This window comes from Ambystoma mexicanum, chromosome 8 (genome assembly GCF_040938575.1).
Source record: "Ambystoma mexicanum isolate Mex_15411 chromosome 8, UKY_AmexF1_1, whole genome shotgun sequence".
In the NCBI taxonomy this organism is placed as follows: domain Eukaryota; kingdom Metazoa; phylum Chordata; class Amphibia; order Caudata; family Ambystomatidae; genus Ambystoma; species Ambystoma mexicanum.
Genome location: NC_090929.1, coordinates 325844236 through 325988414, shown reverse-complemented (window position 1 = coordinate 325988414; position 144179 = coordinate 325844236). Strand labels below are relative to the sequence as shown.

Sequence of the window (144179 nt, the reverse complement as noted above, 5' to 3'; positions counted from 1 at the left end):
TCTAAATGACAACTCCCAAATCCAACATATACTCACTGCTGTCACACAAGAAAGATGGATCCTCCACTTCACTGACATATACAAAGCCTGACCCTCAGACCTATTTTCTCAAGAGATTGGCAAAACAAAGATGTGGCAAGTAATCACAGACCATGGAGACATCATTCTGATTATCAAAAAGCTAAATGCCCCCCGAGCACCAGTTCCCGATGGAACCTCCAATGCGACCATCAAACAAGGCCCCTCCACCTGGGCTACGATCATAGGAAACACCTTAGATCTGATCAACAACACAAATCTGATCCCGAACTCCTGGCAGACCGCCACTATAGTCCCTATATACAAACAAGGGCTGAGGGATGATCCAGCAAACTTCTGCCCCATCGCCCTCCTCGACCCTCTCGGCAAATTGCCACTCTCTAATAAATGCACGCTAACCATCCATTTGATCTATAGGCCCCCAGGTCCCTTAGGAACCTTCGAAGATAACCTTACCACCCTCATAGCTAACAATACCCAAAACCACTCTCAAACGCTGCTGCTGGGTACCTTTAACATTGGCTTTAATGAGCCAGATACAAAAATGCCCATTCTATAACAGCCATCCTAAATGACCACAGGCTTACCCAAAAAGTCCTCACCCCCACACATGTTAAAGGTAGAACCCATGACTGGGTATCTAAACTTAATTGCAACATAGCCATTACTGACATCATCCCTCAACCATGGACCGACCACTATCTAATAAACTTCACTGCCACACTTGATCTCCTTAGCCCCAAAACTATCAAAATGATACCGCTACTCCCCACCAGAAGTAAAAAAGATATTACTACAGAAAAACTCATCCCCCTCTTCCTGCCTACTATTAATGGCCTGGAGAACAATACTGACCCAGATACCCTAGTAGACACCTTTAACGAAGCTATGTCTCATGCACTAGATACTATTGCACCACCCAAGCTACGCAAAGCCAAGCAAGAAGCCCACCTTAATGCCTGGTTCACACCCCAATTTAAGGACCTAAGAAAGCAGAAAAGAAAACTCCAAACTATCTGGCGCAATTCGCCCACTGACAATAATAAAGCCAACTTAACCCAATTCTCCAAACATTACAAGACAGAAATCATCAATACAAAAAATGTATTCAATGACAGAATCACCAATACCAAATCTAATACCAAGGAACTTTTCGCCATCCTCTGGGAAATGGAATCCCCCATTCAACCAACTGACACTGTCCCCAAGGACAAGATTTGGTGTACTAACATACAGAACGCCCTATCGAATAAAATCTCCACCCTCCAACACAAATTAACTAATAAAAAGGACTCCCTCCCTTCTACTGATCAACAAGCATCCTTAGCGACTGAGCCCAATACTATCCCGCCTTTTAGCTTCAAACCCATCTCTATTATCGACACTGAAAAGGTATCCTCTCACTGAAGCCATCTAACTGTAAGGGCGACAGCTGCCCAGCACAAATAATAAAGGACGCAGCTAGAGATTTAGCCCCATTTATCTCGAAGCCATCAACTCCTCCTTCAAATCTAACACAGTACCGGCCAACCTAAAAGAATCTTGGGTCCTCCCCCGACTTAAAAAACAAACCCTTGATCCATCTATCCCAACCAATTATAGGCCTATCACCATCGTACCCTTCCTACTAAAAATCATCGACAGAGTAGCCAAATTCAAGATTACTTAGAAGCCAACCATCTTCTAGGCTCGCGCCAATCGGGTTTCCGCCCTCTCCATGGCACTGAAACAGCCTTGATAGATCTTAAAACTAAAATTGAGGAATTCAAGGATAGTGGGAAAACAGCATTGTTACTCCTACTGGACTTGTCAGCAGCTTTTGACTTGGTGGATCATGCAGTCTTATGCAACCACCTCAAGCTTGCCGCCAATTTCACATGGGAAGCTATAGCCTGGGTCCAATCCTTTCTAGCCAACCAGACCATGAGAGTCTTCTCCACCTCTACCTGCGCTGATCCCATCCAAATCACATGTGGAGTCCCACAGGGCTCCTGTGTCTCACCCACTATGTATAACATTTTCACCAAGCCATTGTTTGACAAGTTGGACAGACTGGGTGTCACCTACACAAATTATGCAGATGACACCCAGATCCTCATACCCCTTTTGGGCAACTATGAAGCGGACCTGGCCTTGGTGAATAAAATATACATCCTCATTCAGGCATGGATGGCCACCCATTGCCTCTGCCTGAACGACGATAAAACTGAAATCCTGCTTCTCGGATCAGACCATAACCTAACTAAACTCACCCCGGACTATGCATCATTCAACATTGATAACAATACTATTAAGGTTATGCGAGAGGTTAAAACTCTAGGATTCTACCTCGACTCTGCTCTCACCCTCAAAAAGCAAGTGAACTCCCTCGCTTCTGCAACTACTTACACCTGTAAACTCATCTGCACTGCCAGACCATTCCTGTCCAGTGCCAGCTGCCTCACCTTGGCCAATGCTCTCATCATGTCTAGACTGGACTATTGTAACACCCTATACTCAGGAGCAACAAGTCGGTCATTGACAAACTCCAGAGACTACAAAATAATGCCCTAAGAGCAGCTTTGAATATCCCACGGAGAGAGCATATCTCCAAATACCGGACTGAGGCCCACTGGCTAAAGATAAAGGACAGAATCCTCCTTAAAACTATTTTTTTCACATCTAAATGCCTAAATAATCTAGCACCCCCATACGTAGCTGAAAAAATCAACAGGAGACCCTCAAACCGGCCAATGAGATCTGCCAACACCTTCTTGCTCAAAGTCCCTAGATTTAAACTAACCATGGCGGGAGGATCTAGCTTCCCTGTTAGAGCTGCACAATCATGGAACACACTCCCACCTGACCTCAGACACCCATTACCCTACATCGGATTTAGAAGTAACGCTCTCAAATGGCTGCACAACAACGATATGTAACTCCCCCTCCTCCAGCTGATCCTGATATGCATATGTTAAGATCGTCTTCTTCCAATGCTGACCCATTATGACCCTGAATGTACTGTATCATTTGTTGTAATTTACTTCTGTTTGTAATAGCCTGTGTCAGGCACTGTAACTAAGCTTCGAGTCTACCTGTACTGTTGTGCCCAGCTGCCCAAGGGCTTGGCCCGCATTATCAAATAAATAAACAAACAAACAAACAAACAAACAAACTCTTTGCTTCCATTTTCCTGAAACAACTAACCACTTGGGCAACAGAAACTGGCAGATTCTCCACCAGACAGACAGGCTTCACGCCAAATGTCAGGACAAACATCAATTTGCTCTTAATCAACCTAATCCAACATGAGGCCATCAACAAATGTTCCACCCTACACGCTGCATTTATTGACCTACATATGGAATTTGATGCCATATCGAGAAAGAAACTGCGGAAGAAATTAGAAACCTGGAAATGTCCGACAAACATCATAGAACCGATCAAACTCCTCTGCTCTAAAACATTGATAACAGTCAGACTATCAAAAGAAGAAGCAACAACCCCAGCCATTCAAACAACAAACGGACTCAAGCAAGGCTGCCCGCTTGCCGCAACATTATTATTATTTTTTTTTTATTGATATCGTTGAAATAAATCAACTTTTTAATACAAAACTTTACATACAAATATTCCTAAAATGTACAAAAATAAGAAGAAAACTCATTATGATTGGGAAAGATTGGGTTAGTGCATATATATGTTATACAATACTCATTAAAATGACAAGAAAGAAAAAATATTTATACAATTCAGATAAAACACAAACAACAAAGGAACAGAGGAAAAAGGAAAAGGAAAAAGGAAAAAGAAAAGGAAAGAGGGGAATTCTAACGTTATACTCATACATAAAGGCATAAAGGCAGTAGGCACCGACCAAGAAAAGGGACAACAATTGTTTAACAGATCAGATTCACTCCATAAAGAAAGTTAACAATTGCAATTTGGAGGGAGACCTTGGTCATACACAGTAACGTAGACCATCTTTCCGATGATTCTAAATTCCCCAAGTAGCTGCAATGCCATGAGAAAAATTTCTGGCGCTCTAGGACTAGTGCAGGGCATAGCGACAGTATATGTTCTAAAGTTTCTGTAGCCTCGATGTCACAACAATACCTGCAGAAAGTTGCTACCTCCTCGCTACACTTACGTTGAGCCAGGAGTTCGCGAGTGTGCCATAGGTTAAAGCGCATCCTAAGAATGCCTGAGCGTATTTTCTTAAAGGGGAAATTTAAGAGATAGGGTTCTATATAGCCCAACTTCTTATGTCTGAAATTCCCAGGCATTGCAGATTTACATTGGAGACATTTGATTCGAGTCTTAATCCAATCATTGTGGTAGATTAGTTGCTTCACTTTATTTGGGTTGGTCAAAAGCATATTGAGCGACACATCTGCTTCTACCAGAGTGTGATAGATGGCCTGCAACCATTGTTTGACAAAAAAATGTGTGGTATGGAAAATATAGTTCGACAAAAATTGTAGAACATTATGTTCGCGATGAGGTAAGAGACATTTCCGCAGTAAAGCACAAGTTCTCCACTGGTATTGGGCATAGAGGGAGGTGAGGCCTAATTCATAACGTGCCCATAGTATTGGAATACATTGTGGCAACTGGAGGATAGATTACCAGAATTTGCCTTCTAGCCTATCAAAGGCCCTTGATTGCTAGGGTGATTGTGACTCCAATCCATATAAAATGCAAGGGGTGGCTTTTTGCTTCCAGAAGAGAACTGCCGGTTTCATCGAAAAAGCACCATAACGATGCATAATGATCTTTGTTTGTGAGATGGCCGAATTAAGCTTACACTTGATGACATCCAGATGGGCGTTCGTGGAGGCACTACCATCAAAGAACATGCCAAGATAAATATAGCTTGACACAGTTGCCAAGTTTATATGATTAATCGACCAAGATGGAATAGATCTCATTGTATTACGTGGTCTGTAGACGACAACTTGGGTTTTGGCTGTATTCACCCGCAAATCGTTGGCCATTATATAATTGTTAAAGCCATCAAGGAGTTTTTGAAGTTCAGCTGGGGTTTTCAAAATTAACACCAAATCGTCGGCATACATTAAGGTTTGAATTTTATAGTTGTTTATCTTGGGGGAGTCCGATGCTATTGCCTCAAAAACCTCCCGGACGTCATACATGAAGTAATTAAAGATTGCAGACGCTAGGAGGCAGCCTTGCTTGAGGCCACGGGCTGTTGGAATAGCTCTAGATAGAAGACCTTCTAGGTTTAGTCTAATGCGCACAGAAGTCTCCCCATGCAACAATTGGATAATTTGTTGTAAGGTTGAAGGACACTTGTCGCTTCTGAATTTTGCAAAAAGAATGGGACGAGAGATGGCATCAAATGCTGTGTGGAGATCCACAAAAGCGAAATAAAGTGCTTGTTTAAAATTTTGTGCTTGAGATTTGAGAGCGTTGAGACAAAACAAATTGATATTTGTGCCTAGGCCAGCAAGGATACCCGTCTGGAAAGGGTCTCTTGCATGAGCTACTTTCGTCCAGGTGTTAAAGTCCCGCAAGATAAGTTTCATCAAGAAGGGCAATAGGTCTATAATTGCACGGTAGAGTGCGATCGCCCTTCTTATGAATAGGTACATTAATTGAGGTTTTCCATGAGTTAGGAATCTTGCGAGACATAATGATATATTGGAAGAGATTATTCAATATTTCAGCCCACATCGGAGGGTTCGATTTAAACATGTAATTACTGAGGCCGTCAGGGCCCTTAGCTCGAGAGGAGCTAATATGTCTAATGTATCCTTCAAGTATGAGTGGGGAGCAAGCAAGAGACCAACGCTCAGAGCCATTAGGTAGTTTAGCCAAGGGCACAAAGAACGAGTCTGCATACAAGCTGGTATATTGTTCGATCCATTGAGTCTCTGTAACACTAAGAACCTGTAGAATACTTTGGGATTTGTAAGTACATTGATTGAAAATTGCCCATGTTTCGGCCGTGTTTTTATTCGCTATTAGTCTAAGCATGTGCTCACCATCCACAAGATGTATGCACAATGCTGTTTCATCCAATTATGGAATCTGCATTTGGCCACTCTCAGCTGCTGAGTGAAATTTGGCAGCTTCATTTTAATAATTAGTCTTTTTTCACGGTGATATTCAGCCTTTTTAGCCTTGACTAGTGGATTGAAAGCGTGTTCATGTTTATGGATCTCTGTTTTTTTATTTAATTTCACAGAGCATTCAAATGTGAGAAGGAGGTTGGTATACTGTTTGGGACAGATAGAGTTGTTATTAGAAATGACTAAACGAGCTACGGCTGAAAAGTTGCTATCTGACCAGCGAAAACGTGTTTTAGCATTATTAACTATTAGCTCATTTACATAGTAAGACCTTTGAATAGGTGCGTAATTCCACTTGATTGCGAGTGCTAGCAAGTGATGATCACTATGCACCTGCGGAATTATCTGGAAGGCACTTATCTGTCCAGTTAAATTGGTGTGTGTAAACATGTAATCTATTGTAGTAGATACGGAACCTCTGTGCCAAGTAGCCTTAGCCGCGATATCGCCTTGAATTACACCATTAGTCATGTGGAAATTACGATTCAGCATAAAGGAAGACCACTGCTTGATCTTATCCGTGGTGGTTTTTTCCTTAGGGTTGATGCAATCCAAATTAAGATTGCCTACAATGAGCGTATCCGTAATGTCTGAAGAAAGAAACAAAACATAACTAAGAGTCTAGTCAATCCCGCATAAAAGGCAGCATCAGTCAGCCCAACGGGTTTACGATATATGTTAATCAGCGCAATAACAAGCGCTGGACATGTGATTTTAACAAGCTGGATGAAAGCAGATACAGAGTCCCAGGCCTGAATAGTGAATCCTCTGGATATGTTCACTCCTACCAATAGGCCTGATGATGGTCGACCTTTTTGACCCGCAATTGCTGGAAGTAGAACAATCTCATAATGGTTCCAAGCAGTAGTTTACAGGAGCCAGGTTTCCTGAAATGCTATTATGTCCATAACAGTCGGGAAACTAGCAATAGAAGCTTGCAAATGTGTGTGTCCTCTGGTATTCCAACTAGCGACATTAATGAGATGGTGTTCTGGTGTTACTAATGGTTATGAGATGTAAGATTGGGCACGATCAATGTTATTTATCAAGGAATCACTTGCACTAGGTTGGATAAACAATTGCTTTCCATTAGAGCCCCCATTCATAAATGCTGGATTATGTGCTAGTAAAAACCCCATAGTGAACAGTTGCATTTTAGATTTCCAAATGGTGTTTAAAACGATACCCGAGGGTATCCACAAGCGCACTACTGAACAAGTGTTCTCAGAAATAAATTCAATCTGTTCAATGTCACTCGAGCTAATGTCTTCCAATTCCAGCACTTCAGAGAACATTTTTAGCACACTGCGGCGATTCAGATCGTAGGTGCTAAAATGTACTCCCCGAGATTTTAGGATCAGAGAGTGACATTTACGAGGTTCCAAGGAATGGAGGCTGGTTGTCAGTGGAATGATATTTTGGGAGTTGTAGTTGTCCGAATTAAAAGCTTCATTTAAACAAGGTTTAGATAAATCTTTAGATTGAAGTGGAATAAACTGGGGAAATTTACAAACAGGCAAGGAGGGCTGCGGGGTTTCTGTTGATGTTAACACAGAGCTAGGGAGGAGCCATTGGCTGAGAGACGAAGCCGTGCCACTTGACTTTTGGGAGGGCTTAGGAAGGATGGGGAGGGTACAAGAGGCCAAATAGGCATCTACTGCTTCATGTATTTGTTTAGTCAGAACAGTAGTGGCAGAGTTATTGCTCTGCTTGGGGGTCGAGAGCGTAATGTTGTAGCAAGCGACTACGCTGGTTTGGCCTTTGCCTCTGTTCGATTGTTGGCAGGTAGAAGCCAAGTCAAGTTTGCGGATCAAGGCATCCAAGGGAGGATAGCTAGATGCTATGATAGAACTATTCACAGGAAGCATCACAGGGGCGGTAGGTCTAGGAAAAGCCTCCAAGAGGCTCTGCCTCGCTGGTAAGACGGGTAGGTTCGGTTTTGAAGGCACCACTGCGTCAGCAACCGGGGATGCAGTCAAAGGTCGAGCCATAAGGCTAGGAATCTGAAGATCAACAGTAGAGGGCAACAAAGGGGCAGATATTGGCATAGGTCGTGTAGAATCCAAAATGGGAATCGGCTCAGCCACCAGAGATGCAATTGGGACTGCAGTCGGAAGACTAGGATTCACAGTGCTAATGGCGGAAGGCCTGAAAGGGGCCAAAGTGGTTGTGGGCTGTGCAGACAACAACGGCACTGTACATTGAGAGGCTTGCGTAACCACCATGGTCTCAGGCACTGGCTTCAGAGTTTGGAAAAAAGTTTTCATAGTTTGTTTCGGTACTCTCAAGGTAAAAAGGTTGGGATTTCTTTTTTTTTTTTCTGTGCATTGCGGGACATTATCGAGGACTTTTTTCTACTTCCCCTTGCTGGTAAAGAGGGAATATCATTTTCTTCCTCTACAGGAGTTATTGTTAAGGTGTGAGTCACGGGAATGTTGCGTACCTGTATGTTTGGTTGATCTCGACGGGGCAGCCAGACTGACAAGAAGAATTGGTGACACGAGAAACCAGCCTCTCCTCCACCCAGAATGGGTACTGGGTAAAAGATGGACCGATTCCCAACGTCACAAGCTGTTCTCTCCTGAATACCGTGACGTCAGGACTGTGCAAGCACAGGCAGGAGAGGCTGAAGGAACAAGTTCTTGAGATGATGGAGCTCCAAGGTCCAGGGAGGACCGAGACGTGTGGTGGTGCTCAAGAGTCCAAGAAATGGCCGGGTGTACACCAGGAAGGTGCTGGATGCAGAGGAGCTCAAGAGTCCAAGGATGGCTGAGGCGAACACCAAGAGAAGGCACTGGATGCAGTGGTGCTCAAGAGTCCAAGGATGACAAAGGTGTACACCAGGGGAAGACACTGGATGCTGTGGTGCTCAAGAGTCCAAGGATGACAAAGGCGTGCACCAGGAGAAGACACTGGATGCTGTGGTGCTCAAGAGTCCAAGGATGACAAAGGCGTGCACCAGGAGAAGACACTGGATGGAAGACCACAGAGCACAGGCTGGCGCGAAGCAGGAGAAAAAGGGAAAATCAAGGCAGGGCTGCCTAGCCAGGCTAAAGGAGGGAAAACCCGGGAAGGAGGGAAAACTGACGTGGACCAGGCAAGGAGAGGAGTCCAGGAAGGCAGAGAACCCCAGCAAACCAAAAGGGAACTTTAAGGGGGAATCCAGAGGGACCCAGTGCAATACAGGGAGCTGGCAAGGAGAGGTCCAAGGAGAACAGGAGAGGAGAACCCCAGGAAGGCTGAGCTGAAGAAAGCTGGCGCTGGAACAAAAGGTGAGCGAGTGAACACGATCAGGAACAGAAAGTGTTGAGACGCGATCTGCTCCCAATCCTCACTCTCCCTTTATGGGCCGCCGGCGCCCGCGAGGCCTGGAACGCAAGCTGATCGTCGCCGGGCGCCGGCAGACCCAGAGCGAGGCTTGGGAAGCAAGCCCCTCCAATCACGGGTGCCCAATCCACAGCACATGCTCGGAATCATGATCGCGGTCTCCCGCGCATGCGCCGAGGAGCTGCAGCTTTGGTCCCGAAGCTCTCCCTCCGGCGCCTCTCCAAGCGCTGAAGCGCCAATAGAGGCACCAGGAAGGGAAAGCGCGTGCGACGAACCCCGGTCTCCCGGTAAGCATGACAGTTATAGAGACTGGGGGGAGTGGGAGCTCAGGGACAGATGGAACAGTTGTGGAAATAGTGTGTGGGTCATTCACAGGGCCATGAGCGGTGGAGAGATTCATTCGTCCTTCAGAGGTGATAATATCCGTGAATGCTGGAACAGTCTGTAGAGATGGAAGAATGGGAGGCGGGGAACTTGCCGAGCCAATGGTCAAAATCGAGACTTCATCATCATGAGCATTATCTATCGAACGATGGTCATGTGGGTTTGATAGAAAGTTATCAGCCATGGTCTTTAATAAAGCTAGAGTTTCATGTGCTTCTACTGATTGTGCAGTGACTTTTGCATCTAAATTTTCGAATAATTTAAACTGACTTTGCAAATTGAGTTGCATAGCAGCCAAAGTAATGTCAAGGGCTAATGAAGCAGCAGCAGCCACTGTTTGTAAGGTGACCGGAGGGGGCTCTGGGGGCACTGTAAATACATTCTGGACTGAGGGTATCATTGCAATAGGGGGGAAATTCATGGACGACACATCCAGCTTATCAAGCTTATCCACCAAGTAGGGTAATGGGGAAATGGGAAGCTTTGGAGAGGTACATTTTTCCACAGGACTCTGAAATGAGTGCTCTAGTGAGACTCACGCCTGGACTCTCCAGGGCGTAGGATAAACAAAGGAAATGGATGGGGAACTTGGTGAACACTCCAACCCTGAAATGTTTGAGGTAAGATCAATTACACTCTGAGAATCCGGGGGTGTGGAATTTTGCGACCCAGATTGGCTGGCATATAATGAGAGATCATGGTCAGAACACGGGGAGGAGGTTAATGGTCTCACTAAGTGTCTAGTGCCTCTCCTTTTAATGGTAAAATGCGCCAAAGGCGTGCATAGCATGGTATTATCTGAGAGAGGGAGCGCAGCCATCTTAACATCACATTTAGGTCGTTCCTGCGCTATTGGTTCATGAGGAAGTGAGGTACCAGGAACTGGAGGGGCTTCACTATTGAGCTCAAGGGCAGTTAGTATCTTTGTACTTCTGGAGCTGGCTAACGTGGTAGCTGAGGGGAGATGAATGACCTTACGAGACAGACATGAGAGTCGTGCAGACGGTGTAGTCAGCCCCTTTTGATGTAGATCTGGGGGCATACCTGAGGTTAACAAATACGCCATAGATGTATAATGCACGACAATCCACGTGTAATAATAAGTGAAAGGAAAAATTAAAGGATTGAAAAACAAAATATAACACTTATTCTTTCACAACAATACAATCAATAAAAGCAAAACAAAGGAAACATCAAGGTAAATAAGTTGGGATTGTTTTTTCTCTTTTTGTGAGCCTAACTCGTTCGTTTACCTGATGTTTATCTGATCTATCCTCTACACAAGGATTCAAACGTTCACAAGCTCCCAACCTTTGGATTGTGGGACTAGTTTAAAGGGCTTGAGCAAAAGCAGAGGAAATCGAGCATGGGTTGGAGGAAGTAAGTGTAGAAAGAGTACTGTCGCCATTTGCTGCTTGCTGCACAGCTAAGCAGCAAAGCAGTACTTACACAGTACTTGGCTCGAGTGCGCGCGCTCGGGTGCGCGTGCGCAGTTGCTTATAAGTGATGTCAGAAAGAGGCAGGGACTCTAGAAAAAGACAAGAGAAAAGGAGTCAATGCAGCGAACTCGCAGCACGCTCACAAGTCCACCAGTCCACAAGTCCACAAAATCACAAGTCCACACAAGGGGCTGAGTCCACAGCAGTATCCGTTGCCTTCACCTTGTTAAAGGAGCCGTGAAGCAGAAAAACGCTGTCGCTGGAACTGGCAGACAGGCGAGGCAGAGCATCCGAGCAGCAAAGCAGTACTTACACAGTACTTGGCTCGAGTGCGCGCGCGCGGGTGCGCGTGTGCAGTTGCTTATAGGTGATGTCACAAAGAGGCAGGGACTCTAGAAAAAGACAAGAGAAAAGGAGTCAATGCAGCGAACTCGCAGCACGCTCACAAGTCCACCAGTCCACAAGTCCACAAAATCACAAGTCACAGGTCCACACAAGGGGCTGAGTCCAAAGCAGTATCCGTTGCCTTCACCTTGTTAAGGGAGCCGTGAAGCAGAAAAACGCCGTCGCTGGAACTGGCAGACAGGCGAGGCAGAGCATCCGAGCAGCAAAGCAGTACTTACACAGTACTTGGCTCGAGTGCACGCACGCGGGTGCACGTGTGCAGTTGCTTATAGGTGATGTCACAAAGAGGCAGGGACTCTAGAAAAAGACAAGAGAAAAGGAGTCAATGCAGCGAACTCGCAGCACGCTCACAAGTCCACCAGTCCACAAGTCCACAAAATCACAAGTCCACACAAGGGGCTGAGTCCAAAGCAGTATCCGTTGCCTTCACATTGTTGAAGGAGCCGTGAAGCACAAAAACGCCGTCGCTGGAACTGGCAGACAGGTGAGGCAGAGCGTCTGAGCAGCAAAGCAGTACTTACACAATACTTGGCACGAGTGCGCGTGGGTGCGCGTGCGCAGTTGCTTATAAGTGATGTCACAAAGAGGCAGGGACTCTAGAAAAAGACAAGAGAAAAGGAGTCAATGCAGCGAACTCGCAGCACGCTCACAAGTCCACCAGTCCACAAGTCCACAAAATCACAAGTCACAAGTCCACACAAGGGGCTGAGTCCAAAGCAGTATCCGTTGCCTTCACCTTGTTAAAGGAGCCGTGAAGCACAAAAACGCCGTCGCTGGAACTGGCAGACAGGCGAGGCAGAGCGTCCGAGCAGCAAAGCAGTACTTACACAGTACTTGGCTCGAGTGCGCGCGCGCAGGTGTGCATGCGCAGTTGCTTATAAGTGATGTCACAAAGAGGCAGGGACTCTTATTAAAGGAGCCGTGAAGCAGAAAAACGCCATCGCTGGAACTGGCAGACAGGCGAGGCAGAGCGTCCGAGCAGCAAAGCAGTACTTACACAGTACTTGGCTCAACATTATACAACTTGTTCACTGCAGACATTGAAGAACACCTACAAAGCAATGCTCAGAATATGCCTAAGATCAACTCAACTCCGATCCCACTGATGTATGCAGATGACATTATCATCCTTGACAAAATGACAAGAGGTTTGCAAATCAGCCTTAACCTACTAAGTGAGTACATGAAATTGAATGAGCTCTCTATTAACATCAAGAAAACTAAGGTAATGCCGCTAGAAAAACTGCCATTTAAAAAAGGAAAACATCCTACCCTTGTGCTTGATGGAAAACCCATAGAAGCTGTTACGATCTTTAAATATCTTGGAATTCACATCAACCAATCTAAGGTAGAAACACAATGGCTCGATAAAATCGAAGAGAAATGCCAATCACTAGCAAGGCAAGGCTGCGTCCTTCAAGCCAATCATCTCTTATTACAGGCACACATTGATTCCTATCATCACCTATGGAACAGAAGCCATGTTCAATGCAACATCCATAAACTGGACAAAATATGAGGCAATCTTCTGGAGAAAGATTTTGCAGCTGCCAAAATCCTATTCCATGCCGAGAATTAGGCATGAAATAGCAACTCAATCATTGAACTCAATTGTGCTTTGGAAGCAACTTGACATATTTTGCAAGATCCTATCTGATCACAAAACTCCAGCCATACAAATCCTGAGACTCCAGCCAAACACTTTCAACAACTCCGTCCTGCAAACTTGGAAGCAAAATCTAATCCAAGAACTGGTAAAAGAAGATATCTCACAGGAACTTCTTACTCTTCGGCCTCAACACACAAAAATCTAACTCATGCAAAATTACTGGATAAACACAATCAAGCTCAAAGAAACTTACCAACAGAACTTACATTGCAGAACCGATATACAAGCAATCCACGAACTACCAAACTACCTCTCAATCTTTTCAGATATCAACACAAGAGCAATGTATATGAAATTCGTTTGAACATAATACCAACGAGAGCCACTCTAGCCACCGCCAGACTGATACCGTTCACAGAGCAGTATTGCCGGTTCTGCAAAGAACAACAAATCCCGGAAACACTCTACCATCTCGTGATGTAATGTACGCAATTTTCCGCCCAAAGGGAATGCTTTGGCTCCTTCTTCAAAATCTCTTCCCAACAAATGGAACCCGATGAAAGATGGACCTCGTTATTGAATGGACAAAGCAAGAAACTCATCTACACAATCACCCAGTTCCTTCAAACTATTCTAGAACTCGAACAAAAGACAAACTGAGAAACTGCGTTGCACAGATCCTACTCGACATGCCACTCTGATCCTCCAGCAACTGCAACAGCAAAGGCTGCAGCTTACTCTAAACTCGAGCTCTCTACGTTTTTTTTAAAAAACACATCTTTTTTTCAATTACTACAAATGAAAAGTTTAGAAATAATGAGCAGCATTTAAAAAAAAACTCATATTGCCCATGCCATTTAGAAATAGGTTTGTTATCGGAGGTAGGGAGGAGTACAAGGACTTTTTGCCTGATGGAGAATGACATAAGGGAGATTTGTCATAAAACACCTTTTGTTGGCTTCGGGCTCTACCAAGGTGGTCTTCTACCAGGGATTGAACAGCTGTCATATGTTCTTTTAACTGACAGGCTGTCTGGGAGAGTGATATTGGAGATTCTTCCCTTTCCTCTCATGTTTTTCAAAACATGTTTACAACACCTCTGGCTTCTGGCCCATACAGTAATTTGAAGGGTGAGAAACCAGTGGAGGCTTGAGGTGTTTTTCTTATGGCAAAGAAGGCCCGCAAAGTCAACTAATTTCCTAAGAATGGTTTTAAGGGTTTTGTTTAACCGTTCAACAGATCTGTCCATTTGGGGGTGGTAAGCGGACGTCCTCATGGTGGTTATTATATGAAGTAGCTCTTTTGATGTTTTTTTTTTTCTACATTTCTGTCTGTAGTTAGCCATATTTATTTTTTGTCATTAATATCTGTATTTATTTTGGTTTATAATTTGTCTGTAAAAAGTTGAGTTAAAGCCAGTATTTTACCATATTTATTCAAGGTAAATATGTATGCTAACAATTGGAAGTTAAGCTTCATTTTCAATGTACTCAGACTAAGCACGATGTATTTGTATAATAAATCCACTTTTTATATTGTGCTTCATGCCAGATGCCTCCTTCTAATCGCATAAATAGTAGGTGGTGTCAAAATCTCCAGTGTTGCCACTGAGTTCATGTTATTAAGCAGGAACACTGGGTACAAGCAGCTTCGCTCCCAAATCAAATCTTTAGTGCTCTAAATAATTAAATATACACAATATTAGAAACTGTTTCATAAGGGCACCTGCTTGTAGTCATTTCACATAGAAAGTAGGTAGTTGTAGATTTATCATGATAAAGAAACATCTTTTGAGTACTAACAAGCAGGAATCATGCAGATGGAAATATTTAAGGGAGAACGTTCCACTGCATAGCTTTCATTGTATTCAGGTACAGACTATGCAGGCAATGTGTATGATGGTAATGAGATGCAACCGCTACTGTGCTTCATCTTCAATTCTGCCATGGGCACTGGCTGCACACTAAAAAGCCAGTGCATAAATCACACAAGTGTCAAGATATTATCTACCAGGACAGCAATGCTCTACTTTCAAAGGAAAAGTGCTGCTTTTTGCATTTTCCATGCTACCCGTCTGAGCTGGCGTAGCCAGGAATCCATTACAGACAGCATGGGAAGACATGCTTTTACGTTTTTGTATGGCATTTACACATACATACAGAAAGGAAACAAATTGATATCAGTCTGTATTTATGTGTATAAATCTGTAAAAACAGAAAACTGGGAGCCTTACTTATGATTCCCTTTGCCCAACACGATCCTGCATGCACACATTCACACCTTCGCAGACCTGGATTACCACTTTGCTCCAGAACCTCAAAATGAACATTCACTGTGACCTACAATGCTGGCACAAATCCCGGACCCTCAACCTACTTCTAGCCCTCAAAAATATCCTTGCTCCTTTTTCTTCTGCACTGGAGTGTGCCAAATTCTACTACTTCACAAAACTAATCTCCTCCCTTTGCAGTCACCCCTGCAAACTTGCATATAACCTCCAAGCTTTGCCCACACCTCCTAAGCCAATATCCACTGCCTTCTCTCTCTGATAATGGCTTTGCTATCTACTTTTCCTCGAAAGTCTCTAAATGTCTTAACACACTCACAGCTATCCTCACTCTCTCCCTTGCCCACCCTCCTTCTGTCCACCGCCTTTCCCCACTACCCCTTCTAATCACAAATACTTCACCTCTGCCACTCCTACGGAATTAGCACCCATCCTTCAGAGCGCCAACCCATCTTGCGCTCCTATTGACCTGTTTGCCCTTCAGATAGTCAAACACTTATCCTAATCATCTGCCCTCATCTTTCTGAAGTCTTTAACCTCGCTTTGTTGGACTCTTCCCTGCCTCCTTCAAATCTGCAACTGTCCTCTCCATTTTGAAGAAATCCTCTGCTGACCAAACACCCAAGTGAACTATCCTATGGTTTCCCTCCTACCTCATTATTCAAGGTCCTTCACAGGTGAACTTCAACTGGATCATTAAGTACCTTGAGGACAGTGACCTTGGAGATCCACTTCAATCTAGCTTTCATAGTAAACACTCTGCTGACACTGCGCTCATGCATGCCTTCAACTTTCTCTCTGACACTCACTACTCCAAACTCTTTTCTACATTCATCCTTTTGGACCACTTTGCTACTTTCAACACTGCTGACAACCCCTCTCTCCTTGTCATCCTCAAGGACATTGGGTTTTGAAAATCTGCTCTACCTTGAATTGCCTCCTACCTTGCAAGTTGCTTCTTTGAAATCTCCCAGAACTTACAAACCTCTGGCCCAAATCTTTTCTCCCTGTTTGCATCTCCCAAGGATCAGAACTGGAACCTCTGCTCTTCACACACTATACCTCTGTCCTAGGTAGAGTCATTTCGTCCTTTTGACTTTCACTATTACCTCTTTGTCGATGATACTCATGTCTTTTTCTCCTTTCTCTCCTTCACACCAGCCATCTCGGAACAGATTACCAACTGTCTCACTGCAATCCGTCACTGCATGGCTCTTTGCTGCCTCATGCTGAACTCTCCAAAAACGGAAGCCATCTTCTCCCGCTTGCAGTGTCATCCCCACCCTCTGTCAGCCCTTTTGCCCCCATCTACTCTTGTACCGCATCACTACCTATATTAACTGGTGTCTGTACTAGGGATGCTGGTGATTGTGTCTCAAAGCGCAATAGACTACTTCACAAAAGCCACATAGCAGCACCAGGATGCTGCATGAAAATGCGCATATGAAGAAAGAGTCAGGTGTTAACTATGGTCTCCATAATGAATATTGTTCCGAATGTTGTTAAGCTGAGCTTGATTTCTTGACTGTGTACATGTCCGTATGTGTGTTCCCCCAACATTAGTGCCCTATTATCGTTTCTCTCTGGCTTCCATTGACTCTCCTCCCCAGTGCCTTAAGTGGCACTACAAATCGAGCCAGGGCTCATCGAGGGGGCGTGGCCTAACAACGGGGGTCTTCATGGCCCGTTGGGCCACGCCCCCTTGACGAGCCCCAGCTCAATGGGCTACTGGCACCCCTGCCATGCAGCCTTTTGTAGAGATTAGCACCCTCTCCCCAATGGAGGAGAGGGTACTGATCTCTGCATTTATTTTGTATAGGCTTGCCTGGCAGGGGACAGCGCCTCGCCTATTCAGCCTTAATGGTGGCGCTGCCCCTCGCCAGCTGGGGAGGGGCAGCGTCACCATTATGGCTGAAAGGGTGAGGCCACTGAAAGCAGAGGCCTTTTTCCTAAAGACTGAAACTCCTGCAAATCCGCAGGAGCTTCAGTATTTAGAATTTACTGGCATTTGGACTCCTGAATTGTTTCCCTGGTTGTGTCCTTGGAGTGCCCCTGAACGTGTGTTTTTGGAACTGTTGCTTTAGCAGTGAACTTTCAGGTTCTAGGCCTTTTCGGCTTTCTTTTTTAGACTGGTTTGCGCATGCCTCTCAACAGATGGATTACTAGTGGAAATATATTATTGATTTAGACTTTTGGAACCTTGGATTTTGATCCATGACCTGTGTGTTAGGGATTCCTTTTGGGTCCATTGTTGTGATATACTTTTTTCTTTTTCTTTTTTTTTTTTTTATTATTGACACAGTTGAAAAAATCAACTTTTCAAAAAAAAAATATATAAAACACAAGATTAACAGCATTTTCACATCTATAAAAATATCACAATTTTGTGTTAACACATTTAAGACAATACTCCAAAAAATATATATAAACACTAAAAAATACTAAAACATAATAATTGCAATAAATAAAAGATAAAATGAAACAATATCTTTTAGTATCGTATACTCAATTCAAGTCAGATTCACAGATATTTTCCTTCAACTTCAAAGCCTTCATGTAATTTAAAATTGCTATTCTCACAGTAGTTAGCTGAGTATTGAAAATTCTATACCAAAAGAGTTCAGTAGATACAGATGTATAGGTACAAAAGTGTTTCCTAAAGTGTTCAATTCTCATGTACAGTAACGAGGGGCACTCAGCGACTAAGTGAAATTAGGTTTCAGATACATTACGAATTTTGCAAAACCGACAAACGTCCTCTTCCTTAGATATGAGGTTCCGTTTGGCCAAAATATTCCTTGTATGCCAGCAATTCATTCTGAATCTTAAAAAGGAAAGTCTAGCTTTAGCATCAGGGAACTTCAACAAATAACTCTCAGTTGTTCTGATTTTTTTAACAATTATCCTATGAGTAAATGCATGTTTGGTCTTTTGGCACTGTTCATAAGTATTAATCCAGTCCCATATTATGATCTTCTGTTTCGCTCTGCATGGGTTAGATGTCAACATTTCCTTAGAAACCTCAGTTATTAATAAAAATTGCTCAACTTGCAGGCGCCATTTGGCCATTACTTTGTGATCGCTTTTTTCCATATAAACAGACAGGACATGCAAAAGAGAATTATCTTGATGAGTCATTAAACATTTACGATATAGACTACATAGTTTCCACATGTACATGCAGTAAGGTGCCAACAAGTCGGTCACCGACAAACTCCAGAGATTACAAAATAACGCGCTTAGAGCAGCACTGAACATCCCATGCAGAGAACATATCTCCAAACACCGGACAGAAGCCCACTGGCTAAAAATAAAGGACAGAATCCTACTTAAAACTATTTCCCTCACTTCTAAATGCCTCAACAATCAAGCACCCTCCTACCTAGCGGAAAGAATCAACTGGAGACCCTCTAACCGACTGACGAGATCTGCCAACACCTTCCTACTGGAAGTCCCCAGATTCAAACTTACCACAGCGGGCGGTGCTAGCTTCCCAGTTAGAGCTGCACAAGCATGGAACATACTCCCTTCTGACCTTAGATGCCCCTTACCCTACACAAGATTCAGATCCTACGCTCTCAAATGGCTGCACAACAATGACATGCAACGACCCTCACCCTAGCGGAAACGACACAACCTGCTAAAATGTTACTCTTATGTGCTTAAACCTTGTTATTTTATATGCATTGTACCACCCACTGTATGTGTCCACTGTTTTGCTGTGTTAGCCTGTGTCAGGCTTTGTAACTAAGTTTCGAGTCCTCTTGTACTGTTGCGCCTAGATGCCCACGGGCTCGGAGCGCATTACCAAATAAATAAACAAACAAACAAACATAAAGAGAAGATAATCCCAGTTCATATCTCAACAGGCATATCTGCAATGATTTGGGAACATTCAAGATCTTTTTCCAAAATTGGCCTTCCATTTTTGACCAGGCCAGTTCATTTCTCCACGATCTAGTTTCAGCACCGTAAAGAATTGTCGGTACTACTTTCTGACAATAAAACAAGATGATAGGTTTCATGGAGAAAGAACAGTATTTGTATTTAATAATGGAAGCCTGGGAGATTGACGTATTGACTTTATTTTTCAGCTCCTCCCAGTAGGGGCAATCAGCCTTGTATGTATTAACATTTAACCCTAAATATTTATACTACGTCACATTTTCTTACGGCGCCGCCATTAACGACCACGAGAAACGTGCTGCACTGGATGTTCTATTGGGTACATTTTTCAAAGTTTTAGTTTTTGACACATTTATGACCAGGTCATTTCGTTTAACAAATTCTCCCAATTGTTCGAGTAGCTTCTGTAACCCACAGGATGTTTTGGAGAGTAGAACCAGGTCATCTGCATAAAACATCCAAGGAACAGCACATTTCCCTAGCCGCGGAGCATCTGACAAAACCTTTCTAAAATCCTGCACCACATCTGCTATAAAGAAATTAAACAAGGTTGAAGCTAAAAGACATCCCTGTTTTAATCCCTTGTGCGTGCTGATTGCTCTCGACAGAGAGCCATCCATATTCAGGCGAATTTGTACTGAGGTTTGTGAATGAAATTGGATTATCCAATGAATTAGGTATTCAGGGCATGCATTATTGACTAACTTGTTAAATAACAATTTTCTTGAAACAGAGTCGAAAGCAGTTTCAAAATCAATAAAGGCCATAAAGACCGCTTGATTAAGCTGAAGTGCGTGCTGTTTAATGGCATCTTGCACTTTTAGGTTTACAGAAGTGCCAAGGCCAGCTATAAACCCCGTCTGGAACGGATCTTTTATTCCTTCCTGCTGAGACCATTTGTTAAAGTCCCTCAATATCAAGTGGGCAAAAATGTTCCCAGGTGCATCAAGGAGAGCAATCGGTCTATAATTCTTGGGATTGAGCCTGTCTCCCTTTTTATAAATGGGAACAATAATAGATTTTTGCCAAGAGTCAGGAATTCTTCTGCTAGTAATTACTTGATCAAAGATCGCACCCAAAATGGCAGCCCACGCCTCTGGATTTCCCATTAGCATAATATTGGAAAGACCATCAGGACCAGAGGCCCTAGACGTGCTCAGTTTTTTAATATATATTTCAATATCTATGTTGTCATACTCGAGGTCGTCTTTCCCAATATAATCCAGCTGATACAACCAGGCAGGGATATGCGTTTCAGCATACAGGGAGGTGTAATATTGAACCCAAACTTCCTCAGGAACAGGATTCATTTGTCTTATGGATTGTGTATCCCCATAGGAGGTTTTAATCAGTCCCCATATTAATGCAGAGTTCTTAGATGCTATGGAATGCAACATAGTATGTGCATCCTGCAAAATCATCTTTGCTTTCCGCTGTTTGATCCAGTTCCTATATCTGTTTTTGCATTTGGATATCATAAGAACCTTATTAGTAGCATTTTGCTGATTAATATATCATATCTCTCTTCTAAGGGCTGTTTTTATTGACCTTATTTCCTCATCATATGCATGCGTGTGGGATTTCTGAGCATTGGTATTACATCGAGCAGATTTTTTGAAATTCTGAAGCATACTCACATAATCCCCTTGTATATACTGCAAGTCAGGGTTTATAATATCTTTCGGATATGAAACCGCCTGTAGTAATTTACTAAGATTTGACGAAGTCCACTTAAAGCGGTTGCCATTGGTAGAGACTTCTAGATTTGGCATATATTTCAAACCAGATACTAGAATATTCTTAACTGGTAAGCACCAGGACAGATGGAGCAAATTATGATCACTTTTAGTTTGGTACAGCACTTCAAAAGAGGTAACCATGGAAAAAAGTTCACAGTTGGTATATATATAATCAATGGTTGATGTAACATTACCTTGCTGCCATGTGGCTTTTGGCGGTACATCGCCCTCAACAGAACCATTTATCATGTTAAAACCTCTTTCTTTCATCAGTGATTTCCATTTTTCTTTAGTTTCTCGTAATTTTCCCCCCTTCAAGCACACACAATCCATATTCAAGTCACCTGCAATAATTATAAATTTCACCAGAGGATCTCTGTCAATCATATTCAGGCAGTTATTCAAGTCCCTGAAAAAACGGTTGTCAGAGGTGCGCATGACCTCTTGTATTCCAAGAGGCCAATTGGACATTCATTCTAGTCCCATTACAAGACAGCTAGCATTCATTTAGCCTTTTATTCAAAGCAGTAGTCATTACCATTCGTGATTGACTTTCACCTGTTGTAAAACATTTTATCATTAGAGGGTCAGCTGATTTGCCACTAAGTCGTATAGTTCCATTTATACCGTTAATAGAACTTGAAGGAAATATATTGGCTACATTTGCGGGGAAAGTATTGATCACTGCCGGTGTACCCGAAGGATTGTGCAATAGAAACCCTAGATGGAAAATATCATCCCTTGCTTGCCAGATCGTGTGTTTGACTATGTCTGAGGTCATCCATATTTTCACAACTGCTCTATCTTGGTCATCTATGAATTCTATTTGAGCCATATCCTCAGATTTAATTCCTTGTAAAATTGGGATGGAACGCAGGATGTTAAGCACAGATGATCGATTTAAATCATACAGACCATATTCCCCACCTCTGCATTGTAAGATTAAACTTACATGAGTATGATCATTGCATTTATCATGTTTGTTCCTCGGTATCACTTTTGTGGTCTTTTGTTTCTGTGCAGGCATCGTGTTCACATTTGGTGTTTGTATGCTTGACTTATCATAGCTATTTCTCTGGAGAGGAGTCGGTCCCTGCTCGACGGGTTCTGCCTACCAGTCTGATTAAAAGCAGCTTCAAAAGATCTATCTATTGGGGCCCTTGAAAGGTCAGAGGGACGGGAGAAGAATATTCCCATCGACTTCATGATCTCTTCACGTCTCTCATCTAAGGTTAGAAAAGAGTGTTTTTGTAACTGGTTATCTGGAAAACTCATCTGCTCCTTCATCAGAGGTTGCTGCCCCATAGTAAAAGAATTTGGAGAAACCTCCCTCGATTCCTGTTTGGTAATTTCGGACACTAGATTATCAAGGGGCTCATGTATCGGAACAGTGTTATTAGAATTACGAAAGCTTGCCGCTGGTAGCTTAATGGGAGGTTGAGTAGCTTTATTCCTCTTGATGGCAGTATACTTCCTAACAATTGCTGCACTTTTTTCTTGACACCTTTTATCAGGTAAAGAAATGTGCTTAATAAACTGCTGAGAATTATTATTCTTTTGCGTCTTTGTGATCTTTTGATTCTTTGTTTTTTTTAGATCAGATTGAGGATTGTTTATATGTTTTTTCCCTTTTTTGGTAACACTGAATATATTGTAGGTCTCCGTGTCTGTAGCGGGACAGAAAGCAGGTTTATCAATTTTAACACCTACCATTTTACCTGCTAGTTTTATTTCCTCATCTTTCCCCACTCAGAGGTCAATTGTCTCAATTACACTCATGTCCTGACCCACACAGTTAGAGCTTGCTTTCTTATTTCTCTTTTCACTCAAGTTGCTCACACTGACTTCTTGGAGCAAAGGCACTGGCTTGGTCATTCTTGATACTTCTTCCGCCACACTTATTGGCGCGCTAACAGATCTAGAGATAATGTTTGTATTTTCATTTAAAGGACAGACAACAGGCAAGATGACCGCATTTTTGCTTTCTAGCAGCTCTTTTAATAGAAAGTTTTGATCTAATAGCCTCGCATCTAAGGTTTCATATAGCTTAGCTAAAGTAAACAAAGCCGTATTCATCGCTTGTAACGCAATTTCACTGGTAGAGGAGAGAAGGGGTTTTTGCAGGTTTTGGGAATCTACCTTAGAATAGATAGCACGCCGAGGGGAGTGTTGCGTGAAGGAAATTGATAAAATAGAGGATTCTTGAGAACATTCTGGAAACATCACAGGGGATTGAGACAAATGATCAACATCATCTTCAACACACGGTTGAACTATGACATCGTCAGATGAAGAAACAACTGTCGCTATAGGCGCTTCAATAGTCTCTACAGTTACCTCTGGCGTAAAACTTTCAGGGGATTTGACATCCGTGGGAGGGTTGTGAATAGAGTGTACAAGAATATCAGCAGTGGGTTTGTTATTGGATGACAAAGCAAAAACCCCCAGCAGATTTTCTTCTGAAAAAGCAGCTAAAAGGGAGTCAGAGGGAGTACAAAGATCTATTGCTCCAGCATTTGCATTACTTTTTTCTTCACTTGCAAGAGCTTCAGGTACACCCTTGTTACTACTTTCGCAATCGGTTCCCTTTTCATTAATTCTTTTGTCACTTGCAAAAGCTTCAGGTACACCCTTGTTACTATTTTCGCAATCGGTACCCTCTACACATATGGCCGGCGTAGAAGTAGGTATACACAAATCTACCACAGCAACATTTTCGCTTAGCTTTTCACTGCAAGCAGGGACTCCGATTACACTTTTATGATTATATTTGTGGTTCTTATCTTGCTCGCATACATTAGGATTGGCTTGACCAGCAGAGCTATCCGCACAAAACTTCCTGATGTTGCTAGTATGGGATAAAGAGCGACCCCGCACAATGATGCGGGGGTAAGAGCCATTCACAAAGCGTTTTGGGGTAGTTTGGAAATCATAAGGTTTATCCACAAGGGACTCAATATTAGGCATGTTAGACTTTAACGAATACACTTTAGCCATTGACTTGTCTAAGTGAGGGTCGAACAGTTAACACTTCAAACAGACACCACAGTATATGCCCCGCATACACAGCTCTGTTCAAAGGAGACTCGCTAATTCTATAAGCAAGTTCAATGCCAGGGGCAAAATAGAAGGAGTTCCTAAAATACAAAAGGACAAGCCAAGACGCTCACCGCACACCGCGTACCGCCCACAGACAACAGTGCTTCCTCGTACTTCACGAGTGCGCGCGCGGGTGCGCAGGGCACTCGGTATTTGTAGACACAAGGGGCGGAGTTAAAGGAGGGTCTTGGGAGTCTAGGCAAATCCCGCGGGAGCTGTAAGGGTAGAGAAGCACAAAGGGGGAGATGACACAGTCAGGATATAATTAATCCAAGCTGTTAGTCGTTATTAAGACTACCCCCCTGCCCAGGTTAGTAAAGTTACTTTCAAGTCCAGGTCAGGCAACTTCCGTGTTGCAGCAAAAGACTTGCTCCCGTCGAAATCGCTTCGGGTTTTCGGATTGGAGAAACTGGCCACGAAGCACACAGCAGACAGAGAATGATGTGCAAACAGTTAACAGTACTACCTCGTACTTCATGAGTGCGCGCGCGGGTGAGCAGGGCACTCGGTATTTGTAGACACAAGGGGGCGGAGTTAAAGGAGGGTTTTGGGAGTCTAGGCAAATCCCGCGGGAGTTTCAAGTCCAGGTCAGGCAACTTCCGTGTTGCAGCAAAAGACTTCCTCCCGTCAAAATCGCTTCGGGTTTTCGGATTGGATAAACTTGCCACGAAGCACACAGCAGACAGAGAATGATGTGCAAACAGTTAACAGTACTTCCTCGTACTTCACGAGTGTGATATACTAAATAAGTATCTAATGGAACTTTAAAATTCTATCAATAGGGAAGAAATGGCTTGTCGATGTCTGCTACAAAGGAATAATGCACTAAGGACAGATGCCTTTTTAGCCTCGTTTTAAAAAACATCTAAACAATTACTACTGGATGATTTACCTGAACTCTTCAACTTGTTTCAGCAATCTGGATCAGTTACTCCATCAATGGCTGAATCAATCACATCCATTTTCCTGAAGCTGGCATAGGACTTTGGCTCATACTGTCCTATCGCCCTTTCTATTGCGAACACCAAGATTTAGACTTTCAGTCCCGCCCCAAAGAATATGCCAGCATTGCCACAGCCCCACTGTAAATCACCTTTATGTAGTTGCACCTATATATGCTAGCATTGCCATTTGTATCACTTTCAGGATGCGCCATCCCTAACATATACACACATTCATCACTTTGATATGACACACACAAAAGATGCCAATAGTGCTACTGTAAATCACTTTCATTAAGCTATGCCTGTGCTGACAATACATGCAAGCAATGCCACATTGCCACTGTTAATCATTTTCATGAAGCTGCACCAATATATACCAGCACTCCATACCACTCCTGATGCTGCATTGCAACTGTAAATCACTTTGATCACACTGCATCCATGTTGTATGCCAGTATTACCAAGGTGAAGTTGTGCCTACAATATATACAGGCATTTCCACTGTAAATCAGTTGTATGGTGTGCCTATCTTTCCTTCCAAACAAATGGCAATGCATGTACTTGCGCGCATACACAAAAGTGAACACATAGGTCATACCTGGCTGGTAACACAAACTTAAAATCTTGCACAGACACACACACACACGCATTGCAAACACGTAATGCACTGGTGTATTTGACTTAATTTTCAATTTAAAGAACTAACAATAAATACATCAACAGTGAAAAAAAATGTAAACAACACAATAACATTCGAATTGATTTATCAGTATAAAAAAGACATGCAAACTAGAAAACCTTTCTGATGAGCACAACTGCCCAACAAAACGAAAAATAATTTGTGTCAGGTTGAGGTTCCTTTTGACAAGTACAATTCCGAGAAGCGCATACCATTTTGGTCGCAAACACTATAGGAAAGTGAGGGGATTCAAGGTTTTTTAATCTACTAACATGGCTTTACGGATGACACATTTGTGATAGAATGTTAGCTCTCTAGTTGTTTACTATAGGTCTGTGACAGGCTTTGTCCGTCTTTCCCGAAATTACGTGGGTTTGACTTATGTTGTAACGCATACCAGGACTTGGAAGACCTAGGAAATAGTATAGACTCCAATAGTGGTCGGTGCAGGAAAAGTACCAGTACATAGACGTACTATACTTAGAAAACGAAATGAAAGTCAAAAGAATAGTGGTTTTGCCGTATGCCAGAAAAAAGAACTGTGAGTTTCTTTTATATAGGTGGTTGTGTTCCATTTTACTGAAATATCGCATCTTCAACGTTTTGTGACATTTTCTGATGAAGAAGAAGCCTTCTGGAAAACCAAAGAATAAAACTCAATTGCGCCTTCCCTTCTACAACCCCTCTAGATTGCCTGTAAAAAAATGTTTCCAAGATGGTCGCGGCGTTCGCGTTGATACGTCCACCTGCCTTAAGCCCGCCCTTTTTCATACGTCGTTCATACACTAGCTCCGCCCACCCAACGTTTGTTTTATAAACATGTCTTCTTGGTTTGAAACAGACAGTAACAACTTCCTATCAGTGGCAATGACTCAAGTGGCGTCCTTTGGTCCCTTGTGCCCGCTGAACCACGGCGGTCAGCAATACCTCTGTTACATCTGCCCAAAGGACGGTGCCGTAAAGATCCAGTGAGTTTGGACGTCTGGGTTGGGTGGGAGGCAATCGAAACACTGCCGAGCAGAGGAACAGGATAGTGGCCCCAGTGCAAACAGAGGAGTAGGAGCAAAACCAGAATAGGGACGGGATACAATGGAGTCCAACAGGAGTGAACTGGGTGCAGTCAGGACAGTGGTGGAAAGATCGGGGGATGGTCAACGAGCTTTGTGCCTGGGTCGAAACCGACCTCAGCACCAGGGAGTAGGGTGCGCACCTGTCAGTCATGTCATGGGGACGGGGTGTGAGATGAGCAGAGCAGCAGCATTCTCTGCAAACGCGGGAACCCTACCAGCATGCGCCCTAACAGGGGGAAGCTAGTGCAGTCTCTAGCTGAACAGGAAGCGAGACAGTAGTGCAGCGGTGCCTTGCAGCGTTTCATCTTCTGGTAATTGTGCGTTTGCTTTCTCCATCATAAATGCAGCATTGTAAGCACACAATGTGAAACAAAGCACGGCCGGGAGCTACTCTTTATCGGGGCTCTGTTTTCCGCTTTTACTGAATGTGACATAGAAAGACAGATGGAAACAATCCAATGTATTTCTAAAAAGGTCAAAATCGTGGGTCTGGATCAGCTATTTAGGGTGTCCCAGCCGTGTTCAGGTTTTTCCTGGCTAGCCAATGCCTGTGAAAAGGAACACAACGAGGAGGTTAAAACGTGATTTATGGTTCTGTGACGGGCTAGAGTGATGTTTAACACAGCAGAAACAGCAGCAGGTTGTTTTTATGAGACCTTCCCGTTAAAGGCATCAAAGCGCTACAATTTGAATAAATGCAGAAAAGCACTAGTAGCAAACTTTTTAGGTCAAATCTAAATATCGTTAATTACAGATAAAAAGACTAAAATATGGAAGATACAGATAGAAATATACAAAAAAAACCTGAGTCTTGCTCATTACTCTCATCTATCTGACCTTGGGGTAGTCTGAGAGATGTGGCAGTAGCAAGCAGCCAGCCAAGAAACAGTATATATCAGCCATGGGAGAAATGGCAATCCAGCGCAGTGTAGAGGAGAACGTAGCACATGCCAAAGGTCCGAACATGCAGCATCGCAGTGGAGGACCTCTAATGAACTGAAGGTTTCAGGTATCCCGGGCTGGCAGGGCATTCTTGGTGTTCAGTACTTCATAGATGCCAACTTTTCACAGTGAGCTCGGGGGCCTCTTCTGCGTTACCCGCACTCCAAAAATGTGCATCACTCTGCCCATTTTACTAGAAGGACAAAATGTTCTTTGAACCCACCGCATTGAGAACAATTGTATTTGAATTAGCAACAAGTGGGTTCCCTTTTTGTAATCTTGTTTAATAGTGTAGACAAGCGTAGCGTATTTGCCCCAATAAAGGTGAAAGTTCCTTTGTTGACTTGATGATGAAGGCTTAGGTTGACAGACATACTCTTCATCTTATTAGTATCGCTCTGCATTGTACCTTTGAGTTATCCTTTGATAGGTAGTCAGAAATGATGGGATTGCACTGGAGTGCCATGTGATCTGAGCAAAACTATTCTGGCAATGTGTGTTCAGTAGCAGAGACTTTATTGAAAAATGGAAACGTCAATGATAAATATATGTAGTGACGGCGCAAACGCAATGAACCCAATTGTAAACACTGTTATATCGGTGCATGGTTTAATACCGGAGATTGGCAATTTTCTTTTAACCCGGCTCCCCCAATATCTTGCTATGTGTGCCTGACCCCTAAAGCACTTAAATACTTCCTTCTTTTTAATTGTTTATTTTTTTTAGACGGGACAGCAAAGCTATATATACACACTTAATGGTCTGCATAATCTGTAAACTTTAGGAGGCCAAAGCTCCATCACTGGCAGACGCAGACCTCAGTAGAGCTATTGTATGGAGATAAAAGGCTGTAAAAGGACTCTTTTTTTTTTTTTTTTTTTACCATGCCCTGCCTGCGGTTTTATTGCCGGACAAACCCATGAGTTGTGGATCAGTTCACAGCTCATGTACTCTATCGATTTGGCACCATTTACCATAGCATGCACTAAGTGGCAGTGCCTCTACTTGTATTCCTGTGAGCAACAGCACTAACGGCACAGGTGTGAAGCCAACTGTGGGAGGTGAAGGACTGTTTCTAAGTCTAATCATGGAACGAATGATGTTCGTTTGTCGATAGATCTGTTCGAAGTGAAAGGTACAATCTTAGAAACCTTCTATACTGGCCTCTCGTTCCGTTTATATTGCAGCATTTGACTCGATATGAAAAACAACCAGTTCTTCATTTGTTTTCTAATGGACACGGAATTAAAGTAGAGACTTTACATATATAGTTTTGGTTCATAGGTAGTGCTCCAAAATGTGGCAAAACTATTGGCATATGGAGGAAGAGGAGGCCTTTTTGAGACAGGATAATGTCTGCAAGTGTGCTTAGGCTGCTCAGTTTTGGCTCGGCGCGTTCTTTGGTGCCAACTACTTGGGCTACATAGTTTTGGCGCACAGCTGGTACTTAAATCTACACGTTTGTTTTGACTTGTGGGTGTCAATTTTGCATCCACATTGGGTTTGGCTAATTTATTTATTTTAATTCTTATAACGCGCCGCATGCCCGTAGGCCTCAGGGCGCACACAGACATAGACAGGACAACAAGAGAGCAAGCAGGATCAGAAAGGGGTCATAAGGATTACTCCATGTTAAAAAGGTAGGTTTTTATGGCTTTTTTAAATAGGAGGTAGTTTTTGATTTGTCGTAGCCCTGCCGGCAGAGCATTCCAAAGTAGAGGGCCCTGAACGTCAAGCGTTGTGGCTCCAAATTTTGCAGTCTTAAATCTGGGGGAAGCAAGGACTTTGGCTTAGGATGAATGAAGATTTCTTCCATTGCTCTTGATGTTAATGCGTTCAGAAAAGTAGATGGGACTGCTGAAAGAGAGGCATTTATGTGTCATAGTGAGTGTTTTATGTGTAATGCAATGTTTGACTGGTAGCCAAAGAAGCTTCTTCCTGAAGATGGAGATATGGGAGCGACGAGATTGAGTGAAGATGGTCCGCACGGCATTATTCTGGGCCACTTGTAATGATTGGATATTTGCGGCAGTAGTACCAGACAATAGGCTATTGCAGTAGTCCAGTCTGGAGTTTATCAATGCCGTGGATAGGAGAGCACAGTTTTCGGCTGTTAGAAATGGGCGGATGTAATTGATTCGCTTATTGATCAGTCTGCAGCTAGACCTTATGTAAGAGACATGCGGCTTCATGGTTAATTCGTCGTTTTAAGACAACTCCCAGAGTTTTACCTTCCTCTGGACTTTGATGTTGCCTGAAATAAGGAAGTTGGAGTAATCAGTGTCTAGGTTGCTCCGGGTGTTCCTATCATTAGTTTGGTTTTATTGTTTTTTAAGGCCAGAGAGTTACAAGCCATCCAGTCCTGGATAGCTTTGTGGATGTTATTGATGGCCTCAACATCATTTCTGTACTGACCACTAAGCTGTATGACCACCTGTGCGTCATCTGCGTAGTTGGTATACTGAACACCAAGTTTGTTTAAGAGGTCCAGGAGAGGGCGAATGTACAAATTAAAAAGCAGTGGCGACAGGCAGGAGCCTTGTGGGACACCACAGGTTTGAGAGATAGGAGTGGAGTGGTGACTCCCTACACAAACCCTAACCGTGCGAGGGCCCAGAAAGGAGGCGATTCAGTTAGATGCTATCGAGGAACAATTTGTGACCTCTCCGAACCTTGTCACTAGTAAGCTGTGATCTACCAGATCAAAGGCTGCAGAGAGGTCAAGAAGCATCAGTAGTGCGGCTTGATTCTTGTCAGCAATGCTCGCCAGTGTAGACTTACGGTCGAGCATGGCTGTTTCAGTACCATGCCGAGCCCTATATCCTGACTGTCGAGTGCCGAGGATCTTGTGTTCTTCAACATGAGCCTGGAGTTGTTTGTAGGCCAGTTTGTCCAGTATCTTCAGTATAAAAGGCACGTTGGTTATTGGCTTGTAATTATCCTTGTTGGTGGGGTTTACATTTTCTTTTTTCAGCAAGGGTGTTATCCAAGCTGATTTTAGCACATCTGGTACCACACCTTCGTCAAAAGATAGGTTTATCAACATGGTGATCCAAGTTACTAGCAAGTCAGTGGGAAAAGGAGAATTGGGGTATTTTATCTTCATTGTTATTGAGTTGCTTGGCAATTTTCGTAAGGAAAGCATCGTGGATGTCTTGACACCATTTGGAGTCTTTAGTTAGGTTATTGGAAGGTGGAGGCTGGTCCTGAAAATCAGATAGGACTTTAAACAGTTCACCAACATTGGATTTAGCATTTATAATTCTTTGTGTGGCTTTGGCATTAGTGATAAGTTTCTTGTATTCATGGGTGGATTTATTTTGTAGGCATCTAGTGTGTTGTTGTTGGGCTCTGGAAAGATCCTGGAGAAAGGACCCTTTTTGTTTTGTCTAGCCCTAACAATGTCGTCTGAGAACCAGGTGTTCTTTGTAGTTTCAGACTTGATGGATTTCATTTTCATGGGTGCTACACAGCTTGTTTGATTGCTAGTCAAGTGGTTAACTAAGGCGGAAGAGTCAGCTAAGTTAGTTATAGGTTGAAGCTTGGATGCTAATAGGGATGAGAATTTAAGAGCTGTAATGTTTTTGAAATTACGAGTTAGTTTTCGCAGGCTCGGGTTGGTGTTGAGTTTATGCGGAGGACCTGGTAGTGAGATTTCTGCCTGGATAATAGTGATCAGACCATATACATGGTGTAACCAAGATGTCTGAAATAATAGCATTTTGTGAAATAAGCAAGTCAAGTGTGTGTCCACTCTTTTGTGTGGGTGTTTTAATCCACTGGGTTAGTCCAATAGAGGTGATTGAGTCCTCTAGACTGAGTCCTTTTTTGTCAAGATGGTCGTTGGCCCAGTAGTTAAGATCGCCCATGATGATAAGAGGGCTTTTACTTTGACCGATTTTGTGTTATGAGGTCAATGAGTTGTTCTTCGAAAAGGGGCATGTCCTTGGGTGGCTGATAGACAGTGAGTACATTAAGAGAGGTATTAGAGGACGTCTTAATTTTTACCCACAAGGATTCACAACCATCAGGTGAATTGTGTGGTGGTACATGACAATTTAGGCTGGATTTGCACATAAGTGCCACTCCGCCCCCTTTGCCCTGAGAGCGATCTGCTCTACAGAGTGTATTCATCTGGGGTTGAGAGAGTTGCTTGAGTAGGCGAGTTGGAATTGAGCCATGTTTCAGTGATCCCGAAAAAGTCAGGGTTGCAATCATTGACATGGTCTGCAATTTCGACGCCATGTTTGTAGAGAGATTGAGTGTTAAGCAAGGAAAGGGACAGTACTAACAAAGGCGCGATGTTAGAAGCAGTTTCACTAGTAGCGCGCTGTTTTGTCTACGCACATGGTTAAGTATAGTACACATCTCTCACTAAGTCCACTGAAAGTGTGTTAAAAGAATAGGACTTACTAGTGAAGTTGTTTGACGCACAGTCAAAGTTTCTGCAGAGCGCAGGAGCCTAGCAGAGAGTAGGATGCGTGTCACTTTAGCCCACGATTTTGCTTGGGCACGTGGCACTCTAGCATTATCTTTGTTTTTGGTTCAGAGGTGCTCCATTAGCATCTAGTGAGTTTATGTATTTTTTGGTAATGTCATTTTTGTTTAGCGGTGCATAAGGTTTGGCTCATGGGTGTCTGTTTTGGGCTGCTATCAGTTTGGCCATGGGTTAGTTTGGGCAGCATGGAGTGGTGCAGGCTGCACATCCTGATGGGCAGTAGGGGAGAAGCTGGGAGGTGCAGGTAAAGTACTGGACGTATTTGGGATTAGCTTTAACAAATCAACAAGATTCAGTTTAGAAGTAGGCTACGATTTCCCAATTGGTGGATCTGGGCAGCTAGACCTTTGAGGTCGATCTTGTCAAAGGCTAGGATCAAATCCAGGTACACCATGGTGCCTCCTTCTCATCCACATGGTTCTGGTTATCAGGGTCCGAAGCCCTTGTTTTATACACGTTGAGGATGTTTGTTTGATTAGAGTTGGAATAGTTGCATGTAAGATGCCCAACTAGCTTGTTTGACGATAAAGCAGCTGTTCGGGTCTTGCAGATCCAGGGTAGGGTTTCTTTTGGGCAGGAGAATTGAAGATCGACTTCCATAGTGGTGGTTCCTGGAAAGAAGCAAGTGTTTAAAGATGGGAACGACTGTTGGAGTGGCTGAGCACTCTTGATCGTGTCTGGGGCCTTATGCCTGCAGGAGAGACTTCTTTCCTGCTCCAATATTAATTTTGTCATTTTAATAAGCCTGGCTGGTGATGACGGGGCACCTGGAAGAAGGGGTTTGATGGACCATGCTTGTCTGCTGAGAGAATCGGTTGTCCAGTTACTTGTTCTTTGTGAAGGTAAAGCATTTGATATATGAATGGTAAGCTCCAGGCACTGCAGGGTGGTTGGGAGGAAGTGATGATGCTTGTACCGGCTGCCCCAATTTCTACTCCTAAACCAGGTTGAAGACCTCCTCATTTGTGCTGGGGCCAATGGCTATTCTGTTAGGGAGGGAAGTGCAGTTCTTTGGTTGACAATTCTACGCACGTAGTGTCTGAACTTGCATTGATGGACTTTTGGCTGTCGTTAGGCAAGTACTTATTTAAGAATAGTTTTTATTCAGAGGATGAGCACAATATGCTCCATTGATCTCCAGATTTCATTATTGTATAGACCAGGGGCCAGCAGCCTTTGGTCATGGGAATCGTAATCCAAAACAGTTGGTGAGCTACAGGTTGCAGACCCTGGAATAGACACTGTCTGGCATCGCTAGGATACCATACTAACGGGGAACTGTACACACCTTTTTCAGCGGTCTCAAGTTTCCTCTGGCCAGGCGTGAGGTTATCCATTCCTGGCTTAGACCTGTAGTTTTTGTAAATTTCAAATGAGAAATAGTACAAGTCCTATAATTCAAAACAAAAATAGAGTTGGATTGCCACAGGAAGGCTGTAAGCTTTGCTTTTGTGTGTGTTGCCTTCAAAGGGCTAGTTCAAATACCCACATTATGGCTCCAGCGCACCGCCCATCCAATACCACAGCCAGTTATTCTCTTTACAGCCTGTTTCAGAAGAGATGAACCGTGGGTTCTCTGCTTGCATCAGCGATACACGTGCAGTGAATCGGGAGAGATTGCAGATATGCGCACATGTGCATGGGTTGGGAATTCGCAAAACCAAGCACCATCATTCAAAATGATCAAAGTCTCGGCATTCTGAATGCCGCACCATTTTTCATAGGAAGAGCCACCACCAGAGTGCAGGATGTCCACCTTTGTGTAGTGAACCTCTGTGCGTTGATGTTACCATGGTGATTCCACACGGTATGAAAGTATAGTAAGTGCCGATCCATATCGTACCCCCTCTTGAAGAAGCCAGACCATCGTCTGCTGGGAAGGAGAGGCAGTTTGGAGGGGGAAAGGGAAGGAGGGTGCAAACACAACAAGGGCGTTTGATTAGTGTGAATCCGTGTTATTTCAATGTAGAAGGACCATCTTCTAGAGAGACTGCACTGAAGTATGTATTGGCTCAATATATGCATTGGAATTCAGAGGCAGTATGTATTAGTGATGGGTGTGAGAGGAGCTGAAGGACCTGCTTTGGCAATCCTGCCAGATATATAGGCCTAAACTACCTCCAGTCTCTATTTATGGAACCGCAGGCAAGTTCCAGAATGGTAGTTCTGGGACTGCCAAGCAGACTCCAGAAGGAAGCCTAGTCCAAGATTAAGACGTGTGAGAAGGTGAATGTTGTTGGTAACAAAAGGCTGATCAGGGCATTGGTCATGGCAATAGACAGAATTAATAAATCAAATTCTGATTATTCCTGACCCCTAGCCAGGCAGGTTCCTGATAAGTAATGTGGGACTTCCAGCTCGGGAGGCCAGATGTGTCTCGCGGGGGGGGGGGATTTTTCAATTGGAGAAGAAGGGGTAGGACAGTATGCTAGGGATGTGTGGGCAAATTCGCAGATACATCGCAAGCTTGGCACTCCAAAAGAGGAGTGGGTAGGATGTTTGGTATTTTGATAATATATTTTCTGAGAGTTCAGTCACTACACAACTGAAGGTTCCTATACAAAGGGTTGTGTATGCTACTCTACTGTTACCATATACCGAACCAGAAACCAAGCAGGTTAGAATTTATACCATAAGATATGACTTGCTTTATTTCTGGTTCAGTGCTTTATGGCACATTAGAATACAGCGAGGGTCAGTGATCTTGTTACCTTGCTGAGAAGGCTCTGAAGCCTCTGCTTCACCGCTGAGTGTTAGGAAAGATTTCATAATCGTATGTAATTTTTCCTCCATGTTTCAACCCCCAAACCTTTTGCTGCTGTTTTACACCCTGATCTAGACTTTGCCAGAGAAGCGCAGCCTTCCACCGCACTCCTCTGGGCTTTTGCTCAATTCTTATGGGGAAACTGACATGCCCTTAAAACAGTCAGTACTGGGAGACTTTGTTTCCCTTAGTCCTTTCCTCATGTTGCAGCTTTTGTGTAACATGAAACAAGAGTGCACTGTAACTTACTTTACCGCGCTCTTGGGTCTCTAGTCCTTCCAAAGGACCTAGAAACCTCTCGCTGGACTTATTATGAACTGTGCAAGTGTGTCACGGACAGGACTGGTGGCAGCTATCGTTTCTCTTGTGTTTTGAACTCTTTTTCGCCATGTTATCCGCGCTTACTGTGTTTGGCACGAGTAAGTGGCCTGGCTCCAAAATGGCCATGCCATGAGGTTCTTTGTCCTGTCCGCTGACCATCTTGCCCGTTCACCTTCCCCCAGGCCGAGCCGACCCAGGGCAGTCCTTATTTGGTCATGCACTTTCCCGCAAAACACAACGCTTTCGCGGGCTTCTGCATGCCTTGTGTGTGCCTCCAGGATGTGGGCTGGGATGTCTGTTCCCAATACACATCCTGGGTGCCAGAGAGTCTGGAGTATCCTGAATGCCTGGGACCACAGTGGTCTGTGTTGTTTCCACGTATGGTGTGAGTGTTTGTGAGCAGATCTCCCATTGGGTCCTCTCTGTTTTGGCGCGAAGGGAACTTTGGATAAAAGGAGGCTGAAAACACCACTACCATGTCGATCTCCTGAGTTCACACCGAACAAGGGATAAGGAGCCAAGTATCCTGCAACAAGAAGCTGAGTCAAGGAACCGCTGGTGACCCGCTGAAGGTTTGGCACCCTGAACTGCTGTCGTCCTGCGAGACCCCTCTGCATCTCATCGTCCTAGAAGGTCTGCGAAGGCACTTTGACCCATTGGAATAGTGGGATCAACTATTCCCGGCATCTTCATCAAACCCTGCAAGTAAGCCTTTTCGGAAGTGTCCCTGGGCCAACCAGTGGGCTGACCAGTTTACGCAGGACGCTTTTGCTCTTGTCACTGCCGTCGTTTCGGGGAAGCCCTCGAAACTTGGTTTACTGCTTGCTTTGCGTCCACGGCACCCTCACACCGAATTTCGTACACTTGGCATTCCCAGGTCTGAAGTGAGACGAGTGCGCCCGGTCCAGAGTAAACGCGGTTGCTGTGTTGCCCTGCTGTGGTAACAACCTGTGCACGTCCGCTGCATTTGTGACACCCTCTACCCTGCATCCTGCTACGCAGAATCTACACGGTGTCGAGACGTCCTGATCATCGCAGCTGAACCTGCCAGCAATGTGAACTGAACTGGAGAAGTCTGGGTCTGCCTGCGTCAGGGACCGGTGAGTAGTCCATACCCCAACCGGTGGCCCCTCACGCAGGAGCCCGTTTCTTTTCTACTGCTGTTACGAAATAGGGACTCTATACCGCACTCTCACCCTGCCTCTGCCCACAAGTGGAGGCCATGCTTGAGTAGTGGGGACTTGTTCTGCATCGCTTCATTCACCTTCCTGAACTGCCTGATATCCTTGAAGAGGCCCTCTTTTGTCCATTGGCACCAGCGCGTGCAGGTACTTTTGAGCATAAGGCTCCTCTCTCCGTAGGGCTCGGACTTCCTCTTAGTTAGGTGTATTTCGGATGTCGAACTGGGCCTAATGATTACTTGCACTGCCTGTTTTCCTCCCCATCTAGGTGGTCTACATATTACGTGCTCCTAACTCCTTAGACCCCTCGGTCTTGTATATATGTTGTAGTGATTGTGATGTGTTGGTTTACTTTAGTATTATTGCGATTCTTTGCTATGGTCGATGTTACAAAGGCTGTGTAATAAATGTCTATATTTTTCATATAATACCTGTCTGGAGTAATTTGTAAGTGTCCTTGCTTTGTGTGCTCATTGAGGTCTTTCAGTCACCCTCACACCTCTTGAGACTTAGTCTTCACCGCCGCCATCCCTACCCTGATTGGTCTGGCTTGTCCAGAGGTTACCCTGTTCCAAGAAACTAGGCTGGCCTTCTGAAACTCTGCCCCTCCAGGTCAGAGTTCAGAAATCCATCTTAACACTGTGGCTCCGAGGTTCCTTCCGTAACTGGCTGCCATTGAAAGGTAGAAGGGACTACATGCAGTCCCTTCTCCTGGTTCCCCAGCACTGATTCCGGGCTTGGGGAAAAATTGCACCTAGTACCCCGGTATGACGTGCCAGGGTACTAATGGCAATATGTTCTGAGGAATCTGAGCCATTACCGGTTGGGTGATGCCCCGCCTCCTCAGGTCATATTGCGTAGGTAAAGCGAGCGACTTGCAGGACTGATGATCATGCAGGAAGTCTTTCAGGTGGGGCGGCAAGTAAACCATGCGTGCACCCAAAGATCGGCACTGAAGGGCTCCTCAGCCAGATGGTGAATTGGGGAGAATGGGCATGAAACAGAGTAATGGTGGTTTGGGCTATGGTTCTATGCCAGAAATGCAAATTGGTAATTTACACGACTCTCTGAAAAGAACCACATTCTCAATAATAATTTTGGCTGCATTATTTCTTCCTTGTTACAAAGCTTTTATGCTGTGTCAAATCCCACTTGTAGTAGTTTCTGAGCGCTGAGGCTTGCCCTTTGGTGCAAAATGTTTTAGGCACATGAGAAAATCATTGGTTCGCCACAGTGCCCTGGTTTCATTGTGAACCGTGGCGTATTGAAATCGTGCACTAGAAAAAATGAGAGCAAAACCCTTCTGCCTCCCCTAGGCCATGGTTCTACAGAAGGAAAAGCTTTTAGGAACTGTGGGTTTTCAACCTTGGTTCCTCTGGGAGCAATGCCCCAGACTGGGTTTCCTGGTAGTACTTGAGGCTTGCTGGAACCTTATGGGGATGGTTACATTGGTGTCTGAGGTAAGAATCCTCTTGGGCTGAGGCTGGGCACTTTTTGGAGTTATCTACATAACTTGTATATTCTTAACCTGGGCTGCAATACCCATGTCCTATTGACACGATATGCAATAATATAACCTGAGATAACATGGACTAATCTGCTAGTATCACAAAACTGGCAGGTCCCAAAAATAAAATCAAGGGTGAGTAAACTCCTCCAAAATGAAAAGCTAGCACAACTCCTTTTTTATAAAGCAAAATTCAAATTAATTTGCAAGATCACAGTTGGGGAAGGGAGGATTACAAAAGAAAAACAAGGACTGGGTTCGGTTTAGATGTAGTGAGGCAAGACGTGGAATTCAAAACATGGGTTTGTCGGGGAGGCGAGGTAGCGAGAAGACATTTGTTGGGCTTCACTGTTTTGTCTAGGAATGTCCGCAGTGGCTAAGCTGATACTGTCACTTTTTGCAACCAGTCTGTTAGAGACTGTGGTCCCTTGCAGAAGGATAAGCCCAATGTACCGTTTTCTCTTTGGGATAGCCCTATAGTTACTGTGCCTTTACCGTCTTCTGGGTCACTGAAGGAACATTGCCATTCAGAACATGTTTGCATCAGTGAGAATTCTCCAAATGGTTTCCTCCCCACTTGTGCCCCATGTGATGATTTATGTTCATTCTGTACTATTGCCTCTTGAGGTTAGGTCTGTACCTCATCAATATAAAAACTGAAAGGCTTTAGTAGTCCTGCAGTACTTCCTAGTCTCAGTTTACTTCTGGATCCCTTAGCCTCACAGGACTGTAATTGCATCACATTTCCTGTATGACTCGTTTGGAGCCAAGGAGCTCTCCAGTGCGAACCTTTAATTGCGATTGTACTTATTTTGTTAGGTTTCATTGCTCAACAACACCGTTTGTGATCCTACTGCTCAGTGCTGTGAGACCTTAATGTTGTGTAAAGCACTATATGAAATGGGAGTGTACTATCTATGGTGGAGGGGAGCTTACCAGCTCCGTTGGTGGTCGTGTTACCGACTGCCAGGTTGGCTCAGGTTTTGGTGTAATTGCTCTCGAAGACCGACATCTTCATAAATCTGGGTTTCCAAATGATCATCCACTCCCCCTGTACAGTTCATCACTGTTCCATCGCATTACTGCTGAATTCTCCTTCTCACTGTCAACTCTTGAGGTAGCTACATTGGCCTTAAACCTCCCAGGAGCTTGCACCTAGCTGTATGGGGATGTGATTCCCCTCTTGATATTGGATTGCCATACTTGACAGGAATGCTTGCCATTACTCAACCACACACCCGTGATAGTATTGTTTTACAAAGCACAAAGACCTGCTTGTAACAAGTTTTCCTCACTTCCTTTTTTCCTTTTGTAGCAATCCTGTTTTCAAGTTTATACTGTTACTGCATCTTCCTGCTCTACCTAATTGATCTGCTTCTGCTCTTGTCCTCATTTAGCCTGCCCCTCATTTATTATTAATTTTTTTTTCTCTGCCACAGACTCTGGTTGTCCCAGCCTTGGGCCCTATTATGGGTGTACACAGGAAAACCTGCAGGGGCCGAAATAAAGACTTGATAAGCAGGAACTAAAAGTAGTTCCTAGGTTTTGGATTTAATCTGGTACAATTGAGCTACTTCTGAGTATTGAGGAGCAAATACATAGTGCACTCAAAATGTATCTTTCACGTGAGATGTAAGCTCGGCATGCTTCAGAGGTCTTGTAGATGTGGACTAATGATCTTGGTGAACATGTCCAAACCCATTATTGTCCCATGGCTGTTTGTATGGCATCAGTTAGCCTGAGGAGGCACAAGTAGCTGTTGCTGTCATTCTAACCAAGACCCTCTATGCCTCAAGTAGGAGCTAAAAATCTCCCACCTCCCTCTAATTTCAAATCCTCAACCTGGTTTCCGGAGACCACTATGCTAGAAGCGGGCACAGTAGAAGTTACATTGTGCTTAAAGGAGTTTATAGATATTTGCAATGTCGACGACAACTTTCAGTTCACCTGAAAGGCAACAGGACTGTGGCGGTGGGCGTGACTGGGTAGGTTCACCCCTCTTCTGTGGCTGTGCTTGTTCAACCAGACAAACCGCTTCAGTCTCTCTGCCTGGGACATGGGAGGAGGCCTGCACTGCTGAAAGGTTTACATTAGCAAAGCCAAAGGGTTGTTGCTATTGGCACGGAAGCAAGTGATTTTTGGGCCTGTGTTTACTAGAATGCTTTGAATGTCAGTGTTGATGAATATGATACTTTCTGGGGATTGGTTGAAAGCTTGACTAGAGCATCTCCATATACTGCTACCTGATGCTAAACCAGTATTGTGCCACAGCACCAATCCATGAATCCAGAACCCCACTTCAGATCCCTTGCTGTCATTGAACACACCATTGGCATCCCATGCTTAATTCCACTGTATTCAAATTACCCTCATAACGACAACCCCAGAATGCATTATTGCCTTTTTAAATAAAAACCCGTACTGGAGAGAGGGCACAGGGAATATTATTTCTTTCCAGTTTCAAGATTGTTCAGTGTCCTTTATTGGCTGTTAAGAGGGATTGGGCATGCCAAAACTGTTACATCTCAATACATTGTACATGATATTAATATTTTTCCTGATATAATTTTAACTGGCAACCGTTTCTCTGGCTCAATTGCCATAATATTATAGGTCTTTGTGCGAATGAACACGTGTAAAATTAAACGCCCTTTATTTCCACAGTGTGACAAATGCAGTCGATCTCTGGAGTGCAGACGTCACAAAAGAGGCCATGGAGGAGCAGGTAAGCAGCAGGACATGAAATTGATGGTGCTGGATTGTGGGAGTTGGAAAGGGGTGTGATGAGATGTTTAAGGTGGTCCAATGATTCGTATCAATCGGGCCACTGTCTCAGTCCTGGACCTTCCTTTCTTAGTCAATTCATCAACTTTTCGGAATTCAGATGAGTGTTTAAAATCATGCTGAGTCCCCTGTGACCTTTTAGTTTTGAAATTTGGCTTCCACTTCAGCCCCTCCGTGCACCGCTTCCCTCGAGCTCCCAACCCCTGCTTCCATTTCGTCCTTGCGCAGCCCCCCCCCCCCATAGGTCAGCCCACCTGGTGATAAGTGACCCTCCCAGGGCAGCCCCCTGCCCGGGAGCACCTGCAGCGAAGGGCCACAAGGCAAAGGGCGGATCCAACCAAGGCGGCTCCAGGTTGTCTGCAGGGGAAGCCAGTGAAGCCAGCGACCAGCCGTCAACCAGCAGCAGCCACCAAAGTAAGTGTGGCATGGGTGGGCAGTAGAGCAATTACTCTACTCCAGAAAACCCTGCCACTGGACATTACCTTACCTTAGAACTGTGAATATTAGCAAATGCAACACCAAGATAGAACTGTGAACATTAGCCTGCGTCACATCTAGATAGGATTGTGAATATTTACTCCAACATTTAGACAGTATTGTGAACATTAGCCTATGCCGGACCCAGATGGAACTGTGAATGTTAGCAATGCCACACCTAGATAGAATTGTGAACATTAGCTTGCTCCGGACCCAGACGGAATTGTACTTGATAACAAGTACCACATTTAGAGAGTATTGTGAGCATTAGCCTGCGTCACATCTAGACAGGATTGTGAAGGTTGTCCAGTGCCACATCGAGACTGCATGGGGAATATTACCAATGCCACATTTAGATAGAATTGTGACTGCTAGTTTTCTTCGCATCTAGATAGGATTTTGAAGGTGGGTCAGTGCCATATTTGGATATAGTTGTGAATATTGGTGTGTGTCATATATGGACAGGATTGTGAATATTAGCCAGTGCCGGATCTAGATAGAAATGCTGAGATATTCACGCGCCACATCAAGAATGAACTGGGAAACTTAGCACATCCTACTTCTAGATAGCGAGGCAAATAACCAACCCACTAACAATTTCAACCCTCTGCATACACCTCTCAACTCTAACCAAACACAACCCTAAAGTACAACAAACTGCACAAACTTCACCACACCACAACAACAAAACAAACCACACATGGCTTTGCACAACAGCCCACGGCTACCGATCGGAAAGCACCCCCAAGCTCAGCGAACTGTGTTAACCAAACTGAAGCTGCCAACAGCACATCACTGCTCTCTTGCACTTATCCCGCTCGTTGACCACTAACTCACCCCCCCACCTCCTTTCCTTTTCAGATCCGCCAGGGGATCACTTCGGTGGTGATAGTGTACGGTACAAATATCCTTTAACATTAACCACTGCATTCTGGGAGTTGTATTATGGGGGGTAGGTAGGTCGCTTAAATAGAGTAAATTAAAAGCAAAGCCCATGATGGCAGTAGGGTGACTTGTACACTGGCAGCCTTACTGATTATGTATTGCAGTGTATCCAATGTGTCTTTGTGCAGTCCCATTGTAGGTTTCTCTTGCTGTCTCTCGCCAACATTTCAGCGTTAACATTTGAGCTTTATAGACCTTGAGGGCTGCACCGGTTCTTATGGGCTCTTCAGCTACGAGATAAAGTCCTGATTGCAGCAGGGCTGTTTTAACGACATATGAGGGACCATAATCCCAGCTACAGGCCAAAGTCCAGGTCTATATAGCTTCCCACTGTTCTTAACAAAGGCATAATTGGTGGATGCATGTAAGTAACTCCTTTATGCTTGTATAACGGGTAGGCTAGCGTTCCCTACTTCCTGGGGCAATGCTTACTTCACTTTTGTTGTTTCCATTGAAATTTATATGGACAGGCCTGTTGATAGTAGGTGAATCTGCCTGAGCTTTGGTGGGGGGATGTGGCTTCGGGTACCTACTCATAGGCATGGTTAATTGGCTGCGGGTTCATTCGGTGTAGTCGGTAGGCTTGGAATTTGGAGTGCTGAACATTGTACATGCTATAATACTTCCTATAGCCCACAGAATTTGCAATACAAATGATTTACGATTTGATCCAAGGGTTATAATGAAGATTATTAATAAGGCATCAGAACATTACCTCCTTGTCTTTCTTCTGTGGCTTAGTTAATAGTTGAGGATATGTCAAGAAGTAATACTTTGATAATCTAGAATGGGCAACACAAACAACACTGCTACATATCTAAATGTAATTTATTCAAAAGAACATAAAGAAAGTATTCCCATTGGAGAGCCAGGTATGTAGCAACATATGATGAAGCAACATGTGGAGTGATGCCGATGTGGTGGCTATATACACTTTAACATAATGAAGTACCTTTAACCTCTGCCTAATAGGCAGATGTTCGCTCCCAGTAGACCTGGTAGCAAGACAGATAATTGAACAAACGGTTTAACCTAACAACTTAAAGTAGAGTTGATGTTAGTTATTCTAATTGGGCCAAAAGACGCAGAGATTTTGAACTTAGAAAGGATGCAGTGTGGTCAAGATAAATCGATACTGTCAGGTCAATATACAGAAGAAGGAAGCAATTGATTGATCGCGTTGACAATTTAGAAACTTACAAGCCAGTGTCTGTGAGCGTCTCGATACGAAGCTCTCCAGAAGAAAAATAATTGGAGCTTGGGACGAATTACAGCACCCAATTCTGTCAACCCCCCTGGCTGACGGAAAGGTCACAAGAAAGAACACTTTGTTAGTCAGAAAAAATGCCAGTCAAGAAGTTCCCCCTTAAAAGGCATGTCCTGCAGCGAGACTAGCACCAGCAGCAAATCCGAAGCTAGAAAAGAGGATACCAAATTGGAGGACAAAAAGGAGGAAGCCTTTCAATATTTAGCTGGAAAGCTACTGCAGAAAAATCACCCCCTGCACAAGACTTGAATAGTTGAGAGCTAAGCCTGTAGCATTGACTGCCAGGGCCAGGAAAAACTGTCATTCATCAAAACCCTAGTATGAGGAGAGGATCACATGAAAAACAGACTTGGTAGAGCACCAACTGGAAGGCATGGGATATCCATGTCTATTCCTCACAGGCTTCTCAAACCTTTTTCTGCGGTCTGGCTTTGAGGATTCGAGGAAGCACTTTGTTGGGCCTTCTCTCAAGGCATAAAATAAGTGGTATCACATCACAATTTGCGATATAGTACCACTGTGTGTTACCAACTCTGATACAGCATTTTCCTTTTGGTTTTTCTCTGAGGCCCCTCTGATGTGATGAGACTTGGCTACTGCTAAACACCCGTGCCAAGCAAGGTTGCAGTGCTGTGGAATGAGTGTTGCACCTCAGGCAGCCCGGGCTGGCTCATGGGCCCCTTCCTGAGAAGGTACACAGCTGATGATACTGTTGGAATTTGATCAGATCCTAAAGGCCAGAGGCTCCCTCACAGATATTGCAGAGAAAGCATTTCACAACACTGGCTTTTCTCCTTCCCCATTTTTCTCTCCTGTGGACCTTAGTTATTATACTTGCTGTTTTATAGGTGGAGAATGGTTTTAGCCACACCTTTGTATACAGGGATGAGCCACGGCTGGGGGAAGGGTACAGCAGTGATCAGCCCTCCCATGTGCTTGTCTGTTTGCATTACATGTCATTTCTCTACTTCTGATCTCCTGTGTTATTTGTGTCTGCGTGCCCGATAGGTCGTGGGGAGCAGGACGAGCCTATAAGACTGAGCTACATGCTTTTTATTTACATAGTAATGTTGCACTAACTACAAGATGATGATTTTTAAAGCATATGGCCAATTGCCAGTACTACTAATTGTATGAACTGTGTTGGAGCGTGTGCTACATGGAACGTGCAGGCGAGGCAGAGGCCCCTGGGCTTTGATGAAATATTGTATCAGTTCATGACCCGGGCCCCTGCAGCGCACCCACATTTTTCTGCTGCCAGTGGAATGCATGTGCGACGAAGTGGATGGGATAAGCAGGCAGTTACTGCACCTGCTGCTGATGTCCTGTCATGAACGTGGTTAGAGGGCGTAGGACAAGGTGTATAATCCCTATCGGGGGGCACCGGCTCTGAAGCGCTCAGTAGGTAAGGTCCCATCCATGCTGCTAACTGGGAGAGACGCTCAATCCATTTGATGATAGAACCTGTCTTAGTTTATTCATGTAATCTAACAAACAGTTTTAAGGATTTACAGCCGCGGGCTGGGGGAGTGAGGGGCTTGGTACTATCACTCCGAGTCTGAGAGAGATTTTACAGGGCATGTTATACCAAGAGATGGAGGCACGGGGCCGAGCACCGCGGGGAGTAGACATGGTCGGGACTTTGTTAAATACAGGATGAGCAGTACAAAATAAGACTGTGAGTCCTGCCAGGTCTTAGTGCAGATGATGCTGTGGGGTGGTGCGAGGGTGAAATTGTCTGCTGTTCTGTATGTTTTACATTTATAGTTTATACTTTGCATTGTAATGGGTACACGCTCTGTTAAGAATGTTTACTTGATCATGCCTGTGTCATGCTACTTTTCAATGACCCCCATCAAACACAGGCTTTATGGGGAAAAGACAAAGAAGAGAGTCGGGTTTGCATATTCAGCAGTGCAGAACAAATTGGGTGTTGTTTATTTGGCAGTTACACGCACGAGCGCACATTTTTCACAACGAAGAAAAATACTCTTGACATTTAAAGGCAGCTCTGAACATATTACTTCTCAGCAATAGTCACTGAACCTGCCGAGCTGCCTTTCAGCGTTTTGCTCCAGCAATAGGGATATTGTGCATCGTCCCATTTGGCATGCAGTCACTGAACACTGTAAACATTTCTACACAGGGTAAGGGGGGGCAGCAGAGTGAGGTTCTACGCAGCACTAATTGTGTTTACACCCCTTTATCCCCCCCAAACTAAGCAAAAATCCAAGAATTGTTTTTAAGGGCCAACACACCATTCGAGCCCTCATGCGATCTTGGAGATCTGGATGCTTTGCTGGATTCCACTGTTCAATCATCAGAAGAGACCTCCATGCCAAACATCGATGCTGGAACTCCAGGACCGCCAACCAGAAGAGACGACACTGCTGGCATACTCCACGAAGAATGACTGTGTGGTATTAGGTCCGACTGAGCCCACTAACTAGCCAGGTGCAGCAAGTTCCAACCCAGATGTGCTGGACATCATGATACTGAAGAATCTGCAAGACTCTGTGGAGCGGACCTCGGACCACAACCCAGTAACAATCGTTGTGGGAGATGAGATGGAGCCCTACCTGCAGGCCGAGCGGTACAATTTGGAAGAGCTGGCTGGGGCTGCTACAAGGAAGAGCTGAATAGAAAGATCACACCTAACCCCCGAGCACCGAGGAAGACATTGACGGGGCTTTGGAAGACTTCATGATAACGGTGCAATTGAGAGCAGTGTTCTGAAGCAGAAGACAAACCTACCGAGAGGCTTTCAGCAGTCAGTCGCTGACGAGAACCGGGCCTGATGCCAGTGGCAGAAATTCTGCACGCCTGGTCTCCTGCAGAAATGCAACACGCTCGCAAAGCTTGTGCGGGAGCAAATCAGATGGCACCATGGAGAGAGTGGGAGGCCGCAACAGCCAAGCTGAAGGAGGCGGACAACTTAATGACTTGTCACCTGTCTGGGAAGAAGGAGCCAAGCCCACCAATCCAGGGACGTACCCACCTTGCATGCAGCAACAAGGACAAGGCAGAGGTCCTCGGCAAGACCCTGAAGGCTTCGGAGTGGCGGAAGAAGTTGACAAGCATCTCGCAGAGGACCAAACCTGGATGGGAGCAGAAGAGATCAAGGAGTGCACAAGCTCTGAGGTAGCAGGACTTGCAGAGAAGCTGGCGAAAGGCAAGGCACCAGGGAGCGACAGGATAACCAACCTGGCAGTCAAGCACTTTCCAGCGGCATCAATGGAACACCTCAGATCTTCAATGCAGGCATGAGATTTCAGCACTTCCTGAGATTCTGGAAGGAAGCAAGGGTCATCGTATTCCCAAAGGCAAGCAAACCACAGAGGGATCCTGCGAACTACCGCCACCCCATCAGCCTCCTCTCTGGATTATCGAAGCTTCTGGGGAAGGAAATCTACTAGCAAAGGAACAGTTTGCATTTCGAAAGGAGCATGCAATGACCCATCAGCTGCTGAGTGGTGGACACCATCAGCCACTGATTAAACATCAACAAATCCACGGGAATCGTCTTCTTGGATGTCGCTGAAGCATTCAACCAAGTCTGGGACAAGGGATTGCTGCACAGGATGATCATCCTGGGATTTCTGAATTACCTGGCGAAGCTATGTGGAACACTGCACCTTCTATGTCGCCATTCTGTCTGAGACGTCCTCATCACATCCCACCCGAGCAGGCGTGCCACAAGGATCACACTTCGGACTCTTCCTGTTCAACACCTTCACCAACAACATCCCAACAGATCTCCACAAGACTGACCTAGCACTGTATGCAGACGATGTTGCAGTCATCTCCCAGTCGTTCGAAGTGGCGAAGACCCTGCAAGCATCATTGGATAACATTGCTACATGGTACAGCGATTGGCGGCTAGACCTCAACACCAGCAAGACAACTGCCATGCTGTTCACCAGAAAGATCAAGTAACAACCACACATCGGCCTCAACGAGGAGGGCAGCAGCTGCTACCTCTGTGTGACCCTGGACGGCAAACTCAACTGGAGAAAAGCCATATTGAGAATACTCTGCAGAAGACCTCAGTGAAGATGGCAGCGCTGTACCCACTCCTGAAGATGCCCCTCTGGACATAGATCAACATCTACAAGGTGATCATCAGACCTACCCTGGCGTATGCCTCCCCCGCATGGATGACCTGCCATGAGCGACACTGGAAGCATCTTCATATAGTTCAGAACATGACGTGCAGATAGCTTCTGGAGCTCCACTCTTCACAAGGATATCTGACCTTCATAGAGAATTGGACTTTGAGATGTTGAACGAACATCTAGCAAAGCTGAGCAAGAGCTTCTGCTAAGGACAGGATCAGAACCCGAACCCTCTCTGAAGACTCGCTGCCACCACTGCAAACCCTTTCGACCGCTGCCCACGGCCCATCACGGCGAAGACCCTGTGAAACCAGTCCTACTGTAACATGTCCGCACAGACCATGAAGAATACCAACCCATGCCTACATACTCAACCCGGGAAGATGGAGTAATGAGACTCCATCCTCTGTATCCAATATCACAGCTGATGGATATCTGTCAGCAAGCAGAAGAGATGAGAGCCCTCATGAACAGGAACACGTTCAGATGAAAACGATGAGATCAAAACTGTCCCTTAATGTCTTGTTATTTGCAGGGACTATGTGTGGAAGGATAGGCAATTTAGCCCTGAGAAGAAATGTTTCCAACTGAAAGACCCCCACAAAGCTCCTCTAACCATCTGTATGCTTCCGACATGAGCAACACAACTACTTTTAAAGATTAGTTTTTATCCACTCTACTAGCTTGACATGCAAAAAAGGTTTGCTGTTCCATCAAATGCTCTCACCAGCAGCAGAATATCACTAATCTGCACTTTTGTGACCAATATCTATATTCTGGTAACCTTATTACATCATTTATTTTAGTGTGAGTCTTAAGGTGGTAAAAGTACAATGCCGAAGAAAGATTTCAGACTTAAAGTATTTTGCATTCTGGGACTTGTAGTATTCTATTCAGGCTGTGGAAAATAAAAGTTCAGTGAACCTACCAGCTAACTTTCACCCTTGTCCCTCCTTCCACACTACTCTGAAGTTCTTGAAAGGATTGTTATCAGTTTCTTGGACATCCATAAACTTCACGACCCCCCCTACAAGCAGGTTCCTGCTCCTGTCACTCCACAGAAACTGCTCAGATGCATATGTCCAACTTAATTGGCTCTGCTAAGCATTCCAACCTATGCGCTCTCCTAATTCTTCTTGACCGACCTGCTGCCTTTGACACTGTCCAATACTCTGATCTCCTTGATACTCTTTCTTCTTGAGATTCGCGATGGAGCCCATGCCTGGATTGAATCCTAATTTGCACCTTGCTAATTCTAGGTCTCCTGAAACAAAAACGCTTCTCACTCCTCTAACTGTTGGGTTTCACAAGGCTTTGTCTTGGGTCCGCTCCTCTTTACACTCTGCTCTTAGGGCAGGCACTAACCTCCTCCTTTGGGTTTGTGTCGCGGACGACGCCAAAATCATCTTTTTCTGAACTCTCCTCTGATCTCTCTCAACATTTCAAACGGTCTCTCTGCCATTAAATATTGATGGGTTTGCACTCTCTGTTAAACGCTACCAGAACAGAGGTGCTCTTCTTCCCTGCCAAACACCCTCTCATCTCTTCCTATCCAGTTCCCACCTGACTCATCTACTCTCCTTCAACTAGAAGCCTCAGCGTCATCTGACACTTCTCACACCTTCTCTACTTTCTTCTTCAAAACGTTAACAGCATCTTGCCTCAACTTCCTAAATATTAGGTAAATCAGGCACCTTCTTCCTTATACTGCTAAGCATGTCTTAACCACTCTTTTCTTCTCTAAATTGGACTTCCGTGCCAGCATCCTCTTTGGTCTCCCCAAATTTGCTTACTGTCCTCTCGACCATATATTCACTTTGCTAGCAGGGCTCCTTCCTCACTTCACACCTACTGCCTTGTACCGTCACCAGGCTGGATGGACGATGTTAAACAGGGCTTCTCCTGGTTCACAGATTTATCCACTGTAATGCACCACTTTATCCCTCTATACAACTCTACATCTTTGCTCTGCCTCCTCGACTACCTTTTGTGGCAATGGCATTCTCTTTTCCAGACATCCGACAACCAGTCCACACGGATTTGTCTAAAACCAAACTAAAGGCGTACCTCCTTGCCTCAGTTACTGTCCTAACCTACCTCTCATCTGCATGATGGCTAACATTTCTACCCCCCCCCCCCCTTAACCTGCTTCTGTCCCTCACTTCCTATGCCTCCACTCTAACACTTAACCCATCATGGTCACATCCCAAGCAGAGCTGGCCGTACCTTCTACATGCATAAAAATGGCCAATGTTCATTGTCCTTAATCTATGTATGTCTACGTATGTATTGTCCCTGGTGACTGTTCCATTTACTCCCCTCCCCTCCACAACCTGGTCAGAATGTCCCTCAAACTCACCCTATTGTAAAAAGCTCCATGCTTCCCGTCAAATTTGAATTCTTATCATTGTATGTTCTTTTGTGATCTTGTTCCTCCTGTACATAAATAAAATGTGATATTCCTTTTGGCTTTTTTTATATATATTCATTCGTTCAGTGTGCCTTTTGAGAGCAACCTTAAACATGTTGTTCAGCTCCTACTAAGAAGGCCAGCCAGCTAGACCATATTTAGGGACATGGGCGTTTACAGCACAAATTACTTCCAAACACAATGCATGGTGCCATTCCATGTAATTAAAATAGCAAACATTTAAGATCACATGTACTCCTCTTTAGTAGAATACTGGGTACTTTACACAAATGGCATAGAATGTAGGCTGACAAGCACTCCCTTCTGTTGTTTGATGTGGGTAAATACTACCTCTCTGGGTGATCTTTGATAAGAGTAATGCAATTAAAACTTGCGTCACGAGTCCCAAAAGCATAATACCTGGGAACAAGAAAACAAAGTAAAACCGCATGAACCGCAGAGGCTTTTAAGGAACAAACCAGGTGGCCCTCCGAACACACAGGCATTGAGTGGAAGAGCTGCACTGGCAGATGAAAGGCAACAGTCTGCAGCCTCAAAGGTAATCTAGAACCACCACATCGAGCTAAAGTCGTGAAGTCATGACCTCCAGTAGGTGCCCGTGAGTACATATGTCGTGGCACAGATAAACGGATTTCAGCAATTTTCAAAAAATGCTTTACAACCTGTGCAGCAGAAATAATTATTGCTATAATCAACAATCCTACAATTGCTGTGCAACTGATAACTTCTGCTTCAAACAGATGACCAGTGTGCATTGCTTGGGGATGAAGGATGTCTCCCTCAATGTAACATCGGAGGTCTGCCACTGCAGTATAGACGATAATTGAACAGAAAAGGCACACTTTTAATAGAGGGTGTACTAATTAATTGCAGAGCATAAGCATTGTGTGCCCCTTTTATGTAAACAGCATTATTAAAAGGCAGATTTTGGCATCCGAAGATCGGATCCTGGGCTCCACACCCACATTTCCTTTCAGACCCTTCCTTACTAGCTTTCAAGACCCAAAGTAGGACCCTACAATATGAACTAGTATTAGCCTAGCAAAGCTGTTACCTATGCAATATTGCACTATTTATATACACACCCACCTTGGTGTTTCTCCTTACAAATGATCACCCCTCTCTCCTTCCACACACCTACTGCCACCTGTAACCCTACATACGCAGTCACTGATCTCTCATTCCAAACTGTCCCAACATTATTTATTTTTACATTAAGCGCAGTGCATACATCCCTCGGCATCAAGGGGGGAAAACAGCACAGGGACCAACAATAACAATCGGTGTCTAGGGCTCTATGAGAAGAGCCATGTTTTCAGAGCTTTTTGAATGTCTATTAAGAGTGTTACAATCTTAGGTGAGGTTATGATCTTAGGTGAGATGGGAGTAAGTTCCATTGTTGGGCAGTTACATAGGGGAAGTTGGCACCTCCACCTTTGGCTTGTTTGACCTTGGGCTCTATAAAACTGTGGATGGTAGGCCCTTCTGATTGGTCTGGTGGACTGGGCTTTCAAGAAGCATTGAGTCAGGTGTTAAGGTAATTTCTGGGGCCGGCAGAGCTGTGCCAAGGGTTCACGGACTCGCAGCTCACGGAAAGGCCCTAACTCCGTCACTGATCCCAAAGAAGTTGAGGTCCACACAAAGACCAAAGAGTTACTGTGGTTTATTATGCAAAACGCACAGGGGTCATATGCACGGAGCGGTCCAGGCACTTCTCATTGTAATCTGGCTTGCAGGTCAGTTTTGTACAGTTGTGACGACTTAAAATTCGTCACTCAGCAGGCTCCCTTCAAAAAGGCTCAGGATTAGCTCCTGAGTGGTAGTTCCAATATAGGAATCTATAGGGGAGAATTGTTATTGGACGTTACTCTGTTAGGTGGTGTACTTGGATCATCCCCAAAAGTTGCTACTTCTAAAATGTTATGGTAGGGAAGCCCGGTGATTGGTTGATGGCCCCCAAACGCCAGTGTCCGGATTGGTCAGCCTGCGGGCCCCCAAGTCTGGGACCAACTCCATTCCCAGCCCGCGAGACACCTGTTCCCGCTACATGTTTACTATGTCGCAACAAGGTGCAACTATGTGTCTGCATATTACAATAGTGTGTAGAAGACTACTGCCATGAGAGCATTCCGTTCCCATCGTGCAAGGTGGCTGGAGGTAACTAATATGTTGCAAATTGTCTGGCCGTGAGGTGGTTGCTCGTTCCCAGCCTCTGAGTCTTGGCCCATTCTCAGCTCGGCCGAGTCACATGATTGTAGACTACTCTTGCAGGCTTAATTGCTTCAAATTAATGTGTACTTTGGAGGGAATAGTCTTTGCTGCGGCCGATGTCACCAAGGCTCGGCATGTGGAATGTCGCTTCACAACACAGTGGCCTTGGCAGCCTGTTGATCTCGCCAGGGCTTGTTCTGCTAGCACAGCACATGGCGGCTTGAGATTCTTCTGACACCTTTACGGCCTACAGTATTTCCCTATGGCCTGCCCTGGCTTCTATTATGGAGGTCTCATAGCATCCAAAGGTTAGTAGGAGTTTTATGGCTGGTCGGGTCCCTTGAGTGCTCCGGTCCTTCCATTGGGTTAATTGCCTGTAAGCATCTGCAAGCATACACACAAGCTCGTCTTTGCTTCTTGCGTTTATGCAGTGTTATAGCAAGCCTAATGACAAAACAATAAACGTGCTGATAGTGTGTATATGTTACTGCCCTCTATCTCGTATGTGTTCTTCGTGTAGATTGGTGCGTGGGTGTCCAGGTTGCACATGTGCTTCCTGTCTAACGTAGCTATGTCATCGTGATGTCTCTACTTGTGGCATGGCATTTCCGGGTTGATGTATCTAGTCAAGTCTGTCTCCAGCTCTGTCCTGTGCCTCTTCGTCCCCTCTAGGCAGAGTTAGCGTTGTTGCAGGAACATAGGCCGGTAGGGTACCTTTCGCGGTAGCTGTCCATGGCTGGAGCAGTAGGAATTGGCATGAGTTCATAGGATCGGCGGCCATGCTGTTGCTGGTGCTTCTCCGGGTCGTCTGGGACTGAGGATCTGTTTGGATTTTCCCTCTTCAGTCCCCCCTCTGGTCGACTTGTCGACCACAACATTATGCCACAACATTATGATTTCTTTTGTCATCCATCAAACGCCATACTCTGGTTATTCCGCCCAGCTGTCCGTAGTGGTTGACATGATCTTTAAACGACAATACATGTAGACACATCCACCTCCAGGTTCGCAATAAACCCACTTCCCTGTGTACTTTCTTGGGTTGTGCAGGTTTTCTAATTTCATCGTAGGGGGATACACCACCTCTATTGTCTGAGCTGTTCTTTCTCTTATTGCTTCGTTATATGTGAGTCATTGTCCATAGCCATCAGTAACTTTATACCCACCACTTCCTCAGTTGCCGATTTTGCCATGCAGAATTTTACACCAACGAGAGATGCCACTCCCATAATCCTCCAGCTAAAACCTTTAGGCCATCAGATAACAAGGAAGGCATCCAGGACTAGATGAGAACCAGCTTCTATCTTTCTCTGTACCCTTTGATTCTTCTTCCACCTTGGCGTGCATTTGTGCCAGCTGTGCCACTGCTTCAGAGTTCCATTGTCCTCATCATTTGCTTGTATTAACGTGCAGCAGGAGCTTCCAATTTTGGCGCAGACTCCTCCTATAGTTGTGAGGAGGTCCAGGACGTATCTGTTCTGTAGGGCCACCAGTCGTATTGTTCAGAGCTCCTCTTTTATTGCGTTGAACCCGTTCACAGTTGACTTTATTGTTATCCGCTCCCAGCACGTTATTTGAAGCCACTTTGCGTTAGCATACGTTTGAAATCCATGGTGTATCAATGCTGAACAGAACATTGCAGTTCTGCTAAATAGTCTTGTGTGCTGGTGGTACCTCGTCTAGTGCCGCCTCAGATCGTCCCCAGAGGTAATTTCCGATTTTTCACTATCCTGAGTGTCCTCTTCTGGTTGTGGCGTTATCTTAAGTAAATCTCAGCATAGATAGAATTTCCACTAGTAACCCGGCTGTTTGTCTAGTGTACCCTGTTCTGTCTCTACGCCCTGATGCCTGCAGGCTTTCGGCGCATTATAAATGCATAAATAAAAATAAAATCTTTAGCGTCTTTGTGTGGAGGACAGCAACCTCTTCGTCCATTTTGGGGAAGTCAGGTATGTTCACAGGCTTTTTGGGTACCACCGAGGGTATGTTGACATGTGCCAAGGAACATATCTCTCCCCAGTTCGGTGGGAGTTTCTCGTATGCCTTAGAATCACAGGCCCAATAGTGATCCATCAGCACTGCCGTTCCATCCATATTTGTGGGATCTTCTCTATTCTCCTGCACCCCTCGTTTGGTTCCATGCTGATGGCATAAGGCAGGTGAAGTCAGCTGAATTATTGTGAGTGACCAGTCTTCCTTATCCACCCAGGTTAGCAAGCTTGCACTTTGGCCCATTCCTTGAGGCATTTGTCATTTTCTTCCCGGACCTTGGTCACAGCAGCTTTTGCTAAAGTCAATGCCATACTCCCTACTACTCCATCCTCCCCCATCCTTTGTATATAACTTCCCGTACACCAGCACTTGTGGTCGTCCCAGCAGCCGGACTCTCCACCTATCTCCTTTGCTCCTCACTAGCATGGTAGGTACTGCAATGTCATCTGCTTTGTTTCTCCTTTCTCTGGTCCGTCAGTTATGTAACGCAGGGCTTCTGCGTGTTGCCAGTAATTGTCCATCATTGGGGAAAGTCTTGATGAAAGTGTCCTCATAGGGAAAGGTTTCCTTGGACCTCCATCTTAATGTTGCCGTCTTCCCTTGGAACCTTCCCCGCGTTTGGATCATTGCAAAGTACAAGAGGCATTGCACTGTTGCAACTGGCATTTCTTTTGCCACAAAGGTCCTGGAGGCACTCGTGGCATAAGAGATTAGTGAGCATACATAGCAACTCTCCAATTTCTGACATGTGTCTGTACCACATGTTGTTGGCTATGTGTGCAGTACTAGTGAGGTAAGTCTCTACTCCCTTTACTTCAGTGCCCACACTATGCTTACCTCTCCTTACCTTTTCAGCTGTGTCATCTGTACTCCCTGACAGTTGTCCTTTCCGCTTGGGTTGGGGAAATGTTAGTATTCGATGCAGCAGAGACATGCAAAGCCAGGTACATTTGCCAGAGAACAATAGCTAAGAGACCCATCGACAGTAATAACCACATAACTATTTTTATGAATCGAACCATTTTCCACTTCGTACTTACACCGACATGGTTGATGAGATGGTAAAGTTGCCCGTCTGAAAATTGCAATTAAAAAGTGTTATTGTTAGTAGTGGTAAGGTGTTTTAAGCTCCGCACTAGATAATCATTTCATGCCCATGCAAACATTTCTTCCCATATTGTCCGTATGGATCGATGTCCAAGTGTCGTAATAATGTGGTGAAGTTGTGGGTATGCTTGCGCTAGGTACTCAGGAATGCGTAATAGTAAAATTGGGGCGGCCTTGGTCTAGTGTGGGCGGCCTTTTGTATAGCGTGAATATATTGATGAGACAATGCTTTGGGGTAGTCAGTAAAATACAGCATCTAGTATCCTGTAACCCCTATATCTTATACTACTTCTACATCAACAATCATTCGCAACATACTGCATGTGCGGGAAAAAGAGAGCGAACATCGAAACGGTGTATTCACTAATGCGATTGTGCGTGCGTTATGGTCAATACTGTTTAAGCAGTTAGATGACTTTCAATAGATGTACTCGACGCAATGGAGAGATGTTGTACAATGTTTAATACTCGTAGATTCTTAGTACTGGGGACAATGTTCATCTTATTGATCAATTTGTACCAAAATTGCAGTGTGGATATCGGGGGGCTTGTGAGTGTCTGACCATTGGATGGCTGGCACGTTCTTGTTCGCCTGCCTTTATGGTATCATCCATGTCTATAGTGTTTGGAATTGGGGCATTACAATTATCTGGTGTGTTGCTTTCTCTGGAAGCGTTTTGGGGCGGGTGATGCCTTGTAGGGCTTGATGTCATGCGCGTGGTACCAGACTGGCCGGCCTTCGAGCTTAATGGCCCTCCCTGTTACTGTCTCAACCGTGCAGTGAAGCGGCGGGCGTCCCAAAGACTTGAAAATTCTTGAGGAGAACCTGGTCTCCTACTTTGATAGGTAGTTCCTTTGTTGGTTCTTGGATGCTGTCGTCTTATTGTGCGTCGTCCTCCGCTCTCCATCTCTGTTGAATCTGTCAAGAGATGAGAGGCGCTAGAAACAAGTGAATTCACCTAGTAATGTTTCCTTTCCATTTCTGGGCGGGGCTAGTGGGAGGCACATGCGTCTGTCACCATCTTGTGGGGTGTGAGGTGGTGATCGGAGCCGGGTTTATTTCGTAATTCAAATGGGGACAGGGGTAGGCATTGTAGCCAGTTTCTTTTGGTACTTTGTTGTGTTTTGGCTATGCTTTCCATCAACCATCCATGGAGGCGTTCGCACATCCCATTTGCTTGCGGATGGTGTGCACACGCAAATTTGTGTTTGATCCCTAACAGGGCAGTTATGTGTTGGAACATTTCATTGGTGAAGTGGGGGCCATTGTCAGACCGTAGGACCTCACAGACGCTGCATCTCGGGGAATACTTCTTGGACCAGGAATTTAGCTGCCCTAAGGGCATTGGTATGGGAACATGGCCCCGCCTCTATCCATCTTGAGAAGGGGCAAACCACCACCATCATATATCGGTATCCTTGACATACGTTGATCATATCCATGTAGTCAATGCATAGGTGCAGGAATGGACCTTCAGGGCGGGGGATTGTTCCTGTTAACTACTCTTAGGAGTGTGTCCAGCAGTAAACTGTTTGCATGTCAAGCAGTTACTGATAAAATTGGAAACATGTGCATTTTAAGTCAGGACAGAACCATGATTTTCCAATGCGCGCTGCAATGACCTCTTTCCCTCTGTGTGGTATGATGCAATTGTGTGAGAGCCATGTTCGGTAGTGCAAGGGGCATCACTATTTTTCCAGTGTTTTGCCACCATAAGGCATCAGTAGGGGACATTGAACACACTCTTTCTACCCAGAGTTCCTTTTCATCCATTGGTGCTGCTGCCTGCAATTCCATAATTTGAGTTTCTAGTAGGTGGTTGTACCCATCTTTCATTAACATTTGTCTTACCCCTCCCCTCTTTGTTTTTCTGGCAGGTCACACATTTCGCCAAGTACGATGCATGCTTTACATGGTAGTCGGCTGCCTCATTCCCCTTTGATATTGGGTCATCTCCATTAGTATGAGCTTGGCACTTTACTAATACTAGTTCCACTGGATATATGATGCCCTCTATCAATCCTCTCAGGAGGAGGACGTGCTACATGGGGGTCCCATCTGCCCTCCTGAACCCTCGTCTCAACCATCTTGCTAGCCCGGAGTGTCCTGTTCAAGTGACGTAGGCGGTGTGGGAATAAATTGTAACCCCTTTCCCTTCACATTCTCCGAGCGCTAGTATCAGGACCACTTATTCTGTGCTTGTGCTGAGCATTGTGGGGGTAGCCGAACACTCCTAACTGCTTCACTCGTCCAGTCCTCCCTCAACCTGACCACTGCTGCACCTGTTCTCCTTATACCATTAATTTATAGGACCCCCCCCCTTCAAGTGCGCCTTCCTCTACTTTCCATGTTTCTGTGTAAGATTCAATAGCATGTGTGCACTCATGACCATGTTTTACCCCCCCCCCCCCTTTTCGCACTCTTCTGCCAGAAATTGTGCCAGAAATTGTGCTGGGTTCACATTTTTGCACCTTACTATTTCCAATTCAGGCCGAGACAATGATCTCGTACCCTGTTGCTCTTTGTGTTAGTGTGCTTTTTGGCTTGTGCAGGATCGCAAATAGGGCGTGTTCCACAAAGTGTTGTAGAGCACTCCATAGTTATTGGTGATGTTTTTCTACTGGGAACGCTGCAGTAGCAAACGCTGTTTGCACAGCATTACTGCATCTAGTTGTCCGCTCTAATACGCTATTGACTTGTGACCCATGCTTTTTTGTATCAGCACTGCTTTCATGACCACCCCATCGGAGTGTGTAAATGGGAAGAATTCCTTTTTGTAGTCTGGTGTCCCTAGAACTGGAGCTGTGAAAATTGCTTCCTTGAGCTTGCTGAATGCCTCTGTCATTTCCATTGTCCAACAACTGTTAGTTGTTACTCTGTGCTTTTTTTTAATTAATTTATTTATTTTTTAATGCTGTGAGGAGAGGACAAGTATAGGTGCTGGAATCGTTGCAATTCCCTTACTGTTTTCGGCTGGGGTGTGTCCAGTATTGTTTGTGCCCTGCTAGGTGCTATGTGTTTGCCGTTCTGCGAGATCACCTGGCCAAGGTACAGCACTTCCCTTTGGCAGTACTGTAACTTGGCTTTGTCTACTTTGTATCCTTTTTCCGCCAGTACGATGAGCATGTGTATTGAGTCTTCCCTACTTTCTTCCTCTGAGATACTGCAAATAAGGATATCATCCACATGCTGCAGTACTGTGCTTTTTGTTTGTACATTGGCAAAGTAATTCTGTATTATGCTTGAGGGTGATTCACAGAAACCTTGTGGTAGCCTGGTGTTTCCATTTCTGGTTGCGGTACATGAAGCTTGTTAAATCTTGTGAGTCTGGGTGTAGAGGTATTGAGAAAAATGCATTTTTGAGGTCCATAAACGTGAAACATGTAACTTCAGCTGGGATGCCACATAGGATTGTGGCAAGGTTAGTTGCTACTGAGTACTCTGCATCTATGATGCGGTTAAGAGGGTTTAAATCCTCTATGAAACGTCATGACCCTGCATTCGCCATGCGGGGTACACTGCAGTGTTGCACTGAGATTCTGATGGTACCAAGATACCCCTGTCGATAAGGGCACTGATTGTCTCATAGATGCCTTCATCTGCTTCTTTGGCCAGGGGGTATTGTCGGGCCCTTGGTATAATAGCTCCTTGTTTCAGCTTTATCTGCACTCCTCCTATGCTTTTTATGCAACCAACGTCATATGGACTGGTGCTTCATAGCCTCTCGGACCTTTGCTAGATCCCCCTCGCAGAAGGGAGGTGGAGCTTCCAAGGCCATTGCCATTTTCTGCGCTACCTCGCTGTATGTTATTCGTAGCCAGACGTGCACACTTATCCCCAACATCATCTCGCTCCTTCCTTTTGCCTGTGAGAACAGTTCATTGGACACTTGTGTTAGGCAACACCCCTCTGATAGTGCTATGATGGCACTCCACGCCTTCCCTTTGTCATCTAACGCGTGTACAGCAATCAAATCTTCTCTTGCCACAATCCCCTCTGTCTATTGAATGAAATGCTCCCTCCTCATCAGTTTGTGTCTCTGGCTTGAAGAGGTACTCACTTGATCTTCTCCATACCTTTCCTGCAATCTCGGGCAGCCATGCAAGGGCCATGTCTGTTCGTACTGAAAAACCTCTGCGTCAACAGGCTCTCCCCTCTGCACACGTTGTCCACAGTATGCCTGAAGGATTTGCCTAACTGCAAGCATATGAATGCTTGGTGTGGAGCAAATTAGGCCTTTGTCTGTAAATGAGATGGCCATGTTCAGGTTGCTTATTATGTCACGTTCCAATATGTTTCCAGGTGCCTGTTTGGAGTAAAGTTGGGGTAGTGATGAGTCGGGATCTCCTATAGACAAGGAGATGTTATCGGTACATGACCTTGTCGGTCCAGTGTCAACCAGGAAGGAAAAAAGCTTGTCACCTATAGCCACCCGTATGCTATGTTCCTCCATAGGATTAGGTGTGACTGATAGGACACAACAAGTTCTTCTGTGGGGTATCCTATTGTAGGTACAATGACTGTCCATTCCCAGTATAATGGTTATGTCCTACTCGTGTCACCCTACCCATCCTTGTCACGGGTACCACTCCCTCTGTGTCCATGGGTTGTAGGGAGTCGTCTTGTAATTGCGTCAACTGTTGTACTGGTTGTGCATGTTGGGGCTGCGGCGCTGCTGTGTTGTGGTTGTAGCTGTTGTGTTTGTGGTGCTTGTATGTGTTGGGTCACTGGCATTGTCTGTTGTTGCATCTGGGTTTGGTGTAAGTTTTGTTGTGACTGTCCCGTCTGTGTCTTGCATGTAATACCCATTCTGCCCACTCTCATAGCTCTGCTGCCCTTGTTGGCCCCATCCTGGTTGCATCCCCCCTACTTCTGCATGTACGGGAAATATGCCCTAGTTGCCCGCAGGTCCAGCACTGTGGTGGCTATAGAGTTTGCCATGGGAATCCTACTCCTCTTCACCCTGTCCCTGTGAGTAACCCCTTAATCCCCCTCCTGGATGCCCTCTCTGGAACCCTTCCCTTACTCTGACTGTTTTGGTAACCACCCATTCCCACGTATACTCCTCCCATTTGAGGTGTGAATTGCTGCATAGCATATGGTTTCTGCGGTTGGAGTTGGGGTTGTGATACTGCTATTTGTGGTTGCAGGGCTGGGCTAGTTATAAGCACCCATTTTAGGGCATATTTAGACAGTTTCTTTTGAACTAGTTTGCCCCACCTGCTTTTCTATCCTCTGCCTTTTACTACTTCATCTTCTCTTGCTATAGTTTGCAATGGTGTACTATTGGAAGTTGTATTTCTGACCATGCCTTAGCCTCCATCCCTACCAATTTCTTCAATTGCCGCTGCACTGGCTCTGCTAACCCTTGTATCAAGATGTGATAAAAGATAGCTTTTGTTTTATCCCACGGCTCCCCATTCTCGAGGCGCCAAAGCTCTTGAATCTCTTGGATGTAACTAACGGGGTCCTCATCGTCCCCCATCTTGCGTGACGTGACGTGATTGCTCCTATATCTGACGTGTCAGGGTATTGTGTCCGCAATGCCTGCCATTGTGCATGTCTGCAATTTCATCATGTACAGTGGTTTGGGTGGTCACTCCCGGGAACTCTGCCGCCTTTCAAATGTCAGCTCCGTCGCCTAGTATGGAGACCAGTAAGCCCTTAACGTCGTCCACCGCTAACCTGTGCCCCGCTGTATACTTTTCCATTTCATAAATCAATTTTCCTGCCCCTTTGCTTAGAGAGGGTAGCCTCCATTTGATGTTCTCCTTATCTGTGTGCTTCCAGGGTACATACTGTGGCATTGTCCCTCCTTTTTTCTAATAGGGGCATCTGCGAATACGCGTCCCTCTCTTCTGCTGTGTGTCTCTACTGTCTTATCTGGATAGGTCCCCTCTCATCCTTTGCTTCTGCACCTATGTCATTTACCTCTGTTCTGTGATCGATGCAGGGTGTCCCAATGACGCCACCCCGCGAGCATGAGTGCCCCTTAGTTTGTGTTATTGCTGCCCCATCTCTCCTGTGCCCTGAGAGGTCCCGGAGCCTACTTGTATAAGGCATTTGTGGGGCCGCCGCTTCTGTTGTGTCTTGAGTTGCTTTGTCAGTGCGCCACCCCGCCCGTCTCTCCTCTTGTGTTCTGCACTCCCATGACATTCCCGTGCTTGTTCGTGTTTACTAGGCCCTTCCCTTTCTTCGTCAGTTAGTCATCTCAATCCTCATCTTCCTCATCGCTACAAAATCAGTCAGAGAATGTCAATTTGCGTGCAGATGGATAACGTACAGTCAGTCTCTAGATCGATGTTCGCAGACCCACATGCATTCTCCTCCTCCGAAGCCCCTGAGTGTATTACCTCGCTGCCTACCGTATGTACCTTAAATATACCCATGCCACCTGTGAGGGACCTGCATGTCCTGTTGACCTCCCCGTTGCTCTTCATCGCGTCTTTTTCTGTCTAGCTCCTCCTTGATTGCTTCTCTCACCCTTGAGTGCCCGCTCCTCCTCGTCACTCTGATTACTCCCTTGTTGTTCTTGCCAATCTCAACTCTTTTCATTTTCCTCTTTGTACTTGCATGTCTGTTGCAATATCTTTTTCCTCGAGCGCCATTTCCCTCTGCGTCTTCCCCTTCCCTTCTCTCTATTTCCTCCCTCACTTTCTCCGTTTCTGCAATCTGCTTTGCTCCCGTCGTGTCCATCTGTTGCCCTTTCCTGCTCCTTTTCCAATAATGCCAAACGCTCCTTCCGTTCCTGCTCCTGTAGTTCCAGTTCCCTTAGTGTTGTTTCTTTTCGCTCCCTCATCTCCTCCTCCCAACTTCTTTTTCTCACGCTCCTGCTCTCTACTTATCACATGCGTCGCCTATCCTCTACAGCCCCGTCCCAGTTCCAACTCCTCTATTGCCCTTGTTGCACCTTCTGCCTCCCCTGACGTGACCCCTTGCAACTTCAACAGCACCTGTGCCGCTACCCATTCGTCTGTGCCTATTCCTGCGAATTCTGTTTTAGCACGCCGTAGCCCTTCCTCATCGAGGCTTGGCTGTCGGCCTCCTCCCCTTCCCTTGCTGTGGGATATTTGGGGTGTATACTTTTGGGGCACATTGGGGTGGCTTATACGTGTGATTTGAGTATCCTTCTGCTGCTTTTAATTCTCGTGGCTCCCTAACTTTGTCTAGATCCCGTAATGGGTATAGGCCCTGCTCCCCCCCCCCCCCTCCTCCTCCTCCTGTCATCGGAGGTGACGCTGGGTGGTGCTGGTGGTGGTGCGCATGAATCCGCTCCCTCCTCCTTCACACACCCCGCCCCCGCAAGCTCTGATCATCCATGGCCTGTCCTCCTCGTACATGTGCCACAGTTAATTAATCTCCATACGGTTATCTAACTTCTTCCCCCCACCCCTTGTATGTGCTGTGTAGGTGGGTCAGTAGTGATTGCAGCACGTCTTTGGAGAAACTACTTTTAGGCGGCCATGGTCTTATCTTCCCTTCTGTACCTTTAGACCATTGTACACCATTACCTTTCTTGCCCTTGTAGAGGGGCAGGGTTTTGCACATGTGTTGTATGGGGGTTACCCTTGTTCCTGATCTGCTATAAGTTTCCCTCATTACCCTCCCTTGGATAACAGTACTAGTTTGCATTTTACCTGACAACTTAATTGAGGATTACGACCCTCTGCTGTCAACACAAGGGGAAAAGAAATGTGTAGGTTATGCAATGCAGATTCTATTGTTTGTTTATTTTTGTTCTCTGCAAGCCTCTGCGGCTCTGCACCTTACGTGGCGTACTGTCCGGCCTTAACCAGAGCTGCCGTAGTTCGGCACACCACCTCAATCGCGTGCAGGCGCTGTCCGCGCACTGCCGCTCGTACACCTGTCTAGCAATCCTAATGCGCTCCTGTTAATCCTCCACCGTTCACAACACAGTCCTATGTGTGACATCACCAAGCTAAAGTCCGTTTGAAAGATCAACTTTGCACGCACACAGAACAATGCATTATTTCAACCCCACAATGCCCCACAGCTGTCTTTCCACCTCCCAGGAGTGGAGTGTGCTCCTCAATTCGGTATCAACTCTGTGATTTAGACTACACCCGTTGCGTCGCCTGACGCGTGATGCGCTTCTCACCAGGGACACTTAATCAGCGAATTCACCTTCCGCAATTTAAGATGGCTCCAGCTAACTCTTATGGGAATATATCATCTGTTTACCGAACCAAAACGTCCCACTTATAGGAATCCACCACATCTACATATACATTCACAACCCCAGCCTGTCGAGCAACTGATCCTGCTTAACACAAGAACCTGTTGCATCGCAGCCTGAACGCTCACTAGGCACAGAAAAGGGACTTGTACCTCCTTTCAGATCCCTACCACCATACGCATGCTACCCAACACTTAAATGTCAAAAATAATTTTCACAAATTACATACCGCTCATTCTATTTACACTCCACACACACAATTGGGTTGCTGATTGCATGGATGACACGTCTGCCGGCGCAGCTTGGCCGCTGACTCCCCCTCTCCCGGCTCGTCTCACCCCCTCTGGACTGCGTGGACAACTCGCTGACAGCGGTAGGGATAATTTGAAGTCTGCTCCTGATGACCTATTCCCCAGTTGTGCTGGTCGGTTATCTCTTAATTCCCGCAAGGGCCCTGCAGTCCTCCGAGGTCATACGGCAGAGGAGACAGCACCTGGGCGGGCTGACGTCACAAACTATCTTGCTGGGGCCTCCAACTTGTTAGGATAATTTCTGGGGCCGGCAGAGCCGTGCCAAGGGTCCCGACTCCCAGCTCACGGAAGGCCCTAACTACTTCCCTGGTCCCAAAAAGTCGAGGCCCACACCAGATCAGAGTTACTGTAGTTTATTATGCAAAACGCACAGGGGTCATATGCACGGAACGATCCAGGCCAGTTTTGTACAGTCACTCAGCAGGCTCCCTCCCAAAAACCTATCGGGCGCCAGGATTGGCTCCTGAGTGGTAGTTCGAGTATCGGAACCTATAGAGGAGAATTGTTATTAGACGTTACTGTGTCAGGTGGTGTAGTTGGATCATCCCCAAATGTTGCTACTTCTAAAATGTTACAGTAAGGAAGCCATAATTGGTTGATAGCCCCCGCCACCTGCCCCAGTGTCCTGATTGGTCAGGCTGTGGACCCCCAAGTCTGGGACCAACTACGTTCACGGCCCACAAGACACCTGTTTCTGCTACATGTCTACTATGTCTCAACAAGGTGCAATTATGTCTGCACATTACAATAGTGTATATAAGACTACTGCCATGAGAGCGTTCTGTTCCCATCGTACAAGGTGGCTGGAGGTAACAAATATGTTGTGAGTCGCTGTCTGGCCGTGTGGCAGTTGCTTGTTCCCAGCCTGAGTCTTGGCCCGTTCTCAGCTTGGCCGAGTCACGTGATTGTAGACTACTCTTTCGGGCTTCATTTCTTCGAATTAACGTATAGTTTGCCTGGCTCATGTCGCCTTGGCTTGGGATGTGGAATGTCGCTTCGCAACATAGTGGCCTTGGCAGCCTGTTGCTCTCGCCAGGGCTTGTTCTGCTAGCACAGCACCTTGCGGCTTGAGATTCTTCTGACGACATTACGGCCTTTGGTATTTCCCTAAGGCCTGCTCTGGCTTCGATTATGGAGGTCTCATAGCGTCCATTCGTTAGTAGGAGTTTTGAGGGCTGGTCAGGTCCCTTGAGTGCTCCTGTCCTTCCATAGGGTTAATTGCATGTAAGCATCTGCAAGCATATACACAAGCTCTTCTTTGCTTCTTGCGTTTCTGCGGTGCTATAGTGAGCCTAATGACAAAATAATAAACGTGCCAATAGTATGTATATTTCACCGTCCTCTATCTCATGGAATTGTATCTGTTCTTTATGTAGATTGGTGCGTGGATGTCCCATTTGCGCATGGACTTCCTGTCTAACGTAGCTATGTCATCGTGATGTCTCCGACTTGTGGCATGGCGTTTCCGGGTTGATGTCTTTGGTCAAGGTTGTCCATACGGTTGTCTCAAGCTCAGTCCTGTGCCTCTTCGTCCACTCTAGGCAGAGTTTGCATTGTAGCAGGGACATGGTTGTCCGGTAGGGTACCTTTTGCGGTAGTTGTCCATGGCTGTAGCAGTAGGGATTGGCATGAGTTCAAAGGAATGGCGGCTATGTTGTTGCTGCTTCTTCTGGTTAGGGGGTCGTCTGGGACCGAGGATCTGTTAGTATTTTCCCTCTTCACAGGTATGAAGTATTTTCCCTCTTCACAGGTATGATGGGGCTGTATTGGACAGGCAATGGTGTGTGATCGATGGTGTTTTGAAAATGATCCTTTTCCCTGATCAGCAGCCAGTGGGTGTTTCTTCTTGCCTCGGATATATGCTCTTTTGGGGATATTGAGAGCTGTGTGGATTGCGTTGTTCTGGATTACTTGTAGTTTGTTGAGGTTCTGTGCTGGCGAAGAGGGAGTTGCAGTAGTCTGGCTCCAATGATGGCTCTGGCAATGGTGACAGTTGGCTTGGGGTAGGAATGGTCTTGCGGCATTAATTAGTTTTGTTGTGTAAGCGGCTGATGAGCCAATGGCATTTACCGGGTTGTGTTGGGGAGAGAGAGGAGTCTTCACAGATGCAGTGACGGGGATCTGAAGGCGGTCTATGCTGAAACTAGCATATTGAGGGCAGAGGTTTTTCATTACTGAAAGTGGCCCGATCATAAAGATCTCAGTGTTCTATACCATTAGCTGCCATCCAGGCTTGGATGGTTAAGTAGATTGAGTTAAGGCAGCAGGGTTAAGGTTTATTTTTTTTTAGAGTGTTTTAAAAACAGTATCTAAAATAGCATTTTATTTTCAAGGATACCTTGATGTAGCAGGGAATTTATTTTGTCCAGTGTCTTGACACTGCATCTCCAGCAAATTCCTACAGTTAATGGTAAATATTAACTTCTTGCCCCATTGTAAATAGTGATGAAAATAATTGCTTGTCATTTAGGTTGGATTGCTAATTTAAAAAAATATATATATATTAAGCAATTTTCACTACATCGATTTTTTTTGTAAAATTAGTTTATGCCATGTCTCTGATGGCGGGAATCCCCCCAATATCTCTCCTCTCAAGCGAAGGGCACCACCCCCACAAACCAAGCCTCCAGTGGGTCTTCCCACTCTGCCCACCCTGACCTCACCCCATCCCGCACCTTGCCTCCTGATCCAGCTGCTTCCATATCTCCCAGTGGCATTGATGTCATACAGGTGCTATTTATGCTAGGCCGCAGTTATGGGAAAGCGGCTGGCTGAGAATTTGTATTCGGTGAAAATGGTCTGACTGAAGACATTTAGTGCCTATTGTGGGTGTAGTAGAAGGTGGTCTGAATTGTTAAGTAGCTGCGGCCAAATCCATAGACATTGCTTTCTGCACTAGTATCTTCTGTTCAGTGTTTAAACCAACAGGGCAAATGCCCGAGAGCTTGCTGGGGAAGGCTGGGCCATGTTTTAAGGGGAATGTGTGCAAGGGAAGCGGCCACCCTGAGAAAATGCCAAGGTGATGGGTGGGGGAAAGCAAAGTTTGAGGATCATCAGTTCACTGGGAAACAATCTGACCTGGTCTTGCAGGGTACTTGGTGAATTGTATGTTGGGTGGAAATGCAAAGCCCACTGCTTCTACCCTGGAAAGGGCCACCTATCGTTCAGAAGGCTATTCCAAAATTACACACCCTTCAGGATATGGCGGTCCAGTAGCGCCAGAAGTGGTAGATCCGAACTTGGATAAGAAATGACAAGGAGGAAACTCATTCTCCATACTGGCCAAAAACCCTGAAAACTTCTACGTACATGTCTCCACATGGAGGAAAATAACCTGATATTTGGAAAACCTCTCAACACCTGGCACTTAACTAATCGAACCACAGAAACTGTAACGACTTGTAAGCTAGACAACAAGTAATTACTGAATCTCTCCCCACATGGACAAGGTGTTCTAGCCTGTCTCGTAAAATGCCCCAAACCATCAATCCATCCTAATAGACTTGCTGATGTCTTACCCATTCTCAAGAAACCTTCACTTCTTTCTAACTAATTTCTCTCCTTCTTGCTCTAAGATTCTTGAACGGGTTGTTTATACCCACGTTTCTTCCTATCTTGATCACAATTCCCTTCTTTTTCCTTATCAATCTGGCTTTCGTCCTCTCCACTCTACTGAAACTACTCTTCTTAGTTTGACGAATTCCCTTCTCTCAGTTCACCATGCCAAACAATCTTCTATTGTGATTTTATTTGATCTCTCAGCTGCCTTTCACACTGTTGATCATCCTCTACCTTTCATCTAGCTCTTCTCTAGGATTTGTTTCTGTTCTTCAGTGGGTTCATTCTTTTCTTGCTAATAGCTTTTTTGTTATTTCTTGGGCCGGGAAGACATCTGCTACTTTTCCTTTGCAGTTTGGTGCCCACAAGGCTCTGTCCTCCTTTTAAAACAAAAATAAAATATATATTTTTTTTCTGCAATTGTCAATTCTTTTGGACTTTTCTGTGACTTCAATGCAGACGTCTCTTCACTCTACTATTACTGCTTGCTTATTAACTGTCCAATCATGGATGCATTCTCTTTTTCTTTCCATCTCAACCCTTCCAAAACTGAAGTTCTGTTCTTCTCTTCATCTGTTTATATTTCTCCTTCCTCCGCTCTCACTCCTCCCTCTCACAATCCACTCGTAATCATGGTGTCATTTATCTCGACACCTGTCCTTTCATGACTCTGTAATGGCTCTACTCTTCTCATAGATCTTCCAGCCTATCAACTTGCTCCCTTGGATTCTTTTTGCACTCTTCTCTCAATCTGCTTGCGCCTCTGTCTCCCTTCTATATCTCATGGCTCCCTTCTGAATCATGTCTTCTCTTTTTACCTCATTTGCGTAGTCTTCAAATGTTTGCATTGTCTGGCTCCTTATTGCTCCCCTTATGTCCCTGTGCGTTCTGTCCTTCTTTCTTCCGACAGGTCCCAAGACCCACTGAAAGCAATTCTGTTTTTGCTCAACTCTACTTTCTCCCAGAAATTGGATTTCCTTGCCTCTTTCTATCCGATCTTGTTTGTCAATTTAGCATTCTACTCTTAAAATCCATCTCATCTCACTTGTAATATTATTCCTTTTCATCATTTTGTTTACTTTAATTTGTTGTGCACCCTGTTCAGTGCTTTGGCGGAGTGCTTTATAAATCAAAACAGAAACCTCTCAAATCCTTGCTAGCAAGCCTCTGCTCTTGCCTGTTTACGCAGATTCTAATATCACATATAAATATCCTTCTTAACCCTTACTTGAAATCTGATTCATATATATATTTCAAGGCCCACAAATCGCAGAGTAGTTCATACATGAACCACTCGCAAGGTTGCAGATCCCCTTCTGTCCATAGCACTGGGGCCGAAAACAATCTTTCCAAGGAAAGCTCTACAACCAAGTACCAGGAAGCGACCTAACCCTAAATCTACCTCCTTGCATCTCCTTTTCCTCAGTATAAAAATCTTGCAACCTTACACCTCGCTCCCCTCCCTTCAGGCGATGCTGTAGATCTTGTGTACAAAAAATATCCTTACCCTATCTCCTTTATCATTTTGCCAAATGAATGAATGTTATTCGCAAACAAGGGTCTGCCCTGTAATGCATGCAGACCCTCCCAAGAAGAGTTACCAAATCAGTGCAAAGGTAACTGGTACGTCCGATCTGCACACCACATCACATCTTTTCCCCACCTGTGTTCCCTCTAACAGCCCCACCACTTGTATCATACAGGGCAATATGCAGCAAGCCAAACATTATTGGAAGAAGGGCGTTCTACAAGACCACTTACCTTACCAAGTCTTGCAGTACATGGCAATTCACTGCTATCTCCGCTTAGTTGGAAGTATTGATGGTCTGCGGTCCTGACCAACAACCTTGGATAAACTCAACCCCCGCCCCCCCCCCCAAAGAGTTGCTTCGGGTACCATCAAGCTTGCATCTCTTGTGTGAACGAAGGGATGTGCATGTCATCCGACTAGAATAGGTGAGTATCTTTGAGTTTCCAATGGAGAGAGGGTGTTCTACTGATTGACGTTTCCAAAGGGATCATTGTCAAAGAATATAATGGGCTAAATGTTTCCAATGTAGTTTTGACCATGGCCCACGCCACCACTGTGCTCTGAGCATGATGTAATTGATTGTGCATTCTAGGGTCTAGAACAGTGAGAAGGGGATGCAAGATGACGGCAGCTTGTGGGCTTTAAGCAGAAGAGCAGGCTCACCGAGTAGATCATCAAACTCTGCTCAGATTGCTTGGGACACTGAGGGAATCCAATGGGATTTTGGCGAATGGTCACCCAATCACGGTAAATAGTCTACAGAAAACTGTGCCCTTCAGTGTCTGTTGGAGCAAAGGTGTGAGCCAATTCTTGAAGTAGGGGAGCAAGCAAAATTGTTTAAAACACAAAAGTGCGATGGGAGGGCAAAACCTTTTTGGCAACTGGTACCTTTGTCTAGTGAAAGAGAAAGTGCCTGTAACTGTAAGTGAAGACTGTTCACGAAGACCGTTCTCTGCAAACTGAAGACATTTCTGATCCTGAAGAGGGAATGAGATTTGATACTATGTATCTTGAAGACTGATCTATATCGTGCTCACCCTGTTTATCCAGTTAGTGTAAGCAACATTCAGAATGGTTTAAATGGACTATCTGCCCACCCGATGTAAGGGTCCTAACAGGGGAAACCACCTTGAAGCCTCCCCTACTAGAAGGGGAATCTAATGCAAACCTATTCCATGCTCTACTGATGGCTCTGTAGAACATGGACATCTTTTCGTGCGAGGCCATGAACCTTTTGCAAGAAGGGTATAGAGTTCAGGGGATTCTTTTGCAACTCTGGTACAAACATGACTTTCTATATGAAGCAACTAGCACCCCTAATCCCCAATGCTCCTCCAAGGAGCTTCCTTTCATGAACATGTTCTTCACCATGCACTCTGGGATGGCATGCCAGACAAATTGAAGGCAACCCCGAGTGCCAGTGTCTAGAGAGCAGGATCTTCAGGATGCCTCTGCTTGGGGGGGGTAAGAGGTAGAAGCAGATACTATTGCTGTGTCTTTTTATTTATTTATTTATTTATTTTTAAATTCTCCTGGTGCCCCTTACTTCAGACCTTGCTCTGCAGTAAGAAATCCTGTGCTGCATAGAACATGCCCTTATCTGTGTGCTGCTCTCCCGACCGAACTCCCCAAAACCTAAGAACTGTGATAAAGAACTAATCGGGTATTCGCTCTAATACTGAGGGCACGTTCTCCCTTAAGAGGTGATGTGGGGCTCCTACCTGGATGGTTGCTCCTTTTCAGTGCTCACACTGGGACTTCCTGCCCCTCCCCCCTTACCAGTGGGAATACTAAAAAAAAGTCTGTTCTCTTCTTTGCACTCTTATCTTCTTTTGGCAAACTACACTCTGCCATTTTGCCTCCTATTTAACCTCTGCTGCATCCCATCCACTCCCCCCCCCCCCCCCCCGCTCTCCCGGCTGTCTTCTGGCATCACTAACTGCATGTCTGCTAGTGTTCGCTTGGATGGTGCTGTGTTGCCCGATGCTCAACTCCTCTGAACTGCACTTTACCCCAGCCTCCAATGCCCTACCACTTCTCCCCCGCTTCTAAATACCGTTCCTCGAACCTCTTTACTCATGCCCTCCAGGCTCGGCTTTTGGAGATTTTACTTACAGCGACCTGGAACTTTATTACTTTCTCGCTGTGGCTCCTATACTTAAACTGGGAACATTCATAAAATCTTTCCCCGGCTCCCTTTCACTCATTGGTTTGCTCTTCATTAGCAGGCTGAATTCTTTCTCTAGTCTCTTAATGCGGCACACCCTCCCCTCTACCCATTTGTTCCCGTCATCACGGATCTGAACTTGAGTAAAGTTCCCTGATCCTCGCCCACCGCCTGCATGCGGGGCGGCTTGACATGCAAAACTGCTGTACATTCGAATCCTTTACCTTGATGAATCCATCTCCTGAGTCTCACTCGCCTTTCACTCTGTCTCCGGCTTCTCTGCTGTGGGATGTTTTTACCCATGCATCCAAGCCCTACCATAAAACTGTGCATTACTGGCATTGAAAACATCATGATGGCCAGAACTCCCCAGAGAGTGCACAGGGAAAACATGAAGAATAGGCTGCCACCCATTTTTGCTTATGTTGTGAGCACAGGAGGGAACTGCCTAAAACCACCATTGGGCTACACACACAGTAGCCTGAAACCATTGGGAATGGCAATGCTGATTGCCAAAAGCAACCCAGAACTGTGGGGAATTCATTTTCTTAATGCCAAAAATGGATGCAATACTGGTGCTCGCCACTATCAGAAAGCCGGCGTTTTAAAACCACCAGACTTTTGTGTAAAACTGAACAAATGAACCCAAACCAGGCCAAGGAAAGACTTGCTAAGAGGTGGATACAATGTAAAACTATATTCTGAAATGACTTGAAGTAATTATTTAATGTATATATAAAGAAAATAGCTGGGGATGTCAGCAGCTTAAGTGAATTTGGGTTTAAAACCACTAAAATCGAAATGTTTAGAATAAATGAGCGACCTACTTGTGAGTATTTATATTTATTTATTTATAATGCGCACCAAACCCAGGGGTAGCCAGGCGCAAAGGCAGCAAGAGGGTTGCAAAACTTAGTTACATACAGTAGGGTGAGGTCCAGCTGCGGTTACAGTGCCGGACGTATCACGCCAAATAGGAAGGGTAGGACATAAACACTATAGGCAGTACTATATAAATATTTACATTCAATGAGGTAAGGAGCCATATGGTAGTGGCGCATCTGGGCATCGGAAGGTCATTATGAGTCGAGAGATTTGAGCCAGTGGATAGTCCTGGCTCTGAACTGGTGAGTGTCACATAGGTTGCAATAGTTTAAATGTCATAGTTTTGAACTTAGAATCAGCATTCTAGCTGCATGTGCAAAAATTGTAAGTTGGATTTGAATGTAGAAAACTGGGAACTAAAGTGACATTTAGCTGAATTCTGCCTGACAACTACCCCCGACAGGAGAAACCTGCTCAGCCACTCTTCCCAGGCCTAGCTGCATCCTGCTGCCCCTGCCAAAAGGAGATGACACCTCTCTGATTGGATTAGGGGAGGAGAACCTGGGGACTGCAGGAAGTTGAACAAAGCCCTGGACTCAGGCAAATGTTATATTTGGGGGGGGGGTCGTAAAATGGCTTCCTCTTGGGAGAAACTGGGAGGGGCAGTGCCTGTGAGGTCAAACTGAGCTTGGGGGAAGTGGATAAACCAGAAATTCCACCATGTGCTTTGGAAAACCACACCCCTTTGGGGCCAGAGCATGATTTTAAAAAGATGGATAATTCATAGTGCGGACTTGTAAAAATTATATAAATAACATTATCATTCTTGTGATTTTTCTGTGCACATTTTAAGAGGTGTTGGGACCCTGTGGTATGTTATTGGGGATAGTAGCGGGAAAAAAAGGTTGTTACTCCAAATGTATGCATGTTAAAAATCTGACACTTTATCATCTGAAACCCATATCCCTGGTGCACATTTGTGTAAAATCTGGAAAGGTTTAGAGGTCGTCATCTGGATGAAAAGTGGAGAATTCTGGACACGACATCGTACAAAGACAGGGATCGGTTGGTTTGGTGCTACAGAAAATATGTTAACTGGACCTATAATAGAAAAATGGTACATAGATAAATATGTATTTGGGTCAGAAATAGATTTGTGTGCAATTTGACTAGGGGAGGTTCCTCTGACCATAAAACCTACAGCATCACTCTGACACTCCATTTCTTTCCCCCAATCAAGGGAGAGAGGAAAGCTTGGCCAATGATAAGTGAGAGGGGCAGGCTTGGCTAGGCCCAGGCACACACCCATTTTCAAAACACATAAAAGGAACATTGAAACCCAGGTAGGGACATTCACTTTCCACTTTCTTGCGGGACGCTGTGCCGGGAGACTTCAGACTTCACATCCAGAGATCTAGACTTCAAATCCATCAATCTCCAGAGACCAGAAATTAACTCCAGAATTTGTAGCAGAGAGGCCTGAATCCACAAGCTGAATCCTCTTCAGCAGGCCTCAAAACCAACCAAACTATTCAACAGCCGGGCGAGCTGTTTGAATTCTTTGCCAAGTACTTGTGCAAGAACTTGTAGTAGTATCCAGAAAGCAGTGCTATATCCGGAACCAGAGACCAGATCGCTGTGAAGAACTGCTAGCAGAAGTCCAGCCAATCCTGACCCGATCCGTGACGAAGTCGCATTCCTGTCCAAAATCTAGTGCGAGTACCCAGCTAGCACTGTGCCAAAACCAATCTCTTAGTTTAAAATAATCTAATCCAAACTATTTTAGCCTATTAGAACTGCCTCCTAGAATCGTGTCATTCTGTCATCTTTAAAACTGAAAACTGAAAACTGTCATCTGTCATTCTGAGTTTCAAAATTTAAAATCCGAAAAACGACCTTTACTAAATCGGCCGTATCTCCGGAACCGTTTGTGCTAGGAGCGAGTTTTAACTGTCATCTTAAAGCTAAGATTCTAAGCTTTCCAAGAACCGATTTCCTACTCCTTTATAGTGCCTCCCTAATCGCACGCGACTAATTTTGCCGCGATTTGAAGTTTTGCGTAATTTCAGCCATGTGTAAAAATATTTGTCCTTGCTTTCCTTGCTGAAATTCGTGTACAACCTGACAATCATTCATAGAGCATTGCTAAAGTGAACCTGAATTAATTTAAGTATCTCTCACTCACCCTGAACCTCCTATAGGGAATTAAAAGCATTTTTAGCATATTTTTCACTTAATTGCAACCACATCAAAGTATCTTGCCTGTGTTTAAAACTCCTACCTGTTTTCCTCTAAGCTTGCTAAGGGGGGGGGACTGAATTATATTTGATTGCATTCCTGAGAACTGTGTGCTTTCCTCTCATCTCTTTACCTCGCATAGAGGGGGGATAAATTGTCAAAGGAAAGTGATTACATTGTCTTTTGTTGAAGTCATATCAAGTTTATTTTCTGTACTGCATTTTCATTCATCATTGCATTGTCCTTGAAGCCATAAAAGCATTCTCAGCTACTTTATCCTCTCTATATCACTTCTGAGCCATAAAAAAGAGTGTACCACTGTAACATTATCCATTGTTGATCACTATCATCTTCACAAGTGTGCTATCAAACATTAATATATTATAAAAGTGTGATGTGTATATATATTGTTTAAATTCCAAATAAACCTTTTAATTTGCAAAACAAACCTACTTCTTGGCTCAGTGGGGTCAGGGGGATTCTAAGAGAGGGGTGTTATATAAGGGTTGTCATCCAGAGTAAACGAACTGGACATAAAAAATATATCAATAAGAGTTTCCCTCAGCATCCCAGACTAGGCATTGACTTAGCTGTAGTATTGAATTGAATCCGCTTACAAAGTGGGGGCTCGTCCGGGATATTCAGGATTAGATTTACCACTTGTAACGCTTAATACAGTGTGCCAACTGACCGGATACACATATCCGGTTAGATCACCACGCTGTTTTACACTGTGAAAGCACTCCTCAAAGGAACGCTCTAAGGAAACGGTCCGTTTTGCAAAATAAAATTCAAACGTCCGTAAGTCAGGAAGGAACTCAAATTCCAGAATGACGACACTGGTAGACTTCAAAATAGCCAGAGAGCACTTCTTACATAAGCTATTTGTGAGAGGTGAATGGACTGAGCAGGGCCAGGATGCGTGGTTGCAGGCAATCACACGACCGGTCACTGCAACTGGGTTAGATATTTGGAGAGATCAGGGTCCCTTACATGTGGCCCTGAGTGAACTATACATGGCTCCTAAAGCTAAAGATGAACACGACAAGATGGTTAGGATAGCAGCATATTTGTATCTATATATGGGAGCCATGCAGGACAAATGTACTGAAGGCCAAGATCTGGCAAATAGGCAACAGATGGCGTTAGAAAAGGCTCAATCTGACCTGGTCTCTTCTAAGCAGAGGCTGCACAGAAGCCAGGAGTCAGAAAACGAGAGTAGACAATACATCATTAAAATGAAGGAGGATATGGATATCCTGCAACAGGAAAAGGCTGACCAGGATACCAGAATTCTGGCTTTGCAGAAGGAGCACCAAGACAGTTTGGACTCCTTACTGCAGAGCCAGAAAAAGCTGGAGCAACCGAGATTTCAACAGGGCATGCACAAAGCAGGTAGCCACCCTGCAAAGCCAATTGGACATAGAAAAAGAGGAGAGCAATAAACTGATTCTGAAAGACCTGGACACCCAGATAGAATTTCAGGAAGAGCGCCAGAAAGTGGGTGCCTTTCAAAGGCAGAGGGACGACCTGGTGGCACAGATGCAGGCTCTTAGTCAGGAAAGGGACACCTTAGGCCAGGAAGTCTGCCAATTAAAAGAAAAAAATTGAAGAAAATCACTTGGCCCTCCAGGGGCTGGGTGACCTCCAAAAAGAGCATCAGGACGTGCTAGAGCACACCAGGAGGGTGGAAGATGCTCTGGCAAGAAAGGAGCAGGCCAGTAGGGATGGGACTCGGGGAGGTAACCCTCCTGCAGCAGAGACTGGCCCAGTACTCCAGGACCAATCGGGAGGCACAGAGGGAGAATGAGGCTCTCTGCCAGCACAATGATAGGCTCCAGCAACAGATAGCCATGCAGGAGAGACTGATAGTCTAGTAAGGCCTTAACTGAGGAACTGAAAGCGCAGGCTCTTGCATTGCAACAAGGAGCAGGGGCTGATAGAGATGAGGTTCGCTGGGAAATGGAAACGCCTGAGCATAACCTCAGGAGCCCTGGTACCAGAGGCCTTCATCTCTCCCAGTCCCTGGACTCTGCCACCCCCATGTACCATGGCGCACATGAGCACAGGGCCATAGGGATGGCAGATTACTATCCAGCCAAATGTATGGGGCTCATAGTCCAGTACCACCCAGGAATGGATGGGCGGACATCCGGGAATGGGCACCTAGTACAGTGCAATTTAGTGGGGAACCCCAGGAGAGTAGGCCCACTAAGGGCATCCTAAAGACCTCTGCCCAGTTAGGTCAGTGGGGGGCGTACCCATCAAACCCCGGTAGCAAGGAGGGATCTGAAGACTCCTCTGAGCGTCACAGGACACATGGAGACCAGGTCCCCACATGCTGCCAGCTATTCCCAGGCTCGAAGAATCTGGGAAAACCTGGAAGATCAGACGGGCATCTCTGGGAGCAGTGCTTCTGAATCGGAGGATGAATGGACCAGGGTTGCCCGAACCAAAAAGGCCAATAAGGTGAAAAGGGCCTTGCTTAAGGACCCCTTAAAATAGATTAAGGCAATCAGGAGTGTCATCACGCCTTATCATAAGAACGCCAAGTATTCTGTTTGGGAACACTTGGAGCTCTATGAGCAAATGATGGAGACTTTCCATTTGAAGGACAGCAGTAGCTGCATCCAGTACGTCAAATGGGCATTCTCCCCTGAATACTCCAGTTTCTTTGCGGGGCTGGAGGACCAAAACCATTCAAGATGGTCCACATATAAGGCGGCCATCTTGAAACATTTGTCTGTACATAGAAATCCCCAAGAGGCTAGCAAGGCAGCCTACAATTTGCAATGTGGGGAGGATCAGGCCCCACAAGAATTTGTGCAAGAATTGAAGCGTGCCTTTGCGCAGACCACCAGAAGGGTGCACACGGACAGCAGAGAATTCATCAACACATTTTTCCATGCTCTTCCCAAGTACATAATGACCCAGCTCGTGAGAGATTTTCACGAGAAAAGATCTTTAGACTGGGTCATTGAGCAAGCCACCCGGATCTATGAGGTGCAGAAGCCCATAGAAAATAAAAGTAATGCGCAGAAAAACACCAAAACCAACAGCACCCCTGCTGCTGCCAAGGTGGCAAAGGTAAAGGTTGCCCCCGTTTTAGATTTGGAGATTGGGGGGGGGGGGCTAAAAACCTGCCTGCACCAAATAATTCACAGCCCAGAAGGCCCTCGGGCCAGTCACAGAGAGGGAGTTGGGGAGGTAGTCCCACAAATGGGGCCCCCCGCTCCCCTGACTATAAGTCCCCGCTACAAGGGAAACCGACAAATCCTGGGTTGTGTGGACTCCTCCAGCCCAAGGGGGGGGGGGTCCAGCCAAGCACCTGACCCTGGGAACTTCCCTCCTAACTTGCCACAGGAGGGCAGAAATTCCCCAAACACTGGGCAGAACTTTTTTCCCAGGTATCCACAAGGTTTCCAGCCCCAAAACCAACCATCCATCCTTCTTTCCCCAATTCCCTGAGCCCAGACAACCTAATCCGGGAGAGGGGAGGCCAAGGTGGAGGGGGTACCCAAATCTTCCCAACCCGGGGTATTACCAGAGAAGGGATAGCTACCCTTCCCGGGATCAGCCCAGGGGAGAAAACGGAACCCCGTATCAACCTGAGCGGGTTTCCCAACTTGAGCGCCAGGTCCAAAATATGGGACGGGATCTGGGTCACATACTGAGGGCTCAACAGAATCCTCAGATGAGCATGCCACCGCAGAATGCCCCAAACTCTGGACCTGGTGCTCCAGAACAATGATGGGGGGGGGCAGCACCCCGATAACCCACCGGTCCCCAGGGAGGAGGCACAAGGGGAAGGGGGGTGTAAAGCCTTGGAGGAAGCTTCCTTCCCAACTTGTAAACAGCCCCTGGAGAACCAGGAACCGGAAACAAAATCTCCTACCCCTGAAAGTCTGCCACCCAAGGAGCAGAGAGGAGGTAGGAGAAACAAAGGACCCAAACCGACCCACTTTGTGGAGGAGGTACAGGTCTACCAATTTGAGGGCGAGGGATCCTCAGAGGATCCTGGGAAAAGGATATTCTCCTTCAGAGATGGGGGAACTCCTCCCAAGGAGAAATGGGTCCCAAGAGATTCCAATCCAGAGTGGGTAGATGTGGGGATTGAGCTGTCGCCGCCCATCATCCTATCCCAGAACCAACAAAACCAAAAACCCCTGGTTCAAACCCATCCTGGTGACTGCCTCCCAAAAGTCAGGGGCGGCCCAGAACCGGAACCAGGGGGAACCTAAAACCGAATCAACAGACTGGGTAGATGTGGGGATTGAGCTGTCGCCGCCCATCATTCTATCCCAGAACCAACAATACCAAAATCCCATGGGTCAAACCCATCCTGATGACTGCCTCCAAAAAGGGGGGGGGGCGGCGGCCCAGAACCCGAAACCATTTCCAGTTGCCAACTTTTTCTTTCAGATTCCCCAGGCTCTCCACAGAATTCTGCCCAAATCTCTTTGCTAGCAATGTCCAAAACCAGATAATTAGCCCAACAGTTGTCCAAAAATGTGCATTATCTGTGCCCCCTTGAGGAGAAGGAGGGAAGATACTATGCCCCGGTACAAGTACAGGGGCAGGGTACAATGTTGGCACTGGTGGACACTGGACCCCAAGCTACCCTTCTGTCCAAAAGAGCCTTTGATGAACTAAATGCAGGAAGGGGGGAGAATTACCGTATTCCTCTCACCTCTCTTCCTGGACAACTGCAGAACTTTGACGGGAAGGAAATTCCTGTCAAGGGGACTGCAGATTTGGACATCAAAATTGGGCGACACAAGGTGAAACACCCGGTCATAGTAGTGACTCCAGAGGGCATCCCTTGTTTACTAGGGAATGACCTCCTGAGAAGGTTGTCACCCCTAATAGATTGCGTGAACAAGGTCCTCTGGACCCAGACTAGCCGACCAATAAAATTAAAACAGAGTGTCAACCATGTTAGTTTAAATGGCACCTGCCACATGGTTGAACAAAAATCTGACCAAGTAGAATTTCACTTCCAGAACAACCAAATTCCAGACGTGACGGTAATAGCAGTAGGACAACAGACTGGTGATTGGGGTGGCGGGGGGGTCCTCTCCATTTCTGAAAATCAACCTTCCTTCCAGTTTAAGGTGGTATTCCACACTGGAAGGAAATACCCTGAAATTCTTTACCAATCCACAATCAGACACTCCCACTCCTATAGTCCAGAAAGATGTGAAATCGGCTCAGAGGCTGGCTGATATTCAGCAAATTGGAGAGCAGTTGTTCATCCCTGTTCAGTTAAATGATGGGAAGGACTCTGTTCTCGCTCGAGTGTGTGTGAACAACGGTAAGAGCGTCATCAGCGAAGCCATGTTCCGCCAACTCCCAAAAGATCCAGCCATTCCCACATTCAAACTGATAGGTTCTTCCAGATCCATTTCCCATTTGTCTAATTCCAAACATCTCCTGCCAACAGGTGTATGCTCAAAATCTCCATTGGCAACAAGAGCATAGTCCATAATTGTTGGGTCGTGCGAGACGTCACTGCCGCCTTTTTACTTAGGCAGTGACATTGTCAATCGCTTTGCCATTAGTTTGGACCTAATAAACTTCAAAGCTTGGTCCCGATTAGCGGATCATCCCATGGGCTTTGATGATCCAGAAAAAGCATTTAGGTCGGCTCAATTGCTACCTTATGCAGTTGAAATTCAGATTAAAGAGGAAGTCACCATCCCAGAAAGGACCCGACAATTCTCCCTGGAAGTGAAAGTTAAAAGAGGACAAAAATTGAAAAACCCTGATGCTTATATTCATCTAAATGCTTCTCTCCAACAGCAAGGGTTGGGGGTAAACCCAACACCATTAGTCAACATAGAACATGACACCATTCCAATAGAGGTGGATAACAGCGATTTAAAGAGTATTACTCTAGCCGCAGGCACCATTATATGAATGGCGGTTGATGACCGACATTTCTCCATTGATTTAGGAAATGAACTGTTAGGACCAATCCCCAAGGACTGTTTTGACAGTGACAGTGAGGACAATACAACACCAGACAGGATTTTCACCCGGCATGGGGGGGAACTTCCTGGTGTACACTTCCTGCCCTTATGGTAAGGAAGATGTGACTTGTGACTTCAGGAGGGATGAGGTGATTTTCCAGGTCCATGAGGGCTGCCTTTCCCACCTGAAGCCTCCGGTCCAAATCAGCACTCTGACCAGGGACTTCTCCACCCAGCTGGAGGAGGCCGCTGAGATAGCAAAACCAGAAGTCTTTCCAGGCTTCAGGCAGATGGTGGAAGAGAGAGTCAACCTAGCTGATGCCTGCGTGACTTTGGAACAGAAGCAAAAGTTGAAACAGGTTTTCTTGGATTTCCAAGATCTCTTTGCGGTAGACTCATATGACTGTGGTTGCACCGACATCCACACAACAATTCCCACGGACCCTGGCATGACTCCAGTATTTGTGAAGCAATATCGCTTGCCTCTCGCATCCATGGAGTGCCTTACTGAAATAATTAAGAACCTTGAGTCCCGGGGAATAATCCGTCCAGTCCACAGCACTTTCAATAATCCGGTGCTGGGAATATTGAAGCCAAACGGTCAGTGGAGACTCTGCGCCGACCTTAGGGAGCTCAACAAACTGGTCCATACTTCCCTATGGCCTCTGCCCTACATTGACCAAGGGCTGTCCCAGATCCAGGGGTCACAGGTATTCACAGCAATAGACCTGACCAATGGATACTGGACTGTGCCTGTCAGTAGGGAGGGCCAATACAAACTGGCTTTTACCTTTGGGGGGCCAGCAGTACACATGGACCCGGACTCCCTTCGGATACCTCAACTCCGGCAATGAATGCAACATTTTCCTACATAAGGCCATGCCCGACCTGGGTGCGAGGGGTAACCTGGCTTATGTAGATGTCCTCATCAAAAGTTCATCTGTGGAAGAACACATAGCGGAGATCTGTTATGTTCTGACACAGTTGACGGCCGCCGGAGCAAAACTTTCCTTTCAGAAAGCACAGTGGTGTAGAACCCGTGTTAATTTCTTGGGGCATGAGATTACTCCTCAGGGTCTCTGTCCCCAAGAAAAGAAAGTGGAAGCACTTCAGAAACTGAAGGATCCCACAACTCTGTGGGAACTAAGGAGTCTCCTTGGACTGACTAATTGCAGCAGAAAGTTCATTGAAGGCTACGCAGAGATCACTAGACCCCTGATTCATCTCTTGAAGGGGGGGGGGTCAAGTGGGAATGGGGTCCAGAACAATCCGAGGCAGTAAGACAACTCAAGAGAAGCCTCTCACAAGCGCCTTGCCTAGCTTACCCTGTCAGAAACAAGGAGTTCTTTCTGGAGACAGGGTTCTCTAATACATGCTTGACGGCAGTGTTATTCCAAAAGCATGACCAGGTCAATAAAGTAATCTCCTATGCGAGCAAAACTTTATCCTCTGTGGAGGAAAAATTCAACGATTGTGAGAAGGCACTCCTGGCAACGGTGTGGGCATTGAAGAATTACCGCCCGTTCATCCAGGGGGAACACATCATAGTGGAGACTCCACTCCAGCCTCTGCAATACCTCCAAAGTGGCACAATCCGGGCCGGAAATGTGAGTAATTCCCTAATTACTTCCTGGATTCTGTCAATGCAAGGCTTTCCTGTGGAGGTCAGATATGGCCAAAACAAGAAGAGTCCCCTCGCGCAAGGTCTGGCTGACTTGCATAATTGTGCCAGAGAAAACTGTCTCGAGGACGAAAATCAAGGACAACATGGAGGCATACTTTAATTCCCCGCACAAAGTCTTTGAAGAAGACAAGTGTGAGGGAATGCCCACTGTCTGTGGATGGATGCTCTTACCATGTTGACAACAACGGGGAGAAAGAACTGGTGGCCGGCGTAGGGAATGCATGGGTGAAGGAGTCTCCAGAACCCTCCGCTGGATACAAAATTGGTCCCCGAAGTAGTCAGGTGGCAGAATTGATGGCTGTGCATCAAGCCATCCTCGCTGCTGTCCAACATCAACTCCACAAACTGGTCATAATCACAGATTCGTATTATGTACGGAACGGGTTCGTGGAGCACCTGGTTAACTGGAAAACCAGAGGCATGCTATGTGCTAATAACAAACCTTTGAAACATGGGAAGTTAATCCAAAACATTGATGATCTGGTCACCTCGAATGGGATGACCATCTACTGGAAAAAGAACAAGGGTCATTCCAAAGTAGAGGGACCAGACAAAACTAGAAATGACTTAGCTGATCAGCTGGCCAAAACCGGGGCCATCCAAGGGGATCTAATAGAAATAGAGTCCCTGTTGGGGGGAAATCCAGGTCACTGCTATCACTAGGTCCCAGACAAATGCTCACAATGATCTTTCAACTGCACAGCGGATTAAGGAGACCCCTGATGCTGATTTGATTACAGCTCAGAAGGGGGATTTTACCAACACATTCAGGACCCTGAGAACTTTCCCCTGACGGATACCGATTACATTGGGAAAGAGGACCTAAGAGTGTTGATGAAATGTCCAAAAAGGTTCCGAATCCAAGACGGTTTGTTGGTAAGGAAATCCCAAGCTGGCCATGATCAGTGGGTGGTTCCTACCTCATTCCGAAGCCTGAAAGTCACGCCCATGATGCGGCCACCACCGGTCAAAGGGGGTTTCATACAACACTTGAAATCTTAAGAGGTTGCATACTGGCCACACATGGGGCAGGACCTCGACCAATACTTGAAGGGGTGTCTGGTGTGTGCACAATTTCAGCCATCATCCCTCACACACCGTGCACCTCTCCAAAAGAGGGGGATGACACTGCCATGGTCAGATTTGCAAATCGACTTCGTAGGCCCTGTAATTCGCTCGTCTAGAGGAAACAAGTACATGTTGACCGTCGCATGCTTGTTTACCAAGTGGGTGGAATGTCTCCTGGTCCCAAACTGCAAGGCAGAAACAGCAGCTGCCCTGATGATTAACCACATCTTTTCCCGTTTTGGTCTACCTCAAAGGATTGAGTCAGACAGAGGTAGCCATTTCACCAGCGAGATAATGACAAAGATGTGGGAGATACTGGGGGTTAAAAGGAAGCTTCACATTGCTTACAGGCCAGCTTCTTCTGGGGCAGTAGAACGCTACAACCGAACCATTGTGAGCATCTTAAAAAAGTTTGTGGCAGATTCTGGGCCAAGTGAGGGTATCCGATTACCTCTGGTCCTAATGGCCATCAGATCTACCCCCTTCATCTGCAACTAAAATGTCACCATTTCAGTTGATGACCGGACGCAAGATGGTGCTTCCCCAGCATTTGCTCTACAGGACCCAAGAGCATACGTTGATAAATGCCTCCACAACTCATGAGTATGTGGAGAATTTAAGGAAACACCTTCAGCATGCTTTTGCCTATGCTCAGCGGAATCTAGAAAGATCAGCTGATAGCATGAAAACCCACTACGACCTGAAGACCACCAGGAAGGAATATACTGTGGGAGACATGGTCTATCTATACAATTTCCAAAGGAATCGGGCCAAACAGTGAAAAACCTTGCCTACATGGAAGGGACCGTTTGAAATTATAGACAAAATCTCCCCTGTGGCCTATAAGATCTGCATCCCCAAAGGTAGTCTGGCGGAAGGGGAAGATAAGTGGGTCCATATAAATCAGCTAAAGTGTTGCCATCCTAGGCACACTCTGCAACAACTGGAGGAATCCCCTGGAATCCCAGAGGGGGCCGCCCCAGATCAATAAAAGCTCCAACCCTAAAATATTCCACATACCAAAAATATAGTAACCTAATGTCAATATTTCCTGTTATATCTTTTCTTTAAAACAAGACTGAAAAATGTGACCGGATGTATAAAATGTATGTGTTGGCCACACCATTAATGGTGGTGGAGAAATGTCTACGAATAGGTATTGCCGCTTTTGCTTTATCATCCTAGGAGAGATGAAACCACGGAGACTGACCAAGGAGAACGACCCGGAGACCGGGAGCAAAGATCCGAGGGGGCCCAGGGTACCGCCCATTCCTCCCATCAGGACCAGCAAGGAGAACTGATTGATCGACTGGAGGGAGGAAAAGATGCTGAACTGTGCCATCTACGGAATTGGAAGAAGATTAGGCGAACATCCCAGATCTTGCGAGTTCCATCAGTGAAAGATCAGAATGGCCATCACAAGAGGGGGGGCTTGTGGGATGTTTTTACCCATGCATCCAAGCCCTACCATAAAACTGTGCATTACTGGTATTGAAAACGTCATGATGGCCAGAACTCCCCAGAGAGTACACAGGGAAAACATGAAGAATAGGCTGCCACCCATTTTTGCCTATGTTGTGAGCACAGGAGGGCACTGCCTAAAACCACCATTGGGCTACACAAAAGGGCCTGAAACCATTGGGAAGGGCAATGCTGATTGCCAAAAGCAACCCAGAACTGTGGGGAATTCATTTTCTTAATGTCAAAAATGGATGCAATACTGGTGCTCACCACTATCAGAAAGCCGACGTTTTAAAACCACCAGGCTTTTGTGTAAAACTGAACAAATGAACCCAAACCAGGCCAAGGAAAGACTTGCTAAGAGGTGGATACAATGTAAAACTATATTCTGAAATGACTTGAAGGAAGTAATTATTTAATGTATATATAAAAAAAATAGCTGGGGATGTCAGCAGCTTAAGTGAATTTGGGTTTAAAGCCACTAAAATCGAAATGTTTAGAATAAATGAGTGACCTACTTGTGAGTGTCACATAGGTTGCAATTTTTTAAATGTCATAGTTTTGAACTTAGAATCAGCATTCTAGCTGCATGTGCAAAAATTGTAAGTTGGATTTGAATGTAGAAAACTGGGAACTAGAGTGACATTTAGCTGAATTCTGCCTGACAACTACCCCCGACAGGAGAAACCTGCTCGGCCACTCTTCCCAGGCCTAGCTGCATCCTGCTGCCCCTGCCAAAAGGAGATGACACCTCTCTGATTGGATTAGGGGAGGAGCACCTGGGGACTGCAGGAAGTTAAACAAAGCCCTGTCCTGGACTCAGGCAAATGTTATATTGGAGGGGTTGTAACATGGCTTCCTCTTGGGAGAAACTGGGAGGGGCAGTGCCTGTGAGGTCAAACTGAGCTTGGGGGAAGTGGATAAACCAGAAATTCCACCATGTGCTTTGGAAAACCACACCCCTTTGGGGCCAGAGCATGATTTTAAAAAGATGGATAATTCATAGTGCGGACTTGTAAAAATTATATAAATAACATTATCATTCTTGTGATTTTTCTGTGCACATTTTAAGAGGTGTTGGGACCCTGTGGTATGTTATTGGGGATAGTAGCAGGAAAAAAAGGTTGTTACTCCAAATGTATGCATGTTAAAAATCTGACACTTTATCATCTGAAACCCATATCCCTGGTGCACATTTGTGTAAAATCTGGAAAGGTTTAGAGGTCGTCATCTGGATGAAAAGTGGAGAATGTCATAAGTGGACACGACATCGTACAAAGACAGGGATCAGATGGTTTGGTGCTACAGAAAATATGTTAACTGGACCTATAATATTAGAAAAATGGTACATAGATAAATATGTATTTGGGTCAGAAATAGATTTGTGTGCAATTTGACTAGGGGAGGTTCCTCTGACCATAAAACCTACAGCATCACTCTGACACTCCATTTCTTAAGTGAGAGGGGCAGGCTTGGTTAGGCCCAGGCACACACCCATTTTCAAAACACATAAAAGGAACATTGAAACCCAGGTAGGGACATTCACTTTCCACTTTCTTGCGGGACGCTTTGCCGGGAGACTTCAGACTTCACATCCAGAGATCCAGACTTCAAATCCATCAATCTCCAGAGACCAGAAATTAACTCCAGAATTTGTAGCAGAGAGGCCTGAATCCACAAGCTGAATCCTCTTCAACAGGCCTCAAAACCAACCAAACTATTCAACAGCCGGGCGAGCTGGTTGAATTCTTTGCCAAGAACTTTTGCAAGAACCTGTAGTAGTATCCAGAAAGCAGTGCTGTATCCGGAACCAGAGAGAACCAGAGACCAGATTGCTGTGAAGAACTGCTAGCAGAAGTCCAGCCAATCCTGACCCGATCGGTGACAAAGTCGCATTCCTGTCCAAAATCTAGTGCGAGTACCCAGCTAGCACTGTGCCAAAAGCAATCTCTTAGTTTAAAATAATCTAATCCAAACTATTTTAGCCTATTAGAACTGCCTCCTAGAATCGTGTCATTCTGTCATCTTTAAAACTGAAAACTGTCATCTGTCATTCTGAGCTTTAAAATTTAAAATCCGAAAAACGACCTTTACTAAATCGGCCGTATCTCCGGAACCGTTTGTGCTAGGAGCGAGTTTTAACTGTCATCTTAAAGCTAAGATTCTAAGCTTTCCAACGAGCCTAGAACCGACTTCCTACTCCTTTATAGTGCCTCCGTAATCGCACACGACTAATTTTGCCGCGATTTGAAGTTTTGCTTAATTTCAGCCATGTGTAAAAATATTTGTCCTTGCTTTCCTTGCTGAAATTCGTGTACAACCTGACAATCATTCATAGAGCATTGCTAAAGTGATCCTGAATTAATTTAAGTATCTCTCACTCACCCTGAACATCCTATAGGGAATTAAGCATTTTTAGCATATTTTTCACTTAATTGCAACCACATCAAAGTATCTTGCCTGTGTTTAAAACTCCTACCTGCTTTCCTCTAAGCTTGCTAGGGGGGGTAACTGAATTATATTTGATTGCATTCCTGGGAACTGTGTGCTTTCCTCCCATCTCTTTACCTCGCATAGAGGGGGGGGTGAATTGTCAAAGAAAAGTGATTACATTGTCTTTTGTTGAAGTCATATCAAGTTTATTTTCTGTACTGCATTTTCATTCATCATTGCATTGTCCTTGAAGCCATAAGAGCATTCTCAGCTACTTTATCCTCTCTATCACTTCTAAGCCATCAAAAAGAGTGTACCACTGTAACATTATCCATTGTTGATCACTATCCTCTTCACAAGTGCTATCAAACATTAATTTATTATAAGTGTGATATATATTTTGTTTAAATTTCAAATAAACCTTTTAATTTGCAAAACAAACCTACTTCTTGGCTCACTGGGGTCAGGGGGATTCTAAGAGGTGTGTTATATAAGGGTTGTCATCCAGAATAAACGAACTGGACATACAAATATATCAATAAGGGTTTCCCTCAGCATCCCAGACTAGGCATTGACTTAGCTGTAGTGTTCAATTGAATCTGCTTACACTGCAGTCCTACCATGTGCTGCCTGCCATTTTGGGGTTTCCTTATTTTTTTTCATCATTTTTATTTCCCCCCCCGAAAATTGCAAGATGGTTAACATGTTACTAAAAATAACAATGGCAGTTCTTGCAAACCATCTATCTCCCGCTCTTCCCGTTGACCCTCCCCCATGCCCTTCAGCTTGTACCCTCCAATCCTCATTCAATCAACGTTTGTGTAGCCGATCTATATTGTCTCCCCATGTGTTGTCTCCCTTTACCCTCTGCTTGTTGCTTGTATGCGCTCCTATGAAATAACCAAGTCCCACTATCCCTCATTGAAATTTGCTTGGACCACTCCTGTTACTGGATACCATTCCTTCCACCCACTTGACCTCTGCTGTCCCCCCTTTTGTTGCCAGGTCTCTCTTGGCTACTTTAGTTCCATGTGAATCAGTTGCTTATTTCCGCCCAAGCTCCTATAATCCCGAAAATGTGGATAAGGGTTAGTTTGGGACATCGTTTCCCACCAACCGGGTCAACACTGTTAAAAAACCTTTCCCAGTAGTCTCTCATTCTTGTGCAACCCCATAGCAGATGGAAGAAAATTCCCTCTTCCCTCTCAGACCAGTATCGTCCGGTGCACTCCTGCCCCAGTGTAGTCCACTCGGGGTAGCATCTTGAGTTGCACCAGCCTTAACCTCGTTGCTCCATTGGCCTCTCCCACAGTATTTGTGCATTCTTCCTCTTCCTCTTCCGGTGGGCCTGGATCCTTCTCCCATTTGGATCTAACTCTAGCCAATGTTGGCGACGTGTAGTTATTTATTGCCTGCAACAGGGCTGCTAACGCCTTCCTTCCCAGTTTGCCAGTGAGGAGGTTGAGTTCCAGGGTGTGTGGTTGAGAATGCCAATCTCTCCCCCGAATGGGGTCAGCATGTTGAGTGGAAAGATCACTTTGTGTTGTCCCATGTGGCTCACGTAGTGCAGGAATCGTTGCAAACCCCTCCTGTATCAGGATGTCTGCGACTCCAACAATCCGAATACTTGCCCATCTCTGGTGTTTTGCCAAGTGATGCATTTCAGGGATATTTGGGTTCTCCCATAACAGTGAGCATGTTGTGATTATCCCTTTCCACGCCAGGGCGTTCATGAAGTCGCTCTCCTAATTTCTATGGCCCTTCTCTCCGCTGGTGGTAGGCATTTCCCCTCTATGGATTCTGTACAGTATTTGCAGCAGGGATCCGTCTCTATTAGGGTTACTTCCAGTTTAGTGTGGGCTGTGTTCGCCCTTAATTTCCACTCATTTGCTATGACCTACTGCGATGCCCAATAATATGACATCAGGTTCCCTGTTCCCCCTCCCTGATCTTATGAAATTTTTTCAACTCTCTGGATTGTTGTTCCCATAAGATGCCACGGAGCATAGAGTTAATACTGATAAATATAGATTTAGGAACTTTCATCGGGGTATTTTGCAGTATGTACAACAGCGGGGGCAGTGTGATCATTTTAAATGGATCAACTCTCCCTATGAGGGTCAAAGGCAAGCAAGCCCAGCCAGTGCTGGGCACCGTCTTGCAATCTTTAAAGGATCGTTTCCAGATTATTCTGCATGAATTGCTCTTCCTCCTTGTGTATCTTAAACCCCAGATATGATGTAAATGGGCCTGTGGTAAAGATATCTGGGATCGCTTTGGCGCCCTTTCACTGAATTATTCCAGTATATTTTTTTAGACCTCTGTATATTCCAAATTCGAAGGTCTCTTATATTGATAGGCCGTTCTGCCTACAAGGATATAAGATCCTCCCAACCCCCCTGACCAGCCAAAGCCCTTGTGGTGTTTATTGGTCTGACCTGATTATCTCAGCTCACGGTTCAATTGCCAAGAGAGGTAGCGGTGCAGACCCTTTCAAGTTCCTCTTTGGAGCAGGAAGCTGCGGCACATGAAGCAGTTTACTCTCACCCTGGAGGGCTCACAAAATGTCCTTGCCCACTCGCATTGGCGGGGAGATTTTAGGAAGGGAGAGGACAATTTGCATTGTCCTCACCTTTCACTGCGTGTACAGGGATGTAGGACCGTTTATTGCCATTTACTGCAAAGAAATGCTCTTTGCAGTATATAAATACACGTTTAACTGTGCGGGGGCTGGCCACTGGGTGGGAGCATTGCGCCAAATATGCTATGTATTAATGGGGACGTGCACTTTTATGTTTTATTTATTTTTTAAATGTGGATTTTCTTTTAATCGATTTTTGGAGGGGCGAGATATATTTTTTGGGGCGAGTAGGTGAAGTAACCAGCCCTGTAGTGCTAGTGAAATTTGTAAGAATTTGCAAGTCCAATGCCATAATTGCATGTGGGCATTGTAGTGTCCACACATTTGCCAACGTGTTGTGTTACCTACATATATTCATTCTTGTGGCCCTTCCTGGGGCAAATCCACATTGATGCGAGTGTATGAGATGGGCTATTACCTGAATTAGGCTATTCACCAGATATTTTGCCAGGGTTTTGGTTTCACTGTATGAGATCGGCCGGTATGAAGAACACGGCTCCCTTTTCCCCCTCTTATGGATTACCACGATACATGACAACCTTGCCGACTCGACCTCTCTGATCCATCTAGAGTCTTCATCTTTCTTATTTTTGTTTCTTCCTAACCAGGCAAACCTTTTCCCTGCTTTGTCGCCCGTTTCTACACTCTGGCCTTCGATGCCCAATGTAGTAGCTCCCGCTTTGCCGCCATCTCTCCATCTCTCTCGTCTTTTGTAGGTATTCTGCCTCTGTAACTCTGTCTGACCCCTTGCAAGGTACAAAGGAAGTCTGTTCGGGAAAGCAATGCGCATGCCCCCAGTAAAACGAGAATCCCTTCAATGGATGTTGCCGTCCGAGTTGGAGTCTGGGGTATCCCGCCCCTGTGTGTGGTCCGGTCTAACTCCCTGCACACTACATCATTGAAATCGCCGCCCAGTATCAGCCAGCGTGAAGTCCGCTCCATGGGTTGCCAACAAGGATTGAATCACTTTTTAGGGACTTTGATTGGGGGTTGGCGGTGCAGGAGGATATGTTCAGTATAGCTATACTACTCCTCCCATAACTCTCCCGTTATCAGGATATATCTCCATTGCTGGTTCCTTTTTACAACTCAGAGTGCCATTGGGATGGTGATGGCAACACCCTTTCATCCCCTATAGTATCCTGCATGTTCCACCTCTCTATAGTGCCCCTACCCGGGAAGCTGCTTAATATGCCCTTCAGGTATGTTTCTTGTAGTAGCTCTATATCCGCTTTGTACATATTTAGACATTTAGAGGCCAATCCCCATTTTATTTGATCATTCAAGCCATTGACTCAATTCAACTCCCCTTTCCGATAATGGCGGTCATATTCTGTGGCAGTACTGCAAGTCTCCCATTACCACTTTTTGTTTTTGATCCCTGGGGGGTGGAGGGGAGAGACCCCTGCCTGGGATGCAAGACCTGCCATATTAACACTTTCCACAACTCCGTTGAACTCTCCCTCCGACCCCACCCCCAACCCCACCCCCAACTTGAAGCATCTGTTACCCCCCCCCCCCTGTTGAACCATAGCCTGACCATTGCCACCCGTAGGTTTGGGGCAGGGTGGTCTTCCCAGCTGTGGGCCCCTGCTCTGTACACAAATGGGCCCTTTCTATCAAAAAGGATAGCCTGCTTGGGCCCTTCCATTACCTCATCCATCCTTCCAGGAACAGTTCCATAGAGGGCCCTTCATTCCTTTCCTGAAGGCCATTCTTTCATATATTGCTTCTTCTCGCTCTTCCTTACGCATTGTCCATTCATTCGTCCAACGTGCCTGTTTTTATTGTATTTTTTTTTTAAGCATTAGCTGTACATCAGATTGCAGTGGAGTCGTTATCGTCTGTCAGACATTACTCTTTCCGCTTCCCCCCCCCCACTCTTGCTGACACCTGGTGGAGGTCTTGCACAAACAGTCCAACTTTCAACTCTACAGTGTCTATTTTGTGCACTGGCATCGTTCTGGTCTCCTGTATTTGCTCACCTCAGGACTTTGTGGCCGCCATCTTACTTGGCCGTCTGAATGTCCTGCCACAACTGTTCTTTGCAAACCCGGAGAGTGGGTGGAAAAGCAGACTCCCTTTAGCTGCCCAGTACCCCCCTCCGTCCCAGACAAGGTGATTAAAATATAACACATGCTATATTGTACCAGCCACTTGTACACTCTAGAAACAGGTAAATACTCCAAACAAATAAAAATGGTGATTAAAAATGCTCCCAACAAAAAATGACCCAATAGCCCTGCTCCGTGATTTTACCACCACAGCTCCAAAGGTATGTTTAGATGAGTGGTACCAGCAGAGCATTGCCAGAGACAGGAAACGCCATCGTTACTTCCTGATCTGAAGGGGAACATTTGGGTAAAAATGCATTTTTATTTTTTAATTTTGGGGGGTGGGGGGAAATAGGACACCCAATAACCCACAATAGTTAATGCTATACTACCTTTTAAAATCATGTGTGGAACACTGATTTCTAAGTAATATAAACGGTAATAATGAAGTAAAGAATGAACTTCGCCGTGGGACTACAATATTAATTAACATTTCTGTGAGTTTCGTTGTATTGTAGCAACATGCCCTCATACACTTTTACTTAAACCATTTAAATTGGGGGGTGGGGGAGGGGGCGGTAGTGGTCGCTCTTTTTATTGCTTGTCAACCAATATTAAGTACCACAAGCTGTGGAAATCGAGCATCAGATGATATAGAAGTCTTGTATCAATTGCCTTCATATTGATTGGGGTGGGGGGGTGTCAGCTGATTAGTTCCCTCCACATTAGTCATACGGGGGCGTTTAATGCGATTAATAACCAGCTTTATGAATATTGAGAGCCCCGAGTTAGAGCTGCCCTATGTTTCAACAGTCAGGATTAAGTTAACATTCATCACAAAAATGTTATACTGTCCAAATATTTGATTCCTAATGGTGAAATTGTGCTTTAGTTTAGTAGGTTGTGCACATCAATTAAAAGAAAACCTCTTCTGGACTCCCATTGCTGTACTTTTCTGATCGCTTTCAATTGGTTTTAGTCCCCCCCCCCCCAAATATTTGCCATCGGTTTGCTATTGCTTGTTGCTTTTATTACCAATGGGGAAAACCAGAGAACAGTGCTTTGAGCATCCTTCAAGACTGCGCAGAACTCCTTCTGGAATGTAGGTTGACAAGGGAGCATTTTAAACCTTCAGCTCCTGCTCTCTCTGCTTACAGATAATCGCAAGTACTTGGAGTAGCAAAACGAATATGAATGATGCTGCGGAGTACCCTACTGCCCAAAAAACAAAACGGATACCTCATTTACAGGAGGACATGCTAGGCCCCAAGGAGATTTTTGGCGACCTACTGCGGAAGGCGGCGCAGAATTTAGGAGATGGGGAAGGCCTCCTTGATGGACCGGACCACAAAAGTGGGTCAATTGGAGAACATGCTCATGAAGGTAGAGAGACACATGTGGGTTGGCAACGGAGATGGCGGGAAGCTTCAGAGCTTTGATGCCCTGAGGTGAGATGCCCAGATTACAAGAGAATTCCAAAACTTTGGACTTGAAAATGTAATCTCCGCCTGGGTTTGGTAGAAAATGAGGAGGAAGAGAAATGTATGAATGACTAACCTCCATAATAACTAAATAATATGGTCATGGACTACTCAGCTCATCGGATATTTACTTTGCTTACAGGGATGGAAAATGTAACCCACTATCTACTAGGCCTCGCGAGGTTATATTTTGGTTCCTAACTAAGATCAGTACTAAAGAGGGGAAAAAAAAATTCCTGAAAGCGGCCATAGGGAGCGGAAGGTTATTTATTGCAGTATCCATATCGCCATATTTCCAGATTTTCCAAAGGAAGTAGTTTATAAAAGGAAGGCCTTTGGAGATGCCAAGGCGATGACAGGCGATGACCAAGGACAGAAAGACTAAAGCTATTTTGGTGAAACCTGCCATATTAAAACTTTTTCTACCAGAGGGTAGTAAAAGCTCAGAGGATCGATCCTATTGAAGCTCTGAAGCAGTTGTAAGCAATGCAAGCCATCTAAGTGATATCTGCTGTGTAAGGAATGCCTCTCCTTTCACCCCCATTGTATCCGCACCCCGAAACTATGTTTAAAGTTCTATTGTCTGTACAGGTATGCAGTTTTGTAAGGTTTATTGGGATAGACATAGATCATATACAAGTTATGTTATCTGGTCTTGTACCATGCACTGCTGCCACTTGTGTGGTTTCTTACCACAATAGGAGTGTTTGGCGGGGGGGTTTGTTAGTGGGATTGAGAGGGAAAAGAGCAAGGGAGCTTGGATGTGCTTTTGGCAGCTTCCGTTCGGAGAAACCGGTAACTGACTGTTGGTGCGATTTTGGTTGGTAGACGTCATGTGGTGTTAAGGTATGATTGTGTATGGGTGCTTTGTGTGTACTTGTGTTTGGGTGTTGTGGAGTGTGCAATTTATGGTGCGGTAGATGTAGGGGTGTGTTTAGATTTTTAGGGTGAGTATGCAGAATATTGAGTTTTTAGTAGTGTTGGTTGACAGTTGCATCAAATTCGGCTAGGTTCTGTACCGTGGCCACACTTTGGGTTGGCCAACTTGGTCCTCGTCGGGTTCACTGTTAGTTTTGGGAGGTCCCTTTACGTGTATTTGACTTGTTATGCGGTGGATGAATTTTGCCTTTGAGATGTTTTCTTCAGCTTTGGTGTTAACGGACAAGGGTTTTAACAGCTTCCTGCAATTTGGGTGGTGGTCTGTTGTACGCATTTCCTTTGTGAGGGAGTTCCGTGTTTTACGGCTATTCAGGAGAATGCTGATCCTCCCAAGTTTTTTGTTTTGGTTCGAGTCGGATGTCGTTTCTGGATTTAAGCAGTTGTGCTGGTTTGCGGATGATTTTCACCAGGATGAATTCTGAGCCTTGGCCGTGCATTGCTCTGTGTTATGCAGAGTGGTTTGAAGGTGGTTTGCTTTTTGACTGGCAATCAATATAGCGTCCTCGGTGCTGGTGTGATATGGTCTCTTAAAATGAGTTGAAGGAGAAGTCTTGCAGCCGCATTCTGGACTAGTTGTAGTTTCCTCGACAGGTATTCTGGCATTCCGAGGTAGATTCTGTTGGCGTAATCGATTCTTGACATGACGGGGGGGGGGGGGGGGGGGTGTGTGTGTGTGTGTGTGTGTGTGTGTGTGTGGTGACTTGTGGTACAAGTGTTAGCTCGTTGTCCATTAGGATTCTAAAATGTTTGACCACTTTGGATGGTTCAGGAATGATAGCCATAGAAGGGCTGTTTTGCTTATCTCTTTCTTCTAGTCTTTTGATGAGGGGTCATGGTTGACCGTGTCGAAGGCTAGAGAGACAGAGAGACTAATGCTGTCTTTGTGTGGTTTCTGCGTTAGTTTTTAGATCGCCCCATATGGATAGCGGTACATTCTCTCATGGGTCTGAAGCCTACTTGCGCTTGATCTAGTAGCTGGTTGTTTTTGACATATTCTGAGAGCTGTTCATATACAAAGGTTTTCAGTAGCTTTGCCGGGTATGGAATGTTTGAGATTGGTCTGTTGTTGGTGAGGTCTTGGTCTGTTGTTGGTGAGGTCTTCCACGTTACACAATGTATCTTTAAGGAGCGGTTTTCTGTAGACTGATTTGATGGCTTGTGGCACTGTTCCATTTGCTAGTGAGAGATTGAAGAGGCTGAGGTAGTATTATGCCGATGTTGACTGCTGGGATGGATTTTTAGATGTCTGGTGGGCAGGGATCTGCTGGCGAATCTGCTCTATTGCTTTTGTTCAGCAGGCTGTTGAATTTATCCCTTGAGATTTGGTGGGAGGCTTAGTCTGGTTTGTGATTAATGTTGGTTGGTTGAGGTTGTGGGTAGTGTGGCCTACTTAGTATGATTTGCTGGATGCTGTTGGTTTTTTTTTTTTTTCTTCTTAAAAATGATTGGCTAGTTTGTTGCACAGTTTTTGTGAAGGGACCGGGGCTTTGTTGTATCTGGTTGTTCTCCTCTCATTTAGGATGTTGAACAGTTCTTTCTGAATATTGCCTGCTTTTGCGATCCGTTTATTATAGGGTTTCTTTTTTGCTTTGTATAGTCTAATCTGCCTTTTGATATGTTTTCTTGTTTGTTTTTTTTTTTTCTTTGAGGTGGGGTGTGGACCATTTTGTGACTTTCTTTCTTGATGGGGTGAAAGGTTTTTCTGGTGTGATGTCATCTATTGTCTTCCTGATCCAATTGAGGATTGTTTCTGTTTCTTCTATGCCAGTTTAGTCTAGGGTGGTGATTGATGGTTTTGTGGCTTCCAGTTTCACTTTAAGGTCCACACTGTTGATAGCCTCCAAGCTGGAAAAGGAGAACTATTAGGTAGGATGATGGCTGTTTTCGATGGTGCTTGGATCACAAAGGGTATAATGAGGTGGTTGCCCCTGAGTAAATGGATTGGGACTTGTTGGGTAAAAATTGAAGTAACACTACACAAGTTGGTAGTGTGACTGAGCAGCCAGGCCTATGTCAAGAGGGGTAAATGTGAGCTGTAGCAATGACATTCGCAAATACGAGAAACCAAGTAACACTTACACTCAAGTATTCAGTTATAAATAGTTATTTATTTAAAGGAATGGTGCCATCAAAAATTGTATTGGCTCAAAAGATAGGCCATCATCAAAAATATATATAAAAAATATTCATTAAGAAAGTTGCTATGTAAACTTTTGAGCAAACGAGGCTCAAAGTCACAGATGTAAAGCACTAGGAGACATCCATTTTGTGATATGGATGAGCCTCCTGTGCTTGTGTTAATTTCTGCCCTTGCGGCACTAATGAAGCAACAGCCAGCCAGCTGTAATACACAAAAGCTACCAGCAGGTGGCTGTTGCTTCATTATTGCCGGAGAGCAGAGATTAACACAACCTGCTGCTGGTAAGTGCTTTATATTTCTATTTTAAAAGCACTGGAAAATAAATGCTGCTGTTTTCTTTCTAAGTTACAAAGAAAACTGCAGCATTTATAACGTTGTATTTGTTTGCTGTGGCTTCAGCTTTGAGTCTCCTGGGCTCCCCGACCCTGAAGCCACAGCAAACATAATTAAAAATGCTGCAGTTGTCTTTCTACGTTCCCGGAGCCCGAGAAACGTAGAAAGAAAACCGCAGCATATTTAAATACAACGTTGTATTTCACACTGCGGCGGCTTTCACTTTGAGTCTGCTGGGTTCCCCCGACCGGGGGAGCCCAGGAGACTCAAAGCAAAAGCCACCGCAGTCACAAATACGTTGTTGTATTTGTGATTGCCGTGGTTTTCTAACCACGGCAATCACAAATACAACAACGTTGTATTTGTAATTCCAGTGCCTTTGCTTGTTCCCTTTCATTTTAGGTTTTCTGGGCTTGGAGCGCACCGAAAACGTAAAATGAAAGTGATGCCCAAGGGCCGCCTTGTGTGCTTTATAAATGTAAAAAATAAATGAGACCATAAAGAGGACAAATCGGTGTAATTAATTTTATTGCTGTACATCTTCATGTACTTGGACCTTATAAAATTCAGACCTTCACAAAATATGTTTCAGGGTTTTGATGACATCACCACAGTCTACACACAAATGTTATATTTCAGGAGAAGATATTGTCGTATCACACAACTACTTGGATATGCCACAATGTATGATGGTCTAAGGATGCAATCCAATTGATAGGCAATGAAAGGACCACTATTGGCTTTTGATGCTAACTGCACAATTTGCTTATCGTGAGTAAAGCTACTCGGCCTCCATTTCAAATTACATTTAATGGCATAAACTGAAGTAGAAATGGAGAGGAAGTCCATATCAGTCCGCCATTTGTCATAGTTATTATGTAGTTGTAGTATTGCAGGAAACTCATTTGAAGGAAGACTAAAATCAGATAATGTATAAGGGCTGGGTGGCACAAATATACTTCCTATACTACAAGCACAAGGAGTGATATTGATTTGAAAGAATTTATCAATAACGGTAAACGCATGCAATGGCTAACGCTGGGAGAATTGTTTTGTTGGACACACAAGGAATTGATCGGTTTGTAATGTAATTTTTAATGTTTCGGTTTGTAATGCGCCTACATTCGGTGAAAGTTCATTTTTAAAATATTTGGCTCTGCATCTGCAACACCACACAAATAATATCCTACTAGGCTCAGACTTAAACGAGGTACTCAACCCATTATTGGATAGAAGTAAATGGTTAACACGAGGGAATAGGCGTAGAAACCGTATCTCTTTGAAGGCACTGATGGAGGAATTTAAACTTCAAGATATCTGCAGACTTGAACATCAAATGACAGGGATTATAGTAGTCACTCAGGAGTTCATGGGGTATCGTGTAGGATAGACTACATGCTAACGGCTGGGTGAATTGCACAAATCTGGATCAGTAGTAAAATTGACATCATACGTATTTCTGACCATGCCCCCACTATGTTAAAAATAAGTATAGATCACGCATCACAATCTTTTATAAATGGAAAATTAACACAAGCATCTTGGAAGAGGGTGGAATTATGGACCAATTGGCAAAAGAAGCTGAAATATTCATAGACAATTTCCAGAAATGGGAAAGTGACTTAGCGGTCTGGGAGGCATTCAAATGCTGCATGCATGATTGGAGTCTCGAGGCTGAAGACAAAAGAGCGGCAAATACAGACGCTTGAAGTAGAAGTGAAAATTAAGGAAAAAGAATTGCTAATTCCCCAAATGAAGAGAAAAGTGAAGCACTCATTAGGAAGAAAAAAATGCACTAAACAAATTATGTACTGAAAAAGTTGAGTGCGCACTGTTCAGAACTTGATGTGCCTTTTGCAAAGGTGGAGTAAAACGTGACTGCTAGCGCATCGATTGCTCAAGCTGAATGAATGCCATCTGTGCAATTGAAAAGGATTATGGAGGTATAACATATAATCTTGATTAAATCACCAATAATTCCAGGCATACTATGAACTCTATACTGAATGCCACTAACATAAAGGAGATGATTTAGCCGACCTTCGCATACTATGACCTTACAGAGATTAAATACTAATGAAAGGAATCATTGGAGGATGATGTTTCAACTGAGAAATTGGGGGGAAAGCTGCCAACAGTCTAAATAATGTATAAGAAATCGGTAGAAGTAATTACTTTAGCCGAATTAGTACACCAAGCTTCTAGATTTCTTTTTTTATTGTATTTAGCCGCTTTTACAGCTTTTAACAAAACAACTTTACAGATTCCAGAAAAAAAAGAATTAAAGCAGTTCACAGGTGATCTATATCATAAATTTACATTAGTGTTATAAATAAAAATACATATTCAAATGTCAGAAAAAGGTGACTTGACCAGCCGACCTCAACAAAATTTAAAACCCCCCTAGTAAATGTAGAGTTATGACCAGAAGTCACTCTCTCCCAAAATCTGTTGTGGAACACCACGCCAATCTGGGTTTTGAACAAAATTGGAAAGTGATTGGTCTCTCACTTCTTTCATTCCTGCACAATCACTATGTGCCTGCGAGTTTGCACCATTCCGGCTCCACGTTTGCCTGACCAGTCTCTCCAGGGTCTTACCTCACCTGTCAAGAGATTATATTTAAACGAAACCTGAAAATTGGCTCTCTTCCTAGAATCAGGAAATTTTAATTAAATATCGAGGGAATAAGCCCCCTAGATTTATCAAAGGAGAGGGGTTTAGCGAGCTTCAGATTTCTGACTGCATCAATTGTTTTAATACAGTCTACATCCTTCACACTCTCCGGATTCCCCACCAGGACATTCTGACTTTTATCCGAACGAACCAGGCAGTTCAGAGTGGTTGCCTTTATTCTTAACAGTTCGGGTGAGTTTCCCTGGTTGATGTGGGCAGCCAAATCCTCATACCAGAACCCCCTCTTTGGTGCTACAATGGAGGGTTTTGGTGCCACTATTTGCTCCAATAAAGCCCCCATAGAGGACAGTCCCAATTCATATTGTATGCTTGAGACATTTAGCACCTTCTTTATCATCTGACTGATCAATTGGTCAGTTACAGATTTAAGGCGAGCTATTACTGTTGAGACGGAAGGATTTGCATACAGAAACAGCCCCAAGTATTTGATTCAAACTTCACAGGCATGGCAAGGTCACTTAACCTCCATTTAAAATTGGGAATGTGCCTTCCTGAATTAGAGAAACCCAATACACTTGTCTTGGAGGGCTGCGTATCTCTCCCTTGTATGAGGAACTGAAGGCCTATTGGTGTATAATCCACAAAGACCACATCCGCATATACTAACCAACTCAGTGGTTGGTTCCTGATCTTAGGGAAACAAGCGCACATAAGGTCAGGGCCCTACGCAGATCCTAGATGTAGAGGTTAAATAGGCAGGGAGCCAAGATACAACCCTCCCTAACACCTCTACCAGTCAGGGCTAAGCCTGAGAGATTATCATTAGCATCCAATCTCACCTGGATCTTTGTGTCTCTGTGGAGGTGCCTGATAATGACGAACAGTTTGGCGGAATACCCCAAGCATCTAGCTTCGCCCACAGCCTGTTTCCGTTAACTGTATAATAGGCCAGGGACAGGTCTAGCCAAATTCCATAAAGGTTCGGCCCACCTTATGACCAAGATTTTCCAATTGGAAGTATGCATTAGGACCCCATATGGGGATGTAGAGGCCTCTCATAAACCCTGTCTTTTTCTGGAGGATGCTGTTCCCCTCAGCCCATGCCTCCAGTTCTACCAAAATTAAAGATGTGAAGATCTTACTATCAGCATTAAGAAGGGCAATCGGGTGATAGTTAACTGCCAGCGCCCGATCGCCCCTTTGAAAATCGGGATAATAATAGCCAAGCTCCACGACGGAGGTGTCTCCTCAAACTGCAAGAAGATTGAACAATACAGCAGACCAGGCTCGGACATTTTGATTTCAAAATCGATTTTGGTCAGGCCGTTCGGCTCTGGAGCTCTTGAGGACGAGGCCCTAGTTATCAAGTCTTTGATACTTTCTCTAGCCATAGTGAGCTTCCACTGTTCCTGAAGAATAAAGGGCACATTGAACCCAGGTAATCGGCCATAAAGCTTCTCAAAGTGAGAGCACCACTCTTTCTCTGGGACCACGTTATTCTGAGGCCCTGACTGAGCTTACTATGGATTTCCCCATCTCTTTGCAGTTTCATAGCTCGTTGGTCTTTGGACTAATTCCTATATTCATCTTGCAAGGATTCACATTTAATGGCTATGTCCTGCAAATCTCCTCGACCTTTCTTAATAGCTGCAATTGCGCTCTTAAGTTCATTCTTTTTCAGATGGGTTAATTCATCAAATTCATGCGGTGGCGACCCCCAACCTTTGCTGTCGTTGGACAGGGTGCTTCCACACAACAAATAAGGTCTGTATAATTAAAGGGGTACCGAGCCCTAGATGGGCCTACTTCATCCACTTGTTTCAAAAAACACTCAAGTTTAAGATTTAAGGAGAAGCCTTCTTTTCTAAATTTCACTGCCCTATTTCCTCCCGGATTGACTTCCAAGGGTACATTAAAGGTCTCCCGGACAGGCTGGGTTCCCAAATTAAGAGTACCTGTCAATATGTTGTCGTCGCTTCTATCGCCATGCTTCTATTTCATTCACACTAAAAGACAAAATTCCTACTTTACTGGGAAGTTCTAATCCAAGTAGCCTGATTGGTACCAACTGGCTCGGCATCTTGAGCAGATACTTATGAAATTGGTGCACACAGATCAATCCAGGTTTTGCAAAGGGAAGACCCTCATCAATAAATATGCGTCGAGAAAGTTGTCGGAATACTGGAGAAGTGGTGGCTCTGTCAATAGATGCTGAAAAAGCATTTAGAGATTTCTTTACACTGAGAGAAATGGGTTTTGGGGAAGGTTTTCCGAAATGTCCAAAACTACTGTGTTCTAAGCCTTCTGTGACGATCCTAACAAATGGAACACACTTGGAAAAATTCATTCTTGATTGAACAAGACAGGGGTGTCCTCCATCGCCATTGATTTTTGTGCTTGCAATGGAACCACTGGCGGCTTGTATCGGCGCGGATGAGCGAATTAGCTTTGGTTATATGTAGATGATTTGTTACCAGTGATTCAAAATATAGATGTATCACTGCCAGCATTGATGGAGAGAATAGATCTCTTTGGGGAAAATATCCAGTTACAAAGTCAACTTGATGAAATCAGATGCCGTGTCAGCTTCTTGTGCCTGTAATCGGGCAAATCTTCTGGAACAGCGCTTCGATTGTTGTCAAACTCAATGAAATCTCCTGGGCATATGGCTCAGATTTCCCCTTAATCACGTAATGAAGACAAACATGGACCCGATAATAACGGGACTGAAATCGGATTTAGAGAGATGGACCAAATGAAGTCTGTCTCTATGGGGCAAGGTTAATGCCCTGAAAATGACAGCAATCACAAATCTATTTTTTGCTGCTTCCAACAGAAGGGAAGATGATGGATAGTGACAGGTTAATTCAAACATTTCTCTGGGATGACAATCCGCCACAGATGAAACTTTGGAAAATGCGACTACCATGTGATGAGGGATGAATGTTGCCAACTTTTAGGCTGATCAACTAGCATTCACTGCTCTGCATATTATGCCATTCCTGGAAGATAATCCTGATGTTTGGTCTAAGGAAGAAGCAAATATGATGGGGCCGCTGAAACCCACAGTGTTCTTGAGGGCTCGGGTAAACGGCTAGATGAATACTCGCATCCTACAGATTTTGTAAGGCCCCGTTTGATGGAAATATCAATGATTAGGCCACAATACACTTCGCTCTGTCAGCGCATCCATCTGGTTGAACCCGGGTATACGGTATAACACGATGATATTTTGGTCCCATTGGTACCTGGGAGGTGTGAAATGGCTGGGGTCTCTACTAGGAGAGGCTTGGATTCTTTATGAAAGACTCAAGAGATAACTGCCTGGAGCATTGTACATGCAGCAAACACCGTACTTAGAAGTTGTCAGTGAAATGAGCATAAGTATTAAAGTGTCGGTTTGAGACAAACTTTAATGGACATTGCATTGGAGAAAAAAAACGCATCTCCTCTACATTATACAATATTCTACTGAGGGCAAAAAAAGGAAATCCTCTCCTTATTGAAACATGGTCTTGCACCCTGGTGTCCAGGATGGAGGAAGGTGGGAAGATCTGTCGCAATATCCCACTAGTGTCCTTTAACTGGCCTAAAAGAGCTAAACTGGGTTATTTGGACCTCAGAGAAAATGTTTGAGAGGGTGGAGGGACTCTGACATGTTGGGGTTGCAAGCATAGGATCAGTAGTTTGGAACACATGGTCTGGGAATGCAATAAGGTACATGCTCTATGGAGCGAAGTGGCAAAGTGACCCATAATGTTTTGGGGTTTTACATGCTGGTGAAACTACGATCTTGGGGGAAGATACCCTTTATTACTGACTTGACTTATGCAGAAAAGTGCTGGTTTTTTATAGCATCTATGGCTGCCAAGAAGGTGATTCTCAAATAATCGAAATCTAATAAACCCCTTTGGGGTCAGAAGGGATTTAAAAAAGTACGGGATGTCTATAATGGAGAACGTGATCTTGCATTGTGGGATGAAACTTGAGATGTGTGATGAAAAATGGGGCAGGTGTTTTGGATGCTGTGTAAAAAAGAGGTTGATTCATGTTAACACAAGTTGTATTTTTGGAAAGTCCAATTCTGAAGGTCATAGTTATTAATTTGTTAATGGTTTGATACGTCTATAGAACAATGTGAAATTTAAATAGAAGATTGCGCAGAGCTGCATCTGAGTTCTGTACTAGGCCAGGCCCTTCACTCCTTGCAAACCCTGAGCAGTTTCTGTGGCTCACTTTGAGAGCTACAAATGCTTTAGATGATCACTGCGGGATCTCGAGCTTCTTTTAGATTAACACTCTGGGGAAAAACCTTGACTGAGGCAGGCACAAGTTGGTGAACAAATGCCTTTAGTTGATTGGTGCACTTGCAAATCTAATTCCTGAATCCTGTTTCCTTTATTTGTCACAGAAGTATCGGAGTGGAACGACTTCCACCGAGGACTACAGCATGAAGTTCAGGTGAGTCTCCCAGCCATAAACTCCAAGGTCATGCAGTCCAGTTTCCAGTTCTGGATTTTTAGCCATCCACGCTCTGCATGTTTGTGCTAGTAGTTATGCTTTTTCTATCATGTTTTGCCCCGTTGGTCCCAATGTGTGAAATTCTGTTTCGAACCGGAAGATTGCGAGGTTCCTGGCTTTGGGCTGTTTGGAACTAATGCAACAGCTGAAGGCTTTCTTTGTGTTCCACCTATGATTTACTTATTGGGGCAAGGCCATAGGTGATGTCACTCTGGCAGTCTCATTGCTCGGTGTGTTGATGCTGGCCAGCCTCCGTCTGGCCCTCAGCCTCCCGCTCAATGATTTGAAACGTCGACTGTCTGATCTGGTTTAGTGTTCTCCTTCACATGTTGTTACCTCTTGCTGGTGTATTTCTGTAGGCACCCACAGTGAATTGAACATCTTCAAGTTCATTTCCAACAATGCAGCAATTTTACCATGTGTCGTATGATCCTAGCCTTCATGATCTCGTGTATTGGTTCATGAATCCCAATACGGGTTTGTGCGAGAATACTACTTCCATTTACAAAGAATCTGTATTTCTTTCTCAGAGTGGTACTTTTATCTTCATATACATGTTTACTGTAGAGCACATTAAACAAATTCACACTCCGGCTATAACCAAAGGCAAGACGTGGATCCAGTGCTGAGGTTGCTATAGGTTCTACCAAGCTGCACGTCCTCTTTATTTAAGGCACACATGCAGTGTAAGTAAGGACGGAGTAAGCTACTCTCGCATATCAATTGTCGGCTTCTCACCCAGATAGAAAAGGTACGTGCAGCAGGGCAAGCTTTCCTCACGCTACATGTGTAGGGCAGACTGCTGCACTTGAATCATCCCTCATTCACAAAGCCTCTACAGCGCATGGTTCACACACTCCACATGTGCTGCGCGCAGAGATCTGCACAAGACCCCCCCCCACCCCCCCACCCCAGCCCCGCACCCTCCTCCGCACCAGGCACCACACAGGTGTCTAGCATAGGGCGAGCAATGCAAATTTAAGCTGGTTCGCAGAATGATGCGGTTTAGACTGCCGTGAACGCTCCCCCCAGCAAAGGTTGTGAACGCAGTCCATGCACATCCGGAATGTGTACAGGAAGGGCAGTAATGCAATGCTCCCTACCACGCTCCAGATGGGTCCATCACAGACTGGAGGTCTGCGCTTTCCACAGAAAATTGAGAGGCCACGCGTGGCATTATTGCAAGCTTCCTACCAAATGGTTTAGAGTGCATATGGCAGCAGTGCATGGTTCGTGCACGCAAAAGGTGCACATTCTAGTAGGCAGCTCTGGTACAAGCTTCCCTCACACAGATCAGAAATCGCATGGGAGAGATCCTTGAATGATTTCTCTCCTACGCACAACAACCCATGAAGTAACTCCTAGCCATCAACATTCTGCATACTTTCCTCCTGCAACTAATGATCACTTCCTCTTAAAAATAGCTTGGCCATTTGCAGTGAGTGCAACTTTATCCTCTCAAATGTATATGTTTTCCTGCACACCATAAGAAATAAGTAATCTGCTCGCCACTAGCACTGCATGTTATGTCCTGCCCATCGCTTTGATACCGGGTGTTTACCTGTGAGGGTCTGCAAATCAGTAGCGGCTTCCGGCACCACTTGAGGATTGGGTTGACATCTGTCATTTCCTTGTTTTCCCCCAGGGAAGCCTTTGATCATGGAAACGCCAGCCTAGCCCTGCAGGATGGCCGAGCCCACCTGAACATCAAGAACGATAACTGGGCTGTGACCTATGATCTGTTCAAGCAGCCCATTTCTGAAGCCAAAGCCCAAGTCCAGGCCCTGCTCTTCAGTCTTGTTGATCGAGCCAGCAGTCTGGAGAAGCAGCTTCACGGTAGGTGGTTGTGGTCTGGACAATGTAAGCACTGTTGTGCTTCTCCCACCTGGCCCGGTCCTGTTGGTTTCTGTTTGCTGATGGTTGTTTCCCCTGCATTTATTTTCAATAACCCTTCCTTCAGGCGTGCCTAGACCCCTGTGTCTTGAATGCTGATTTTTTTACTTGTTTATTGTCTGGACTTTGCAAAGTGCCAGATGTTTGCTTATATTTTCTGGTCTGACCTTCTTATCGCTGTGATAATGGGCATTATTACTCAAATTAGTTGGACCCGATTGAGCTTCAAAGAATGACGGTCTGAGTTTAACCCTGTATCCTGCAGGTTGAAGACCTTTGTCTGGGGTGGGTGCTTTAATCATTGACCTACATCCTAATATGGGGTCATGGGCTAACTAATGTCCCCTTGTTTTGGGTGCTCCAGCTTCTCAAATTTGTAGAATCTTGTGGATCTATAGATCTACTGGTACGAGGACATAGTCTGTGGAAGAAGCCGACCCTAAGGCTTGCTGAAATTTCAATGTGCCTCAACATCCAGTATAATTTGATCACTGAACAGTCTGTTCTTTATCTCTTTTTCCTGTTTTTTCTTCGCCCTTAAGTCACTGTTAACCCCCCATCACCACCACATTCTTTCCTTCTTGAAGGGCCTCTTCCCTTGGACATATTCTGTCTCTTGAGAGGAATGTGGTATTGGAGGGTAAGTTTAGACGGAGCCAGTAGAGTTCGTCTCTGCCGTTGGGCTGAAAGCAGAGGCCCTGTCTGTCATTGCCCGTTGGTGCTATTGCTATCCTGGATTCCAAAGTATAATTTGCTCGAGTCTGGTCTGCAGTGTGTTTTTGATTTAAGCCTTGCCAATTTGCATTGGAGAAAAGTGCACCAACAATCACTACATTATGCCCTCTGGATTCTGAGACTCTCTTTAGAGCAAGAGGCACGACCCACCTCTTGTTGCTGTGTTAAATTGATGATTGAGTGCTTCTTGGCTGACCAGATACTCCTCTTTGCTGAAAATGACTTGACCCTTTCAGTTAAGCTGCAGTCAACTTGGCCGTTGACTTCTAGTACAGCCTTGAGTAGTTTTAGCTCCTCAGCAGTTAGACTGGGAATGACTGAGCATTAATGTGTGAGCCCTCTAACTGCAGTATTTAGAAGCTATTAGGAAGGTGGGTGGGGGGGGCACTGACTTTGGCAGCAGAAAACCGTGTTCAATGACAGATGCCTTTAGCATGTTGTTCTCCGACTTGCTGATGCTTGTGTTTCTCCTCTCTAGCTGCAGAGGGCGCTGCTGCAGCTGCCTCCGCAAGTCCCGAGAAGCTGCTATCAAAGACCCAAAGGATGCTGATGCCAGGTAGTGCCCACAAACTCCTTTCCTCTACTGGATTCTGCTGCGCTCCTTGTATTCCCCAAAACTATTGTAATTGACACTAGAACAGATTCACAAAATAGCATACCTAAACAAAATTATAATCCTCACAGGGCCTGGTTTGGCGTTTTGAAACTGGAAGCATCAAAGAGGTGGCATGTGCTCAAAAAGCAGCACCTTTGTATGATTTGTAGATTTTAGGAACCCTAGGGTGCGGAAGATCACTAGCCCACCATGCAGTGTCTTTGTGGTGAGTCATTTTACTTTGCTCCTCTGCATCGCGCAGAACCTGTGCAGTGAGTGGCACCTTGTCGGGCGGTGAAGTAGCTTCTCATAACCTTCTTGCATCTCAAGAACCCAACTATACAACCTTTTACACCCGCCACCCCGCCCCCCAGTATTTCTTTTGACTCTTTGCCAACCTCTATTGAGTTTGCCTTTTGATTCGTCCAGTGGCTTTCTGGATGTTTGTCTGTTATTGTCTTTGTAGTGACAAACGCTTAATTCCCTAATATTTTATGAAGTAATTGTCATTGCATACACAGGTTCAATTGATGAATTACGTTGTCTTTGCTTAAACTGCACTGTCATTTCTGCGTTGATGTAACATTTGTACCGGAACAACCTGCTTCTCGTTCCCCTCTTAAAAAGTCTGCATCTTTGGTACTGAGAATGGAGCGTTTTTTTTGCAACGCATAGAAAAATAAACCAATGCTTGTGTTCGGGCGACACTATGCCCATGCCCTGCACGAATGGTGTAGCCAGAATTTCTTGCCAGTCTAGGCCTGCACATTATACACCTGGGCCTTTGCATTCGAGATATATCCATTTTATTGGGAATGCTCTTGCAAGCCGAAGTGGAACTATCACAGACAGTTTAAGTGTTGTGAAGTCACAACTCGGTCAACTGCCCATTTTCATTGTACTAGAATAGTGATGTGGGCCAAATAGCCCCCCACCCCTTGAGTGTTGCTACTGTAGTTTTGAGAAACACAGCAAACCATCTTAGTGAAACTGACATCTGCTTAGTCCTTAAGGGGCACTCGGCTTGTTCTCAGTAGTGCTGCAACAAATGCAAAGCATGTTTGTCTAGCAAGCGAACACTGTGCTAATGGCTAGCAAGCGAACACTGTGCTAATGGCTAGCAAGCGAACACTGTGCTAATGGCTAGCAAGCGAACACTGTGCTAATGGCTAGCAAGCGAACACTGTGGTAATGGCTAGCAAGCGAACACTGTGGTAATGGCTAGCAAGCGAACACTGTGGTAATGGCTAGCAAGCGAACACTGTGGTAATGGCTAGCAAGCGAACACTGTGGTAATGACCTAATGCGTTTGAAATCGAAAGGGATTTTAGTGGTGTTTCAGTTTTTCTTTCTGGGAAGATTAGATTTCTAACGGGTATATTTGCGCTTGGAGATCACATGCACCCTTTGCATTGGAATCACTTAATCACACTTGCTGTGAAGATATTACAGTAATACAGTCAATGGAGTACATTCAATGCATAACAGTGAGTAGCAGTAGCTGTGCAGCAGCTAAGGTTACTCAATGACTCCCATGGGACACCATGAACCCAGTGGTGGGCATTCATTTCTCTGCTAATTACATTGTGTGACTTCAAGTCTCTTCTCTTCAATTGAATGTAACTGACATTATAAAGTAAAAGCAAAGCCCAGTAGAGTCTGGTGTTCTCCGTCACATGTGACATCTGCTACCCTGTTAGCAACACATGGTCCTTTCATCCAACGGAATGGTAGTCACTGTATTGGCGTGTCAGATTTCATGCCTATGTATGTTTTGTTTTATTTTCTGCCTTACAACTTTAAATGTATGCAAAGTATCTGCTGAATATGAACATTCTGAACCCTGTTATGGCTGTAATGCAGACAACCAGTAACCACTATTCTACACGTCAACCTGGCTATCCTTGCTCCAAGAGGGGTTACCCTACCTCAAACTGAAGTCCCAAGGGGTCAGTCAGAATGTCTGTCAACTAAATATCACTGTCCACAGTCCAAAAGCCTACTCCTGTCCCTTACACTATAACTCAGTCTTAAACGGGCCATGCAAGGCTGGGGAAGCGGGAACTCCCCAGGCCTTGCATGGCGCATTGGGCATTGGGCATGTCCACTGGGTGCCTACTGTCCAAGCCGGTCCGTGAGCGTGTCCTCTGCTGCTGTCTTGCTCTGTGTCGCTGGGCTGGCATTGCTATTGGCTGGCTCCTACATGTCGGCGCCTTGTCGTCCATTATGGACGTGTCGCCCCAGACTGTCCTCCTGACGGTCTTACTCCTCCCAGAAGAGCCTACATGATGGTCACCAGCGCCTGGCCATTGATGGCCAGATGCAAGTATCATGGCACTATGCATGCTGTGCGGAACATTTGTAAATCGATACATAAAGATGTCAAAGTGCAATCGAACGGAGTTGGAAATGGCAATTTATTCGTGGGATTTGTGATTTTATTTTTTCTGCCGCAGGTGAGCCTCCCAGAACCGAATTAGGCTCCACGTGGGAAAGAAAGTCTGCTTTTAATATGGAGGTGAAGATTTTACCTTCTGCAATGGTTTGCTTTGAACGCTGCCAGGGCCACCCGCCCTGTGCACTTTATTTTTCACTCCTAAAATGTGGTCTGGATATACGCTTTGCAGCCACCTTCCGGTACAGACCCTCAAGTCTCGTTAGGCTCCCCTGATCCAGACTACCACATACCCGAACGTGTTTCCTCCTCACGCTGGGAAGGCGGCTTGGTCGAGAACCTGCTGTGACGCAGATTCCCTTGGTTGACAAGTTTGAATGCACGCCTGCATGTGCAATAGCCAGGACCACTCCCAAGGATTATACTGATTTCAGACTGCCATGAAGGTTTGGCTTGCACTATTTGCACCCCGCCCCCACCTCCTACTTGTACTGCGGCCTTCCTTTCTCACCCTCCCAGACTCTGTCGCCGTTTGACGGTGTCCTCCTTCATAATACCTTCATAATATGAATCTCGGCAGTTCTAGGGTTAGCCTTCTCGGGTTATGTGCCCCCCAATCTCCGTTTCCACGCCCAAACGAGCCTCCACGCTCCAAAGCAGTGCCTGTGCACACCTCATGCCCACCTCACAACTGCACACCTACTGTACTAAAGGTGCTTTCTATTTAAGTGCTAACCTTCGGCCGCCCAGCTCGAGTTTCCTTAGCATTTCGCACGCTCCTCCTCGGCACATTCGTTCTACGTGCACCCACGCTCACAGGAGCATTCCTGCTGACCACACGCTTCATGTTCAGGAAAGCAGATGAAGGGACTTGCCTGTTTGTGGGGTTTTTTCTTTCCCCCCGGCTGCTGCCGCTGGGCCTGAGAAATCCTGGGCCGGCCATTTCAGCGTGCTCGCCGCAGGCCCCCGGCCGTTCAGCACGCATCCTTGGCAGCTGTCGGAATGGCGCAGCCTCTGGGGCCTATCGGCAGCGGCACGTCACTGTTTTCATCCTGTGCTGACAGTATATTTAAGGAAAATGCCACAAGCTTCATTCAGAAAGCGCTTGCTCTGTCGTGTATGTTAGCAGCAATTCCTAAATCTACTGGCCTCCACGCCACTGCATTTATTAGTGTTTAGGATGACAATATATTTAAGGAACAATTGGGCGTGCTGAAAGGGGATCTGCGGCGAAGGGCCGTGCTGGAAGAGGGCGTACTGCTGGGGAGGACGTGCCCTGTGTGAACAGCTGCACGAGTGTATTCGTCTGGAAAAGAGGAGCGCAAATGGCTGGGCACGAAACCACGTGCCCCTCCTGCTGCACCCCTGCAAGCCGCCCACCCTACAGCAGCGTTCTAGCGTTTAGGAGAAGCAAGGGGCTGAGGCCAGGCACGGGCTACTTGTGTTCAATTGTCTTTGCTCTTGTCCTTCTGTGCAGGTATTGATTCCAGAAAAGGTGGACGTGGAGGATTACACACAACTGTCGTTAAGAGGGTCCCAGGAGAGTCTCTCATTAATCCTGGTTTTAAAAGGTAATGCCTTTTTGTACGACTGCTCCCGCCTGTGCCAATTCTTCTCTTCCTGCATCCTCTTGTTGCCACCTTTTTTTTTATATCCCTCTCCATCTCATCTGTTAAGTGTCTGTCCCCATCCCTAGGGTGACCAGACGTCCCGGAATTGGAGAGCCTGTTCTCTCTTCCCGTGAGTTTATTTTCATTATGGTTAAAGGGTTGGTAGCAGTGCAGAGATTTAATAAGTCGTGGTGACATTCATTGATAAACGGGCTATCTTTTGTCACGTACGTATCTCTTCCACCCCAGGGTGGGCTCGAACCTGGAACCTTTCCATTCACTGCAGCATGCATTTACTTGCTTCTCCGTGGGAGTGGATAAGAAACACTCACTGCAAAGCCTGTTATAACAAAGCACAAGCCCTTTTGTTTTTAAGATGCTTAGTGTCTCAGCCGAATCTGCAGTTTATGGAACTAGAGTAGTGCTGAAAATTGTATTTATTTTAATGTCTGATCCTACCCAGTGGGTCTGGATGGAATGTAGGGAGTAGGGGGTGGGTACGTCAGTGGGGGATTGAATGGGGTGGGGGGGGAGTGATAGTCCTACTTTTATATTTGTGGCCTAGCCTGTTTTTTATTTTCAAAATCTGGTCACCCTAACCCATCCCTGTCACACCACTCTTTCCTTGTTGCAACCTTTCGTTCCTGCCTCCAAGCCCTTCTTCTGATCCTTCTTCAATCCCATTGCCTACTACTACTGCTCTCTCCTCCTGCCTCTGTTTCCTGCTACCCCCAACACCTCCCTTATATCTCAATTTCCCCTTTGTGGGCCGGGTTTGGTTTTCAGTTTTTTTCCCCCTCACCTTGTCCACCCAATCCTTTGGTGCACCCCTTTTTGGCGCAGCCGATTCGGTGCGGGCCGTTTCGGCGCACCCATTTTGGCGCAGAAGCCTTTCTGTCGATTTTGGCGTGAGGGACGTTTGGACGTGGCTGACATTGCAGCCACATCTACAAACGCCCTCACGCCAAATGCAAATGGATTACTTGCAGATGACCTGCGTGCATTTCCAGAAGCAGCCTATCCCAGGGTGATGCACAGCCCTCGCTGACAGTACAGCTTGCCAGCTTCGTCATCTCGGGGACTCCCCTCCACTCCCTAACTCTGGTGGGCTTTTCCTACTTACTAAAACGGACCAGTGAATCCACTCCCCCCCCCCCCCCTTGCCTCACGAACTGTGTCCTTGTGCCAATGTGCGTCTGTCTCCTACTGTCTGCGTGACAGTGTTGCTGTGTATTGTCTGATGCTGCGACTGTAATTGTATCCGTGTCTGCGGCTGTGAGCATTTTGAATGTGTGCCTATTTGTGTTTTATCTGTGTAGGTCTTTCCTTTGTACGCGCGTGTGTCGGTAGGGACATGCTATGCACGTTTATCATTGCCACTGTGTGCCCATCTGTGTTGCTGTACTTTACTGTGAATATTACATTACATTGCGAATTTGAGTGTGACCGTGTGCGCGCGTCTCCTGCATAGTTCTGTTTGGCCATGTTACTGTGTTTTTGCGTGTGTTGGTATCTTTGTGTATGTTTTTGTGTGTCTGTGCCTTTTTTGTATCTTTGAGTAAGTCTGTAGATGTGACCGCGTGTTGGTGTCTAGGGAGCGTGCAATGTATGTTTATTTTGCGTGTGTGTGCTTTGTATTTGCGTGTGATTGTGATGTTTTAATGATGTTTGTAATGTGTCTGTGTTGATTTTGGATTGCGTGCGTTTTTGAGTCTGCTTGACTCTGTTATAGTGTGATGTGTGTGGCAGGGTGGAGGAACGAGACTGGTGCAGGTGTGATGTGTGTTTTGCAATTGGATTTAATTGCGATTGCATAAAAGTGGTTTCGCGGGCACTGTGACGGTGCGATAAATCCCATTGTCCAGCATATAAAAGTAGTGTTATTTTCATAAATGTTTTATCCGAGGTATACACATCGGTATCCCTCTTTTCTAATGCCATTTGCTTAGATATTTCGGGGGACCGTTTAGACCAAAAGATCCCTGGGGCGAAACCTCTCAGCGCAAAAATGGGCGCGCCCAAATGTCTCCTGTGCCGAAGCGGTCTGCGCCAAACTGGCCGCGCCAAATCGTCCTGCTCCGCAATCCTCTGGCACTGCTGCTTTTATGGGAAAATGCTGTCACCCAGAGGCCTGATTGGGTATTGAATCCAGGAGTGATTTTGTTTGTGAGTATCTACATACTATGCTAGTACTCAGTTGAGATTAAGATTTATAGTTATGGGGTTTCATAAAATAACATTTCACATCTATTTTGGACAGTTTAATGTTGGTTCATAAAGTTTATTTCGGGAATACAAAATATACCCATAAAAACAGCCGCATAAACATTACAAATCACGAAAATAAGATTCTACTAACGTTAAAACCATTAAAAAAATGGCATAAATACAAATGGAATCCATTTCAAACAGATTTCAATAAAAATGTCCTGAGAGTTTAATCTTTAAAAATGATAATGGAGCTCAGCCCACACAAACTGAATTCGCCCATAGCAAGTAAAACAGAGCAGGCTCATAACCACGACATCCCTGACCCTGCAATACTGGTTCCAGCGTGCGCTCTCTGATGGGCGAAAAAGCTAGACAAAACAGTAAAAAGTGTGCCAAATATTTTTCGTTGCATCACAAAAGACACACGATTGACTCTCATTCCCATTTGACCAAGCCCCCACCACTGCTTTCAGGTTAATACAGTTAAACCTCACCCTGGTGATAACCATAAAGGATTCTGGGCCCGCCGCAGACAAGTCTGGATACCTGGGCCCACAATAATCTTGAGTGTCCTGTTGGTAGGCCTCATGATCTCGTAAGACTCCCTTTTGTCCAAGATATGCTGGAGTACCATGGCTTTCACAGACTTTACATCCCTGAGGGGCATACCATCTGGTACATAGAAACATTGTGCTGCATCCATCTCCCCCATGTAACTTTTACATGTCTAAGCCAGGGAATCTTCAGGTGGGAGTCCCTAGGCACCAGATGTCTGAGTTCATGTGTTGGAGCAGCTTTGCTGCCCCCCCCCCACCCCTCAAAACTCTGTATGAATGGCTTACATGCTGGGTTGCAATAAAAACGCAAAGCAAACTGCAGCCCAATTCCTGGTGCACTGCAAAATGTGTAGCTGATCGAGGAAGCCCCAATAATCTTTGAAAGAAGGTGTTCTCTACCACCTGAATGTGCTTGGTCTTGCCATGCCCCCACAACTTCATGCCATACCTAGCAACATGGGTAGCTTTGCCATTATGTACTTCAGAACCAGGATGGGGCCACTAGTCCTACTTATATATTTGTGGCCTGGCCTGGTTTTCTTTCTGCAAAATCTGGTCACCCTACCCCTTCTTCTGATATCTTGTTCCTCCTTCGATCCCATTGCCTACTATTTCTTCTCTCTCGTCCTGCCTTGGTTTCGTGTTCCCAGAACTCCTCCCTTATATCTCACTTTCTTTTTCCCTTTGTGGGCCTGGTTTGGTTTTCCATTTTGTTCTCCTTCACCTTCACCTTCTCCTGCTGCTTTTATGTGAAACTGCTGCCACCCAGAGGCCTGCTTGAGTATTGTGTATCTACATATTATGCTACTCAGTTTAGATTAAGACTAATGTTAAATGTTAAAGGTATTTGTACCGTGCACCGTCACCAACGGAGTTGGTCCCCAGGCGCTCTGGCGGATCTGCAAATGAGAAGGTGGGATGGGTTAGTAGGCGAAGCGGGAGTAGGATAGTGAGAGGAGTGGTGTTCTGTTGGCAGCCTCAACTCGGTATACACTGGGTGCTGAGCTTCGGTGCGAGTATTGGATCAATGTCAGTCCTCGTGTGCTGTTGGTGTTGCATATGTGCTGTTGCGGTGTTGTGAGGTGCGTGTGGGTTGTTGTGCGATAGATGGTTGTGTGAGATTTTGAGTGAGATAAGTCTGCAGAAATGCTGAGTGTTTTTGTTAGTCGGTTGTATGAAGGTTAACAGAAGTTCAGAAATCTGTCCGAGTGTGGCACTCGCCAATCCTCCTAATTTCATCGGGGTGGGAAAATGGGCTACGCCTGGCAGAGTTTTGGTTTGTGTGGGGCGCTCCCTGTGCTGTTCTAACGCGCTTTGTAAGTGTTATGATTGCTCCTCGCCGTTCTATTCTAGTCAGCTCTGTAGGTGTTCTAATGCCGATGGATTGATTCATGTGGTTGGGTGTCTATTCTCCTCCTTGGGTGCTGGGCCGGTGTGGCGGACTCCTCTCAAACTTTCTATCTAAATGCGTCTGCTGGTTTGGATAGGGTACGTCCGGGGGAGTGGGTGAGTCATTTGGGGCTTTCGTCTGGGTCTGATTATGTGATCAGTCTCTGCAGGCCTCTTTTTGTGGCTATTTCCTTTGACATCTTATGGTCTGGCGTGTGGTCTGTTCTTTGGGTTCATACCTAATAGTTATGGGTTTTCATAAAATAACATTTCCCAATCAATTTTGGACCATTGAATGTAATATTCTGAATTGCCACCTTAGGTTTTGGAAGCACCCACAGGTTTGTGGAAAATGTCAGAACTTTTCATGGAAGGCTTTATATGTTTGGCATTTGTATAGCGCCTACTGCCTCGGTATTGTCCTGAAGCGCTGCGAGGATGAACGCTCTGTGTTTTAAATGTGCTTTGAAAACTTTTCAAGCTTTTTTTTTTTTTGCCCAATTATCTCGTACTTGTATGCTTTAGTTGTAGAAATGTTTAGCATGCTCCTAGCTCCCATCCGGATCTGGTGTCCATTTAAAAATAATGAAAAGCCGAGCTTTCCAATTTTGAGATTCAAGTTTTTAAAGATTCATTTCATGCATGTGCAGAAATCATGGACATCTTCGCATAGCAGGTCCAGCTGGTCAGGCAGATGCGGCTACTGAAACGCAAGCTGTTTGGAAGTCATCACTCACTTTTTTAGCGATGTCTATTCCGCAGCTGGGGTCACGCACGGTTCCTGAAAGTGATCAACCTCGTTCTCCTCTGACATATGTTGCAAATTTGGGCATATTTTATTTGCTTGTTGCTACCTGAGGTCGAACTGAAGGTTCTTATGGTGATTCGCGAGCCGCTAGAATTGGCTTTCTCCTCCCGATACAAAAGACACCCGTGAACAATCTTTCTCCAGAACCCAATACTTAGGCGCACACTCAAAATCCCCTCTGCACTCTCTTCCCATTTAGTATTTTAAAGCTGCCTCTGGGCAGTCTTGATTGTGCCATTAGGAACAAATACCTATACGATCCTGCTTTATTTTGGGCCAGAGACCATACCATCAATAATCGCAAAATGCATAAATACAATTTCATAAGGCTGTACAGAATTGATAATCTCTGTGAGCAATACCCCCAAATTACATCAACATTAAAAACTAAGAACAGGTTTGTACAGTAATTCTGGACAAAAATATGGATATGCATGCAAAGGGGGTTTCATTTTAAAGAGTCGCTATCACTTTGTAATATTATTATAATTTGGACCGATTGTTAACCCATACCTTAAAATAATTGACTCGCCATGCTTATGTAGCCTATTTGTTTGTATTGCATTTCACATTATTTCTGCGAATTGGAAGGACTCTTCCTACTGTCGTTTTCTGCTTGGTGGAATTCCATATGCTCTAGTCACTGTATTGAAAAAATGTCATGCCTTTTCCTCTTCTACCTTACACAAGTTTGATAAAAATGGAATCCTTTTATTGCTTACCTCAACAATGCAGAATACTATACTATGACTTTCTTACTATCACGTATTCCCCCCCCCCCATCTATCCTGTTGGGTCTGTCTAGTTTGTCTCCCCCGTATGTCCAACTTGCATATTGATACATGCTTAATTATCTTGATTTCTTTTATATTAGAAATTATGAACTCCAGATTAATTATTCTAGATCTGTATAAGTGATATGTATCTTCATGCTACATTTACATTGTTGTTGCAATTTACCGAACACAAATGTATTAAACAGAAAACAAATGGAACAGGTTCAGTTAAAACATAATTAAACTACTTGATCGTACAAATTGGAGGCACATTAAAAATACCATTTACATGAATACAGAAAATGCGAGCCATTTAGAAACTAGGAATTATTTTTCAAGAGGAATGCTTTCCCCTCCAAGCCCATTGGAGATGGCTCACTACACAACGGACTGACACGTAATCTTTAGAATTGTAGCACGGGGCAATCCCCTGCGAAACAGATCTAATAGATTTCGCTTGCGTTTCCCTTGCTTTCCTGTAGGAGGGGCAAATGAGCAAGAAGTGAACCACATTCTCGACACTGACCTTGCAGGAGAAACATTGGATTGAAACCTCATTTTCCCCCCTGTGTAGCAGAGCTGCCAATGGTAGCATACCTAAACGCTGTTTGAGATACAGCGCCCGGGCTAATTTTTGGGGCGCTCGATCCAGATAACATTCGTAGCCCAATGTTTGCTTGATTTCCCAATAGTGTGTGGGGCCTTCAGAATTTGACAATTTCGGCAATTCCACTGGCAGACTTTTCTCGCAACGCATTGTCAATACCCTACTTCTGGTTCGGACCAGTGCTATGTGGATCACCCCAACATTCACTGCATCCCAAAACAGAGAGTGACTCCTTAATGTGGACCATCCACGGTAGGGCGCGGCCACCCTCCTGCAGCAGCACCTCTTCCAGAGCTTCTCTGGATTTAACCAAGCTGGGCTTAGACCAGCCTCTGGTCCGATAGAATAGGGGCATGGATGTGCATATGGTGTCCATTCTCTGCACGTCTACCTCTAGGAAGACTGGGGGATTAGAGGCACAGGTGGGCAGACCTATAATATTCTTCACAAATGTATTTTCCACAGTAGAGAGTTGATTGCAATTTCTTCCTCCCCACTGTTCTGTCCCATACAAAGCCACCTGCCTTGCCTGGTGTCTATATGCTTCCAAGGACACTTTTATAGCCTTGTTGGCATAGACGCGGGTGAATTTAGCTATAGCCCCTACTGTAATGACCCAGAGGGAGCAAAGCTTTGGCCAAGTGTGCTGACCAATGAGAGACCCAGGTATCGCACTCCCTCATTTGTTCAATTGCCTCCTTGTTTAAGGTTTGACTCAACATATTCCTTCTCCTGGAGTTTGGTTTCTTAAAAACCATAGCTTTGGTCTTGGCTACGTTAATCGTTAGCCCGTTTTCCACACACAATGGTTCAAAGATGATCAACTGCTGCTTGCAGCTGGTGGGCGTTCGTGAAAGAAGTGCTGCATCGTCTGCAAACATTAACACGGGGAATCCTTCCCGAGCCAAAACTGGTGCTTCGCACTGCAGATCAACCAATGTCTACCCCTACAACGATCCTGTGCCCCCACCCCCAGTCATCCCACCCCCCTCCCATGTCTTCTCCTACCCCAAAGCCCTTTGCAGTAATGCAGTCACTTTTCTTTTAACTCTTTACCCTTCTGTTCTTAATTAATATGTTATAAACAAATGTGTTTTAGAATTCACCTTTTGTACCCATTTTCTTTCGAAATTTCTTTTGGGGGAGAACCCACTCATCCCAAACTTGCAGGACTTGGGCTTTTAGGCTGCAACATGGAGCCCTCTTGAGAGAGAAAACTGCCAGATCGCTACCTCGCAGCAGAGTTGTACGGTCATGTCTTCAGATTGATGGTTGACGTTGCTGATTTAGCAGCGTGAGAAGTGGACAATTTCGGCTCAAAGGGACCCCCCTGGCTTAGATTGTAAGAACTGATGCCAGAAGCTCTGAAAAGATTCTCACGGCTGTGGGCGAAGTCCATCCATTTCTAAGAGCAAGGGATCTTTTTTTACAAGAAAGTGTTAATGCCATGTCTTTCTGCAGGTATCACTATATATTATCCCCACCAAAAATATCGCTGTATGTATGGTCGTCTGGAACGGCCATAGGCGATTATTTTTGGGTGGGGGATAATTTTTGGGGTTTTTAGGAGCAGGGGTGTCCCCCGCTCCTTTAAAAATGTTGTGGGGGTGTCCCCCGCAGGTTCTAAGCCTTAATATCGCCGGAAAAATATGGCGATATTTTTGTATGGTGATATTTTTTTGCGGGGATATTAACACATGGAACTGTTCTGCAGACACCTGCTGTGCCATCCTTCTCTGCGTTACCCTAAGCAAAGCTCAAGTCTTCAACTTGTGTCTCTAAACTGAATGTGTCTAGTGGAACAGTGCTATTTTTTTTTTCTTTTCTTTTTTTTTCTAAATGGCAACATATTTCAGTTTACATTGTAATTTTGTCTCATGTTTTACGCACCACCACCCTCGTCCTGCTGACTATGCCTATCCTGGCCTTCCCCAATACAAGTTGTTCTCTCCTCCGATTTTGCTACTGCTGCAAGTTGGCACCGCGTGGAGAGAGCCTGAGAAGTTGTTTTTCCAGTTTGTCAAACCAACCTGAAGCACAATGGAATAGTGAGTAGCTTGCTAGTGCGCACCAGCCGGAGAAGATGTGGCTTTGGGATTTCTATCCAGTTTCTATAACCCAGCACATATCCAGGGGAAAGGGCTGTGGAAAGAGGATAGGATGGACCGCCCCCATAGCATGGGTGGTAAATCCTTCCAGCAGTATATTTTACTCTGGGGAACGCAGTGAGAATTATCCTCGTGCAAGGAGCAGAAAGCCAGCTTTCGTGCAGATCATGGCTGCTTGTTCTCCTTCACCTGGTGGCATGCTTTCCAGTTCTTTTGACAGGGGGGCATATTTTAAGAAAATTACAAATTTGAGATTAATGTTGATCCGTCAAGGTGCCTGGCAAACTGAATGTTATAATTGTTATTTGTGATCTCATTACTTCCTGCTGCATCCATGTGGCCACCAATAGCGGCAGAAGAGCACGCGCACTCGTATATAAGCACTTAATAACTGTTGTGACTCCATTTATTGTTAATTCGTTTATCAATCTCTGAAAGAAGAAGGGCGCAGGCTGCCCTGCTGTAGGATTTGAACGTGCAAAGTGCAGGCCTGCCCCATTGTGTAGGCAAGCACTGAACATCTACGCTGCCACCTAGATTTGTTCTTTGATGCATCTCTTTTGAATGTGCTGCTTTAAGAAACCTTGATTTGGTGGTCTCTGAAACTTGGTCCGTAGATCCCAGGCTAGATCAGAAGCGGATCTATGTGAAAATATTGTGGTTGGAGGGGTGGGGGGGGCTCCAAATCCGAAAATACGGATTCATGTTTTGTTTCCCAAGCCAACAAGAGCCGCGCAGCCTGCTGAAAAGCTGGTGCCTTGAGACTAGATGAGGAGCCTCTCTTAAACCACATGGCAACCATTCCTTCTAGGTCATGCAAGGCACACTTGCAGGTCCCACAAAGAAGAAAAATACTCCCGGCACTTATAAAAATAATGGGTTTAATACCACAGAAACATGGCAAAGTTAAAACACTTCAAAAGCAAAACACCCACGCGTTCCACTGCTGCCGGGGGTAACATGGTGTGGAAAAAGTCACAAATGGATGAGACCCAACCGCTTTAGCAATATCTCGATCAGATTGTAACACGGCCCAATGGTTTTGGAATATCTTCCAGACATTGACCACCTGTGTGCTATATTTGGTAATACGTCCGACATGTTAACCATTGTCTCTTTTCTGAGGTTTACAATGCCTTAATAGATCAGTACGGCTGAGTTTTTGCACTTGATCAAAAGCTTTAGTAATGACTTGCTTCGAGTAACCTCTACAATGAAAGTGAGTGCTTCTCGTAGAAAGTCAGTTTCCCTGGAGCACTTACGCTTGGCTCTAATGGGCTCCCCAAAGGCTATGCTTTTGAGAAGTGATGGAGGGTGAGAACTCTTAGCGTGTATTATACTGTTCGCACCGGTAGGTTTCCGATGTAGTTGACTCACCAATGTACCTCCTCTAAGTTGGCAGTATTTGCACATTGTTGCAACAGATAGGTAATAACATTCTAATTGTATATTGTTTTGTTCATTATATAAATGAGAATTGCGATATTTATTATTTGCATCGTTTTGCACATTAAAGCGTTGTATTATTTAGTGTAGGGCTTCTGCAGTTTAGAGTTGGTCATACCGTATTACCAACTAATGGTTGTAATGATGATTTCGAGAAATGTGCTCAGTCAACACCTTGCTAAAATGGCACTCCTTGTTTACAGCAGCAACCAGTATGGTGCACCGGTCCTTTTTGTATTTTTGATGCAATGGTAAATGGAACGCTTGTTGTTCTCGTGTAATAGCAGCCGGACGAGGTTTTGCTTTTGAAGTGTTTTTCCTTTGCCATGTTTCTGTGGCTTTTTATTAAGACGTAAATCCATTAAACCCATCATTTGTATGATAAGTGGAGTGCCACGAGTCATTTATTTCTTCGTGGGACCTGCAAGTGTGCCTTGCACGACCTAGAAGGAATTGGTTTATATATCTTTTAACCCCACTTCACTGCATATGTATGGGGTGGAAGACCCCGGCAGCCACCCCTATGTCCCCCACATGTATTATTTCCCCCCACCTCCACACACACATGCAGAGTGAAATGGAGCTTTAGAACTTTGACATTTTCGGGTTCGCAGCGATGGTCTGTGATATTTTGCAGTAATACCTCGGAAGCCAAAGCAACTGCAGGAGACATGCAAAGAACACTTTTGTGGAACACACTCAGCTGCTGAGCAGGTCACCCACAGCAAGCCTATCACAAACCTTTGGATGTGCCCAAAGGATCCATTTGCAACTCCCAAAATATGGCCAACTCTCCAGTCTCCATCGATGAGTGCATCCTGTGATGTTCTCGAAGAACGCACACCCAACTCCCGCTCTCCCTGTAATGCAATCCATGCATTTCACAGTTGGGTTACATTTTTCACAACTGCATTTGGGTGTCTCTTGTTTATGTCAACACCTGGATTCTGAAGTCTTGCTCTGTGTGACACCTTACCAGCACGGTGTCGGGGCCTTGAATTGCAAGCAATTGTATGGCAAGTTGCGGGTCCATGCCAGGGAGGCAATTCATCACGCCTTGCTAGACACTAATGTCCCATCGTTGCCACCAGTTGAGATGGGAACTGGTAGGGATCTATTTTCTTTTATTTTTTTTATTATTCTTTTTTTTTACAAACAGCTTTTTTCTTCGTATAGATGTTGCAATGCACATGTTATCAGATACTGGGAAAGGAAATTATTGTAGTCTTGGAACAGTTCTTATGAAGTTTCGGGAACAACTGCAAGAAGCTCTACTCTGTCCATCTCAGCTAATGCAGATTTAAATGAGTAATGGTCGTGTTTCGTCCAATAGAAGGCACGATAGGTGTTGCAGATAGTGCATCTTCATTGCACTGCATGTGCCCCTCCCTCCCATACCCTAACCTGCCCCCCCTCCTTTGATTTGTGTAACCTCTCGCCCCCCCAGCACTTATCCATAACCCCCATGCTGCTTCATTTCCATGTAAGAGCTTCCCCCTTTCTTGTGACCCTGCATTCTGAACGGGTGTCCCCTTTAACACACGAGGTTTGTGCCTTAGACTTTGGCGATCAGACGTGTGTGCCATCTGGGGGGGGGGGGGGGGTGGTAAGCGCTGCGGCTTCTAAAAACCTAGTTGCACTGGTTTGTCCAACTTAATCCTCTGTCATTTATGCATGTATATTTTTCTGTCTTTAGGAAGAAGGCAGCGACTGGTGTGGATTTTGAAGAGCCATGAGTCTCCGTTGGCAGTCACTGGACCAGTGCATACTTTTGGAATTCATTGCACATGATTTTAAGAGACTTTCGTAACGAGGACTTTTACACAGATTTTAAACTATTAATAATGTTAATTGAAGAGTGTGCGTGCGCGCGTGTGTGTTTGGCTATTTTAAATGGTGCTCTGCTCTTTGGACACTCTGGCCTTTGTCCGAAATCCTTTTTTATTAAGTTGCACTGGTAAGCTTTCCTACATTTTAAAGAGCCTCAAACTTTGAAATGGAAATAAGAATCGAAGCTCCAAAATGCGGTTTTATTCAAGAGCTACTTCCTCGGAGTGAAGCAGTGGGTTGGGGAGTGCTTACCTGGCCACTCCTGACTGCCCGGCTTCTGTTATTTTAGAATGTGTCGAAAATCGTGTGATCCATGGCATGAATAAGCAGATGGGGTTGATGTTTAGAGCCTGCCATTGGCCCCGTTGGTACACATCCTGCCATATTCCTCGTAGGAGGTCTGGGGCCAGCTTTTCCCATGCGTCTGATCTTTCAGGCAGACTGGTGGTGCTTGTGCGCAGTCGCACACAGGCCGAGTGCTTCACGACTGCGTCAGACACGAGAGCGAGCAAGGGGGGATCCTTTCGCGAGATTGAAAAGTCTTTTTTCCATGGATTGAGTTTAGTTGTGACACGATCTAGTGGAGAAATCTGCTCCGTGATGGGCAAAATAATCGCCTCTTGCGAATCTGGGTGAGCGGAGCAGCTTTCCTGTAGACACGGGTTTATGAAATGCATTTCTGGCACATTGGCACGAAAACGCCGCTCTTCCCCAGCGAGGGGCCAAGAAGTGGCCCACTCCGAGGAAAGTGCTTCCACCCCTGCGCGAGGGGGGTACCTTTCTGTGGGGATGAGGGAAGATGGAAAGGCTGCTTGGAGGCAGACATTTTCCTGTTTGATCTAAAGCTGATTTAGTTTTTTTCGCTGCCCTGTTTCTTGCAGCAAGAATTTGCTACAGCACATATGCCAGGAGCTCGGTTGTTTTTTATTTCTTTTTTTTTTCTTTTTTCGATGCTGCCTTGTACCTGACCTGTGCACCGTGCTTTGCCAGTTGCTGGGAGATAAAAAAACAAATGGAAACTCGCCATGGTGGTTGCAGAGGAGGTGGCGGGGTGGATCAATGAAGTAGAACTTCTGAGAGGGATATAACAAGTTCTTGTACTTGGGATCGTTACCAACCCTGCCAAGCAGAACCTGGCTTACTTGTAGGCACAGATCTCGTGCATTGTTTGGCTTCAGTTTAGAATGCCACCAACCGTCCTGTGGGGTTATGTGTGCGGCAACTCTGCTGTTGGCAGGGAACGCAGCTGTGCCAGGCCATGCGCACGTTCCCTCTGGGCCCCACGCACAAATACAAGCTAATTGCTTTGTTTTTGCGAAACCTTTTCTCCTCTCTCTCCTTCCTCTACAGGATGCTGTCCTTTTCCTGTCACTGTTTCAGGTCCAACAGCGAAAGCTCCTGTTTGAATTCTGTATTTTTAATAAAGTTGCATTATTGAGAATGGCCCTTGTTGCAGTTGGGAAATGGCAATGCCCAAAATGCCAAACCCTTGGGATTTCTTGAAGGGAGTCTGCTGTCTCTTTATTGGGGAAGTTTCCGATTAAAAAAAAAAAAAATAACTCCTGTTCCTTTTGATTTTAGAGGCCTGTGTCGCTTTTACAGAAAGATCATTTGGTGACGAAACTAGCCCTTGTTGTGTAGATTGTACTCTCCAGTTTTTGAACTTCGATTTTTTTTTTCTTTTTCTATCCAATTCAGCAAGTGACCCAGCCATGTTTTACAACCCTTTGCTGCGAAAATCAAGCTTGTACCCTTTAAGTGGCATGCCAGGTTCCAAGTGTGCTGCGTGAGGTTCATGGAACATCTAGAATGGCCAGCGTGCTCTCATATAGAATGGTCCTCTCTGCTACGTGAGGTTTGTGGAACCTCTAGAATGGTCTTCTGTGCTACGTAAGGTTCATGGCACATACAGAACGGCCAGCCTTCACTCTGCTTATGCATCCAGGCCTGGGACTAATGGCTCCAGTTTTGGTGTTCCTCCTTGCAGGCCACGCTCATTGGGACCTTATCAGAATGAACAACGTCCCTTCCCACCTGGCATGATTACGTCCTGTTTACGTGTAGGCGGTGTTGGAATTCTTCTGGTGGCTGCTCAATAAGGCGTGCCCAATGTGTGGCAAACACAATATTTGATGTAATTGAACAGCACTGGTGCTTCGTTCACGGGTCCTGCCCAACAGTATGTTCCACTGGTCTGAGGCGGGGGCTGCTGTTTCACTCCCAGAGGTGCACTTCTTTTAAGTGGGTATACTTCTCAGAGGCTTGCAGCAAACCTCTCGCGAGCATGCTTCTGTTTAGCAGACCCCTTTCAGCATTGAAGAGCCTAACTATTTCGAAGGTCTTTCAATGTGTCCTGATAGTCTTTCTTTCTTTGACAATGTAACTTGGAGCAGAAATGCATGCGAGTGACCTTGCAAAATGGGCCTTGGCTTTACAGAAATGCTGCTTCCTAGTTGGACTGACAACTGCCTATTGCCTTACATGCACTAGTAGAGGGTGTGGCCTGAGTTGCAATCCAGGCCATCTGGATGAATCCGTGTGGCCCTCGTGCTTTGCTCATGAAGCATCCAACCAAATATCTGCTGGTATGAAGGATTTTACAAACATGTTGATTATTGCACTATTTCCAGTGGGCTGAGCTGCTTTGCAGCAATTTCTGCAGTTGCAAGGAATATGTAATGTCACTCAGTGCTTTTTACCCCTTAGCGCTTGTTTTCCCGTTCTCTGGGGTTATTTGCAAGGAATGTTTCCATTTGTAAACACTTTTTTAATGTAAGTTTGTTTGACTTGTATTTATTGTAAAGCAAAACGTTTATATACTGTATTCTAAATTAAAAATATATTGCTTCTATATGCGTTTCAGTTTGTTTTGGTGTTTGTCTGTGAAATATAATTTTGTAATTTAATTTGAATTGGGGCATTTTCCTTGCTGACTTCCTTCACTATGTATTACCCCTCCCTTAGCAATCCTACTCCCTCTTCTCATTAGGCCGTTACCCAGTCATGGTAAATTGGGAACTAGCCCTGCTTTCTGAAGAAGAAAAAAGTTCTACACATCGCTACTATGTATTCACATTCACTGGGTCTTTGTTTCTACCACATTCCCAAGATCACGCTTCTTCAAGAATCCTCCTTAGTGTGCTGTATTTTGGTCTACGGTCAACAGAGGGTGGGTTTTGGACCTGTTGTAGCACAGACTGCAAGTTATCTTATGACCTGCAACCATGTGTGTCCAGTAAACTACTTTCGAATGGATTGTGTCCTCCAATGTATTCCTCATCTTTGACATTTACTGTCCACAGCTCTGCTGCTTCGGAATTTTTTTTGGCAGAAGGCACCCTGCCTCAGTAGTGTCGGGTCGATGTCCCTCGAAGGCCTCAGTTGAGGGTGACGTCATAGCATGTTATAAGTAGCATGCACGGCGCCCGTAGCCTCAGTTCTGTTTTTTCCGCAAACATGTTTGCTTCGTGAAACTCGGCGCACCTCGTGATTACTGTTGCAGTTACCTACTATGTCTTCGTCTTCTACACCAACGACCATGCGGTCCGGCTTCAAGAAATGTTGGGACTGCGGCTCCAAGATGTCGATCATGGATCTGCATAGAGTTTGTGTGTGGTGCCTCGGCGAGGGCCACAATACGGATGCGTGTTCTAAGTGCCAGTCGATGACTGGAAAGGCCTTGCAGGACCGAAAAGGGAGACTCAAGGTAGGCAAGGTGTCCAAGCCCTGTAAATCCCATCTGCTGGACTTTCGACCAGAGGGGACTCTCCTCAGAGGAAGAAGTCCAAGCGGTCAAGGTCTAGGCGTGGCTCGCGCCGCTCTTCCACGTCGAAAGTTCAAGGAAGCACCGCCATTGGTCGCCTTCCTCGTCGGACGCCTCCCTGAAAAGGATGGTATGCCTGTCCACATCAGCGACCCTGGCGGAGGGGGATGCTTTCCGGGTGGAGATGATGAAAATCTTTCAGAAACTGGGCACGGTTCATCCGTGCTTTCTGACGAAGCTGGCAAGGAACGGTCTCGGCTGGATACTCACGCGCCCTCGAGCTTGGGAAAATAGCATGATACACATTGGGAAACTTCTAGGCACCGTTCGGACAAGGCATCGAGATACCACGTGAGACGTGCCGGGTCAAGGTCTTCATCACCGGCGAAGCCTTTGAAGCCCTTGAAGTCCTCGGCGCCATGCCCGTCGAGTGTGCCTATCGGGTCTTCAACCCCGGTCAGGCCCTCAAGGCCTTCAACGCCATTGTCGACACTGATACTGTCAAAGCCATGGGTGCCGTCTGGGCCACTTTTACCGGTGCAGGTCCCTGTGACAGTGGTCTCTCAGAGGAAGGCCATTACTAAGTCTGTGAGGACTGTGACTGAGAAAAGGTGTACTCCTCTGCCGAAGGATTTCTTTTTAAGTCCTTTACTTCCATTTATGAGGAGGAGAAAAGATCTGATGAGGATGATGCCCCTTTGGTCTCCAGTGTGGGACCCCTAATGTTTCTGACGGCCTCATTTCGGAGGAGAGTCGAATGGAGGACGTTTGTAACACTTAGCACAATGCAAGTGGCATTGACACTTCTCCTGAGTGGAGTTTGGCAAACCCGACCCAGAGGAGTATGCTGACTACTCATAGATGGCTTATATCGAGAGTTGTGGAGTATTTGGGCTGGTCCTGGCCTCCTGTGCAGGATGATCTTACAGACGTTTTGTATCCGGGTCCGCCTACCGACCCTGCATTGCCTTTTCATATGGCTTTGCAAAAAAGGGTGGCTGCAAGTTGGCTTGCCCCAGAGACTAATCCAGCAGTGAACAAGTCTCTGAAGAAACTCTGAAGCGACTCCCCCCCCCCCCCCCCGCTACCTGTCCACTCACCCCACTCCAGAGAGTTTGGTTGTCTAGGCAGCCACGACTACCTCAAAACGGGCGGCGTACCCTATAATCCCTCCTGATAGGCACCATGAGCACATGCATGGATGGATGGGCATGCACGCAAGGTGTTTTCTGCTGGGAGTATGGCGTTGAAATCAGCCAGCTCCATTTGTGCCTTAGCAAAGTTTTCGCACACTCTGTGGAACTGCATTTCTTTGGCAGCTGAGCATATTCCCGAAGGGGAAGAAAGGGATGGCTTTCTGGCTATTCAGGATGGCAAGGATGCCATGTGTGAATCCCTTCAGTCAGGGTTGGATACTGCGGATAGTGTCAGCAGATCCATGGCTAAGAGCACCGTGATGCACAGGTTTGCGTGGTTGAGGAAGTCTGGTTTTGCCCCGGATGTGCAGGCTCACCTTCTCAACATGCCCTTTGACAGGGTCTCATCTTTTTGGCAGCAAGGCTGACGAGAGCCTTGATGTTGCAGACCTCAGAAGCAGCCGCCAAGTCTTTGGGCGCTGCTGTGAGACAACCTCAGCCTTTTTGTCAGTGGAGGGTTGGATCTTTTCGCTTCTACTCCTCATTTGGAAGGGTGAGAGGAATGGCCAGTCAAAAGGGCCAACCTAGGTTTCCTCGTGGTGGACGATGTAGAGGTGCCAAGCCCGCTCAAGCAGCAGCCTCTTTGCCATCAGGCATTGCAGCAGCCGCTTCAAAACCGCTCTGAGGCCTTGAGTCGCTGCTCACCGCTAGGGGGCACGGTACGGATGCAGCTGTCTCAGCATCTAGAAGAATGGCGGGCCATTACTTTAGATGCCTGGGCTCTGGAAACAATAGCCCACAATTACTGCCGGCCCTTTATACAACGGCCTCACAACAATCCACCCGGGATGCACTCTTTGAAGATTCCAGATCCGCTCCTTGTGCAGCAGATATTGACTCTGCTGGAGAAATGCGCTATAGAACCGGTGCCTGTGGCGGAAAGGAACAAGGATTGGTATTCCCCCTGTATTTTTTTTTATTCCCAAAAAGGACGGTGGACTGAGACCCATCTTGGGCTTGAGATACTTGCAAGTTCCTCAGGAAGGACAAATTCAAGATGGTCACTCTTCAGGCCCTCCAACTAAAGCATTGGTTGGTGTCATTGGACCTGCAGGATGCTTATTTTCATGTGCCGATCCATCTCAAGCACAGGAAATACCTGCGGTATGCGGCTGGCCGCTCGCACTATCAGTTTTGATTCCTGCCATTCGGGTTGACCTCCGCCCAGAGGGTCTTCACCAAGCTCATGGTGGTGGTGGCAGCGCATCGCAGAAGAGGGGGATTCATGTCTACCCCTACCTGGACGATTGGCTGATCAGGGCACGTTCTCCCAAACATGCCTTGGTTCATCTCAATGTCACCTGCCACTCCCTTCACAAACTGGGCTTCTCCCTCAATTTCAAGAAGTCACATATGACACCTTCCCAACAGCTCCAGTACATCAGGCTGTGTTGGACACATCACTGGGAAAGTGCTCGCCACCCGAGGGGAGGGCTCAACACATTCTACAGATGGTAACCAAATTTCAGCATGCCCAGAATCTTCTGGCTTATGAATTCTTAAGATTGCTCGGCCCTGTGGCATCCTGCATGTTTCTGTGTTTCTGGTGCCAGAGGCCCGACTGAGAATGAGATCCCTTCAATGGGCTCTCAGGATTCAATGGTCTCAATTCTCAGGCGGATGTTGGCTCTCCTTTATGTTCCAGTTGGGGATCTTTTGTGGTGGGCATGTGAGGAAAATCTCATGAAGGGAGATCCTTTTTGACAGCCGTGGCCAGAGGTAACTGTAGTGACGGACGCTTCCCTGACAGGGTGGAGAGCTCGCGCCAAACTATCTGACCGTCTGAGGTCATTGGTCTCCATCAGAGTACAAAGTACACATGTAGAGCATGCTGAGAGCGATCGGGCTAGCACTGAAGGCTTTCCTGCCATCTGTATGGGGGAGGAATGTACTGATAATGATGGACAACACAGTGGCCATGCATTACCTCAACAAGAAAGGAGGTGTAGGGTCATTACCACTGTGCAGGGAGGCAATGCAGCTCTGGTTCTGGGCAATTCAAGAACTAATCTCCCTAGCGGCAGTTCATCTGACTGGAGAGGAGAATATGGTGGAGGATGCTCTGATCAGGCACAGCGCAGTCTCCCACGAGTGGGAAGTAGCTCAGGGAAGTCCTTCAAGAGATCTTCACCCTTTGGGGAACGCCACAAGTGGACCTGTTTGCGACCGGTGCCAACCGGAAGTGCAAGAGGTACAGCTCAAGGGAATTTCCTCCGACAGGAGCTCTAGGAGACACGTTCGTCATGGATTGGTTATTCCCACTACTTTATGCGTTTTCCTCCGAATCCCCATCAGTCCTCCAGTTCTCAGGAGGTTAGAGGTTCGGGACCCACATGACCCTCATTGCTCTGGATTGGGCCAGGAGAGCGTGGTACACGGACCTTCTAGGCCTGTCCATCTGTCCCCCAATGCGCCTTCACCAAAGAGAGGATCTTCTCTCGTGAGAGGAAGGTCTGGTTCTCCATCCAGAGGTCAAGAATCTCAACCTTCACGCATGGTTTCTGAAGGGTTGAGATATAAGGATTTGGACCTCCTGAATGATGTAATGGAGGGGTTGCCTTTGGCCAGGTGTCCAGCAACAAAGTCCCTGTACCGTTGATGTAAGTTTTGCGACTGGTTCAGAGGAAAGAATGTTGAACCTTTTTCAGTGTTCAATTCTGGAGGTTCTCTCCTTCTTGCTTTCTTTAGCACACAAGGGTCTTTAGGTGGGAACCATTAAAGGTTACCTAGCAGCGCTATCAATATTTAAGCGCTCATCTTATTTTAAGATTCCACTGATCACTCAGTTTCTAAAACTAAGGGCTCACAAATGTGTTGCTGATGTCACCTTTTCAGGTGCCGGTCTGGGACCTTAACTTGGTCTTAAAGTTTCTGATGGGTGCTCCGTCCTTTTGAACCTTTGCACTCCTTTCCATTGAGATTGTTGACCTTTAAGATTATTGTCTTGGTTGTGATAACATCTGCTCGAAGAGTGAGCTAGTTGCAGGCACTTTCTTCTAAGCCCCCCCCCCTTACTATGTTCCACAAGGACAGGGTTGTATTGAGAGTACGTCCTTCCTTCCTGCCTAAGGTGGTTTCGGACTTTCACCTAAGTCAGAAGGTTGTGCTACCTGCCTTCTAGCCACCTCCACATCCTAGTAAGGAAGAGGAAAGGTTACATAGGTTGGACCCAAGGAGAGTGTTGATCTTCATAGGTTGGACCCAAGGAGAGTGTTGATCTTTTATCTATCAAGAATGTTAAGTCATGGTGGACAGCTAGCTCTTTGTGGGGTATACTGGACACAGATTGGGCCAGGCTGTTTCTAAACAGACCTTGTCTAGGTGGATCATCCTCACCATTTCTGAATGCTATAGCCTGGCTGGCAAGGACCCTCCTGAGGGCTTGCAGGCTCATTCCACCAGGGGCATGGCTAGATCGACAGCACTGCAGAGCAGAGGGGTGTCCCTGCTGTGATGCTGCAACGTGGTCTTCCATACACAAATGTGTTAAGCATTATTCCCTGGATACTGCATATGTTCGGGATGTTGCCTTTGGTAAGGCAGTACTTTACTCTACCATTTAATTGGTATATCTAAATTCTTCTCCCTCCTCCAATCATGGATACTGCTTTGGGAGTCTGTCAACGATGGACACAATCCATTAGTTACTTACCAACTGGTAACGTTCTTTCGACTGGATGTTCCTCCATTCCTCATCGCCCTCCCAGCTTACCCCTCTGAAGAATTTCCCATGCTATTACAGCTTTTGTTCCAACAAGGCTGAGTAGAGTCAGAGCTGTATTATGGGCACATATGCCACACAATGAGAGGGGGAAAAACATGAATGGAGGCTACGGGCGATGTGCATGCTGCTTATAACATCCAATGAAGTCCCCCTCGACAGAGGACTTGGAGGGACATCGACTCGACACAGGGCACCCTCTGCCGAACATTTCAAAGCAGCATAGCTGTGGACATTACGTGTCAAAGATGAGGAATACGTTGGAGGAACATCCAGTCGAAAGAATGTTACCAGTTGGTAAGTAACTTGTTCTTCTGCTTTTGTACTAGAGCTGGGTGACCCTGGCCGAGCTCGGGCTGGCCTGAGCCCCACCTAGGGCTCTGGCATGACCGTCCATCTTTGGCCACTGCCTGCCCAAGGCATGGGTCGGCCATGAGCCCCACCGGGTGCTTGCCCACACCTTACATTAAAAATAAAAAAAAGTTCAAAACCAGGCTTGATTCGGCCTGTATTGCAGCTGCCTGACCCGCATTTACCCTGCTGGGAAAGCACGTCCTTCACCACTATCCTGGCTTCCTGCATCCAACAGCATTCGTTGCACGTTCACCTCTTCCACGGACCACATTCTGTCCTTTTTAGTTTTGGCTATTAGGTGGCGTTCTTCCTTCAATAACTCGGCATGCCACCATCTCATTAGTTTTGAAACAAGGGAAACCATCTGTGAATTTGAGCAGCTATAGGCCGATAAGTCTGATCAACACGAATAATAAGATCCTTGCAACGGCCATAACAACGAGACTGAAAAACTTGTTGCCGGAGATAATTGGTCAAGAACAAGCTGGCTTTATTAAAGGGAGACATGCATCCAAAAACATGCGCAGACTGATCCCAACCCTGTGAGAAAGCAGGAAGTTACCAGCAGAAGTGGTGGTACTGTCACTGGATGCTGAAAAAGTGTTTGATCGCATTGAATGGGAATACTTAATGGCAACCTTAGAAGGTTTTGGATTGGGTGAAAATATTCTTGGCTGGGTAAAAATGCTGTACTCAAAACCAACAGCAAGTATAAATACAAATGGATTTTCCTCAGAGTTTTGAACTGGGCAGAGGAACAAGACCGGGATGTCCACTTTCACCCCTGCTATTTGCCCTTGCAATGGAGCTGTTAGCAGCAAAGATTAGAGGAGATTGTTGATTCGAGGGGTCCAATTTGGAGGTGCCTTACAAAAACTTTGGCTGTATGCGGCTGATATGCTACTGGTGATACAAAATATAGGCATATCGGTCCTGGCAACATCAAATCAACATTTTAGATGATCTCTCTGGATTCAAGATAAACTGGACAAAATCGGAGGCAAGGCCATCTTCAAAGATTTGTTCTAGTCAAGATCTTATGGCTTCAATTGGTACTTGGAGAAAATGTGATACCTGGGTATTTGGCTGACAGGATGGATCGTATTATGGATGTTTATCTGCATCATGCCACTGAAAATCTGAAAAATGACCTGCGCAGGTGGAATGAGCTGAAGTTGAGCCTATGGGGAGAGTGAATGCAATTAAGATGACCTCAGCTCCTTGTATTAATTATATCTTGAGTATGATTACGATGGTGGCAAAAAAGAAGGCAAATAAGAGAAGGGGGGAGCTTGATACAGTCATTCTTGTGAGATGGGAAACAACCTTGCTTGAAATTATGGAAATTACACATTTCCACGGATAGTGGAGGATTGGCGGTCCCGGATTTTGTAAACTATGATCTAGCCTTCGGTGCAAGACACTTGCTTCCATTCATTGAATTCTTCAGATGTTTGGACGCAAGCAGAGAATTGTAGGTGTACCCCACTTGCACCAAGGGCCATACTGACTACAGAAGAGGCACATGGTTGCAAATCATATGTGCCAACGAAATTCATAAGGGAATGCTGGAAAGGACTGTTGAAGCAAAGTAAGAAAAGACACCTGCTGAAAGTACACTTGGATGTGGCTGAACCCAGAGGAGAGGACATTCTTTTGGACTAATTGGTTTTTGAGTGATGTTCAATGGCTTGGTGACTTTCGATGGAAACAAATCGATTTCTTTTGAAAGACTGAAGACCGAGAAAGGACTGAGGGACTGCACTTTCGGGGAATATCGAAAACTGAAAAAAGTTGATGCAGACAGAATTCCTGAAGAAGGCAAAGACTAGATGGATTGGCTGCAAGAGTCCAGGATTAATGGTCACAACGAAACAACTGGCACAGTATAAGGTTGCAGATGGTAATTTACTGCACCAATGGTCAGAAGTGTTGGACACAGAAATGAGTGTGGGCAGATGGAACAACATGTAGGAATGTTAGTTTGACTTCATTAAATCTAGGAGAAGGAGCGAGCCGGATCAAGATATTGAACAAGGTGTACTGGACAACACCAGCTGTATGATAGGGGCCTATTGGAATCAGAAGCATGTTGGAGATGCAAACATAGTGGGGTCATTTGAGGACATGATGTGGGAATGTGACAATATGAAGGATTTCTGGGAAGGTGTTACCATGACCATGAACAAAACTTTAATGGTCTATTTTGGAATATGATTTTGGATTTTGCAAGTATTATACTGGGGCAAGAGGAATTGATAGCAGATTTGTCTTTTCCACAAAGGTGCTGGTTCTTCAGAGCTTCGCTTTCTACCAAAAAAACCATACTACGTAACTGGAAGAGTGAAATACCTTCAGTTTCTGCATGGATGATAGATTAACAGGAAATGTCAAAGTTGGAGAGGGTGATCTTGTATAGGAATAAAAAAAGAAATCTTTATGAACAAATTTGGGAAAGATTCTTGGAAATGTAATCCATGAGTTGCTATAGTTAAAATGTTTGGCAGCACATGAGAAGGGATTTGTCTAAATAATTGGAGTGCTATTGTATTGTTTCCCGCAATGTGTGGAAGAGTTTTTATGTGATATAAAATAATCTGTTAACATGATGTTAGGTAAATGATAACCTTTACATAGTTAATAAAAATGTGAAGTAAAAATAAAATATACACGGGTTCTATCAGAATGACATTGGGTTCTAGGATTCAGGTCAGAAAATGTTTCTTCAATGCTGCAGGAGTAAACTGGTAGCAGCTGGGCCAGGTCAGTGACCCCACTGTAGAAAGGCTGTCTAAGGTCAAGGATGTGTTTGACCGAATCCATAAGGTGTTTTGTAGCAACACCAAAGGGATAGGTGTTGGAGAAGCATGGAGAGTACTACACCCTCTAGATAGGGACTACTACACCTTCCACTGAAAAGAGACATGTATTCCAGGGATCGATTCATTCATGTATTTAGCAATAAGCCACTGCTCAATGCCTCAACTAATGCAATTTGTTAAGGATTTCAATCAGGCGACACACACCTTGGTCTCAGCCTAGTATGCAGCGCATGACTGAAAGGCTTATCTTTTTATATTGATTCTATATTGAGATGGTACATCACTTATATCTAGTGGAGTACCGAACTTCGGCTTCAAGTAAGTATTCGGCTGAATTCCGGCCGAAAATAAGCTATTTGGCTCTGGCCGAATAGTTTCTAGCAATTCGGCTCTTGCCGAATACTTTAACATTCTCATTTGAATACAATGCAACATGAACTCAGAGGCAAATATAGACTACAGTTTGTAAAACTGAATAGAATTAGACCAGACCAATTGCTATCACACAGCTGAAAAATATCTTGTATTGTAATCTGCTCTTTAGGGCATGTTTTGTTACAGATTCTTACACAAAAAGGTGCTCATCTTTTATACTTAGACTGCAACAATACAGGAACATCTTTTCTTCTGGCGAATGTTTATATATAATGTGCACTTTTTTCAGTTAGAAAAAACAAACTGAATGAAATGTGCATAGATACTTTCAGTTCCTGTCATGTCGCTTCCCATTGCGTATGTCATAGCCCCCCACCCCCATTTTCTTTTTTTAAGGACTTGAGTGCTGAGTTTAACATTTCCTGATATTTTATCAGGAAATTGTAAGTTGCATATGTTTGTGTTTTGACGAGAAAGAGTGGCTAGGATAAGTGAAAAGTCAGCAGCATTTGTTTGGGTGGGGTGAATAGTTGTGAGATGTAGTTCACACATTTCAGATTTCCTCTTGACTTTTGTCCTGCATGAGCCGACATGAACCATTTTATACATTTCTATGTGAGCTGCAAAGTTTCGAAACTCGACCACATCAACTTTGCAACTGGATAGAGAATGCAATGCATCTGATTCACAAAGGCAGTCCTTTTGCATTTGTGAAGCCTCCTACTTTAACTGGCTCTGAATATGCAACAATCTTCTGTACGTTTGGCCCTTTCATTTTCGTTAAATCTGCTTTATTTCTGGCTTTTATACTTTAAATAAAGATGGTACATTAATTACAATGAAGAGAAATGAAAGCATAGAATGCATTTAAAATGGTGCTTTATTTGTTTTTTTTAATAAGAGTGGTTTTTGAAGTTTGGAACATGATTTATTAAAAAAGCAACTATTTGGCTTCATATTCGGCCGAATATTTGACAAACTATTTGGTATTCGGCCGAATACTAAATATGCTATTCAGTACAGCCCTACTTATATCACACCCCATTTTCAAATACCCCGGGTCACAAAGGACCATGAACCAGGCTGGTTGGTAAAATGCAATATTTATTTATTTAAAAATTCAAATAAATCACACACTTTTAATATGGGGTGATAATTACAATGAGAATGTGAGCAATGCACTGGGTTTAACTTTCATGGGGAACATATACACAGCACAGCAGAATGGGAGCACTTTTTGATTTAGGTCAAATGGCACCTAAGTTAGAATTTCCTCCTGCAATGTCCCTCAACCCACAAATAATTAATTCTGCGTGGATAAATGGAAGCAGCAGGTAATCAGGAATGACAAATAGGAAACAGAATTCGAATCTGACCTTCCCTCCCCAAATAAGAGAGAATAACTGATTGTAAACCCCTTGGAATGTTATAAAATGACACTCGGAAATGGACAATTAAAGAATGTGTGTGAAAAATCTTGAAGCAAATATAAATCCTCACTAAAGCCACAATGCAAATACACTAACAATCACAAAGAATGAATTACCAAAAGCATACAGTTAAAAAAAATTAGTGGCAGGGTTGATACAGATTGTAGCAAAATTACACGTTGGAAACTTTGCAATTCCCACCTGACCCGATTTTCTTTCATTTTTTTTTTTAATAAAAACAGGTGAAATACACTTATTTGAAGTGCGTTTTGTTTTGGTTGGGGTGTAGCTATAGATTCCAGGTACAATATGGGAGTGACATTAGGTGTCTAGCTGGTAAATTGAGAGAGATATGGAAGGTGGAGTGAGGTTCATTTTTAGGAAAATAGAGCAGTGAAAAGAGGAATTGGTTTTAAAATTGAAAGGAAAATCTTACTTAAACTAGATTTAATGGCTAGGAAGAGAGGAACGCCACCCGTGAATATCTAAAGTTATGCTGCAGTTGTAACCCTTCATGCAGTGTACCCCTTTTCTTAAGGGAAAATTAATTTATTTAAACACAATATCGCTAATGACTTAGGATCTATGCAAGACAGAAATAAAGAGAAACTTGTCGATAACGTTAGAAATCAAAGGCAGGATTGCAAGAATGATTGCGACAGTTTGAACAAGGTATCAGGCTAAGGATAGGGTGACTTAGAGAGTGGGATAAGGACAAAGACAAGGTAGGCTATGGGTTTAAGTGGGGTGCCAATTGATTCTCTGTCTACTTTTTTTCTTTTTAGATTTCGGACAGTCAACGGCTCTGGTCGCTACATGGCAGGGCGCCTGGCAAACAGCTGGGCAGTTCTGGTCACAGGTCAGCTGGATGGCACAGGTACTTCTGGATGCAGTTAGTGGGATCAGGATGCTTCCCCAAAACACCACAGCTTTCCCTTTTGGTCATTTGGGAATTTTAGTGGTTTTCAGAATTTAGGCCTGGCTGGAGAAGGATGAGCAATGCTTGGGTTTTCCAGTGGGCCCTAGAGTAGGGTCAGCAATGTTTTGGCCTTGGAGTTGGGATCTGGAGTCTGGATGGATGAAACGGGAACAGGACGCCGGCGCAGGAAAATCAGGAAGAGTGTGTGTGTGTGTGTCTAGAGTCTTGTCATGACATCATCCAAGTATATGACTGGGGCAGGCTTAACTAAACACGCCTCTTAACGGAATTGGACAAGGGTGATAGTCTCCGCCTCGCTCTCAGGTGGTTGGATTTCAAGTAAAATTGTCAGATTTATGGTGTGAGTTTTACAATGTCCAAAAACCTCCCATAGTTTAACTAAAATCCGATTTTGCCACAAACATACATGTATACAATTGCAATCTCTTAGCAAATTATATACACAGGTTACATATTTTGTGCAGCACATTGCAGTCCAATCCTCCAGTCTGTGAGACCTTGTTTCGTCCTTCTACCAGTTTTTCACGATTTTCAATGAGATTTATACTACTCAAAATTCTAGAACTTTCCACATGGGCGTAGATTATCATAAGGGATGTATGTACAAAAATTTGCATTGGCAACATAAATGCTTTTCTCGTAACCTGCCATATTTTGCCATTTCTGTCCCCAAGGTGTCAATTCTACTAAGTCTTAAAAGAAAGCCCATAAAATTATGTTTAAAACTGCAAACCTTTTACATTTTTACTAATTCTTGCTGCAGAGATAAAGTCTTTACAGTGTATTTATAAAATAGTCTTTGGAACCAAAAGGCAGTCCTTTGTCACTAGATCATTTTTATTTCTTACTTCAACTGCAACCAACTGTCATTTCCTTCAAGGCAAGGTGGGGGTTTCTTATCTTGATTGGATGTTTTATTGCCCCTTCACACTTCAACTTCCTTGCCCTGGGAGTCCCATTGTCAGTGGGTTTCTGTATATAGATTATTTCCCACCCTGTAATTATCAGTCGGTTGTTAGTCTCTGCTGAGAGCTTATGGTGTGGCTCCCTTCCTCGGAGGGGGTGGGGGGTGGGGAGGGGCAGGGGGGAGAGTTCCAGGGCTGACAACTGGAATAACTGTTTTTTTTGAGAGCTTGCAATTTCAGCCCATGTGGTTTAAACTCTTTATTTTCTATTTTGTGTTTAAAACAAACCTGTGAAAGAAAATAGCCCATGTCTGTATTTTCACCAGCAACAAAGCCTCTTTACATTGCTAAGTAAGCAGGCTTTCATTCAACAATTTATTTTGAAACAGCCCATTTTTTTCTTCTTCAGTCAGCAAAGCCCATTTTTACACATGTTGAGAACTGCTAGCATTTCTTTCTTTAAATTCGGTTTGGCAGCTCCCTCAGATTCCCACACTGTCTTTGCAGCTATAGTCATTTCCTTGAATGCAGGAGTTTTATCCGAAGCATAGATACACTGACACTGACCTGGCTCAGAGAGTTAGTTTCTTTGAACTGCTGAACCTGGCTACTTTTGGAATGAAATAAACGCGCATTTCTGTGTGAGTGAAAGTGAAGTTACTTATTGATTTCTCTCAGAGTTGGTTTGACTGGGCCTGTCACTCAGGAATTATGCCTGGTTTTGGTGAAGCACAGTGAAATATCTTGGGCATGACAGGGCCTTTTTAATCACAGTGGTTTCAGAATGAACAGATGGAATTAGCGTCAAAGCAGCATTTTTACAGAGTTAAAGGTTTCATTTTGAAGGGGAATTTTGGGTTTTCAGCAAAGCAGTGCTGCCTTTCCACTTTATTCCATTTATGTTTCAGAACCCACTGGCACGCTCTTTCAGTGTGTCCCCTTGTTCCATCCTGCCTGAAGTGTGCTTGGCAGGACGGTGCAGCTATTTTTTGTTTGTTGCAAGAACACAGTTTTGAGATCCTGGTGCACACAGGAGCCAGCGCAGCCATTTGCTGTTTTCTGCAGACAGGCGGATTTGTGATGTGGTGAAACACTGTTGAGTGGGTCAATATATCCCACATATCTTCCCCCCCACCCCCAGACTCTTCTGAGATTTCAAGTCGTGGGAGAATCGGGCAAGTTAGATTTCTTCATGGGACAAAGCAGGATCGGTCAGTTGGAATTACAGCCCCAGCTTTCTCTTGGATCTTCCTTTAAGGTGTTGAGCTACAACCCCAGACTTCTTTGTGTTTCTACTTCCCAGATCCCAGAGGAGGTGGTCCTTGGTAGTGAAGGTGCAACCAGTACAAATCTATGAAAGAGCACACAAACCGGTTACTACCACTTCCCACTAACTGCCCTCCAATCTGGTGGTCAGCAGTGGAATACGCAGGCATTCAATGATCACAATTGATAATGAAGAAACATACTCCCTGTTACATAATTATACCTACAACTCTATCTGTTCCCTTCTTGTTCTTCTTTTTCTTATTCTCATGTTTCAGATGTCTCCTTTATTTGATTCTCTCTGGGCTCCTCAATTTGTTACAGTGTGTGCCTAGGGTGGCAACTCTTTAGCTAATTAATATGGACCCATTTCTCTTCTGTCAATTCGCCTTTGGGGATGTGGATTCTGTCGGCTAGGCCTGGAATGGTGACCTCTTCTCTATTTCTGAACTTCAATTGCCTACGGGAGCAATGGGGCTGACCGGAAGACTTTCTTTAGGACTGCCAGGGCCCTGAAATTTACTCTCCAGTTGGCACCCAGCTTGGCAATAACTGGGATCCAAATGAATCTCGAGTTGATTGAGGATGTGACTGCCCATGTAAAAGGCGGAAGGAACACCTTGCACGACCCAACAATTGTGTTCTATGCTTCCGTCACCTCTAGACATTTTGATCATACAACTGCTAAGCAGCAGATGTTTGGAACTGGGAATTTCCAGGCCCCATACCCACTGATAAACTGGCTCCACAGCGGGCAGGGTCTGGTCTTTTGGGAGTTTCCTGAATAATACTTCGCTGATGAAGAATTCTTTGCTTTTCAAGTCAACTCGGCGAGGACATACTCCTTCCCGTCATTTAACTGAATTGGGAAGAAGAGCTGTTTGCCCTTCTGAGTGCCAGCTACACTTTGTGCTGGTTTGCTATCAATTTTGGCTATATAATTGGGATTTTCAGATTGTGAATTGGTAGACTTTCACAGTATTTCTTTCCAGTGTGGAATGCCACTTGAGACTGGAAGGAAGGTTGATTTTCAGGAATGGAGAAGAGTTCCCATCACCAGTTTGTTGTCCCACAGCAATTATTGTAACGTCAGGTATTTCATTATTTTGAAGATGAAACTTAATTTGATCTGATTATTGTTGAACCATGTGGCATGTACCATTTAGACTAACATGGTTGACACTCTGTTTTAATTTTATTGGCCTGTGAGTCTGGGTCCAGAGTACCTTGTTCACATAGTCTATTAGGGGAGACAACCTATGAAGGATGTCATTCCCTAATAGACAGGGGGTTCCCTCTGGTGCCACGACTATGACGGAGTGCTTCATCTCGTGTCACCCTATTTTAATTTCCAGCTGTGCAGTCCCCTCAACAGGAATTTCATTCCTGTCGAAGTTCTGCAGTTGACCAGGAAGAGGGGTGAGAGGGATCTGGTATGTCTTCCCCCCCCCCCCCCCCCCTTCCTGAATTTAGCTGTTCAAAGGCCCTTTTTGACAGAAGAGTGGCTTGGTTTCCAGGGTCCACCAGTGCTGGAATTGCACACTGCCCTTGCACTTGGACAGAGGCGTAGAATCTACCTTCTTTCTCCTCCAATGGGCAAAGGTAATGGGCATTCTGGGTGGTCAATTTCCTTATTTTTGACTTCGACAAAGGGGTAGTTTGGGCATAATTCTGTGTGGGAGTTTGGGGATCTGAAATAATAATTTGATATTTGGGGAGTTTCAGGCTCCCCTTTTTCTGATTTTTGGGCTTCCCCCACCCCCTTTTTTTGGAGGCAGTCAACAGAATTATATTTTGATGCTTGGGATTCCTCTGTTACTATTGGGTTTCCTGGATGCTCATTCTGGGGTTCAATGATGGGCGATTCTGACTTAGTCCCCACATCCACCCAGTCTTCATTTAAATCCCTTGGGACCCATTTTTCTTTAGGAGGAGTCCCCCCTAACCACCCTCTGTTCCTTGGGTTGCAGAATTTCGGGGGCATGAGATTTTTGTTCCAGTTCCTGGGTGTCCTGGGGCTTTTCACAAGTTTGGAAGGAAGCTTCCTCTAAGGCTTTACACCCCACTTCCCTCGTGCCGCCTCCTCTGGAACCGGTGAGTTGTCGGGGTTCTCTCCCCGTCATTTTTCTGGGGTACCAGACCCTTAGTTTGTGGGGTTATGAGCTGCCACATGCGACCGAGCTCCTGGGTAAGGTTTTGGACCTGGTGCTCCAGTTGGGACACCCGTTCCGGCTGGTACGGGGGTCTCTGGTCCACTCTGGGTGGATCACGGGAAGGGTAACTATCCCTTTTCCTGTAATACCCTGGATATGATGAATTTTGGTAACCCTCCACCTTCTCTCGGATTGGGTTGTCTGGTTTCCTGAAATCGGGGAATGAAAGAAGGGTTGTCCTGCAGGTTAGGGTTTTGTAAGTATCGGGGGAAGAAACCTAACCCTGCATTTGGGGAATTCAAGCCCCCCTGGGGGAAGTTAGGAGGGAAGTTGCCCTGGGCAGTACTTACCTGATTGGATCCCCCCCCCTCTCTTGAGCTGGGGGAGTCCATACATACCAAAGGATTGGTCGGTTGCCCTTGTACCAGGGGCTGATATAATCAGGGGAGTTAAGGGTCCCATTTGTGGGATTAGCTCCCTGACTGCCACCTGTTTGTGATTGGCCTGAAGGCCTCCTGGGTCTTGGATTTTGCTGATTTTGTGCAGGGATATTTTTAGGCTCCCCCATCTCTAAGTCTAAAATGGGGGCAACCTTCACCTCTGCAGCAGGGGTGTTGGCTGGTTTGGGGTTTTTGTTCAGATTTCTATTTTCTGCAGGTTTCTGGACCTCATAAATGCAGGTTGCCTGCTCTATGACCCAGTCCAGAGATATTTTCTCGTGGAAGTCCCTCACCAGCTGGGTCATAATATACTTGGGGTGCATGATAGAAGGTGGTTACAAACTTCCTGCTATCCGTGTGCACCTTCCTAGTAGTTTGTGCAAAGGTGCGTTTCAGCTCCTGCACAAGCTCTCGTGGGGCCTGATCTTCCCTGCACTGCAAATTGTAGGCCGCTTGGCGAGCCTCCTGGGGGTTTCTGTGGGTGGGAAAGTGTTTCAAGATGGCTTCCCTGTAGGTGAACCATCTTGAATGGTTCTGTTCCTCCAGTCCCGCAAAGAAACTGCCGCACTCTTGGGGAGGTGGGGAGGGGTGGGATTGGGGGAGAATGTCCATTTTACAGACTCTATGCAATTCTGGTTGTCTTTCATATGAAAAGTGTACATCATCTGCTCATAGAGTTCTAAGTGTTCCAATACAGAATAGTTTGCATTTTTATGGTATGAGGTTATGACACTCCTAAGGGCCTTAAACTGCCTGATTGGGTCTTTGGTCATAACTCTTTTGAGTTTGTTTGCTTCCTTTGGCTTAGTCACCTGAGTTCACTTGCACTCAGACTCAGAGGCGCTACTAGTTGAGGTCCCCTTATGATCATCTAGGCTCTCCCGGATTATGTAAGCTTGAGAGGGGCTCGCAGAATGGTGGGGCCTAGTTTCTCCACTCCTGTGGGGGCACAGGAGAGAGTAGTCTTTTGACTGCTCCCAGGGTTAGCAGAGTATTCCCCCCACTGCCCTAATTGGGTAGAGGTCTTCAGCATGGTCGTTTGGGCCCCATTTCATTGGGCTTTTCATCAAATTGGCCCAACTGGTCCCTTGGAAAGTAATATTTCTGTGGATCTAATTCCCTGACCCCCCCCTCATAGACTTCCTTGTCATAGACATCAGCCTTAATGTTTGGGTATCTATACAGGGACGCCCGTCCATCACTTTCTGTGGGGCCCTGACCCGTCCGTTCCATCATGCTTGGTCTATTAAATTCTGATGGCCTCCTGGTTTCTGGCTCATGTGAACTGGCAGCCATGAAGTCAGCAGTGCACAAAGTGTTAAAGGGTTTGAGTCCCTTAGTACAGAGGTCCTTATGCTATGATCAGGGGTTTCCCTGTCCCTCTCTACCTGTTCAGGGTCCCTACAGTTAGGATTAAATCTAGCACCCTCTTTCTCCAACCTTGCTAGTTTCTCCTTCTCGGCCCATACTTCTTGATAGTAGGCAAAGATCGTAGCCCTTTTCTCAAGTATCAAGGCTTTTCTGGCCTCTATGACCCGCTCTTGCGCTGCCACTTGTTTGTGGAGCTCCTCATTCTTTTCACAGAGAGCCTCATTGTCTCTCTGGGCTTCCTGCATGGTTTGGGAATAATGAGACAATTTCTGTTGCAGGATACTCACCTCCTGGGATTTTGCATCTTTGGCCTGGTTGTTCTCTTCAAGAGCACCTTCTACCCGTCTGGCGTGCTCCAGTAGATACCCATACTCTGTTTTGAGTTCATTGAGTTTCTGGAGGGCTCACTCACTTCCCTGTAATTCAGTTTTTAATTTGCTTACTTCCTGGTCTAGGGCGTCTTTCTCCTGATTTAGGGTGCCTCTCTGTTTAGCCAGTTCATCCCTTTGTTTCCTAACGGTATTGAATTTCTGGCACTCTTCATCAAATTCTGCTTGAGATTGGAGGTCTCTCGTAATTAATTTTTTATTTTCCTCTTTCAACCTTTCGACCCGATCTTGCAACATGGTTATTTGTCCAGAGCAGACCCTGTTATAGGTTCATTGTTGGCTCACCTTCTGTTGACTCTCTTCCAGGGAGTCAACCTTTTCCTGACACTCTAGTCTTACTGCGTCTAATTGGGCCTCTT

The 144179-nt window shown here is 45.2% G+C and overlaps 1 protein-coding gene across 1 annotated transcript; it reads left to right on the top strand.

Annotated features, from left to right (window-relative positions):
- Window positions 1–26720: 26720 nt before the first annotated feature.
- Window positions 26721–125546, top strand: PAXX (PAXX non-homologous end joining factor). Its single transcript, XM_069609745.1, has 7 exons — window positions 26721–26899; window positions 40879–40939; window positions 103626–103675; window positions 105381–105571; window positions 106842–106919; window positions 110831–110924; window positions 122562–125546. Exons 1-7 carry the CDS (start codon window positions 26751–26753, stop codon window positions 122599–122601), a joined length of 663 nt encoding a protein of 220 aa, XP_069465846.1. The 5' UTR covers window positions 26721–26750; the 3' UTR covers window positions 122602–125546.
- Window positions 125547–144179: the final 18633 nt, after the last annotated feature.

Bases quoted from the DNA above. Each gene is read 5' to 3' on its own strand.
- PAXX (XM_069609745.1), top strand. From the start codon at position 26,751: ATGTCTTCTTGGTTTGAAACAGACAGTAACAACTTCCTATCAGTGGCA. The intron at 40,940-103,625 runs GTAAGCAGCAGG...TATTTGTCACAG, and splicing joins AAGAGGCCATGGAGGAGCAG to AAGTATCGGAGTGGAACGAC. The intron at 106,920-110,830 runs GTAGTGCCCACA...CCTTCTGTGCAG, and splicing joins CCAAAGGATGCTGATGCCAG to GTATTGATTCCAGAAAAGGT.